This window comes from Mixophyes fleayi, chromosome 7 (genome assembly GCF_038048845.1).
Source record: "Mixophyes fleayi isolate aMixFle1 chromosome 7, aMixFle1.hap1, whole genome shotgun sequence".
NCBI classification, from domain to species: Eukaryota; Metazoa; Chordata; class Amphibia; order Anura; family Limnodynastidae; genus Mixophyes; species Mixophyes fleayi.
The window spans coordinates 44,081,538-44,209,884 of record NC_134408.1 but is presented as its reverse complement, the minus strand read 5'-3'; the positions used below and the strand labels follow the sequence as shown (position 1 = coordinate 44,209,884).

At 39.3% G+C, this 128,347-nt stretch overlaps 1 protein-coding gene across 1 annotated transcript; it reads left to right on the top strand.

Moving 5' to 3' along the window:
- Positions 1-27,184: 27,184 nt before the first annotated feature.
- LOC142097694 (multidrug resistance-associated protein 1-like) lies at positions 27,185-112,295 on the top strand. The gene is made up of 32 exons (XM_075179754.1): positions 27,185-27,325; positions 34,672-34,985; positions 42,780-42,956; positions 50,689-50,814; positions 51,729-51,866; positions 57,328-57,453; positions 57,791-57,852; positions 62,047-62,178; positions 63,308-63,535; positions 65,404-65,581; positions 66,775-66,936; positions 75,413-75,505; positions 77,831-78,034; positions 78,564-78,710; positions 78,800-78,887; positions 80,483-80,549; positions 81,641-81,767; positions 86,330-86,506; positions 86,734-86,901; positions 88,815-88,998; positions 92,073-92,127; positions 92,211-92,304; positions 94,017-94,224; positions 94,418-94,728; positions 98,281-98,480; positions 99,978-100,104; positions 101,438-101,539; positions 103,588-103,734; positions 106,454-106,612; positions 106,713-106,879; positions 108,223-108,417; positions 109,424-112,295. The coding sequence occupies exons 2-32, from the start codon at positions 34,944-34,946 to the stop codon at positions 109,530-109,532; spliced, it is 4,500 nt and encodes a 1,499-aa protein (XP_075035855.1). The 5' UTR covers positions 27,185-27,325; positions 34,672-34,943; the 3' UTR covers positions 109,533-112,295.
- Positions 112,296-128,347: the final 16,052 nt, after the last annotated feature.

Sequence of the window (128,347 nt, the reverse complement as noted above, 5' to 3'; positions counted from 1 at the left end):
GGATCACATTTCCTTTTCAGTATAGCTCTAAAATTTTATATAACATGACCAGCAAAAGAAGAATAAACAATTTAACAGTTCAATATAAAGCTTCAAATTAGTGAAATTATTGTGATTTGTCAAATGCACAGCTGTATACAGAAGTGGCAGTGATTTAGGTGTTGGCATGAATGTATCCAGCCCACATTTAGCAGGAAGTGTCATGATCAACCAAGTGCCTCTCATCGGGCACCATCATGACTGGTAGATCCATCCACTTCCCATATAGATGGGACCATTTGCACACAAAAAAGGACTTTGTCATCACAAAAGAACATGTGTCTATGACGCAATTGTTGTACTTTTTTCTTAGTAAACCTTACTGAAAGTAATTTACAAATACTGCTCAAAAGTGAAAATCTGCACTGAAAACTTTGTATTTTTCTTCAATCTTACTGGTAAAAGTTTGAAAATGAAAGCAAACATATTCTCAGTTCTGTGTCCTGAACTTCTGTATGCATTCTTATTAATTCCTTAATGTAAAGGAAATTGAGGGTAATCATCCTTAATGTTAGAAATAAAGCCAAAAAACACGAACAGAAATGAAAAATAAAATTATGTTCATCTATTGGGTGGATTGTCAATATCTTTATGTAATCCTCAGTGGTGGAATTACTTAATATTTAAGGCTAACTGCTTCAAATATGAACTTACTGTTATGACAACTAGTGCGGCATAAACTTATAGAACATATATAGGAGGTCTTCACCTATAGCAGCCGCCTTTCCCGTAGAGACTGGTTACGCTCACAGGTACTCAGATGCCCCCAGGTCTTAAACTCAAAGTAGTATAAGTTTATACTCGCACAGCTGCGTACGGGTACAGGTGATGTCACACAGAACAGCGGCGGACCAGCGATTTGCAGACTACGGAGCACCGGAGGTGGTGTCAGGAAACGGCACGTTCAGGGTCACAGGCAATGGCTCGGAATCCAGGGACAGGCAACGGATCGGTACACAGGCAGAGGTCAAGGGTTACAACTATAACCGGCAGGGAAGCTAAGCCCTCCATGCCTTAAATACCAGTATTGGCCAATGGGAGCAGAAACAACATCAGCCACAGGTGGCTGCAATAACAAACCCATGTGGCTACATTGCGCAGGCGCCTGGCTGGAGCTAATGCCGGGACGCGGCGCTGTCTGAAACAACGGCCGGGTCGACCCCCGGAAATGATGTCCCGGTTGTCATAGTGACGGCCGGGAAGCAGGTAAGAGAGTTGCGGCGGCTGGGCACCGCTGCGGCTCGTAACACTTACATGGTCAAAGCTTATTGCGAGTTTAGACTACACAATAAATATTTGCATGTGGAGTTATGCAGGAATGCTTGTTGTTAGGTCATGCTGGCAGGAACTGAAATTGTCAGAGCTACTGTAAACTACAATAGAGTAATTTTCCACTATTTTTACATAATATTTAGTTCCACATTGTCTGCAAGTGATCTATGGTTTGTGCCTTTCGGTGTAGTACGAATTAATAATTATGTTAACACTGACAGTGTTTACACCTACATATTTATTATGATACTGAACAGAGCGACATGTAAGAAAGACCTACTTAGCTGTAAACAGACACAGGGCAGATCCGATGTGAGGAGAGGGCGACACTTCCAAATGACATCACTTGCAACCGCGACTTGGATTTTTTTTTTTGTAAAAAAAATGGGCAACGCACGGACCCATTTCATCATGGTAATGTTAATTGTATTGCTAACCCTAACCCGCAACCTACCCTAACCACAATGCCCTAACCCAAAGATTGTACTTGCATGGGTTTGTGCGTTGCCACTTTAGAAACCGAATGTCCAAGTCGCAGTTTGAAGTGTCGCCCTCTCCTCACATCGGATCTGCCCTGTGTCTGTTTACAGCTAAGTAGGTATTTTTTTTACATGTTGCTGTGTTCAGTATCGTAATAATTATGTAGGTATAAACACTGTCAGTGTTTAAAGTATCATAAATACCATTACCACCGGTGCCTGTAAAGCAGTTATAAGCAACCTGATACACTGCAGTGGCCACATGGAGCGGCCGTCTAATTTTCGAATGGACTGCACATTACCCTTAGGGGTATATTTACTAAACTGCGGGTTTGAGAAAGTGAGGATGTTGCCTATAGCAACCAATCAGATTCTAGTTATCATTTAGTTAGTACCTTCTACAAAATGACAGCTAGAATCTGATTGGTTGCTATAGGCAACATCTCCACTTTTTCAAACCTGCAGTTTAGTAAATATACACCTTTTGTTTCAGTAATAGGTTAAAACAATACATTTAATCAAATAAAGAGACACATATCTATAATAACACCAGCAGGCATTTTAAACAAATGTTAGGCCAGGTACACACTGAAGAATTTTCCAACCAACGTGTTACCTACAATGATTATACAACGACTGAAGGTCCAAACGCTCAGGCGATTCATGCATATAAACTAGACACGTTTTAAACAATTAATAAAGACCGACCGTCCGGGCAGCGACTTTTTACAGTCATATAGTCGTGTTAAAAGAGTTGGATTTCGTACACACTGAAATTACATATGTGGTCCCTGTAGTGATATCCCCAAGAAATTTAAATAATGGGCCATGCATAGTGGCCTAGTGGTTAGCACGTCTGCCTCACAGCACTGGGGTCATGAGTTCGATTCCTGACCATGGCCTTATCTGTGTGGAGTTTGTATGTTCTCCCTGTGTTTGCGTGGGTTTCCTCCGGGTGCTCCGGTTTCCTCCCACACTCCAAAAACATACTGGTAGGTTAATTGGCTGCAATCAAAAATTGACCCTAGTCTCTCCCTCTCAGTCTGTCTGTGTGTGAGTGTCTATAGTATGGAATTTAGACTGTAAGCTCCAATGGGGCAGGGACTGATGTGAATGAGTGCTCTGTACAGCGCTGCGGAATTAGTGGCGCTATATAAATAAATGATGATGATGATGATGATTAATAACCACCCAAAAACTCTTAAAAGGAGAAGGAAACACGTCTTCTTCATTTATTCTGAAACATATACTTAAGTAAATAAAGGCACAAGTATAAAACATGCTGAATATACACGTACATGGTTACAAAACACGTGCAAGATACATTGCCATGTACACAGTTATATAAATATGCTTGCAGTCATATACAATACACATCTATATTACATGTACACAGTTGTATAATTAGGCAGCCAGACAAATCTAATACACCTTTTGTATTTCAAATGTATGTGTCTTTAATCTATACTAGAGTGACTAAGGAGAATAATTATAGAGGCAGACATATGCAATACACATATATAGAATACAAAGCTTTTCTTGTAGACTGTACTGACAAAGGTGTATAATTAAACAAGCCGATATACTATACACATCAATGCAGTAGACAGCTACTATTGCTTTAACATTAGAAGCACCTAATTACCAATTGGCTGGCATTCGGACACCGCATCAAGTGGGAGACGTACAGGCATCAGAAATTTACATATACAGGCCCCCAAAGCAGTCGCAGCTCAAGGAACTATCAGCAGTTGGTGGTGGATCGATCAGAAATTTATACACATTACATGATCGTAAGGTGATTGGAACGAGATTATTAAACAGTACGACCAACCAAATGAACTGACGATCGGCACTTTGGAGCGACTTTTGACCATCGTGTAATTATACACACTAGGCCGACATACGAACAAACTTTTGTATGTCGGTTGTTTTGATGATTGGACAAAAAGCTCCAATGTGTACCTAGCCTAACATTACAGGAAAAAAAAATCTGACAATTCAGCAGGAAGGTGCTGGGGGCCACAAAGGAGGCTCAGTGGCTGGCTGTGGCCCATCACTGGCTTAGAGTGTTCACTCTTTACTCGTCTTTCCAGTAAGTGAATAGTACCTATCTTTTTTTCCAAACATGGCCCCAACATTCCAGGGAGCGGACAAGCCATGACAGAGCTTATTATACAGGACTGGTCAGAATGCTGCACTATACAGCAGCAACTGACACTGCTGCTCCATGATGTGGGTGATCTGTGCACAGCACCAGTGATGACATCAGTGGAAGTCACAAGCACTCTGCACAGAGTTCCTTCCCACATGGAGCAGCAGATGTGGAAGTTGCTGTGAAGACCAATGCCCTCCTCCACTGAACTGGTCTCCAGTTGGAATCGCCACCTGTTACCCTGCGCTGGCCTCTGACATCTCCCTCGTCGTTTTTCGGGTAAGTCTGCTTGTATTTCACTTGTCTTCTTCTCCCTTCAGCTTTTTAATGTAGGAATCACAGTTGTCGGCATGGTGGTAATCAGTAATCCGATTACCACCGATTTATCTAACAATCAACCTGAAAAGTAATCCTATAACACTGTTAACATTTGCTACGCTGAAAAGTATGTCTTTCACCAGGCAAGTTATATTAAGGTAAGGATTAAGGTAAAATACAGACCATTTGATTCTGTCTACAGCAGGAGTCTGCAACCCCTGACCACTTCTTTCTTACACTCCAGAGCTTCGCAGCTGTTTTACTAAAGCAGCCAAAGATAGCTCCGTTTGGTCATCTTCAACTGTATTAGTGAAGCAGCTCCAAGGTTCCCTTGTGGAACGAACGATGTGAGGAGGTGTGTGCTGAGTCTCCAGAGGGTAAGTATGAGGCATCATATAAACTGGAGGCACAGCTATGTGGCACAATATAAACTGGGGGCACAGCTATGTGGCACAATAGAAACTGGGGCACAACTACAGCTGGCACACCTGGGCTTGAAAATACTTTTTCTGGCACACTGATAGAAAAAGTTTGCGGACCCTGTCTACTGTATACTTCATTCATTGGTATTTTTGAACAAAATATTTATATGTGGATTGTGGTTTAGGCTAATCAATAGATTATAATGCTCTCTATATTCTACAGAGGTCACTATAATGCTTTGTATATTGCACAGAGGTGACGAGAATGTTCTCGGGTTTGTAAATTGGTCACTAGAATTTTATCTGTATTCCATATTATTCAACAAAATGCTCTCTGTATTGTGAAGATGTTACTGTACTGCTTTCTATATTGTATAATTGGTCACTAGAATACTTTGTGTGTGGTGTATTGATCACTAGAATATTCCATGTATTGTATATCGGTCTAAAATGCTCCAGTTATTGTATATCATTCACTAGAATGCTCCATGTATTGCATATTAGTCACTAAAATCAGTCAATAGAATACTCTTTGTAATGTAAACAGTTAACTATTATGTTCCCTGCATTGAATAGAGGTCACTAGAATAGTCTCTGGTTTATATACTGTGATGAGATGGTGATGTCAGGGCACTGTAACTAGGGGTTTAGCCTGCTGTACACCCCTTCTTGTCCAAACTGTGGTTTATTTTGCTTGGATTGTTTGAACTGGGTACGTAGGTAATTTATGTCCATTGCACAATTCTTAAGTTCCCGATGGAGTTGCACACACTTCTACTATTATGTAAATTGTAAACATTCCTGTGGCTGGATCACATAGAAATAACTTATTGTAGAAATTTGTTTCAATTAGTGGTGCAGTGTGCTGTCATATATCATTGCAAATGTACTGATTTTTTTATATTGTTTCTATTGGAAATGTATTGATTTCTGAGGCTGTATGCCATATAGGAGGAAATTTGTTTTTGTAACTTCTGAAGGCAGGTAATCCCATGCTAATTAAGCAGGGGGTCGTTACCTGTTACCCTGTCCTGTTAAAAAGATAGACAAACTACATTAATAATGCAAAGGTGGAGAAAAGTATCTGCGCTAATTCCCAGTAAATCTGAAATGGCAGCCGTAAATGGAGACAGTGTAAGGAGGGGATCCCTCCTTCCTGGACAGAATATCAAACACCCACAGGTAGACCTGTGGTAGTCCCCAGGCGCCTGGTAGAATATAAGAGTATAATATGCAAACCAAGAGAGGTGTAATGTCAAAACATGAGATATATTTAATAACATGCAAATTGACTGTACTTAAACAGATAACCAATGATTGATAAGTACAACCATATAGTCCATAATCAAGGATGGGGTAAAAACACCAATAATCACCTTTTAGCGTGGGGTATAGCTGCTTGAGGTGAAACGAAAGTCCAGCGGAAGCCCCACTGTAAAAAAAAAAAAAAAAAAGGCTCTGCAGAGGGATAGTGCACTCTCTCTCTTACTTATTATTAGCCAGTGATGTATATATGCACTTGCATGGAGAATAAGTCAAAGTCCGATATGAGACAAGAGTCCAATCCTTTATCGCTTAGCACCATATGTTAAAAGCCACAAACAATTTGTGAGTCTCACGTATAAAAGTACAGTTCCATGACAACAACTGAACAACAGGTTCCTGTAAGTATGAACGCTGCCAGAAATAATCACGCAGTAAATGGTCAGTCTAATAATTCACTCCAAAGATAGAAGCAACTCTGGTGAGGCATAGGAAGGGAAAGAAATTCACTTACCCAGCTCCCGGAGAACTCGCTATGCAAGCGGCCTTCCTACTCACTCCTTACATCCGCCTTGTTTCATATCCAGCTGCCAGGGTGAAATTGAAATGGTCCGGAGTACGCACATGCGGTTGTTCCTGTCCGATAATGTAATCTCGTGTAGCTGGCTTGGCGGTTGATAAAAAAGAGTCTAAGGGGCATATTTAACAAATCACGGTAGTACTTACCGTGGAATTAAAGTCCCTCCGCAAATTTATTAAAGGTGCATCGCAGCAGATATCATGGATATCTGCTGCTTTGCACTCCTGATCGTTTTTGCGAGCAGTCACCATTCAACAGAATGGTGACTGCTCTGGCCGCAATCTAACAAGTCCCGAAAATATTTTTTTTTCGGGAACTTGTCTTGTTAATGTACGCCAGCTGCTGGCGTACATCATCCGAATTGAAGAAGTCCAGTGCTGTCAGCTCTGCTACGAAGAGCAGAGCTGGACAGCGCATGTGTGGAGGGATCACATGATCCCTCCCTGTCACTCAGCGCGCTCTCTCTGCAACGATAGTTGCAGAGACAGAGTGGGGACTTTGTGCGCATGTGCACTGCACATGCGCAATTGAAGGAAGAAGAGGAACGAAGAGGAGATCCCGAGACAGCGCGTCCGAAGAGGGGGGTAAGTGTGATTTTTTTCTATCACAGAAACAGCAGTTTTTCGGAACTGCTGTTTCTGTGTTCCCTTTTTAATAAATTTGAGAAATTGTTCAATCCTTATCCTTGCGATAAGGATTGATAACTATTTCTCACTTTTGCCGATTAATGATAAATGTGCCCCTTAGATGTTGGTAAACAAGATGATAATCGGTAACGTACGCGTTTCGCCCAGTGATTAGGCTTCCTCAGGGATATTAAAGGTCATAAACCATTCTGCCTTTTTATATAGTCATCATGTAAGTGGAGTCATTTATTGATTGGTTGTTGGTTAGATTGCAGAACAGATGTGCTAATCAGAACCTGCCAATCAGCCTATACCACACAGACTCAGTGGTGATTGTATTTAGGAATGAGTGAGAAATAAATAAAGAAAAGAAGAAATGTATACAGGGTTAATCTGGAGTGTTGGTATAAACAAATAACAGGAGATCCAGTATCTTCACTTCTGTTATGATGGGAAGAGATACAATGAAAAATGGATACTTGAAAAAAGAGCAAGGTTGAATGTTACAGAAAGCTGTTAAGTTCAAAATCAATATTTAAACCTTACGGTACTAAAGTTTTTAATGTATATATCCATTTGCTTTCTTCACGTGACATGGAACGAATGAAGTGTCCCCCCCTCCATGATCTTTTTACTTTACAGATACCTAGAAACTTAAGCAATGAGGGATCCTTATTGTGAAGGAGGGCAAAGTGATTTGAAACACTATGTGCCTCAAATCCCTTCTTAATGTTCCTCTGGTGTTCACTAAATCGGGTGTGCAAATCTCTCGCAGTCCTTCCTATATATTGCTTTCCACAAGGGCACTCTAGCAAATATATAACCCCTTTAGTGTCACAGGATATTTTGTCTCTTATGGTGTATGTAACACCTGTGGCATTAGCGATGAATGTACTGACAGGTTTAGTACCCCTCATACCACTTGTTCTACATGCATGACACCTAGTACAGTGGAAGAACCCTTTTCCTTCTTCTCCTAGCCATGTACTTGTAGCTGTCTGTGTGGTGGTTGGAATGCTGCTTTTGACTAGGCCATTCTTCAGGTTATTGGCCTTTTTATATATAAACCTTGGTCTTTTTGGGAGTATCTCCCTCAATTTCTCATCGCCAAACAGAATGTTCCAATGCTTACGGATGATCCTTTCCATTTTCCTGGAATCACAACTATATCTGGTGATAAATGAGGAAGCATCAGGGTGATCAAGAGGTTTGATGGTTTTCTTAATCAAAAGACTTTCACTGTCCTCTTCTCTAACTTCAACAAAGGCTTTTTCTACGATAGATTTATCGTAGCCCCTTTCTAAAAACCTATCCTTAATGAGGTTGGCTTGAATGTCATATTGTTCCAGAGTGGAACAGTTCCTCCTAATCCTAGTGAACTGGCACTTGGGGATGTTATGTAGCCAGTTTGTGTGGTGGCTGCTGCAGGCTGGGATATACGAGTTGCAGTCTACTTTAGTACCGCAAGGTTTAAATATTGATTTTGAACTTAACAGCTTTCTGTAACATTCAACCTTGCTCTTTTTTCAAGTATCCATTTTTCTTTGTATCTTTTCCCATCATATCAAAAGTGAAGATACTGGATCTCCTGTTATCATTTGTTTATACCAACACTCCAGATTAACCCTGTATACATTTCTTCTTTTATTTATTTCTCACTCATTCCTAAATACAATCACCACTGAGTCTGTGTGGTATAGGCTGATTGGCAGGTTCTGATTAGCACATCTGTTCTGGAATTTAACCAACAACCAATCAATGAATGACTCCACTTACATGATGACTATATAAAGAGGCAGAATGGTTATGGTTTCATTCCCCTCCTACAGGTCCCTTCTTCCCTGCTGTTTGTGACTGAGCCAATGGGGCTTCTTCCTTTGTTATTCCCCTTGTGTTCCTGTTCTTTTTTTTTTTTTTTCTCCTGTTAAGTTGCGGTTGGGCTGGCCAAACCACAATCTAATTTTTCTTCCCTATTTCCCACCTCGTTCCCTCTCTCTCTTCTCTTTCTACCCCCCTTCTCTAGCTTTGTCCTTCTCTTTTTTCTTGGCTCAATATTCTGACTCTCCCTTTCCCATTAAACATATAAAAAAAAAAAACAACCCAACAACTCCTGCCGTGTTGTTGCTTAGAGCTGCTGCTTTGTATTTTCATTATTGATATTTTATTGTAACATAATATCCAAGCCAATTAATTCTGGTCTTATTTGCATACTTGTCTCCATTCTGTATAGTAGCTGCACTGATGTATATCTTGACAGTTCCATATCTGTACTGCTTTTCTTTGTTTTTGTATTCACTGTTATTGACATAAAGATTAAAATTAAATAAGTGTGTGTGTGGGAGAGGTGATATCAGTGGCTGTGATGACTGTGGTAAGACTGTTTGCCAAAGATGCTGTAAGTGATACAGTAATACCTTTGTATTGACCCAGTTTTGCATAATTTCTTTATGCTTGGTGATTCTGATGAAGTCTTTAAGCTTTTGACGGCATAGTATATTTGGCTCACCATTTGGGAATAAAAAGTGCAACCATCTGGTTATGTGATCCAGTGTCAAGATGAGGGTGAGACAAGTGCTGCATATGACTCTGTCTATGCCGGGACGAGGTGCTTCAAAAATAAAGCAGAGTAGGATTGGACCACTACAAACCTTGAAAAAGCCTGTGAGTAAAACACGTGTTAGCGTCCCACTTTACTGCTCTATCATCTGCCTTTTATATATCATTTTTCCCTGGATCGCTCTCCAGATTGATATTAGGCAGGGTCTTTCACATAATCCCACGATCACAAGAGTAAGATTTTTGGATGGGCAGCTAACGATTCCTACCTGTAAAATGCTATCGTATATATAATAGCCTCATAGCTCAGTATGCTGGATATAGGGAACTGAGTATTTTTGATACCGGGATATTCCCTTTCTTCCTTGATTGCTCCTCAGATCGCCAAATAGGGAGGGCTTATCCAGATAATCCTGCGGTCACAGCAAGAAAAGTCTTTGGATGGGCAGCTCATGATTTTTGTCTACCAAATACCATCCTATGTAATAGCCTTATCATTCAGTATGCTTGATATAGAGAACTCACCAAGTTGAGATTGGAATATAACTCCGTGATTATGGGGATTTGTGTTCCTTAAGGAGTAGGATATTGTTTCTCTAATTGTACATAATATATTAGAGCCTTCCTTGGGAGCATGTTAAATATAGACTGATATGATTTAATTAATGAGTAAATTTGAAGTATAATCGACCCTTCATATACACCATCCAGGTTATTCTGATACAATATTAGTGAATAAGTTAGCAAATGATATACTCACATACCTAATAATTGAATATTGATAGTGGCAGCAAGGCTATGCAATCTGCATTGCATTTTCAAACTCACCAATACACAATTCTTTTATTCATTGTTTTTAATTGTTATTTTAATGCATACCTAATAAAACATATATATTTTTATGTTCTGGTTGCCCCAGAGTGCCCCTATGAAGTACATTGTTTTTCCTTCTCTCTTTGGTTACTACTACAAACCTGCAAAGAGTTAAAGTTGGGAAGTGAAAAATGTTTGGGGTGGAAATGAAAACCAGCAGAGAAGAAGAATAACTGGAAGATAAACAGGTTAATAAAGAAAAGTGAGAAAAAACTAAAATAGAGAAGGAAGGAAAGTGCAGAGTAGGGAGCTGGGAGAAGAAAAGCGAACTGGAGGAAAGGAATAGTGCCGGTGTGTGAAAAGAGAACAATGGTGGAGAAAAGAGAGGTAGTTGCTAATGGATAAAAATAACTAGGTCTAGAAATGAAAGGGGCTTGATGGGGAAAAAAAGTGTGTGCTTCACGGTGCAGAGTGACAAATCAAGTGTGCTGATGGAGTGTAGACATGTTACAGCAACCTCATAAAATCTGATCTATTAAATGTCTGAATAGTATCAGTAGATGGAAATAAACATATTGTAGTAGGAATATATGCCATAAATATCCTATGTCACTTATACACAAATCTCCTATGAGTTAATAGAAAAACTTTATTTTCAATGTCCTCAATTGACTGCCAGCTCTTCCAACAACTGTATGTTTGTGTTTATTTACTAATATTATTCAGACATATTATTGATCACTTTGTTATGAATATTTGTTCTAAGCTCATATATAAGCAATAGCATGAAGTTTTGCTGGTATAGAACTGTATACAGTTGCATGGATCTGTAATGCTGGCAAAAAACTTATATTCTCTGGACATAGGACCAGAATGTGATGGACATGGAAATGTATGCTTTGGAATTTCTGCTATACATAATGGACCGGCTATATAGGATTCTTGACAGTTGAGTACTGTTCCCTTTAAGTATTTCATTTTTCACATAATAAGTGACATTGATTGAATACTTTGTATGCACTGTTTGTTTAAGAATTTTATTGCTGGCCTTTGTATATAAGGTGAGGTTATGGGGGCGGAGGGAGGTGGTGGTTGATTCCAGTCCCTATTCACATATTTCTGTTACCATTATATTCAGTCTGTGTAGGCTGCGAACTGGTGTTTAGTAAGCATTTTCCCTAAGTGTGTTTGTTATAAGTGTGTGTTAAGATTTACATAGCATAATTAGGAGGAGATTCAAGTGAGTGCAAGGTGCATCAGAACATTGCCTCGATTGCATATTTTCACCATTTTCAGTATGAAATCTCTGCTAATTTTTCTGTACATCTCAATGGGACGTGAGGGAAAATAAGTGGAGATTTAATTCAGAAAATCAAGAGATGTGTCTCCACGGATTGTTTCGGAGACGCATTGCTCTGAATTTAATCTTCCTTTTAGAGTTATACAGGAGTTAAGGGGGAAGTGAAGAGAATCCAATACTATCCTGTGAGTTCCTGTTACCTTCCACCTCATGCCCCTGCTTTGTGTACTGCCTGGATACTTCCTATTTAACTGCTTGCAACTGCTTTATCACAATGTTTTCCCCTGTATTTTTGTTGCTGTTTATGACTTCACTTTAAATTTTTACTATTTAACTCTCGCCCCCCCCACTCACAATTCCTAATTTTCGGTTATTCACCATGATTTACTAGTAACCTTTACACTTTCTCATGTACACTCTCCATTATCTTCAGAATTAAACTAAGCTACTCAACCTTGCCTTCAAAGCTCCCACCAACACCGCCCCCCTTTATACATCTCTGACCTCATCACAAGATACACTCACTCTTGCCTTCTTTGATCTGTCTCTGACCTATGCCTCTATTCCTCTCACATAACTACTTCTCTCTCCTCTCTCCAAAACTTCTGCCTTGCTGCTCCCTGCTTATGGAACTCTCTACCCAGGCCTGATCGCACACTCCCCTGACCTTCAATCTTTCAAATGCTCTCTCAAAGTCCACCTTTTAACTATAGCCTTTCCTACTTCTAGCTGACACTACTCAAGTCCCATGTCCACTCTTAGTCAAGCTAGCTCCTATTGTCTCAGCATTGCCCTCTCCCTCTAGATTGTAAACTCTTACAAGCACAGCATTGCTTCCCTTCCAAAATTTCTAAAGTGGTGGAAGATCAGCTTTGTCCTGATTGCTCCCTGAGCCATTAGATGCTGACTCCCTGTCACTCACATGGGATTGGTGGCAATTGTTGCCTCTTGGTAACATGGGGAGGCAAGGGTTCACCCTCTTGGAATAAAAGAATGATAAGCCCAGTAATCAGATGGTTATCAAAGAGCACTGCTGCATGTAATAACTTATTTACCCTATCCTATGAGTAGCAGATCCTGCTCTCTTGTGAGAAGAATTTTTTTTATATATAATTAATTAAAAATTAAGGCTCCTATGATAGGGAGAATAAAAAATAAAGTAAAAATGGAAAAAAGATACAAAAACACACACAAATATTACCATGGCTATTAAAAATACACAAACCTCTAATAAAGTTAACATATTCAATAACACTTTAAAGAAGCATACATAATAGTGTGAACATCGCAAAACGACTTAACTATGGTTTAATATACTGTAGTTTTACTATTTACGATTTTGCATACCTGAGGTTTTGGTTGCTTCACAATCGCACAAGTTTAAAACTAGAGTTTATGTGGTGTTTATGAACTGTACACACTTTAACCTTTTATGTTTAGTAAAAATGTTTATTAAACAGTGTCTGCATAAGATTGCTAGATGCAAATAATGTTTTGTTTCATTTTTATTGATGTCTTTTTGATCAACATACACCCATGATTTTGTAGCGTGGCATACAAAATTATGGGTACCTTTTTGGAATTCTATAAGATATCATCTTTTAGAAAATCATGTTACAGAGTTACAGAGTCTGTAATATGTTTTAGTGGTGTGTTGATAAATGTGGAAACTGGTTCAGCCACCTGTCAAAAGTGAAAGGGTTCATAAAGATTGCTTTTTAGTCACATCCATTGATTGCATATTTCATCAGTAGTTACTTAATAATAAAGTTATTTATCTTTTTTGTACATTTATTACAAATAAGAAATCTCCACCCGTCATAAAAACAAATGTTTGGGGCATTAGAAACTGCCCCCCAGCAGTACATGGTAAAGCGTTGGATTGAGTGTTCTGTGTTGAGACACTTGCATACAATCCCTGATTACTCTTAAGCTAGGTACACACTACAAACACTTTAGACCAGTGATGGGCAAACAAGTCCTCAAGGGCGATCAACAGTTCATGTTTTTAGGTTTTCTTTAATCATGCACAGCTGAGTTAATCTATTTGGCTGGGTCAGTAATTATCCCACCTGTTTCTACAGACAGAAATGAAGTGTCAGGCTGATGGTTGACGTTACAGCATGTCCCTGCCCTCTCTCCTGCGGGGGCCCGGATGTTACACAGCCACATTATTGTTTAGTTCATTGTATTAACCCCTGGGTTGCTAGCAAGGCGTGCTGGAGGTCCCTCTTACAGTCTGGTACTGTGGGTGCACTCAGAAGGAATGAGGGTAGATCGAGACATAGGAGAGAGCTTTAAGAGCCCTCAGTGTTGCAGGTAACAAAGGTTAAATACTGCGTGTGTGCTTTTAAAACATAATGTGATTTTTAGGATTAAATGCAAGTGAACAACAGGGCGGGGAGGTATGGAAAGAAGGCATTCTATCACTATGCTGGCTGGCTTCCATGCACGTGCTGTTACTGTCAAAGCTGTGCTAAAAGCTTGAAGGAGGTGAGGTGATGCTGCGGGGGGATTGAAGGTGATTGGGGAGAAAATATTACACAGTACGACCAACAAAATGAAATGATGATTTGTACTTTGGGACAACTTTAGATCATTGTGTAAGTATACACACTCACACGATATCAAGGCAGTCAGTTGTTTAATGTCTGATTGGCCCAATAATCTGATGAAAACAGTGTAGTGTGTACCCAGTCTTATTATTATTATTATTATCATCATTTATTTGTTGGGCGCCACAAGGTTTCCGCAGCGCCGTACACAGTACAAACAGTAGTACAAAACAGGGTGACAAGTACTGAACAATAAACACAAAGTACCAATGCTTCAGGAACTCCAGGAAGACATATGGAGTAAAGACAGAGCAGAAGAACCGGTATGGAGACAGGAGGGGAGGGGGGCCCTGCTCGTAAGAGCTTACATCCTAAGGGAGGGTGAAACAAACACAGGCACGAAAGGAGGCAGTGAATCAGGGGGAGAGATATTATAGTATTTGCTGCTTATAACCAGTTTCTAGCCATGCTTATCCAGTTAGATAATGGTCCATTAAATATAGCTAGACATTAATTTAAATATAATTTGGTCAGTGAAAACTATTTTAAATATTTGGTAACCACATTATCAAAATAAGAAATTGTTCATTATAGTTCCTTTCTGAAAAAAAGAGCGGTCATGTGGATTCCAGATTGTCTTTATCATCCAAACTTGAGTAAATGTTGATTATAGCATGTTTGCCTGGGTGTCCTCCACTTGGAGAGATAGAGTATTCAGACAAATTGCTGAGGATAATGAATAAAAAACAATAACATGAAAAAGAAAAATAGAATGGAAAGAAAAAAGGAAAGAATTATATACACCTTGATAGCTTAAACAATTGTAACAATTTTTACAGTAACAATACCTGAGGCTTCAAATGTTGTATAAATTTGTAACATGAATATTACTTTTACATAATAACTCCCACTACATTACATCATCTATGTAATATTTAGAAACAATACTATGATTTGCCAAAGTTACTTGTGTGAAATCTTGTTTTTGACAATAAATAACTCTAATATTTTATGGGTTTTTAGATGTTGAGTCAATGTAAGGAAATGAAAGCGTGACATAATGGTAATAATAAGTGTTGTATGTAGGAGTGAAATACCTAAAATATTTTTTTGCAGACGTGATGGCAACTGTATTTCTAATATCCATCAGTTAGATCTAACCTGCATACAGACAAAAATAAAAATCTAAAAACATTCCACTGTAACACACATGACCACACAAGACATTACAATCCCATCCCGTATCTACCACATCACATGTATAAAAATGATTTTCAAAACAACAGGAAATAAATTGGACATAAATGAGTCCTACCCCTTTCATTTCTACAACCAACTCTCCCTGGACACCATCTACCATGTCTAGTCTTTTGACAGAATTCATTTATTCCTCATGTTCAAGCATTTTGAGGTTGAGAGTTAGATCACTTCCTGAGCCTCTTATATGGTCTCTGCAGATAGTTCTTCCTTCAGGTACATTTGGGACTAGATTTACTAAAGTGCGGGTTTGAAAAAGTGGAGATGTTGCCTATAGCAACAATCAGATTCTAGCTGTCATTTTGTAGAATGTACTAAATAAATGATAAATAGAATCTGATTGGTTGCTATAGGCAACATCTCCACTTTATCAAACCCGCATTTTAATAAATATACCTCTGGGTGTCAGTAGTTTTCTTCCTGCAATGCTCAACGTACCTCTTATAAAATCCTACTACATTGATGAGGTGACAACCTTCTGCCACATATAATTTTTCTGATCCTGACTCCCACATCTGGTATATCTTCAGCTTTGAAGTGGTAAAACAACATGTAGCCAATCAGATATCAGTATGTCACCGAGTATTTTGATCTTATGGGACACAGTGATCAGTCCACTCGTGTTAATATGTGAGGAAAGGGCTGGTGTCATGATCTGTGAAGAAGAATGGAGGCATGCCTGAAGCCACAGACTGAGCTTTATATAGTGAGAGGAGAAAGAGCTCATTGCGATCTGATAGTTCTACCCCTTTATGTCACCTCTGGTGGTTAAAACGAGCGTACAATGTGGCAAAGTCAAAATTTCTGCGTAGGCAGGACTATAGGAATATACATAGAATTAATTTTCTGTAACTTATATCATATTTATCAATCATTTTGTATGGGTGCTCCCTAGGATAGTCATTTGAACATTGGAGAAGAAGAAAGAAAGAGAATATCACCAAGAGTGTCCCTATTAGCCTCTTTCCTTCTTTTCGAATAGGTAGAACACACTTTTGGCAATTTTAAACAAGCAAAAGAGGTTTTACATTTCTACTCTTTAATACATATGTCCCCATATACAAAGTTTAGTGCTTTCTGGTATTAGCTGTGTATAATAAACTGTTTTATGAAAATGTTGCGTTTGTGTGTAAAAATACTTTTTTTTGTGTGTTCAGAGACCATGAATGCACAATATCATACTCTGTTTGAAATGTTCCTCTGGCCATTTGTGTAGTAGTTAACGGTCCCTATTTTCCCTGGAAATGTCCCTATTTTTGGTATTCAACAACTGCACAATGAAATTCCTGTTTTCTTACATGTTTGTTGCTACTTAATATATTCTTATTCACTAAGCTTTAGAACAGGCCTGTCCAACCTGTGTCCCATCATGCTTTGCCAGTGCACAACCAGTTGATAGCTGGAAGGGCATGTTGGGACTTGTAGTTTCACAACACCTGGATGGCCGCAGGTTGGACAGGCCTGCTTTAGAATATACTTTTTTTTTTTTACAGGAATAGTGTATAGTAAAAGTGAGGCGGTATACGGTTATCACATTCAGTGGACCTGCTATGATACTGATTGTAGTACTCCAATGTCTGCCAGAACAGTATTGTAAAATGTTAACAACTATGCATTTAAATAGCTGAGATATATGCATGTAAACATTTTCCCCAACATACCCACAATGAAACTATATTTTTGCTTTTCTATATTTAACACATCCTTCACATCTTTACACTATCCCAGAGCTTAGATTATAATTACTATCCCAAAATAAACCATCTCTTATATAATGATTAAGTAAAAATAGCCAACAAAGAGCAATTAATTAAAGCTCTGCTCTGCTACACTTACTGGAATTCATTTAATGTGAATAAACAATAACTCCTTCCACCAGGCAAAATTAACCAGTTAAACCAGTTTAGCAGTCAAAAGAGACCCACTGTGCATGTCAATGAGAAGTGTATGAACCTGTAACTGAGACCTCCCTACTCTAGGTATTGCCTTAAGACAGGGCACATGTGCCAGATGTGGACTCTGTTGGCGCTTGAGCACCTCCACTAGTTGTCCTCCTGGTTGAATGTCCTCTGTGACTCCTGGCTAGTTGGATGCTGACTGCCAAAAGTTTATCAAAGGTGGGAGTGCACATGCACACTAACACTGAGTGCCAGTAAATGTTCAAAGCAGGGGTCCCCAATGACATTATTTCAACACCAGCCAATCAAAAGTGATCAGTTTGTGAAAATGATTATTTTATATTTAATAAAGTGGTGAAAGTGGGTTTTGGGTAGTCTTCTATTTATTTAAAGCTTGTATTACAATTATATCTGTATTCATTTAGTTTTAATTTTTTGGCTATAATGGGCAGAGCCCGTTATACTGAGACCCCCTTAAAGTGGTGTGGAAATTTGCCACTATAATAGTCCCATCTTGTTTATTAGAGTCTCAGAGCTTTTCAGTATGGGGCTTGTAGATTCTGGGATGTGAAGTCACATTGGTATTTTTTTTTTGCACCCATCCCCCTTACACAGGCACCAGCCTAAGATTAAGTCAACTAAATATGATAGTAAATGAATACAATTAAATGAAAAAATCTGAAAAAAACTCTTAGAGATTTGCCTCATGCTCCCTAGTGGAAATGAGTGGTCTCACTACTGTACTGGAAAGTGGCCTAGGCTGATAGTGGACTGGAAGCGTGGCATTGAGGGAGGGCACAGTGAATAGTGTTAACCACTCATGTTACTTTTCTTTAAATTTTGCCCAATTATATTTAAAATTATTTTTCTCCTGGAATTCTGGTAGTTATAATACAACAACTAGATTGTCCCCAAAGAGTTGAATGTTACACACACACAGACGGTAATAGCGCACGTGAAGATACCGGGCTTAGTATATCACTCTATACTATACAGCTGGCATACCCGGTACCCATCCAAAGTTCAAAATCACCCAGTACTTCAATGATTGTGTTGTCATTTTCATGTTTGTGCTCTCCCACTATATTGTTTATAAACTTGTTCTGTTACTTATCAGCCATTGTCTGTAACTACTTTAGTGCTCTCAACGTTGTATTGCGCTATTGTGCAGTTATTTATATTACAATTCCATACAGATTTATCTGTAAGTTCACTATATTTATCTATGTGTACTGCAGCTATCATTCCTGTTGTCTACCTGTCATCATTTCAGAAAAGGGGTCTGTGACATGATGGACTGCCTATACCACCCAGTCTGTCGTTGGGAACCGGCTGGGCTTACTTTTGTCACCGTTCCCTTTCTTTATCCCAAATGCACCCTCTAACCGCAGTAGTAGGAGGGGCTTAAGCTGCTGCCACCACCATACTCCTTCACGACATCCAGAACCACGTTCCTTCTGGGTAACTGTCGCTGCTAGTGAACCCCCTTGCTGGTGCACCTGAGCTGGTACCCCTGACCTCATCCTATTTATCAGGGTTGCTGTGGAAGGATACCCCCTGGCCTATCCCACTGGCCAGAGCTGCTGGATAGCGGGAAGAGCGGTGGTACCGGAAAGCTGGGTCCAAACCTCAAAACAGCCTGAAATGGATAAGATTTTGGTCTAATCTGTAGGTCACAGGAAATTACAGCAGGGAAGATGATGTCACACAGGTCTTGAAGCAAGTGATGTTTATTTAACTCAAGAGTCCTGAAGAGGACAATTCACACTGGTTGAAGGTACCAGTGATCAGAAAGTCAGATGGAACAATGATACATTTCAGTACAAGACAGTGCTGTTTTATACTGTTTTGGACACCGTTTAGCAAGAGGTAAGCCAGCCCCTTGAACTCTTTGCTGGCCCCAAGAAGTCTGAGTTATTTTTAGTATCAGGATGCAATGTTTCCTCAAACAAGGATTTAAATGCAATTTATACGTAACAAAATTTACACTTATCTGTGATATCCTATATTATGTGCTGTTTACAATGTTCAGACAGGTTCCTTTCCCTTTATTCAGGCAGGATACAGGTAACGACTCCCTGTTGTGTATTCAAGTGTTGATCACTCACATTGAATAGACTTAATTAGCCTTAATGAGGACTTCCTCTCGAAGCTACCCAAGACTCCTTAAACAAATACTTATTGCATAAGACATATACCTCAGAAAGGAATGCATTTCCTATACAAAGTGCCACACGATACAAAAAAAACAGTTCACCTGCAATTATATAAATAATCACCCTGCGCTATTTCCTTTAAATTAAGTTATACAATAAGTTATTTATAAGTGATCCAGCCACAGGGTCCAGACCTATGTCTGCTGAGAGAACATCTGTTTTGTTGATGCCTGATGTGCAGCTTGCGTGGCTGAGGACAAGGGTCCGTCAATGTCTCGGGGGGGGGGGGAAGGGCGCAAACAATGTGGTGGAAACGCCAATGGCAAGGTCGCTAGCTCAATCCATTGAGGCTTTGACAAGACTCGCAACACATCATAAGGTGAATGATAATATTCCACTTAACCACCCCTTTTACCACAGTAAAACCTCTTTCACAGGAAGGGTTATCTCTAAGGTTACTAGATCACATAACTCACATAATTTTTGGTATTCACCAACTGCACAATGAAATTCTTGTTTTCCTGCATGTTTGTTGCTACTTAATATATTCTAATTCACTAAGTTCTAGAATATACTTTTTATAGAAATAGTGTATAGTAAAAGTGAGGCGGTATACGGTTATCACATTCAGTGGACCTGCCATGATAGGGATTGTAGTACTCCAATGTCTGCCAAAACAGTATTGTAAAATGTTAACAACTATGCATTTAAATAATTAAGATCTATGCATATAAACATATTTCCCAACATACCCACAATGAAACTATATTTTTACCTTTCTATATTTAACACACCCTTCACATCTTTGCACTATCCCAGAGCTTAGATTATAATTACTATTCAAAAAGAAACCAACTCTTATATAACGATTAAGATACTTAACATTTTAAAAATAGCCAACAAAGAGTAATTAATTAAAGCTCTGCTCCACTTACTGGGATTAATTATTAATGTGAATAAACAATAACTCCTTCCACCAGGCAAAATTAACCAGTTAAACCAGTTTAGCAGTCAAAAGAGACCCACTGTGCATGTCAATGAGAAGTGTACGAACCTGTAACTGAGACCTCCCTACTCAAGGTATTGTATTAACACAGGGCACACATGCCAGATGTGGGCTCTGTAGGTGCTTGAGCACCTCCACTAGTTGTCCTTCTGAGTGGTACAGGAACCACCTTGGGTCCATAAACGAGGGTCATGGCTTAACACAAGTGTCTTCCTCACTGAAGGGATTACTGGAATCATCTTCATCGCAGAAGCCTTGCAAGGGTCAGGGAGCCGTCAAGGGTAATTTCCTTGGGAACTCAGAATTTTCCTCTCAAAAAGAGAGTGAGATTCCAGGGGACTCCACTTTGAGAACCAAACAGGTTTGAAGGATGATTTCTTTACCAGACAGGGCATCAAGCAGTTGGTTTTAGCTGTTCGAAAGTTTCTAAACCTCCAGATTTCAAATACCTTGCAGGTTTTGCCTTAATTACTCCTTCTCTGAAGAATAAAATGGTAAATTCCAGCCAGAGTGGATGTCTTCATTGCCCAGTTTTCAAAATCCACCACAACTCCGATTCCAAATGCTGCACCTTTGTAGGACAGCATGATAGGAAATGTTAGGTGATTCTGAAGTCTGTGTTTGTCAAAGCAGGTGCATCGCTTAGACCCATTCTAGTGGCCGCTTAGGTAAACAAACTGGTAGAGTAGTCTGCTGAGCAGGTTAGTGAGGGCTTACAATAAATACACCCAAAGATCAGAATTGATGCCTTAGTGGATCATGCGAGAAAAGCATCAGATTATTTGGGTGACACGGTCCTTGATGCAGGTCTTATCCTACCTAGAATCTCGACCTTGGTGATTGCAGCCAGATGCCAACTTTGATTTATATCCTGGGAAGAAGATGCGAGGACTCTGGAATTGGACAGGGTTATCTCCTAGGCCACGAGGTAAAGACTTCTCTACTCTCTGTGAATGCTCAAAAACCTATGGCCCAGCATTTTCCAGGAAAAACATCTGAGAGATGAGGCATGTAGTCCCTATTTTTGTCAGAAGTGATTAAGTAATAACCCAAAACCTCTTGCTCTTTCTGGTCTAGGACAAATCTATTTTTAGTACAAAAACTGGACTTGTCAGTCCATTGAATCTAAAATCCCTAGACACTCACATGCGGGTGGACATATTCAAGATAGAATCTTTAAGATCTATCAACAATGGCATGACAAGACATATTTCTAGCCTCCATGGATAATGCATGTATAAGATGCATATCGCCACATCCCTATCTGGGAGGGCATCACAGCCTTTTTGGGTTTACAGTTGAGGATTCCCATTTTCAGTTCAGAGCTCTGCCCTTCAGTCTGGCTACAGCACCAAGGGTATTCACCAAAATGATGGCATTCATTGCAGCCCTTTAAAAGGTCAAAAGGGGTAACTATTGCACCCCTTAAAATTTATTGAGCTCAAACTCTCTGTTACAAGTTCCATACCACTTAAGGGACAGACTTATTTGCATCCAGTTGGGCAATGCCACGGCTGTAGCATACATAAATCATCAGGGGTTCACCAAGAGCCCCTTACATATAAAGGAGACGCCAAGATTAAGTGCTAGGTGAAAAGGTATATCCCAGCACTTTTGGCAGTATTCAAGCACACTTCCTGAGCAGCCATGCCATTCATCCGGGACACGGTCTCTTCCACCGGATAGTGGGGTCAGCCGAAGGTCGATATGGTGGCATCATGACTGAAATACAAAGTGGATCACTACTGTACAAGAACCAGGATCTGAATGCTTTCCTTGTGGATGCCATGACAGTCAAGTGAATATATCTACTAGTGTATAGTAGTGTATATATTATGATAGCCATGCTTCTTCAGGAAAATCAAGAAAGACAAGAGAGAGGGTGCAGCAGCATTCTTGCAGCAGCAGACTGGCTGAGAATATTACGGTATGCCGGCATTTTAAGTCTCCACAGAACCACTGTGGAGACTTCCTACAAGAAAAGAACTGGTAAATCAGGGTCCCCTCTACCATCGAGACTTAGCACAGAGTGTGAAAGCCAAAAACAAGATAGATTAGTAGAGTAGTGCTCCCAGGGAATGGAAATGGGAATACAGCAAGAATCCTAGGGTGGGTGTGTCTCTGCCTACCCGGTGAATTAAACTTAATTATATTGTTAGGAAAATAGGCACACTAGGGTAGGAAATGAAAAATCACAGGGTAGGTATAAAATAAAATACACACTATGAACGTGGTTTTGTTTTAACTTATGGATACGGAGGTGTTCAAGGTACAATTCAGCGATTGATTATGTCCAAGATCCAAATTCAATCGACCAAAACAATTCCCTAATAAAAAATGCTGTGACTTAATACAAGAAAATGTTTATACAGGTTATTAGTTTGTATCAATTCGTAATCTCTGTAGCAAACATTATGCTTTTGTTCCAAATAAGATTCTGTGCAGTTACTAGACAAAAGTTCAAAAACCCACAGCGCCTGTGTTTAGCTTCATTATGTTAATCAAACATGTCTATCCTGTCTCACCAGTGTTCAGTTTTACAGACACAACCTTAGATTATTGTAATACAGTACAGCTCAAATCAATGCTTGTGTCAGTTTAAATGCAATTGCAACAGTTCCATCCCATTTTGCTCCTAATTCATACAAAGTTAAGGGAAAGAGGGCCGTACATAGTGAAGCATTGCTAGACATTTTATGTTTTACAGGTGGTTCTCCCTGCTGTGTGTTCAGTCCCTACATGTTTCATCTGGCAGACTTCGTCAGGGGATGGTCACACAAGGATGTCAAATTGGCTGTCATATTTAGCAGGTTCCTGGTTTTTGAAAATAACGCAGCTATCGTGTGCACCAAGCCTTTGTTCCAGTCCAAAACGTTGTCAAAATTTCATCTGAACCAATATTATCACTACTCTTGGACGTGATTTGGCCTCAGGAGGTTAAGAATCTATCCATCTGTTGGATGTCTTCAGAGCCTTGAGGATTTATGTAGATAGAATGTCATCCTTGGGTAAGATCCTTAGGTAAGACCTTAGGTAAGCCTCTTGGTGCTATATACGACGCACAGAAGAGCGGCTGGACTGCGACAAAACAATCCATGGGCAAATGGATTAAGGCTACGATTCAGTAGGGCTATGTTTCCACAAGAAAGCCAGTCCCTGTGAGAATTATGGCTCATTTGACCACATCGATGAGCTCTTTCGGAGCGCAGAAGAGAGGCCTAGGTTGAGCAGTTGTGTAGGGTGGCAACCTGGTCGTCCATTCATACAAAATTCTACGAGCTCAATGCATTTGTCTCCAAAGAAGCAAGATTTGGAAGAAAAGTTTTCTGTATCGGAGCGCACCCTTCCCTAGGGGCAGCTTTGGAATGTCCACATTGTAGCAGTGTCTCCCAAATAGGAAGACAGAGATAAAATAATATTTGTACTTACCGTTAAATCCATTTATCTGATTCCATTTGGGGGATAGTGCATTCCAACCCCTTTTACAGTCTTTCTGAGGTTGAACGTTGCTCTGTTTGAGAGTTATTATTCTTGTTTTATTGGTTCTTTCGGTCTTACCCTATGGAGATTTGTTAGCAAGAAAAAAAACAAAAAACCTGGCTGCCATTAGAAGTGGGGTTTAGAGGGGCAGGACCTTCAAATGCAAATCATTTTTAACTTTTTCAGCAAGCCCCAACCTCATAGCAGCATTGTCTCCCAAAGGGAATCAGTGAAATGCATTTAAAGTTAAGTACAACAATCCTCTTCTTTTCTTAGCTGCCCTTCTACAAATCATAATCTCCTTTTCAAAATCTGTTTGGAGGTTGCAAAATACGTCTGTGTTACAACTGCAGTTGATATCTGAAGCTGTGCTGATCCTAATTAGCGCTGGCAAACCAAGGGTGCGGAATCTAACGAGTTCCTCGGTATTCACCAAGAACCATCGCAAGGCGTGCTGGACTTTGCAGCAGAGAACTCGCAAGTCCCGGTCCCCTGGAATGTCTTAAGATGCAGCACCACGGAGCAGAGGAACGGACGTAAGTACCCAGAAGAGAACACTGACCCAGAGAGGTTGGAACAGATTACAGGTGATAAGCAGAAAGTGGTCAGATGGCAGAGTCGGTACACAGGAGATCCAGCAGAGCATAGTCAGGCAGGCAGGATTTGGTACACGGGAGTTCCAGCAGAAGGTACTCACAGAGAGAGTACATTCAAAGGAACTGCAGGGAGTCAGACGCATGGCAACTATGTTGCACTGACACACGATCTGTGTCAGAGCGAGATTTAAGTAAAGGAGGAGATTTGAATTACCCACCTCAACAGTCAGGTCATGTGACTCGCTACCCGGAAGCGCCCGGTAGCGCTGGCAGAGAACAGCGCTGAAACCCGGAGAGGCGAGTCTATAACAGTCTGCCAGTTACACAAACACAGGCTCACAGCTCTTAGTATTTCGTGTGAAGGCAGAGGAAGGATGGAGTAAAAGATGGATTTTACAGTATACAGAGCTTAGAGCCTCTCTGCTCATGACACATTGTGCCAATCCGAAATCATTAATAGCAGCCTGAATAAACAAACCAAGGAACAATGGTAAATGCCAACATTCTAATTATAGCTTGGTACAGTAATTTATGTTAAAAAAACAAACAAATTTTTCATGGGATTGTTTTAAAATACTTGTACAAAAGATAATGAACAATAAAATATTAAATGTACTATTAATATATATTCAAGCCCATTTAGAAATGGGTTCGTTAAAGTGTTTTACATAATTGCAATATTTATAATTAATAAAATATCTCCAAGTTGTATGTCCTGATGTTTTCCTGATATTTGCCATCTCAGAAAAGGACAAAGCAGAGTGGAGGTTATTCGTCTTGCCTTAGTAGAGGGCAAGAGGCAATTTAATTGGCCTGAAGTTGAAAGAAATGTCACATCAAGCTGAACTTCTATGCTTTGCTATTTCTGTCAATATAAGAACACGGAGAGGTCTCTGATTGAAGGAGGAAAAATGTCAACACATTTTAGTTTTTAATGATGAAGTGGAGTCATAATAAGACTAATCAGCACATTTTACATTCACCTGTCTCAAAGTAAACCATGGAGGTAATTTTGGTGGTGGATATACCTCCCAACAGCCCCAACAGTTGGGACAAAGGTCAGGAATGGAGGTACAGTCGAGTAGGATTGGCAAAGTTAGAATATATGCATAATGGAGAAAAGCTGATGCAGGGCCGGTGCTAGCATGTCAGGCGCCCCCTACAAAAAATAAATTTGCGCCCCCCTTTTTTATAAATTATTTGTTCATTTAATAATGTTTTTTCTTTTAATACAAATCATATAATACACTTTAATAAAGAGAGTAATACAAATAAATACATTAAACAGTAAACATGAACTGCTATATGAATAATATAAATGAAGAAAATGTATTCTTTGTAATAATAAGATTTTAAATATTTGGCAAATTAGTTTGGTTGTGCCTCCTGCTTCATCACACTTTGCCCCCTCTTATCACATGGTGCCCCCTCTCCTCATCCACATTGCTGCCCCCCTCTGATTTTTCAACATAGCACTCCCCTCCGTTATTTACGTACCTTTCTATGACCTTCTTATCCTCTCTTTTCCTCTTCAGTCTTTTCTTTTTCTCTTCTTGCTGTCTCAATGTGCGGGTCCTCTCTGCACCGCTCCTTACTGACATTGTCGGGATGTGATGGCATCACTCCCGTCACTGTCAATGAGAAGGGAGCAGAGGGGAGGGGGAGGAGAGCGCTGGCATTTTTTTTTGTGGCAGCAGACAAGTGAGGGTGGCAGGTGGTGGTAACTGCCCCTCAGTCTTGGCGCCCCCCGCCTTGCTTACCCCACTCCGCCGGCCCTGAGCTGATGTGAAAGCTGCACTACTAACTACATAGAAGATTTTACTAAGCCCATTCCCCTACCTTGAATGCCTATTGTTGCTACATGCATCCACTTTTTGCAGCTTGTGGTTAGTCCTCCCATTCACCCCAGCCCCCCCATATTCAGGTTTTTGGCCTGGGCTGTAATAGAAACAAAGAAGCCCCTGGAAAAAAATGTAGCAGCCCCCATGGCTCTGGCTAAGGGGAGGGGGAAGTTACTAAAAACAAATATTTTTTGTTTAGGTTGTAGTACAGCTGTTAAAACAACTTTAAAATGCTTTAGGCAATTAAACTTGAATTTAAATTTAAAGAAATGTATATTTCCAACATTACCTACAGAACATATAGTAACATGTATATAAAATTCTGACATTAATTTCTATTCTGACACAATAATGTATTCTGACATTAATTTCTTCCTAAACTTTCACACACATATGTATGTAGGTGCCGCTACCGCTAAAGCTGACTGACATCTTCCCTCCTGTTCTCATGTGTCACTGAATCCCTCCTCCTGCCTGACATATTGATAGTGCTTCTCCCAATGATACCGTCCTCTCATCATGACAGCTTAGTCTCCACCCAGAGGACATACTTCCCTTATTCGTGCAGGCATCGTCCCGCAGCCCGCCTCCTGGCACCAAGTCCTCTGTATAGGTCATATCAATACTAGACATCACCTGGCCGCCTGGAAGTCATTCACAGCGCGATTCGTTGTGTTCTGTAATGTCTGAAGAGCTGTGAGACGGGCACACATGTATGTATTACATGTTTTCTCATTCTCTCTTATTAGCCTTCGTTGCATGTGTTGCACCATGTGTATTTATCATAGAGCACTTAATTTCATATCCATCTCCTGGCTGACTATGCAATAGATAAAACAATCATTTACTGATAAAACTCGAAACCCATATGACGAATAGTAATGGATAAGACACATTGTATTTATGTAAATATAGTATTTTAAATCAGGATATATTGCTATGGAAAGTTTCTGACACACTTGTGTTAGGAGAATAGTAAATGTTTTGTATACAGATTTTTATTTTATGGTATCCAGTGTTTGTGTGGGTGTCCTGTGTGATGGTGTTTTCTGCATAACTGCTACCTGGTTGTAGCTCAGTCTCTTTCACCTGAGGATCCTGTAGCTCAAAGTTGGCAAACAGGTATCTAGCTGTATGCAGGTCTGGTAACAGTGGAACTGGTATAATGCAAAAGGAGCAGGTGCGGCAGGGCACAGTCTTAACTGGTGACAATGACAGGCTCCAGTTCATCTTTGTTGGATAAATATGTTTTATAGATGCATTTATTTATTTTCTCTATATACAGTTTTATCTATTGGCTTACAACACTTGACACTTTATTAAGAAATAAAAACAAATACTGGGACTTACACCCTCATTGTACAATCACATTGTGAGCTCCACTGTCAACCATATTGCACAGGCTGCAGTGCAATTTGTTATATATATATATATATATATATATATATATATATATATATATATATATATATTGTATAATATTCTACCCCTTCATCCATTTGATATATTTTTTTTCAATATGAGATTGTGCTCTTTTTTTTTTTTTACAACATGTCTTGCCTACTCCTAGTTACGGTCTGGACTTCCTTTTCTCATTCACTGGGGACCCTCCATCACCCTGCTGTTACCTGTTACCAATTCCCTCACAGCAACCAAGACTAGGTGGATCAATCAAACCTGCCCAGACTAAGATTTGTAAATAACTTGGCCCCTGATTGAACAGGACCCACAACCAATCAAATTAGGGCCAATTAGTTACATACCTTCTGCCAGCAGAACAGAATGCACTAGATGGCCGGTACGGGAAGACCACCGGCATCGGTAATGTCCTCAGACCAGTGAGGGGAATCCTTCCAATTTGCTAATTATTTAATTTAGTTTTAAATTATCTAGAATCTTTGTCATGTATTTATTATAAAACACAATTCAGAAGATAAGTGTTTCAGGTGTTTTTTTTTTTTGTTTTATCTTGGTTTAATGCTTCAGAATATTGTTCTTGCTTTCCTGAAAAGTTCTGCCTGGTATCCAAGTCAGTGATGGGCAGCAGGCAGCCCTTCACCTGTAGCCCCAACTGCGATTCATTCAGCAGTCTCTAAATACAGAGTGATGTTTTACTGACTAGTTTGTGTTTATCATGTTGCTACTCTCATGAGTATTGATTGCATGGTACTATTGTCACCTGTTTGATTTTGCAGCCCTTTTACATGCATAACATTAAACCGTTTCCAGGTCTGATTATTGTGTGTAATTACTTCTGAAGTGTGCATGTGCAGGGATTGATGCATTAAAACTGCACATAAAAACTCATGCACTATTGATTCAATTTTTTGTTTCTTCTGTTTGTCCAAATAATGCTCTAACAAGCCTGTTTATTGCACATTGTCCACAAATATTTTGCATTAACTCTCAAAGTTATGACTTGGTGGGAAATTACCGTAAAGCATCTGCTGTATCCCTTGTAAGTAGAAGTTTACTGGCTACTATAAGTATATCTTAATTTACTATGCTATGGGATCACCATATTCTGTGCTTTGATTTTCTAGTTCGTTTCAGGACTACTCTTCTGAATAATAGTGGTCATCTTTTTATTGACTTTCAATTTGACCTGATTAGTATTTATGGTGATTTGTTCACAAAGTTCTATTTGACTAGGTATTCAGATTTACATTTTTTATGTATTTTTTTTTTAATTTAGTTTAGACACTTTTTTTTTTACTATGTTTTGGTAAAATGAAAATAAAATCTTTTTTAGTGTAAATTTAATATTGTTTGTGTTCGTGACAGAGTTTTATTTTAGTAGTGGTTTTAAGTAAATTGGTCTCTGGGGACATAAAGCTGCAGTGCTCCGTTTTTTTCAAGCAGAAGGGCACTAGAGTCTCTGTAATATTTAATTATTACATGCAATACAGCTCTGCTTAAAAGCTGAGCAGAGTTTGGTGTACACACGCATGGTATTAATTTCATTACCATGCATCAGCATCCTAGCTGCACCCTCGTCACTCTGGCAAACAGCCGTGTAAAGTGACCAAGAGGAGGCAGATACAGAGGAAATAGTGGAAATGTGCTGCTCATTCCTCCATATTTGCCTTCGTACATACCCACCATAGTATTTTATTTATTTTTTGTAGAATTAGCTATAGTTTGGGTAATACCCAATCAACAGTACACCCCAAACACTGCGCTCAAATATGGAGCAAAATATAATATAATACCATAGTGTAATACAAGCAAAACTTTATGTAAATATGCACAGCAAGCACTTCCATCTGATAGATGGACACCTGCATTGGCTGCCTCCTCCCAGGGATGTGATTCTCAAAGTTATATTTATTTTTATAGCGTATGCATTATGTACATAATGGCTTATTATATATATTCATTATATTTGTAGCAAGAGGACATTAAAACATGTTAAAAAGATACCATGCTTAACAATATTCTTGCAATATTGCAATATTACCTGCAGGTGCAGCCTAATAAATGAAGCACCTGTGGGGGTCGCTATCCCATGTACCTACCGGGGCGGTTTCCGTTGTCTATACTGAAGGTACTCACCCGATCCCGAGGGACTGCTATGGAAGGTGTTGCTTCCTCCGGCTATAGTTAACCCACCACCGTACTTCGGTTCGGTTGTCTCCTCTTCCTCCTGCAGACGAGACAAAAGAGAGAGATGTGCCCACCGAGGGAGAGGGGAGGGGGAAGGGGCTGTCTGGGGCTACGACAAGGAATGACGGCGAGGGTGGCAGGTGGTGGTAAGTGCCCCTCAGTGTTGGCGCTCTGAATCACTCGATTCCGCCTGCCGTCACCACGTTTTACTCTGGCCTGGACATGGGGGCTGTGAGTATTTGGGACAGCGAATGTTTTCGCTCAAACTTTCTACTCACCAGTAGTGAGGGCCACCCAGCAGTTTAGGTGACAGGGCTACACTTGCCAGCAGAGGGCCGCCGGGTCTGGTGGTTCCCACCCGGAATCGTCGGTAGCACTGCCGGAACGCAGATGAACCACGCCCTACCCCACAGTACATTGTCTGCACTGTAACCGTCATGCTAACCTGTCAGAACTCAGAAACAGGCACTCATATGGAACCGCGGGTAACACTCCCAGAACTCAAAAGGGCTGTGCTGCAATTCCAGCGAGGAGTCCAACCACTGCCTCTGAAACCTTACGGGTACCCCGAGGACTTATCAGGTGGAAAGACTACTGTGTGGCTTTTCCTCTGGTGTGGCGCTTCGCCCGTTCTCCTTTGCCCCTTCTGGGCCTCGAATGTGACCAGAAAACGGACCAAGGCACCGGAGCCTACCTCCAAATGGAACGCTGACGTCTTGCTCCCGGAGAGGCAACACAACCCGCACAGTACACAGTAATACAGTACCAAAATACACCGTAATTCATCCTACCCTGCACAGAGCCTGTTGTTTGAACTGGAATGCGTTCCGGGCCTAGTGCCCCAGATGACGAAAGCCTAGTCTCTACTCCATAAGGCCTTGTGCCCTGCTTGTGGGGCTGAGCCCCCTACCTGGCTATGGGAGTAACGCCCAGACCTAAGCAGCTAAGGGCCTTGTGCCCTGCTTGCGATACTGAGTCCCCTACCTGGCTATAGGCCTAGTGCCCAAAGACAGCCTATAGTTACCCCCCCCCCCCCCTAATTGGAGCTCAGGCCCAGTGCCTGGGGTGTTGCTCGGGCCTTGTGCCCGGTGAAAGATGAGTGCCAGCAAAGATAGTGTTAAAGAGTGTGGATGCGGGCCTGGGAGAGGTGGTGCCCAGAAGCCTTACCTGGTCCAGGGAGACCTTTTGCTACCTCGGCGTAGGTCCTCTGCTGACCGCCACCGTCCTCCAGGAACTTCCGCCGGGACTCTTCTGTCCTCCTGGTTATCGCCAGGTTTTCGCTAGAGATAGTGGCTCTTAGCCCTGACAAGGGCTCTCTGTCTCTGCTGCTGACCTCTCTGCTTCTCGCCGACGTCGGGTCTTCCTGAGACAGTGTAGCTCTCAGCCCTGACAAGGGCTCTCTTCCTCCGCTGGCGGCCGGTCTTCTGTCTCCTGCTGCGGTCCCATGCCGTCCTCTCTTCTCTCTCACCGCCGCCGACTCACTTCCGGGGCATTGGCTTGGGCGTCTTAAATAGTCGCCGGTGTGCCGATGCCCGATGACGTCACTGCGTCATGCCGCCCACACCGCCTTGAGCCCTGATTGGCTCGCGGTGGCACCAAAGTTTAAATGGCTGGTCGGGGAGCGCTGTTTGGCTCCCTGACCTGGCAACATGTCCAGGCGCCGTGGCTCTCACACACCCACCAGTCTATTCAATATACTGCTTGAATTTCATGCAGGTGTCCAGCTTCAGAAAGAGCTTGGCTCAAAATGTGTTGCCATAGGAGTATACCTGTGAAATTGTCACTTTCAGTCCAGAATAAGAATGTTGAGCAGGAAATAGTGGAGATACCATACTCCTGTAATGTTGCATTTGGAGAGCAGCCCCATTTCTACTTTGCTCAGTGCTCTATTACTGTCTGTTTTAGGTAGCATTTTTTGTTCTACATATTTTATTCTGTTTATTTTGAAGATGTTGATTAAAACAACAAACTATAGCAAGTGTATTCTGTTTACTTATATAGCTTTCCAACACTATTTTATTTTTTTAGTGTTATAAAAGCTAGATTAGAACTAAATTGTTAAATGGTTTTTCTATGATTATTTTCAAGAAATCAGTGTGCCCCTTAAAATATATTACGTGTTCCAGTGTTTCTCGTGTTTATTTTAATATATAACATGTGTAATTTTCTCTAATTTAATGAAACATATAAGGGGTATCAGTGAGGTGTTTTTTTAAAAAAATGTATTACTTGTTTATTTACAAGTAGATCAGAATAGACCTTGGGGAACGTGACATATTTTTTAAAACTGTTTGTTTTCTGTAGAAGAGCTAAAAATATTTATACTAAAAAGTTATATGGACTAATCTGGGGCTACTTACTGCAAGAAGTACTTCTATGGTGAAACAAAATGCAGAAGTACTACTCTCTGTAAGGTATATGCTGCACAGCATTCTTTTGAATTCTGATATTTTGGAGAAATGACTTAGTGATCAAAACCATCTGTCTGAAGTATTAGGCTGCTGTTGACAGCCCGTCTCTGAGTGTACTTCTGCAACTCCTAGGCATAATTTCTCTCTTTTTTTACAAATTTTTCACGAATTTTGTTACTAAAGAACCAGATACATTGACTGTATTCTATGTGGGACAAACATAACCCTGACTTAATAACACTAGTTTTGGAAACGAAGATTTAATGCAAAGGTTGTATGTAGCACTATCTTATCTATTCATTTTATTCAGGATTACCAGTTTAGCAAGTGACATTATGGCTAGATAGTATTTAAGAACAATTCTTTATTTATATATATATATATATATATATTTTTATTTTTATTTATTTTTTTATTTATTTGATGTTAAAAAAAATATATATACTTTTAAGAAACATATATTTTTTGTATAGCCCTATCATCCACATATACTGTTATTCCACATCAAATCAACACAATTTTAGGAAAATTCTTCTTTACATTCTCTAATTTCAATTAAATTTGGTATAATAAATGCTTTGGGTGTACAAAATAAATAATAAAAACACACCATTTAGGCTGATATGTGCACTGGTTTTGACGTTATATGCCTTTAAAGCTCTACTTTTTTAACATAGATTTTTCTTTTAACGTTCTATTAAATTGAATTTTTAGCTCAACTGATTTGAGCTAGAGAGTTGCGCAAGGTCTCATTTCATACACACATCTTGTCCCCTCATTCATACAAATGTTCACTACAATTAGAGATTTTCCCATAACAATACTATGGCAAACTGCCTGAACATGTGAGTGTGCCTAGGCCAGCGGTTCCCAAAGTGTGCTGTCATAGGGGTGCCGCGGGCAAGCCAGAGAAAAAACAAACAAAACATAAACTTACCAATCCGTGCGGCGCAGGGAACCAGCATCCTCCTCTCTCACGCAGCTTGTCACTGAATATCGACGGTCATTGACAAGCTGTGTGAGAGAGGAGAATGCTGGGTCCTAGCGCCGCGCGGATTGGTTTATGTTTTGTTTATTTTTTCTCTGGCTGGCCGCGGCAGAGTGAGAGGGAGCGTGAGAGAGGGCAGAGGAGGGGGACAGCGTGAGAGAGGGCAGAGGAGGGGGACAGCGTGAGAGAGGGCAGAGTAGGGGGACAGCGTGAGAGAGGGCAGAGGTGGGGGACAGCGTGAGAGGGGGCAAAGGGGGCAGTGTGAGAGTGAGCATTTTTGCATACAATTAAATAAGTATTTCTGTCCTGACCTAAATACTTATTACATTTTTTGACACAACTACTTATAAAACAGGACTGCTCAGTAATTATTTTGGAGGGGTGCCTTGAAAAAATTATGGAGACTCTAAGGGTGCCGCGAACTGCAAAAGTTTGGGAACCACTGGTCTAGGCTCTTTTCCTGCACATTTTTTTGCCGTGGTTCAGAAATACCCATGTACCTTTTTGTCAGCACTTTTATGTCCACAATCTTATATATACATGTAAAAATAAATCACAGAGGATGCACAGTTCTTATCTTTTATGTACATAACTTGCCCAGACCTACCCAGCTTGCCCTCGCTGCTCTCTTGATGTGCTTGTCCTAAGCAAGTACGGTTATAAACAGGAACAACATAAAAAACAAAACTTAATTTTTTCTGTACCTTCGCAATTTTCTATGTTTGCAAATTACCCTCCCTGCCTCGCTGTGATTTTTCAAAGTTGTCTTGGTTTCTATATAATTAATTATTTGTGGCTGGAATGTGAGAATGTTAACAAAATCAGAATTTATTTTCTCAACAGGAATCTAAATCTAAATGAGGTTTCTGGTTAATAAGACAGCCTGTGCTACACAGATCGCTGTACAAAAAGCTAAAGTGGGTGCAAATAGTAATTTAGTGCGCTTGTCTCAATGTAGATTTAATGCTTTAATATAAACGCATTCTTTGTCATCTGTTTTTTTACATCTGTAACAGTGGTCCGATCACAATGAAGGGCTGTTTCTCTTTTACAGGGTGTGATTGGCATAGCTGTGGTGGCTAATGGAATGAAAAGGAAACTTCAGAAATGGATTTGAACAATGAGAGGAAGATCATGGAATGTTGATGATGTCTTAAATAGAAGCTGCATTATAGATAATATCTCAGATCACCAGGGGTTGTTCTCGGATGTCTTGGTCCAAAGCATGTTACTTTATACAACGGTCTACATTTACAAAGCTTGACTAGAACTCTTTGGCTGAATGTATTCCTGTATGACTTTCATCTCACCATATCTACAGCCAGTATGAAGTGGCTTTGTAAACTCGATGAGTCTGAGTACTTCTGGGTGAGTATAACATTCCTTTAGTAATTCTCCATACAATTGAAAGTTAGCTGGGCATCAAAAATTTGTTGTGGTGGGATCCTTTTTACAGTGGTGCCAAACAAGCGATTTTCCAGCTAGAATTCAACCTACATTCATATGACTGCAGATACCACATGTGGCTAAATTTAATTGTAGTTATTTCTCAGACAATATGTCTTGATTTTATCGGCACAGTCTCCCTTTTTCTACTAGAACTCTTTAATTCCTTAATGCAGACTTCCGATGTATCTAAATTATCAAGCTTTGGTGATGGGTATATATAACGCCTTGACTCTTGACCTAAAAGGAAGTATGGGTTGGATTTTTTGATCTGGGTGAATTTAAGATGAATACCAGTTTTTAATTTGAAACTTAAACCTAGGTATAAGCTGATTTATATTGTGTACAAGCATATGAAAGAATAAACATATAGCAGACGTCCCTCTTTAATCATATACTGAGATATTTACAAACATTATAACGCATTCATTTATTATATCTTGAAGAAAATCGGGTTATTATGGTGAAATACCAAATTATTATGAAACTGACTATTTATTATTTTACTCTAAGCTTAGACTTTATTTTCATATACTAACGTGCACCCTTTTGCATTTCTTACACTACTTTACAGTACTTTTTGAAGAATATTAGGCTGCTTTACCCTTGTATCACCATGATTTTAAACTCTATATATACTTCATGATTAAAGTCAGAAGACGGTTACTGTCCACATGACTAGGAAAATGCTAACATCTTTCAACATACTTGAATATATTTCCAGGGAGATTAATGTGAACTGCAGTAGGGAATGGTATTTAGGTTTGCTATTTGGTGGGTGTGGCTATATTTAGTTACATATCAATCTGGTTTTCTTTAAAAAAAAATAAAAAAATACGTGTAATAGTACATTTCTTAGCTCTAGTACATATTTTTACTGAATAATTCACTCAGCTCACCCAAACGCTGGTTTAAATGTACTAAGTCTGATGCAATTACAGAGTTTATATCTCGGAGGGGGGCTTAGCCAACTTAACTGAACAAGAATGGAGAGGCTGTGATGTGCTTTGAAGGACCTACGTCTTAGAACCAGGAGAGTATTCGTCAGGCTTCTACTGTACTTATTGGTATCAAGCTCAGTCTCTGATAAGACTCATGCTTCATGGCAGTAGGCAGGAACACCTACAAGAAAAATTTATGACAGCATTATTATTGTTATTGTTGATTTGTAAGGCATCACATTGCTTTGCTGGCCAGAAAAGTGGGAAAAACAGCACATACATAAAACAGGAGCATATAAGGTAGATAAAATAAATGCAGACCTGAAAACAAAAGGTAGCGAGGGCCCGGCGCATGAGAGAGCTTGTTTCATATGTGTCCTCTTCCAATTAGATTACAAGTGTGGAGCTTGGGTTGGTTGTGAGGGTGCATTAATGCGAGTAGTATAGGTAAGAGAAGTATAAGCAATGGGTTTTCAGAGGGTATTTATAGATTTGACGGCTGTGGGAGAGTCTTATAGGGGTGGTAGGGAATTCCATAGGTGGCTAGTGACATGGGAGAAGTCTTGTAGGAAGGAGTGAGGTGTTTACCAGAGATGTGGCGCAGGTCACAGGTTTATTTTAGTGGGAGAGTATTTTGAGATGAGATTTGAGATGTATGAAGGGGTTTATAGGTAAGGGACATGTTGGGCTTTAGGTAGCATTGGGACATATATGTGGAGATAGTAGAAAGATGGTTGGTCACACGAGCTATTACAGAAGAGGAGAGGACAAGAGAGATAGATTTGAGTGTTGTCAGCGTAGAGGGGTTACTGGGGACAGAATGAGTAAATTAGTGCCCTAAGAGAAGAGGTGTACAGCAAGAAAAGCAGACGGCCGTGAACAGAGCCTTGTGGCACCCAACAGATAGTGGGAATGGATGGAAGAATGTGCCACCGGTAGACACTAAAATCCCTTACCCTCCACCTCGGGAGGGTAAGGGATTTGCCTCCACACACTCAGGTTCTAATATTTGGCTGTTTCATATATCCAAAGGAAGCGCGACCTATCCCTCCCTCTCCCTTTGAACTAAAAGAGGTAGGAAGTGAACCAGGAAAGAACTGTCACGAAGACAAAAAGTGAAGGGTGTTCAGGAAAAGAGATTGATCAACAGTGTCAAAAGCAAGGGTTTAGTGGTCAGTTCCACTTCAGATACCTGGGTGAGATGAAGCATCACTGACCTACAGAGAGAAACAAACGGAGGTTTACTAAAGCCCCACACTACTTACCACGACTCGAGGATCCCGAAACACTGACATACAACCTGCAAGGACACGCGTGCTGTACAATGTCCATGACTTAGTAAAAACCATTGTACAGCACGCGTGTCCTTGCATCGCCCCTTTAACAGCCGCAATCACACTGTCCCTGTGGAAAGTGACGTCTTCCTGGGAGCCGGGATGTTCAAGCGTCGAAATGATTGCACTTCAGTTTTTCAAACAGCCGTCAATGTCAACATGTCTGTCATCAGTGTTTTGCAATCCTCGAGTCGTGGTAAGTTGTGTTGGGTTTTAGTAAGCCGTAATTTAGTACCCAACCCAAAAAGTCTTAGGGATATATTTACTAAACTGCGGGTTTGAAAAAGTGGAGATGTTGCCTATAGCAACCAATCAGATTCTAGTTATCATTTATTTAGTACATTCTACAAATTGAAAGCTACAATTTAATTGGTTGTTATAGGCAACATCTCCACTTTTTCAAACCCGCAGCTTGAAAATTTTACCCCTTAATCTCCTCAAGGGTAGTAATTCCAGTCGGCGAAAGGGGTTGGGATCTTCTCAAATCTCTTCTTGGTCCAGAGACCAGACAAATCTTATCTGCCCATTTTGAACTTGAAGACCCTAAACATCAAGCTTCTGATGGACTGGTTCATGATGTAGTCTTTGAGATCTGCAATAAACAGCATGGAACAGAACAAGTTCATAGTGTCTGTGGCAATCAACGATGCGTACTTGCATGTTTTGATCTGGGAAGGACACCAAGGCCTTCTCAAACAGTGCCAACGATGTTCACAAAGATCATGGCAGTTATGGTTGCTATTCTGAGATTCAGGGGGATGACTATCTACCTGGATGACCTGTTGATCAAGGTGGGATCTCAGACCTTACTTCAGGCCCATGTGTGAGAGACAGCCCTGACCTTAGTATCTGATGGATCATAAACTAGCAAAAAACTCCTTCCGAATAGATCGTCTTCTCTGAAACCTCGACACATACAAATGAGGGTGTTCTTGCCAGAGGTCAAGATTTTTTCATTACAGAGACTAGAAAAGTCTCTATTGGCTCGCAGACGGACGTCTGTTTGATTTGGCATGAAGGGCTTAGGGAAGATGACCTCGACCTTAAGGTGGTGCAAGTGACTTGGCTCCACTTGAGGGAGTTCTAGATTCAACTGTCTCCTAGGGTATGTCAGTAGCTCCTTCGGTGGCTAAAGGTCATTTAAATAAGGGTCACCCAGTTGGGATTGGACACAATTGTGACACTGGACACGCCTTTGCGGCCGGGGAGGGGGGGCTGTCATTATTCAGTGTTGTTTTCAGGGCCATTGGATTCAGTAGGAGTCAAAGCTCCAAATATATGTTTTAGAGCAAAAACATGCTCTGACTATGGGGGAAACAAACAGAAATGTGTTGGTCGGAACAAAATGTTCCCGCAATCTCAACAGCATCCATACCAGTGGTGGAGAAATAGGAAGCAGGCATGCAGCAACCCTTGGAACGCATGCCACTAGGTGGCACTCAAGCCTGTTTGCAGTGTCACCTGAGTTCTCTCCTCCTGTTCTAGCCCCACCACCTTCCTTAACATGATCCCACATATCGTAGTGTGCTAGCTCAGATTACTGTGCAGGCAGGCCTGGACCCTGTGCTCTCATCTGGGCGCCTGCTTAGGACACACATGCCCCAGCCATACGGAGTCAGTGCTGACTCTGTTGTCAGTGGGGCTAATCCAATTAGCAAACACTAAGTGCTCTGTGTAGGAGCTATTATATAAGAATTTGTACAAGTGTAAATACTGCAGGATAGACTGAAAAATATATATATATATACCAGTTCCTCATTAGCAGTATATTTTTATGTGGAACCTTGCTGCCACAAGTATTGTGCTCAGTATCCTGGCACCCCCCAAACTGGCAAACATAGTTGCCATTCTACATCTCACAGCATAATAAACTGGCTACCTGCTAGATTTTAGTCTAGTAAGCTGACTATCTGTGTAACAATTGCCAGCACAACTCTACTTTGTGTCTATTTGAGAACTATTTGAATTTAATAGTAGTTGTCTTCTGATGGGACTTTCACGGGGTTCCCAGGCATTTGTCACACTTTGTTTCTTCTGACAGGTCAGACAAAATTGTGCTCTGCCTGGTCGCAAAAATCAGACTAAAAGTGAATCATATACAGTCAGTTAGAGAGGAAAGCGTTTTTTTTTTTTTAAACTTCACATTTATAAAAAAAATCAAATGGCAAGAGAAATATGGTTTTGTGCTAAAAGGGGAGTGTATTCTTTGTGTTGTGAATCTATTGTTGCACACATGTCCAGTGTTCAAATAGATTACAACACAAAAGTTCTTTATCACATTTAGGTTTTGAAGAAAGAGACGACTGTTTAAAAAAGCGTGTTGCGTCTTATGAAAACAAGCCAGTAGAGTACTTAAATGTATAAAATATCATGAAATTCCTACAAAAGTAAGCTATAGAGCAGCTAAGTGTATTGCATGAAAATGAAAACCTTTCACTGATGGCAAATTTGTTTAAAGAAAGCTTTTAATGATGCTCTGAAGATCTCTTGTAAATTTCCCAAACAAAAAAAATATTATTGCTTAAATTCGAAATACCACGCTCTGCTGAAACTGTCCAATGTATAAGCAATAGGACTGAACGAGAGCATAGACATAAGACGTAGCTCGTTTAACAATAGTTCATTTTTATTTACAGAAACACATCTGTTGTAGAATAACTAGGTACAGTTGTTCAGTGAATGGAACCACAAAGTGAGGTTGTTTTTCTCAAGGTTGTTATTGAAATTAATGAAAAGTATGATTTGAAAATTTGTTTTCTGTATGTACTGAATAGGCAGTGGCAATGATGGGGGGGGGGGGGAGATAATGACTTTGGTGAACTTTTAAAACAAAGGTTAGGTAGACTGATTCAGGCATTTCATGGTGTCATCCATCAAGTACATTTGTGCTCTAAAATCTCTTTAAATGAGGTCATGGTTCTTTTAGGTAAAATTGTTAATAAATTTGTGGTGCAATCATCCATTTATAGCCTTCTTAGAAGAAGTGGAAATAGAATATGGTATTTTTCTATTGCACTGCAATGTTCATTGGCTTAGCAGAGTAAAAGTACAAATTATGAAAATTGTGCTTTATTTACAAAAAACATCCACAATTAAACATTTAAAAGTTAAAAGAATACATTTATCATTTGCAAGAGGATTTTTCACTGAGTTTTCAAGATCTCCAAATTCAAGTCACAATTTTTCAAGAATGCTGTCTTCCATCTGGAACTGCAGATTTTCTTTGCAGAAAGTGATGCATGGAAGCCCATCAATCATCCTATAACTCCATGGGTTTGTTGTCTGCATACAAAAAAAACATTTGAATCCCTGGAGTCAGTAGATTTGAGGTTTATATAGGTCTATTAAATCCTTATCTCTGAATCCATTGGAGAATACTGAGCACCCACCATTTACTCTCTGGTTCTAGTAGTAGTTAATGTTTAGGAGAATGTGTTTCTTTCTCTCGCTTGGTTTCTTTCCTCTTGATTCTCTCCTGTGAGGCTTGTTTAGAAAAATACCAGTTCCCTACAGGGAGGGAATATTGAAGGTGGATGTTACAAACTTAATATAGTTATTCCTAAAGTGCCAAACTCCAGGAAGGACCCTCTATGCCCCAGTGTCAGTGAACCCCTACATATTCAGAAAAAAACGATGTAATGTAAGTATAATCATCCTGTTGTCAAACCTTTTAAAGGTAAAGAGAACCTGCTGCCAGGTTGGTAATCTGCCCTCCACCGCGTTATGTAAACTAACTGAAAGACTCACCTGTTGAGTTGAGCTTTGGACCCCTCTATATACTTTCCAGGCCTGGCTGCCTAGTTGCTTCACATATCACTGGTCTTACTAGAGCTGGCAAGGCATGGAAAGAACATGTTCAAGCAATTAACAGACACAGTTTATGATTTATGTAGCTGTGTAAATCTGAGTGAGGAACTGGTGGATAATTACATTTTTTCATTTTCCTGTGCATTGATGCTTGTACAATAGGGTGGGATTAATTACTCTTTGTTAGGAGAATATTAGTGGATGCACATGACTGGGTTTTGCTATGGCTGCTTTTCCCAGGACCATTCTGCCTTTTTGCCTTTGAAAAGTAATAAAGGAAAACTTTAAAACTGTTTATAATTTTAATTTGTGGATAAACTATATTTTATTTTGCTTTTGTTAACTGAGGAGGTTGGGGTGGTTCTTTATTTGTGTTGACTGCAGGAAAGTAAATGTGACAAATATTATCTGATTTATTTTCATGTTTTATCTTTGTACAAAAACAGCCGTGAGTGGTCCACCGTCGCCCTATCTGCACCCTCCTCTCCTTCATCTCTCCTTCACATTCTCCTCTTATCTAAACCCATGTCTGGCAACTAGTAGTCTTTCTATCTGCATTATGGAAGGTGCAGAAAGATGTAGAGGTGGAAATATTTAGCACACAAGACAAGGTCTTATCTGGAAAGGCAATGAGAGTAGTGGTTATCCAGAGGGGCTATTAAACTGTTATTTATAGGAAGCACTGTCACAAAATAGGCAGGAATCCTTTTCTGCATACATGTTTTATAGAATTATTTTTATAACTACAATTGAAGAAGCAGATGGGGATAGCTTTGGTTAGTGTACCTTTTAATATTTACATTTTTAATTTTATTTGTATACAATTTTGCACAAAAACTAAATTTTTAACAATTTTATTGTTGTAGCTAGTTTTTGTTTTTTTCTTTGTACACTGTTTCTTATCCCCCTTTCTCTTAGTGATTATATTGCAATGCTGCAAGTTATAGGTTAAGCTACATGAGTGAGTGGACAGGACATATGATAAAGTGAGGCTAATCTGGCCACACGCTGCAATATCACAGACTGTGTCTGGCAATTGTTTTCTGATTTCGACACTTATGCTACCCCCAATACTTCTCCAGTGTCTGATAATGATCCTATCAAAATCAGTAGGATCTTTATTGGACATGTTGGTAATGGTAATTGAACAATGATTGCTATGTTCTGTTTGCATTGTCATATTCCGACCTTTCCAACAGGACCCAGTGATGCCGGAAATGATCCGGCTACTCAACCCAAACACCAGACGTCCAGATTTAATCCAATTTGTCCACCTATGAGACCCCGTCACTCAGATCTGTAAGACAGGATACCAACTGGTGTGGCCTGCTTTAGTTATTGTGCAATATTCTTGGCTAAACATAGTGGACCTGCACACAGTTTTGAAATCCATACACCAGAAAATAAAGTTGGATTTAAAGGTTTAATTCAGCTTTTGTCTTGAATTTAGTGTCCAACAATAAGTACAGATCAAGAGATCAAGCACAACTTGTGTCAAAGGGATACCCTAATTATTTAGTTACCAGTGTGAACCTTGTCTGATGCTTAGCACTGTTTTATGTATTTTCTTGTCTTATGAATCTGGTTGCGTGATGTGCATAAAATAATTTAAAGATGTGTTTTATTTTTGGCAGAATGTGAACCAGACGTGGCACACACATAATCCTGACTTCTCCCGGTGTTTTCATAATACCATTCTTTATTGGATACCCTGTTTTTATCTACTTCTCTGCTCACCTTTTTACATAATCTATCTCAGACGTTATGGCGGGGACTATATCAGGATGTCACTGCTCAGTAAAGCAAAAACTGTAAGTATATTCCAATGAATTCCTGATACTTTTTTATTTTTCTTACTACGATCTGTCCTTTCACAGTCACAAGTGAGAGCAAAGTAAAATAGTTGAAATTAATTAATATAAAGATGCCATAGTTATAACTACCTATTCTAATCCAGGTAAGAAAGACAACGTAAATCCATTAGGAGAATCTGCCATCACCATTATGTGTCTTTTTCTGGGTCAACGTAATTATTGTTTAATTAAGGTAAAATTGACAGGCGTGTTTTTTTTGGGTGTTTTCTTTTTCCACCTTACTTACTACGTAACTTATTATGTAAATGTGTAACTATGTGACCTTGAATACATCTGTATATATTATTTGGTTAGCCAATGAGGCTGTTTCCAAACTAAGGGTTGATTCCATTAACTGCAAGGTGCCATAATAGCTTCTCCTATTTCCGCGTTATGTTTTGGTAATAATCTTCGCTCAGCAAAAATGAGTGACCATTTCATGTGAATAAACACAGTGAACAATGGAACCTCATGGCTCATTGAATTGGACCTTAAGGAACCCTAATTTGCCATTTGCTATTATAATTCAATTTCTCAATTCTTCTTATTAGTAAGGTTTTCCAGGCCTACCCTCGCAGGCATCTTTCTAATAGACTGGTCAAATTCAAGTTTGTTTTTTGTTTCCTTGGTTTTTCTTTTTTCGTTCTTGCATCTGCTGTCTAGTTTTGAATACTGCTGGTTACCCCATAGTAAGAGGGAGACCTTTTTTGTAGGCATAATGTTATTATATCAGTCATACTCTCTGAGCCCCTTCTTTATTAAACACTGAATAGGGGCTGGCATTTTAAATGATCATTTTCACGCTCTGCTTTCTAACATAGAATGGGCTCCCTTTTACTTTGTATGTTTCTCAAGCAGGGCTTTTTACGGAAGCCATGCACACCACCGGGAGACTAGCCAGGAGTAGGTCATGGTGCAGATTAAGTGAAATGAAAACAAAAGAAAAAATTAAGTGTCCCTTTAATGGATTTAATTGTATTTTAATCCTATAGTGCTTAGCCACCCAGGTAGCTTCCAATAAATACCAAGCTAGCCAGTTAGAAAAGGCAGAGTTCCTTGTTAATTATTGGGGGTAATGCCCATAAGGGTTTGGTTGGTTTAAGTTCATTGGCGTATTGTACCTGCATAAATTAATATACATGTTAGTCTGTATGTAGCCTGTCTGTCTACAATGAACTGCTTGTTATATATATATATATTTTTACTGCAGCCCTGTGAGTTTCCATCCTTTTTACATTCATATATGTCAATAAAATAGTTTAAACAATGCATTTACTAGTTTCAAGGGCGAAGCATTTCCCCATTATGGAAAGTTTATACGTTTCTTTAACCAATAAAAAAAATAACTTGGATGTTTGTTATTATTTGCATTCACAACATTGTGTTATGTTTTAAAGCCATTGTAGGGTAATTACTGGTTAGCAGAGTTGTTGCTAGAATTAGCAGCCTGAGATTAGGAGCTCTTGGAATTTCAGTTCTCTGAGCTCTAGAGAGCGTCAACAAGCAAAGGAAAAAAAATAAAAATGTTTACATGTGCGCAGTAACCAGTTACAGGTATCCTATGGGACTTGGCAGTGATCTGTGCACAGTCCCTGCAGTATAGCTAGGGGAATATATAGACATGACAGGTGCATGTAATGTCATTTTGTCCTTCCAACAACATTATCCATTTCCTGCATCATTTACACAGAATAGTGATGCAATTTCTGTGACTCAACAAGTTGTAATTCACCACAGCCTCATTGTAAATAGTCTCTACACCCAAGTGGGCATCACTGTAGAGTAAAAAATATATTTTTAAATATTATACATACACATTATCCTCTTTTTTGCTGAGTAATATTACTTACACAGCACTGAATTTACTTTTTTAGACCCTTATATAACTTCTGTGCAGACTCCTACCCACTCAACATCCATAATTATGATTCCCACCCTAAACACTTGTATAAAATAAAAATAAAGTTTATGTTTTGTGTGCAAGCCATCTGTGGTACAGCCCGTCTCTCCTGGTAACAATATTGTAGCTCAAAGGTACTTGTACTCTGAATATATGTTCACAAGATTTAGCTTCATAATGGAAAGCTAGTATTATACCATATTTGCTACAATTATGGCTGTTAAATGGCATTACTCTAGTGCAGACTATAAATAACCATGCCTTAAGCTGGGTACACATTACAGGTTTTTCATCCCAATTCATTGTGCCAATCACACCATAAACAACCGCTTGGTAAGATATCGCATTAGTGTGAACGCTCTCACGATCATGTCTTATTGTACCAACGCACATTGTACCGTTTGATTTGGCTTTATAAACTTCCTTAAAAACGCGATCAACGATGGAACGATGTGTAAATGTGTATGCACTCATAACCAGCAGTGTTGGCAGATCTCTATAGAGTGTGCAGAGTCTTTTCAGCAGATGGTTATGAGAGATGAAGAGCACAGATCTGAAGGTAAATTGTGCAGGTGTGTACACAAGAATCGGCATGCTCATTGGGGCTTTCAGTCGTTGGTAAAATTGGTACAGAAATCACATCTGCAGTAATTTTCTGTAGTGTGTACCCAGCTTATGACACACATGCAATCTGCCAGCGAGAATGAGCCCAAAACAAGTACTTTTGTGTCTGAATAATTTCGCTGATCTTGTCAGCCACAATGTCTACTTGTCCTACATGACTTTGTTTGAACTTTTATACTTTAATTGTACCTGCCAGCACTCACCTCTGCTGTGTTCCTGACCTAGTTTGTGGCTGCTAATTTTCTACCTACACTAAAAGGAAACAAAGGAAAGGAAAATTCTTTGCACAGAACTGACCATAATAAAACTATGGGTGAAATATAAGTATGAATTGATCTGCTAACAAATGTATCGACAAAGTGGTAAAATGACTCTTGGCTAGTTAGAGCAGAGGGTGCTGCTCTAAGAGGAAAAAAAATGATGCTTTAACAAAGAAAGAAAGAAAATAGGTTCTCTTATAAGGGGACACTCCACATTTCTTGTATATTACTTAGTATAGGTTTTAATAAAATCATTGTTTGTTTTTATTCGTATTCCTTAAAATAATATACATTGTGAATAAATCGGCAAAATATCTTAAAATTATTAGTATAGATCCGTGATAGGAAAAGAAAGAGAGAGTGAATTAAAATGTTTGTATTCTACAACATATAGGATTCTAGGGCCTGATTCATTAAGGATCTTAACTTGAGAAACTTCTTATTTCAGTCTCCTGGACAAAACCATGTTACAATGCAAGGGGTGCAAATTAGTATTCTGTTTTGCACATAAGTTAAATACTGACTGTTTTTTCATGTAGCACACAAATATCAACTTTAAATTTCAGTGTACAAATAAGCTATCAAGTATTTGTGTGCTACATGAAAAAACAGTCAGTATTTAACTTATGTGCAAAACAGAATACTAATTTGCACCCCTTGCATTGTAACATGGTTTTGTCCAGGAGACTGAAATAAGAAGTTTCTCAAGTTAAGATCCTTAATGAATGAGGCCCCTAATGTTTATTATCAGTATCTCAAATTACTTGTACCGATATTGTAAAATACATCACTTGGTTCTCAATTACAGAGATACGTAATATTGTGAGATATCTATTAGACAGTACTAGATAATCAGTTGGCTATGGGTCAGTAGGGGGGTCTTACTCGTTATTTCTTAGAATATGTGACAAGTAGAAATAGATGCTGGCTTATACTGAAATATTTAAACTCAAGATTTTCATTACCTACCTATTCATCACAGTCATAAAGTTCCTGTTATTGTAATAAATTCCCCTTTTAATAAGTATTTAAACCGGGAAAGTAGCTCTTTATATGTTATAGCCATACATTTGTTGCCAGCATTATAATATTCACATTCCTGTCAAGTGTTAGAATTTAATAGGTAATAAGTGCCCCCACACATAGATATTACGTATCGCTGTAATTGAGAACCAAGCGAGGTATTCTATAATATTGGCACAAGTAATTTGAGATACTGATAATAAATGTTAGAATCCCATATATGGTAGTATACAACATTGTAATTTACTCTTTTTCTTTCTTTTCCTATCACGGATCTATACTAATAGTTTTAATTTTCTACTGACGCTACTGACCTGGCCGTGGTTTGTGTGACTTTGCTTCTTCTTCTGTCTGACCTTTTTTGTAAAACCTGAATAATAAGCACAAATAACCCAGTGCAGAAATCCTGTGTTCAACTGATCAGCACATCTAGCACAAAGGGAAATGGTGCTACTATAGATAAAAAAAACAAGATTAGCCTGGGTGATTGGTGTTAACAAAAGGGTTTGAGGATCTGACATTAATTTATAAATGGCCTCGACCCTGGAATGTCCAGCATGCATCTTGTTTTATTCATTGTGGCGCCGCCAGGTCTTCTTCCCGACGGCAAGTACTCCAGGGCCCCATGTTGGAAGTTGCACGCTGTCCTCTTATAGATTTAATCACATGAACGTTTGTGCCTCCTGCCCGTACTGACACACTATTTAAACTTGCTCTGTGCACCTTTTGGTTGCCAGAGTGCGTATCTCTGTCTGAGTATTCTGCAGTGATTTCTTGGCTCCCCTAGTGCTGCATATTGCATGTGCATCATGTGCTCCTGATTTTTCCACTTGGCTCTCCTGAATACTCCACTGTGCTTTCATTCCTGTCTGGATTGATTTTCCTGAGTTCTGCATCTCCAGTCTTCATTGCTCTCTATATTTTTATGTGCTGGTATACATTTCAATTTCCTCCCACATGCAAACCACACTCAAGACCCACCCTATGGGTCGCAAACCTCATCCTGTGTGGCACATGCAGCTAAGCCCATAGCTTCTTTTGAGGATTAGACTCCTCACCCTAGGCATGGGTAGTGCCTCCTAAAGCTAGTTCAGTATCTCTCTGTGTGCTCCTGATAGCCATACTACTGCTTATAGAAGCAAATTCTGCTCAAGTATTGGTCCAATGAGCTCCAAGTCCTCAATCAGATGATACATGAACTGTCCACTATGGTTGTTACTCAGGAAGATTCTACTAGAGCAAGATCATCTTCAGCAATTGTTGTGGAACCCAAGATAACTGACTGGTTTCCAAGGGTCTGCAAGCTGTTCCTTTCAAGACAGCTGTAAGCTATACTTTTAGCTAACTGGTAGATCATTTGGTCAGACAATTAAAGAGGGGAATTTATCACTCATGCAGGATGACTGTCGAGTTTTAGTCTCGATTCTCAAAGTCTGATCTTGCAGATTGGGTCTCCTGTGCAGAATCTAATCTTTGTATACTCAATCAAGACCACAAGAATTCTGAAGAATATACTGCGCAATTCTGTCATTAGATCATGGACTCCAGCTGGAATAATCCAGTCCTTCTAGGTCAGCATCATTTAGGTCTCTTTGAACCCAACAATAATTGGTTGGTTCATTATCCTACCTCTGAGTCCTTGGAAGGACTGCAGACTATTACCTGAGGGGAATTAATGTCATCTCTCTCTAGAACTTTGTTTATACTGTAGCAAAAAGGGTCATTTTATCAAGACCTACCCAAAGAAACAGGAAAATGCCAGCACTTAGATGAGTCTGTTGATGCTTGTCTAGGTGAAAAGATATTTTCTCTTATATAGATAAAATGTGTTTGCTCATTGTTTTATATACTTCTAAGTTATCCATGTCTTCAGTTTCGTAACACTGATGTTAGGTGGAATTCTGCTTATCATAAAGGATGCATTATTCATCCTGTTGCCTCCTTATCATTATAAGTTCGGCCAGTATATTATCAAAATTTCTCTGATGTATATAATAAGATATCTGCAGATACTTTACCACCTCAAAGATTATATGATTGCCCCATTGAGTTAATACCAGGTGCCATGTCCCCAAACTGGACAATCTCTATATTCTATAAATACCTGAAACCAAAGCAATACAAGAGTAATTAGGTCCATGCAATTGTAAACTTAGCTAAATTTTTACCTATTCCTAGGATCTACTATAGACAATTACAAGGATTTTATTCTAATTGCACCTACTACTGTTTTGAGTTAAAAAAAAAAAAGTGTTTATCTCTCAAATTGTTCTCCAGTCGCCATCTCTGCCTTTGAAAAGTTAAAATTAGCCTTGGTCACCATCCTAGTTCTTCAGCTACTGAATACATAATTGCCTTTTAATTGTTGAAGTTGCCACTTCTGAAATAGGAGCTGAAGCTGTAATCTCTGTATTCTGGTGATCTTAAAAATTGTAGGCATAATTTTAAAGGAACACTCTTTGGGGGCCAACTATAGATGGAAACCACTGGTTATTAGCAGTCAAATGGCCTTTAAAGAATGAAGACACTGCTTGGAAGGCGTGTTCAGTGCAATTACAGCATATATCAAGTAGGAGACTTGATGCAAAGCAAGCAAAATTGTCTTTATTCTTTTCACAGCCCAGCTTTATCATTCAATAATATGAAGGCCAATGCTTTATCCAGTTGCTTTCTTCATAAACCTACTGAAGCTATAAAGATTCTTCCCATTATGGCCAAATCCAAAATCATTGCAGTTGTACAAGATCTATCTGTACAGGTTCAAGAAATCCAAGGTCAGGCAATAGTAGAAACCTCCAAATTATTATATTTCCCAGAATCTCTCCATTAGAGGATCACAATTCTAACTTTGCATGCCATCTGGGAATTCTAAAATGGTTCACTTATTGTCCAGGTCTGTTTTGGTGGTCTTCTTTGAGAAAATACATTAAAGTGTATGTTGATTCTTAAGAGGTCTTCACCCGAAATTAAAACCGCAGAACACCCCCTCTTGGGGTGTTAACATTCCTATTCCTGTTAAACCATGGACTCATTTACTTATGGACTTCATCATTGGGATACCTTTTTCCAAGGTGTACACTGTAATCTGGGTGCTTGTGGCTCTCTTTTCATCCAGCACATATGTAGATATTATGGAGAACCTCATTGTTTCAAACTGGGGAACTCAGTTGTTCCTTCTTTCATCTTCCAAATGGTCAGACAGAATTGTTTGTGCTATGTTTTGGATCAGCAGCTGGACTGGTTTAATTACTTGCCCTGGGCAGAACTCAGTCACAGCACCACTCCAGATTCCTTTACTGGTAACATCTTCATTTTTTGTATTTATAGCAGTCATCTTAGGTCATTTTCTTGGGTACTATCTTGAGTACTGAAGGGTCTTACCCGCTCACCAATGTTTTAACAGGGTTTGCCTGTCCTGCCGTCATTTGGTGGATACAGGGGCATTCACCACAGCTCTTGGTAGCATGACTCATATGTGCACACTACTAGGAGCAGACTGCACATACATAATTTGTATTTTAAATGTATACATTTTTTTTGTAGGTTAGGATGCTCTTTTCTGGGTCCTGTCTTTCTATTATCTGTTTCCTAACTTAGGGAATTAAAAAGTTACAGTACAGGTTTGTAATTCTGAAGAAGCATTGTGCTCTGTGTGCAGAGAAAAAACTTTCTAAGATGGATAAAGACGTGAGTTATTTTATGTACAGCAGATGTACATCGAACACCCTTGACATATATGGTCAGAATGAAGTGTTTGTCGTGTAAACCGGTTTGCTTTCACTCAAAATGTGTTTTGTCAAGTTGTCACCATTGAAAATAATTCCTCTGTGCAGTATCATGAGTAAGTCTGTGATTTGTATGTCTTCTCTTTGTCTTGTTACAGTGTCTCGCTGCTTTGTTGGCACTTATCTGCTATACAGAACTTTTCTACACTGTGTGGAACATGACCCACAATATCACCGAACCCCCGGTTCTCCTCATTAGCCCATTAATAGTTGGAGCTACAATGGTAATGCTGAACTTTCAATGTGTTATGGAGAAAATTGTACAATGATGTTTGTATATGTGTGTGAATATTGTTTGAGTGTATATATATATATATATATATGTATATGTGTGTGGCTTGTTGATAGTGATTGCATCTACTCAAGAAACTGATTTTGAGAAATCTTAAAAAGAAATTGCTGGCACAAAATAGATTAGACACAATTAATTAATAATCCATAGGTAGTGTACAAAACCCACAAGACCCAAAGGACATGGTCATAATACGATACAACAATCTAAGCTTATGTCACAATAAAAGCAAGTACAGTTACTATGAACTGCATACAGAATTCTACATAACCCCTTCACTCCCTAGTGCATTGGTTTGTGGTCTCTCCCTCTGAATCCCTGCTGTCTGCATAATAGCAGTACCCTGCATAGCTGCTCCTGTGAAAAGTTCTACTACAGAGCTGCAGGAGAGGAGGACTCTGAAATGTCAGTTGGCTTCTTATTGGATGAGTTTCGCTGCCATCCATTAAGGAGCCAGCTGACATTTCTACCAGTAATTAGGATCCTGCAGAGATCTATTTTAGGATTGTAAATTAGAATAGGAGACAATGGCATGGTATGCTCTTTTTCTCTCATTTGTGCATATCAATTACCAAGACACAGTTACCACAAAAATCCCAAACTTTCTAGCAGTACTATAACTTTAGATAATCAATATTTGTTCTAAACTAAGTACAATAACTTCTTACTCTTAGTTGGTGAGGAATGCCTGAACATTGTTGGGTTCTTTTACCTAGCGATTACAGATGTAATCAAAATTTTTATTGTTGCTCAATACACAAATTAAGAGAAGAACTAAAGGTAAAGTGCAGTATTTGTCATAAATCTGAACAATGTTTTCTTCTTTTTTACTTTTTTGATTGGCAGCTTCTTGCTACATGTCTTATTCAGTACGAGAGGATAAAAGGTGTCCGCTCTTCAGCTGTCCTGCTGATATTCTGGCTACTGACTTTAATATGTGTTGTCTTCCAGTTAAGAACTAAAATCACTGCAAGCCTTTTAGAAGTAAGTATGAATGATCAATAACTCATTTCAAAGTCTGTCCAAGGTATCTATTGCTTCTAGAGGGGTTTATATAAAAATGAGTTTGTTGTGGCAGTTTAAAGTAATTCTGAGGACTTGCAAAAAAAAATATTAGTCATAAGAGTAGTGTTGTCTAGGAATTTACATGAAGTGGATCACATATGTATTATAACTACATAATTGCAGGCAGACTATTAATCTAATATTTGTCATATAGTATAGTCGATAGAGCTTGGGGTCACAAATGCCTTGGAGTGCTACAGGACCACCCTTGAATTACCATGGACTAGAGAAATCACTGAGAGATAATATTTTATCCCTACTGAATTTGAAATAGGTTTTATTATCATCACTATTTATTTATATAGCGCCACTAATTCCGCAGCTCTGTCCAGAGAACTCACTTACATCAGTCCCTGCCACATTGGGGCTTACAGTCTAAATTCCCTAACATACACACAGACAGACAGACTAGGGTCAATTTTGATAGCAGCCAATTGACCTACTAGTATGTTTTTGGAGTGTGGGAGGAAACTGGAGCACATGGAGGAAATCCACGCAAACACGGGAATAACACACAAACTTCTCACAAATGAGGCCATGGTCAGGAATTGAACTTATGACCCCAGTGCTGAAGTGCTAACCACGTAGCCAAATCTTTCTCCCACATCCAATTGGCAGACACCGGGGATATTGGAGTATAGCATAGGTGAGATAGGCGTCTGGCACTTTAATAAAGTTGTTAACTAACCCGAGATCCTCCCCCTCTATACCCCACCTCCAGGATAAGCCTCTGTTTAGTTTAAGTACCTAGTCGTGTAGAACATGTGGGGCTGCTGGGCAGCCCTGTTGTTTTTTTTTTAATTCTTAATTATGTTCTTTTTACCTGGCTGCCGGCTGGTCCACATTCGTGGGACCATTTTGACGCTCATGGAGGCTGTCTGCTATGCCAGTTTTCTCCATTCTTATCTACTTCGCGTTCTCCAGTCCAGCCATTAAATAAAAAAAACATAACAAAACTCTGCTACTGCTCTATTTCTGCATTAATTATTTAATTATGCAGCGCACGGTACATACAGCTGTGCGCTGTTTGGAGTAGGGGAAAGGAGGTGCTCTGCTCGTGCCTCCGCTGCCGCCCTCTACTTCCATCGTGGGATACATCCGGGGAACCGGCCACAATCGCCCGGCGTCCCTATCATCGGCTTCACAGCTGCAGTCGCTGCTTCACTGTGCACACGGAGGTTGGCAGCAGGTAAGTGTAATCCCTTTCCAGCACAGTCCTAGGAAGCGGAAGGGAAGAAGACACAGTGGGCCCCCTAGGAGGCTGTCATTTACTACAGGCAGCCATTAGCATGCTTAGGCGGCTGGGTCAGGTAGCAGTTACACCATAGTGTAAGCCCCTACTAGGCACTGGACTGGTTGAGGGGGCTGTCCTGCAGAACAGCTGCCAATTCACTCTTTGCGTGTGCAGACGCCAGAATACACAGACATTTTAAACCACCAGGTCATTCAGCCAAAGGAATGTGCTCAAATAAGAAAAATATATACATAGTGCCCAGTTAATGAAGCAAATAAAAATAAGTAACTTTGAACCTTGGCTAAACCATGTTGTATTGGAGAGGGGGGGGGGGTAAATTTAAAATGTGAGGACAGATTTATAATTGGGACAGAGTATGTCCTAGATCAACTTTTAATGTTGGTGGAAAAATAAAGCTATAAAATATTTGTGTGCTACATAAAAAAAACAGCCAATATTTCCCTTATGTGCAAAATAATAAACTCATTTGCACCCCTTGCATTGCAACATGGTTTTGCCAAGGTTCAAAGTTACTCATTTCTTTGGTTTACTCCCCTTAAAGAATCAGTGTGTATTTCCATCACCGTTAGTAGAGTCCGTGAATAAATACACTCGCCTAACAAACATCTTGTACAATATCTTGTAACTAATTCACATTTTTGATGTCTTTATAGTAAAATTCTTTATTTTCTAAACAAATAAAATCAGCAAATAGTACAATATTATTTTGAACCTTGGATCACAAGTGAGGATGATTCACTCACATTTAGATGGATATTATCATCATTATTGTTTATGTGTATGGTGCCACTCACTCCGCAGCACCCAATTACACTCTTTGCAGAACGTTCAAAGTTTTTCCCAGGAAGTGGTACATAATGAATTGAGCTTGCTTTAAAAAGAGAATCCCTACAGCTCAGATTGAAGCAGAAATAGAGGTTGGATAACATTCGGACCATAATAAATAAAACTATTAATTAATAAGACTAATAAAATTAGTAATATAAAACCTAAACCTCTCTAACTAAGAACTTGTGATTATATAAATTATAATCGTAGAAAGTAGTGGCTTGCTGACCAAGATAGAATTATCAATCCATGTGACATAATAATATGCCTGTAATAACTCATAAAAAGGGCAAATGTTTCATTTTAAATGTGATTAATATCTCATTAGTCCATTTAATTGCATTAAACACGTAGTTTATACTAACAGATAACCCACAATAATAGTTAATAAAACTGAAACCACCACATATAATGAGTCCTTTTTAATAACCCAGGTGGTTAAAACATTTCAATAACCAAATTAGGACTGACTAAACACTGGCAGGAACTTTTGAACTCAAGCAGGATTAGACTACAGTCGCCGATCAACTCTACCTCTGCCACTAAGTAGCCAAATACCAAGATGACACAAGTTTAAAATGATAAATTTTCAGTCTTTAATTTGAATAGCAGGTCATCTCCAATACTCCCTTCATAATATGGAACAGGTCTGCCACTAGGTGTGAAATATGCACAGTGCATAGATAATAATTTGATAGTTCCCAAGTAGAAATATAAGTGTATATTATAAAAATAATGTGGGTGTGTTTTCCCCGAGGACTTATTTCCTGCTTGCTCCTCCCGGCTGTTTTTATTGCCACCCGCCTCTTGGAGTCTGGAGTCCTATTATTGTAGGATAAACCATTGTTTGTCCTTTTATAATAGCCAGTAGTGTGTGTTAGATCGCTGACCACCAGTCAGACCAGTCTTGGGTCAGTGAAGACAGGCAGAGGCTCAGTAAAATATAATGTGTGTCCAGTCCAACCAGCAAGCGCATAATAACCTCCAGAGTCTTTAGAAATTATACAAGCGTTGGCAATAACCTTACTAGTTACTTTGAATAGAATATATCCATCGTCAGAATAAGAAATCCTTGGCGATGAAATGGACAACCTGCAACAAAACTCCACTCGGTTGCTTGCAGGAAGGTGTACTCCGAATTGGATCAGCAATGAAGTGGACAAGCTGGAAGAAGTTCAGCATTGACACTTGTAGTAAGCTGGACTCCAGGAATCATAAAGGCAAACACAAAGGGAGAAGCTGAGTAGTAAAGCGGTTCAGCGCTGACATTGTGTTGTCTATGCTGTTCATCCTACCACAGAGTGAAGACAGGTCATGCACTCGCACCTCCATTGATCCTCAAAGTTCAGCAGGTGTAGACACAGCAGATAAAGGAGTTCAATTTGTAGTACAGCGCTAGATAGCAGCATGTGAAACTGGACATAGCCGATGCAGAAACAGAGTAGTTCAGTGCTTGATAGCTGTATGTGGAACTGGACCCAGCCTAGGCAGGAATGGAGCACAGCAATGGTCCTAGATAGTTGCATGTGGAGTCTGACATGCCCAATGCAGCAACAGAGCAGTGATAGTTCAGTGCTAGACATCAGCTAATGAATTTATCAGTCAATATAACAGTTATATTTTAACTCCCAGAATAGATAGCACAGTGGAGACATGTACTTAAAAAAGGATTTGTGATGGACAATATAATGACCCACAAAATAAACCACAACAAACCTTATATACGTAGATCAATGTTAACATCAATTCATTCACTCATCTCGCGCATTGGCTATTGCAATTACCTCTTTACTGGTCTTCTCCAAAACAGACTCTGCTATATATATATATATATATATATATATATATATATATATGTAAGTAATGTATGTAACAGCCACAACATGACAAGTGGGGTGAATAACTTTGATTATCTTGTTACAATGCCACCTTGCAAGAGGTGGGATATATTAGGTAGCAGGTGGACAGCCTGTTCTTGAAGTTGATTTGTTGGAAGCAGAAAGAATGAGCAAGTCTAAGGATCTGAAAGACTTTGACAAGGGCTAAATTGTAAAGGCTAGGTAACTGCGTCAGAGCATCTTCAAAACGCCAGGTCTTGTGGGGTGTTCCTAGTATGCAGTGGTTACTACCTTCCATAAGTGGTTCAAGGAAGGACCACAGGTGGACTGGGGACAGAGTCATGGATGCCTAAGGCTCATTGATGCGCATTGGAAGTGAAGGTTAGCCCTATTGCTCCAATCCCACAGAAGAGCTACAGTAGCGCACATTGCTGAAAAACTTATTGTTGGCTATGAAGAAAGGTGTCAGAACACACAGTGCATCGAAGCTTGCTGTGTATGGGACTGCATAGCCCCAGACCAGTTAGAGTGCAAATGACCCCTGTACACTGCTGAAAGCACCCACAATGGGCACGTGCGCTCCAGAACTGGATCATGGAGCAGTGGAAGATGGTGGACTGGTCTGATGAATCACAGTTTCTTTTACATCATGTGGATGGCCAGGTGCATGTGCGTTGTTTACCTGGGGAAGAGATGGCACCAGGATGCACTATGGGAAGAAGGCAGCCGGTGGAGGCATTGTGATGCTCTGGGAATAGTCCTGTTGGGAAACATTGGGTCCTGGCATTCATGTGGATGTTACTTTGACACATACCACCTGAATAAACCTTGTTGCAGACCAAGTAAACCCCTTCATGACAACATTTTCCAGTAATGTTTCAGGAACATGACAAAAAGTTCAAGGTGTTGATTTGAGCTCAAAATTCCCCAGATCTCAATCCGATCGAGCATCTGTGGGATGTGCTGAAAAAAATAGAAGTCCGAGCCACCACAGGACACCTTCAAATTTCTTATGGGGTCCATGCCTTGACGTGTCAGAGCACAATATTAGACAGGTGCTTTTAAAGTTGTGGCTGATCTGTATATGTGTGTATATATACTGATTTTTTTATTTTGATGTTTATAAGCTACGCTATAAGCCACTCCAGTTTGGGTGAATGGATTTTGGGGTAATGCGTTTACATGACAGCCCTGACATAGAACACTCCCCTACAAACAGCCTTCTTCATCCTTGTTAGGACTCCTCAGTGGTGCCTATAAAATTTTTCTTGACATGAGAAACAATTATTCTCTTGTGAAGCTAAACTTCAGATGACCAGTGCTAGAGAAACTGCAAAATAGTACGGAGGAGTAATAAAGTACAAATAAGCTACTGTATCAATAAAAGAGTGGTAAAAAATATGTAAAAATATTCTTACGCCATCTCACCTTGTTGTGTTTTCCCTTCTGTTTGTTAAAGGCCGCAGAGATTGACAGACTGCGCTACACACTTTTCATACTCTACTGCACACTGGTGGTGGTCCAGTTCGTTCTGGCCTTCTTCACTGACCGGCCTCCTTTTTTTACCCGCAAGAAGGATCAGTCTGTATGTAACTTCTTTTTGTCATTATTCCTCTGGCAATATTGCTTTTGTATTTTGTGCAGTGTTAAATCATCTGTCACGGGCATTATGAACTGCAATCTGGATATATAGAGATAGATAGATAGATAGATAGATAGATATATATATATATATATATATATATATATATATATATATATATATATATATATATATATATATATATTATATATGGAGATAGAGAGATAGATAGATATATAATATATTCTGACTGGCATTGTAAACTGCAAATGTGTAACTCTAAATACAACTCTATGGAAGGATAGTAAGGTCGCATTAATATTTTGTTTCCCTCTCCCAGAATCCGTGCCCTGTGTCAAGTGCTTCTTTCCTTTCTCAAGTTACATTCAGTTGGTTTACACAGTAAGTGAGATTGAGCATGTATATTGTATACAATTAAAGGTTTGATGGATTAATGTCATACTTTTTCTAGCTATTATTATCATTAGTACTTATGTATAGATCACAGACCGTTTCTGCAACACTGTGCAGTTGGAAGACCAGGCAAACATATATCGCTAAAATAACAAAAATTTCAAAAGTTAAAATATTAACTGTTGTCGCCAACCACTGTTTTAAAACTGCAATGGTGCGGCCTTCTTTCTTTTCTCTTTTTTTACTGCCTTTTTAAAATGGAAGGATGTAAACACCACTACTCCTGGCTGTCAGTGACACTTGGGGGATTCATAGAAATGGCTAGGAACTTTCTTATTGGTTCTTGGTGTTCTAAGTGAACATTATGTGCTGATTCCTCCTTTGAAAAGGAAAACATGTGACGTCTCAGCAGTGATAGAATCAGGACCTCCCCAACAGAGTGCAATCCCAGTGCAGTGCAGCAGAGACCTGTTTCAGGTCTCCCCTTCCTTCTAACTCCATCAGAATAATGTAAACTAGATCTAACAGAATCTGCTTAATTAAATCAAATTTACATTGGATCCTTTATTACTGACAAAAGGGAAGACCCATCAAATAAACAAAGATCTTTTCCAGTTAAGAATCATAATGATAAAATCCCCACACATGCAAAATTAAATTTTGCTTTATTTAAATGAGATTGAATGGATGGAGAAGGTTCATTCAGGGGATGTTTCCGGTTTAGCACAAAGCATTTTTTTTCTCTGCAGAAGGACTTTCTTTTCACATGTTCTCTGAGGTGGTGGAAACCAAGGGCTAGATTTACTAAGCTGCGGGTTTGAAAAAGTGGGGATGTTGCCTATAGCAACCAATCAGATTCTAGCTTTCATTTTGTAGAAAGCACTAAATAAATGAAAGCTAGAATCTGATTGGTTGCTATAGGCAACATCCCCACTTTTTCAAACCCGCAGCTTAGTAAATCTAGCCCCAAGTGTCTGCCTGTAATTTCAATGGAACACCTCTTTGCACTTTAGATGGCAAAGGCATTTCTAAGAGCATTTGGACTACTGTAGTAAAAACATTCAAAAACACAAAAGTGAAACATGTAAAGACTGTCCTGATATCCCCTTACTGTCATGATTCATTTAAAAAGTCTTTCAAGTTAGGAAACTGAAAAGTTGAAATTAATGAAATGGGTGGTGGTAAAGTGGGAGTAGCATGGACTGAGGGGCTCCCCTTTGCCTTGTCCTTTCTACAGTCAGCTTGTAAACACACACTTCTTTCCACACTTCATACAGCCAATAGCAATTGTGCTCTCAGGTCTCTCTCGCGGAAGGACGTCACAGGTGAATGTAGTGTTGGCGTGTCTTTTGCTTAAACATTTCTTTCAGTCCAGATTTCTTCTTGAGCATCTGATTAATTATTTAATCCCCTCTTATATATTTAATACAAGTTAGTACAAAATAATAGCTATTCATTCAACTTAATATCAGTCCATAAAAATATAGATGAACTATCCTCAAAAATGTTCAGAATCTTCTTTAGTATACAATGCATTCACCCTCAGCTGTTACAAAGTAATAGAACCAACAATATATTTGAAAAATGTAAACAATAAAGATCATGGACAAATGCTGCAACAAGTTATGTAATAGATAAAAATGTTGTGTTTATTCTCAGTGTATGTAACTATATCCTGTTAGCACTTCAACATTTACAAAGTGAAAACATTTGAAAATGTATTTTTTTTTTTATTATTATCATTACAATAAAGTTCAAGTGCTAGCAGTATTTAAATGCACATTATTTTTGTAACTACAAATTACTATGGAGTTCATTGGTGGTCTTCCTCTAATAAGGGTCCAGGCCTGAGGTCTTATGTATCATAGTTTATGTTCTGTAGTATGACCTAATAGCATACTTGTATCACCAATATATTTTGGTATAATTATACCTAGTCAGCCAGGTGCAGGTATTATGAAGGTTTATCACATTGATAATCTCCATAGACACATAACTCATAACATAATGTGGCTGATTTAGAGGTAGGAGTAAATATAGCTACTGGGTGCAAAGGTTGCACCTGGAAAAACCATGTTGTGCTACAGGTGGAAATGTAACATGTACAGCCTGATTTTATAGTCGTGAGAATTTAGTGCAAAATAAAGTATATATAAATAAAGTATAATATATATGCATTATATATAGTATATATAATATGTGTGTGTAAACACGCAAGAGCATGCAGTATTTGTCTTGCATGCAAAACATTTTGTATTTGCTATCTTCTAAATCAGCCCCCATGTTTTTACCCAAGAGTGACTTGGAAGACTTAACGAGAAATATAGATAAAGCTCCTTTATGGCTTAAGCTGGGTACACACTACAGGTTTTTCAACCAATTATCATGCAGATAACACTTTAAATGACCGATTGGTAAGATATTGCAGTGTGCGCTCCCATGCACATGTTTTATTGTACCAAAGTACATTGTATCATAAGAGAGCCAGGGTTCGAATAACACACTGTGTAGATCTAAAAATTCTGGGGGCCTAGCTCTTTCCAACAATATATTGCCTAGCTTCCCAGCTTACCCATGTAGTAATTTGGCTCAGTGGTGCACTTAGATATCTTCTTGGTGAGCAGACAGACCGTTCCCTGGGACGATTGCAGTTTTTTCTTGCGAACCAGGGGTCTCGTAAAGGTGGCTCCTATTGTACGACCGGCATCCACCGTTTTGTCGGTGGCACATAGCCTCTTAGGTGGTGTAGGGCAGAATACAGATACTCCTTTTGTGGTTTAACTGTGGGCTTCAGGAACTAGCTAATCTTGGGGGGAAGGGGGGGGGGCTGTGTTGTGGCGGGGATCCATATCCTTGGCGACATTTATGTGGATAGCCATTTAAAATCCTTTGAACACCTGAAGACTGAGTTCTCGATACCTAACTCCCAATTTTTTCAATATCTGCAACTCCGACATGACCTTGTGTCCCAATATGGCAGGGGGGTGATGGATTCTCCCCTTAAGACCCTGTTACTTACGGTGGACCCGTGCAAGGCGATATCTGTATTTTATGCCCTGTTGCTCCCTTAACTATCACCGGAGGGTTTAGACCCCCTTAGAGCTAAGTGGGAGGTTGACTTGGGGATATTTCTGACGAGGATTGGAGTTTGATGACTGGTTGCATTAGAGAGGCCACTTCGTGCCTGCGGTTTCAACAGGTGCACTTTTTTGTTTTGTTTTGTTTTTTAGGTGTGTACGCATAAATCTGCATGCTCATCGGACCTTTCAGTTGTTGGTAAATTTGTTACAGAAATTGCATCTGCAGTAATTGTCTGTATTGTGTACCCAGCTTAAGAAAGAAGATCGAGAAAGCACAAAAAGTCAATAAAGATTCTGTCAGCAGGACAAGCCTCATAGAGAAACATAATATATGTAAAGTAAACATAATAAACATGACAAATAGAAACGGCACACATTGTCTGCCTATAAGAAAATAAAATGAATATTGCAACCTTGCACTGTATATAAAGGAGCTAAAAGTGATTAAGTATACTTATAATCATATTAAAAAAAGAGCTACTATGACTTTTCTTATTTCTCAGTTAAGGTCTTTGTTATATTTTTATATATCACTGGCCTTTGAGGTCACACTGGCAAACGCTTAACTTTTTGCACAGCACAAAAAATTTCATCCTGCGAACTTTTAGATATTTTCATGAATGAAATCCATTGACATTTGGTGCAACAGAGGGTGGGAAGATAGTTACTGATTCATGAACCATGTTCTTCTGTACTAGGATTGGACATTGTCCATCTATTGTGGAACTGCAAGTCCCATCATTCCCTGCATAATTTGTGTTCAAGGTAGTTACTGGCTTCATGTTGACAAATGGGCTGTCACTCTTTTAAGATGTGAAAATAGTTTGGTCTGCATTGTGCTATTTAAATGCACAAAATTGGACTCTGATATGTGGTGACCATAGTAAAAATGTACTACCTGATCGGAGATAGCAACAAAAGGAGTTTATCTTTACGGATGTTAATTGATTTGTTGAGCATGTCGGTATGTGGGAAGTAAGTAGAGGATGTTTGACAGAATTGTTCAAGCACTCAGAAACAGCAGCCATGCAAAGCATAAAGGTTAAGTCCTTCTTGAATACACTTTAACATGCTTATTTAATATTGTTATTTTCTTCTTAAGAATAATGTTTAGAGGTTACAAACAACCTTTAAAAGTGGATGATGTTTGGTCCTTGAGAAAATCGGATACAGCTGAAGAAATTTTAGAGAAGTTCTCAAAAGAGATCCAGAAGGAATGGCATAAGACAAAGCCGTAAGTATCTCAGCGTTCGTATGGTTTTTTTTTTGTTTTCTTCTGTTCTGAAGTGTCATGATTGATATTTTGGAGTTTGAATATCCTTTTTTTTAACAATTACAATACTAGGAAATTGTGATATTTAATATAGATTTAAAAAAAAATTTAAATGCATTTTTAAGTCTTGTAGATATTGGTTTATATAAATAAAATAGGAATGACACAGGGACAATAGCTCTGTTCAATTATTTTATCTTCTCTTTAGTATACTTTACTACACTTATCTTGTGGGAAACTTACGGTTCCCATGTGTCCCGTCCTGCTTTCCCACAACATTCTATAATTTTAGTTTTCCCAGAATTAACATTACTGCTATATATTTTTGCTCAAAAGAGCTCTATGATCAGGTAATGGGAAACATACACAGATATGCAGGTATAAGTGCCAAAAATGTTAATGTTGTTTATAGGTAAGTGCAGTCACTATTTCCAACAATGCTTGTAATATACAGTAGGAGGTAGGATATCAGTTTGAATTTCAAGGCAGCTGTTGACAACAGTCCCAAGGAGTTGTATTCCAGAGGTAAGGCACAGTAAGAGAAAATGGGTAAAGGTGTGATAGAGCATTTGCAGTGGATACTGAAGAATGGAGGCCGTTTTGAGAAGAGCAAAGGGAATACCTTGGAGGACATGTAGATATAAGTGCTGACATGCAAGGAGGTGCAGCTGAAGGGGGGGCTTTACCGGCAAGGAGAAGGATTTTGTGTGTAATTCGTTGATTCATTGAAAGCCTAAAATAACTTAACTAATGTGTGAGCTGGCAGAAATTTTGAAGAGAGGGAGATTATCTTAGCTACTGAGTTAGGATGTCATATAGAGGAAATAGGACATGTGTATCTATTATTAGCATTAAACTATATATATTATAAGAATAGGTATGGCTAGATATATAAATCTATAAAATCGGTTTATATCTTATGATTACATAGTGCAGCTGGTGTGTCCAAGGCACGGGATCCTAGTTGGGAAGCGTAGACTTAGATTGGGTGTAAAGCTTAATGTTAAACAGAACATATTTTTTTGGAGTTGGAATATTTGAAGTCTCAGTTCAGCATGTTCAACATATGTGTCCTTGTATTTTTTGACAGGTTGGAGGTGCGCACAACATTCTCTAATAATAATATGAAGAAAGATATACAGATCTACCATGAAGCCCAGGATGAGACTGAAGTTCTCCTGAAAAGTCCAAGCATGCAAATTAATTATTATTCATTACTGAAGATTATCCTTAGAGCCTTTGGCTTCTATTACCTGCTCAGTGTTCTGTTAATGGTTCTGTACACTGCATTCCTCTTCTTCACTCCTGAGTTAATGAGGTATTTGCATAAAACAGGCAATATATTTATACAAAATTGATACAGTTCTGAGGGTAAATGTATTAAATTCCGGTTTTTTTCAACTCGCTGGGAATCGGCGAGTTGACAGCTAAAATTTAAAGCGGCGCTGCCTTGTAAAGGGAAACTTGCCTTTACAAGGCAGCGCCGCTTTAAAGTTTAGCTGTCAACTCGCCGATTCCTGGCGAGATGAAAAAACCGAACTTTAATACATTCACCCCCTGGTCTCCTGTGATTTATGCTGTATTCCTTTAAGTGTCTTTAACCCACATTGCATCTGTTATAATGGTTTGCAGAAGCCATAGCACTTTTGCAAGTGGAAGAAAAAAATGCAGACTTTCAAGGTCTGAAAGCATTTGTCAATGTTTATCATACAAGGGTTCAACCTAGAAGAGGATTTACTTTATAACAAAAATATTTTTCATAACTTTAGATGGTTTCTAAGAAAAAAGGCTAATACTTAGTCATACTTAGCCATAACATGTTTTACAACGCTTGTATCTATATCAAACATATTGTCATTTGAGCCTACATACTGAGATGCCCTTGAGGTAAAAAGAAACAACTTAATATACAAGGGGGCATGTTGTAAATGTCTTGCACATTCTTCCTGTGAATTACACTAAATTGCTTTAAATGCAATTATATTGATATTTACACAATTTCAACAACTTTGGAAACAAGCCATTGAAATTGTACAGTAATTTACTTCACCAGGGCTTCAGTAAATGGCCTGAGAATCATCACTGCTTCATAACTTAAAGGCTAATTTTCAAGGGAATTACATAAGTTAACACAATATTTTTATTTTTAAATGTGTTCAACATTCTACCCAGTCTGGCTTCCCCCTATGTCAGCTTAGCGTTCTCCTCACTTCCATCATGACTGGCTTTTCCATACAGGCAGCATGTTGATCGATAGAAGCGTTGAACAACAGCAGTAATATATTTGGTTAACCAATTAAACACCATACTTTCATTTGATCTTACTTGCTGCAATTTTGCATTGATATGGGGCAGGTGGCCTAATATTACAGTGTGTGTGACCACAAATGAACTTCTGTGCACCTATGAATTTTATAGGATCATTACGTGCATGTTAGTAAATGCAGTCCGAAGTTTACATTATCATCCTGTGTGTGCAGTTCTCTTTTGACCACACTAATTGGCCTCAGTGGTTCCCACCTATGGAATTTTTTGGTTCATCCTAGACACCCCCCCAATCTTAAATGATCCCTCAAAACTTGCCTTTTCATGCTTGCCTACGATATCCCCTAAACCCTCATGTCAACTCACTCTGCCTCATCTGTTTGCCAATTTCAATGTTGCTCTATTTGCACCTACTCTCTCTCATTACCCCCTCCCTCTAGAATGTAAACTCTCACATACAGGGTCCTGTCCTTCTTATGTCTAATATCTTTGAATCATCATCAGCAGCTATTTATATAGCGCCACTAATTCTGCAGCACTGTACAGGGAACTCGCTCACATCAGTCCGTGCCCCATTGGATCTTACAGTCTAAATTCCCTAACATACATCCTCCACTACATCATGCTATTATTGCTATCCCTTGAACATCCATGGAGGCTTAATTATGCTTAATTGTATTCATTTTGCTAGTATTATCTGTAATTATATTTATTTGTTCTTAAGTATGTCATATATGTAAGATGATTGTCCAGAGAAACAGAATCTATGGCGCCTTATAAATAAATTATGATGTGTGGCCAGTCTGCAATATAATTATATATATATTGTCCTTAACAGTGTGGATTTATTTTTTTTAAAGAAATATTTACATTTAGCGGTTTTACAGTAATTGTATTGATTAACTAGACCATTTTCACCAGATTATTCTTGGACCGTTTGAAGGATCCTGAAGCCCCTACTTGGCAAAGTTTTTTGGTTGCTATTCTCATGTTCATTAGTCCTTGTGGTCAGTCCCTTTTCCTTCACCAACATGACTATACTTGCTATGTCATTGGAATGAGGCTTAGATCCGCAATAGTGGGCAGTGTCTATAAGAAGGTACAGTATACATTCCCTGTCATATTACTTTTTAGAATATTTGACATATATTTTAAAAGTAGAAAAAATAGAAATTTTTCATTCCTGTTGACACAAGATGCTATGAGAGCAATTGCAACTATTTTGAAACTGTACCTATGTTAAAATCAATATGCAAAAGTTAGTCTAATTTTCATACAAATATTATAACCATACTACTGGTGTTAGATGTGTAATCCACATCATTCACTTACTTTATCAGATGCCAATTAACCTACCAGTATGATTTTTTTAACTTCAATAGTATTTTATTAATGTTTCAAGGATTATGGGTTACAGAAAGTAAAAAGAAGGGGGGGGGTGTAAGGGAAGGACAAAAAAAAGAGGGTAAGAGGGGTACATAGTGGGGAGGTACACATTAAACAATACTGCTTCTATACCACATTATAGACTTGAGGGAGGAAGACCAAATTGGCTCCCTCACAGTTTGTAAGTGTTACCCTAATCAGGTGGTCACAAGGGAGCTACTAGTGAGACTGTTGAGGAGATTTGCTAAGTGAGGGTGATACAAGAAGCAGATTAGAATCCACTGGGCTGGTGACGCTCCCTCTCCTTCTGTAACATACGTGCCTGTCAAAACATTTAATTATCGGGGAGGAGGAGGCAGTGGAGTAGGGCCTCCCCACTGTCTCCATTTCAAAGCTGTATTGCACCTTAGTCACCAGTATGATTTTTGACTGTGGGAGGAAACCCATGCAAACACAGGGAGAACAAACACATTCTACAAATCTAGGTCCCATGAACCCAGTGCTCTGAGCCATCAATGCTATTGCTAACCAACATGCCACCATGCTATCCAATTTTTATGTTTTTGTTGTTAGATTAAATTTCATCTTGCTGATAGTCTCTTTGCTTTACTTTTATGTGTTTAACCTAATTTGAAATAGTTATAAAATTTCAAGTTTAAAACAGTTAGCAACATCAAGATGAGGAACAAAACAACTGAAGTCTCTGTCATATGCTCTGTATACATCAAGAAATAGTCCTCGAAAACTCATGAGAGGGGCTGTGGCATAGCGAACGTTAAAGTCTTCATTAAACTTTTTTGTTTTCTCTTCCCAAATAATTATTTCTGTTTATTATCATCATCACTTTTAATGACACTATTGTAAAATGCATAATGCTTAAAGTTCATTTTTGTTTCACTCTCAAAGGCATTAGTTATTTCCAACTCTGGAAGGAAGAATTCATCTGCTGGAGAGATTGTAAATCTGATCTCTACAGATGTGCAGAAGCTCATGGACTTGGCAACGTGTTTGAACTATCTCTGGTCTGCACCACTCACGATCATTGTGGCAATGTATTTCCTGTGGCAGGTAACTGAATTCCTGTGTGTTTGCTACTAAAAGTATTAAACACACTGATTGTTTTGATAAAGCTCTGTTGTTTGTTTATTGAATGCAAAGCAGTATATATTGTCCCTAAAATCTATGTTTGCAAATTACGCTGTAGTTATAATACTGCTCACAGAGTTGTCAGATTTCTATTTGGAATAGACTTTGACCATGCTAGCATTCTTGTTATCATAGCCATTGACAGTTGTGCATTTGCTGGTTTGCTTGAAAGCTATTCGATCAGACTTTAAGACGAAACAATTAATGAGAAAAAGAAATGGGATTTGCCTTCCTCCAACATTTGCATTGAAACATTTTAGAGATTTGTGATCATTGTGGACAGGTCATATAAATTTAAATGACCCCTCCTTTAAAATTGTTTTGGGATACCTTGTACATTTCTAGATCGATCAGGGTTCAACCTGTGCACTTCAGTGTGTTTATTATAACTTGGTATTGAAAGATATAAAAGAAAACAAATCAATCACCTTTACCTCCTTTTTCTATAGCTATCCAGGGAAGTTAAGGACTCGGTGTCTTTGCTAAGATCAAAAACATTTCAGAGCTCCCTGGCCACAGCTAACACTCTGGAGATATGCAATCTTTGCAGAATGCAATTTGCACTCAAATCTTCCATTTCCCTGTTGTCCCCTATTTTCAGCAACTCTGTCTTCCCTGTGGGCCTGGTTCAAGATCATCTGGCTACTTACAAAGTAGAGGTTTCTGTTTTTCTTAAAGATTTACTTCAACAGGGCAAACTAAGATTTTTTCTGAGTGTAGTGAATAGAATTACCTACAAAAATATCATTATTTGCAAGTAGCCTATTGATTTGTTAAAGGTTACTTCCAGCTTTTTCTGTACTACTCTGACTGTAAGTTATGCATCATATTCCTCAGCACTTGAATATATAAGGTCTTCCTGACTATATATTGTAAAGATTGAGCAGAGATATAATTCTTAATCCATGAATGGTGGGTTTGTCCCTTAGCTCCTATTTATGGAATGTTGTTGTTTTCCAGTTAATTGAACAGATTTCATTGTTTTAAGATCCTGTTTGTGCATCTGATAGTTCCCTCTCAGTATTATCTGAATGCTTGTGGATAATTTACTCATCCCATGAGGGGTAATAAGGAAAGGCTACTGATTAGTGCTAGAAAATTGTAATATTCTCCTATGATTGGGATTGATATGGGAAAGCTGATTGGTTTATGCCTTGTGATCGATTTTTCTTTTTTGAAATGTTTGAATTTTGTAAATAAAGTTAGAAGATATACAAGAAATATACAAAGGCAAACTAAACCTATATCCAGGGCCGGTGCAAGGAATCTCAGCACCCTAGGCAAAGCTATGACCTACCACCCCACCACCCCAAAAAATTACCCACTTTGAACACTCTCTCACACACTTGACTTTTGCAAAAGAAAAATAGTAACTTGCCTCCTTCTGGTTGGCAGTTAAGGAGAGAGTCTGGCACAGAAAGTGGAAGGAGAGTCTGACACAGACAGGGGAAGGGCAGAGAGTCTGTCACAAATGGGAGAAGGGCAGAGAGGCTGGCACAGATTAGGAGGGCAGAGAGGCTGGTGCAGACTAGAAAGGGCAGATGGGCTGTGGCAGACATAGGTATGGCAGAGAAGCTGGCGCACATGAGGGAAGGGTAGAGAGCTGGCACAGACGAGGGAAGGGCAGAGAGGCTGGCACAGACGAGGGAAAGGCAGAGAGGGTGGTATAGATGGGGGAAGAGCAAATAGGCTGGTACAGACAGAGGTAGGGCAGAGAGGCTGGCGCACATAAGGGAAGGGCAGAGAGGCTGGCACAGATGAGGGAAGGGTAGAGAGGGTGGTACAGACTAGGGAAGGGCAGAGAGGGTGGTGCAGAAGTGGGAAGGGCAGAGAGTCTGGCATAGATGGGGGAAGGGCAGAGAGTCTGGCATAGATGGGGGAAGGGCAGAGAGTCTGGCATAGATGGGGGAAGGGCAGAGAGGATGGCATAGATGGGGGAAGGGCAGAGAGGCTGGTGCAGATGAGAGAATGGCAGAGAGGCTCACGTAGATGGGGAAGGGCACAGAGGCTGGCATAGATGGAGAAGGGCACAGAGGCTGGCATAAATGGGGAAGGGCAAAGAGGCTGGCACAAACAGAGGAAGGGCAGATATAATGGCACAGACAGCAGTGAAGATAAGAAAGACTGTATATACAGAAAAGCATATAAAATTATAATGTGTTTATCAAGATATACTTACCTTCAGTTCCAGGCTGTCAACTCCATGTGCAGGGGCAAGGCTCAGCACCACAGTCCAGTACCAGGCTTTCAGCTCCATGTGCAAGGCTCAGCACCACAGTCCAGTACCAGGCTTTCAGCTCCATGTGCAGGGGCAAGGCTCAGCACCACAGTCCAGTCCCAGGCCGTCAGCTCCATGTGCAGGGGCACCTCTGCTCAGCATCAAAGTGCAGGTGGGGGTCAGGGTAAACCCTACAGTAGCTGATGAAGCCGTCCCCGATCCACACTACTTTGTGAACACAGCATGTCACCCCGCCTGAGAAAAAGCACCAAGAGCACAGGGGGAGCTGAATGGCAAGCGGACCAATTACAGGCCAGCAATGTCCTGACACTGAGAGCTCCAAGCAATCACTGTGAGAATCGTCTGACAAACTGTCAGGCAATTCTCACTGTGACTGGTTGGAGCTTACAGTGTCAGGACATTGCTGGTCTGTGATGGGTCCGCTTGCCGCTCAGGACCCCTCTGCTTTTGGTGCAGCACCTCAGTCAGCCGACAGCAAGATTGCATTCATAGGGAGACTTCCATGATGAAGTGCGCTGGTAAAATGGCGCCGGCGTGGAACTTGGCAAAGCCACATTTTTAGTTTATACTTGTTATGACATTGCTTAGGGGCGGGTGGCGCCCCCAAAAGCCCGGCGCCCTAGGCAGTTGCCTAATGCTGCCTATATCAGTTCTCTGTAGAAGGAGCATGAGAGAGGAGAGCATGAAAAGAAAATAGGGGAGCAGCTTAAGTTCAGGTATAAAGGATCCTGGTCATGTATGACATATACCAATTTCTGGGGGTAATATGTAATGTCAGGTGGCAGTAATATGTTGGTGAGAACCAAAGTAAATCGGAGGTACTGACCCCACTTAAAGAAATCACCACGTCAAGTAGAGTAAGCAAAGACCACACAGAGCATGGGACACCAATCATAAGCCTGCGTTCTCTTTGTGAAGCCATGTTTTTTAATAGCACTCAGGACTGATAACATTTCAGATATACACTATATGGACAAAAGTATTTGGCCACACCTGTTAATTATTGAATTGTGGTGTTTCAATCAGACCCATTGCCAGAGGTGTATAAAATCAAGCACCTAGCTATGCATTCTCCATTTGCAAACATTTGTGATACAAAATGGGTCTGAAGAGCTCAGTAACTTCAAGCGTAGTACTGTGATAGGATGCCACCTTGGCAATAAGACGTTTCGTGAAGTTTCATCCCTGCTGGATATTCCACAGTCAACTGTAAGTGATATTATTAGAGAGTGGAAGTGTTTAGGAACAACAGCAACTCCGCCATGAAGTGAAAGACGACGTAAAATCACAGAGCGGGTCAACGACTGTTAAGGCGCATGGTGCGTAAAAGTCCCCAACGCACTGCTGATTCCATAGCTGAAGAGTTCCAAACTTCCACTGGCATTAACGTAAGCACAAAAACTGTGCGGCGGGAGCCTAATGGAAAGGGTTTCCATGGCCAATATAACCAACGCGTTTCGTTCAGCCTGTGAACTTTTTCAAGGATCCTTGAAAAACTTCACAGTCTGAACGAAACGCATTGGTTATACTTTTGACCCGCTCAGGACCCTGTAGTATAGACGCTGCAGCACTTCCCCATATACGCGGAGAAGGCGCTACTACTACTTGGTTTTCTTCGGACGGAGCACAGATTCACCAAGCGGAGTTTTTACAAGAAGAACAGCGGGAAGGACGGCACCAGCAGGAGCATAGGGATATCTAGGGCAAGTTCTAAGTCCGGATGGACCTAGCTGTGTTTTGTCTGCTGATCAACTAAATCTGCAAAAGTCGCTATAAACACTGCATTTTTTCCAGTTTTTGGTGTATCTTTTGTCACTGATTTTACAATCTCTGATAGCGCCCTCTGGTATTTATACCTTTTGTTTTATTTTTCCTCTGAACCTACTTCCCTCCAGTGTCAGTGCATGTCCTCGTGTTCTAATACTTCTCTTCCTTTGAAGAATGTTTCCCTCATGTAGCTTGTTAAAACCCTTGATATTTTTGAAAGTTCCTACCATGTCCCCCTTTTCCCTTCTCTGCTCCAAACTATACATATTAAGATCTTTTAGTGTTTCTGGGTAAGTTTTGTGCTGTAGGCCATGCACCATTTTAGTTACCCCTCTTTGTACAGTCTCTAATGTATTTATATCCGTCTGGAGATATGGCCTCCAGAATTGAACACTGTATTCTAGATGAGACCATACTAATGACCTATACAGTCATTATTACTTATTTATTTCTCCTACTGATTCCTCTCTCTATGCAACCAAGTATCTGACTTGCCTTCCTTATTGCTTACTTGACTTTAAGTCACCTGAAATAGTGACTCCTAGATCCCTTTCCCTCTCGGTAGTTTCTATTATAGTGCCATTAATGCTATATTTAGCCTTTGGATTTTTGAGTCCCAAGTGCATGATTTTGCATTTTTTGGCATTAAACTGTAGTTGCTATTCTCTTGACCACTCCTATAGTCTACCTAGATCATCAATCATTTGTTTTACCCCTCCTGGTGTGTCTACCCTGTTGCGTATCTTTGTGTCATTTGCTAAAAGGCATACTTTCCCTTTAAATACCATTTGCACTGTCACCAATAAAGATATTGAAAACCACTGGTTCAAGTACAGATCCTTGGGGTACTCCACTGGTAAACTTTTTTTACTTTCTATCCTGCAACCAAGATCTTATCCTGAAATCTAAATCAAATCAATATTTGGTGTTACCGGCCTTCAAAACAGCATCATTTCTTATAGGTACACTTGCACAAAGTTTTTGAAGGAACTCAGCAGGGTGGTTCAAACATATTGGAAAAATAACCACCTATCTTCTGTGGATGTAGGCTTGCTCAAATCATTATGTCTCTTCATGTAATTCCAGACAGACTCGATGATGTTGAGATCAGGGCTCTATAGAGGCCATATCATCACTTCCATGACTCCTTGATCTTCTTTACTCTGAAAATAGTTCTTAATGACATTGGCTGTATGTTTGGGGTCGTTGTCCTGCTGCAGAATAAATTTGGAGACAATCAGATGCCTCCCTGATGGTATTGCATGATGGATAAGTACCTGCCTATATTTATCAGCATTGAGAACACCATTAAATCTCCAACTTCATTTGCTGAAATGCATCCCCAAGCTTGCAAGGAATCTCCACCATGCTTTACTGTTGCCTGCAGACACTCATTATTGTATCGCTCTCCAGCCCTTTAGCAAATAAACTGCCTCCTGTTATAGGCAAATATTTAAAATTTTGATTTATCAGTCCAGAGCGCTCCTGTTGCCATTTTTCTGCACCCCAGTTCCTATGTTTTCGTGCATAGTTGAGTCGCCTTGGCCGTTGGCCTTGTAGATGGGTGTACCTGGGTCCCACTGGATTTGTCCAGTTCTGACCTGAACACACTGCTGGACATCATCCGATTTCGAAGGGAATCATGATGTGTCTTTCATGTGAGTTTTCTTCGCCAACCTCTCCGTCTATGGTCCTCAATGTTTCCTGTTTCTTTGTGCTTCTTCAAAAGAGCTTGAATAGCACATATTAATCTCCCAGTCTGCTTTGAAATTTTTGCCTGGAAGAGACCTTGCTGATGCAATATAGCTACATTGTGTCTTGTGCTCAGTCTTGCCATGATGTATGTGACCTCTGACATTAAACTGTCTTCAACAACCTCACCTTTGCAGCAGAGTTTGGCTGTTCCTCATCCAGTTTTAAGCCTCTTACACAGCTCTTTCAGTTAATGACTGTGTTTCAACCAACATAGGAAAATGATGATCATTATCACCTGTTTAGTATGATTGGTTAATCATACACCTGACTATAATCCTGCAAAATCCCTGACTTTGTGCAAGTGTACCTAGAATAATTGATGTTTTGAAGGCAGCCGGGTGATCACACCAAATATTGATTTGATTTAGGTTTCTCTTCTGTTCATTCACTTCACTTTGTATTTTGTTAATTGATAAAAATAAACTATTACCACTTCTATTTTTGAAAGCATTCTTACTTTGCAGCATTGCCTAAAACTTTTGAACAGTATTGTGTATATATCTATATAATATATTATTATATTATATTGAAAAATAGAAGCTGCAGAGGAGTTTTGTGAACGTTAAAAAAAGCATTTGACCTGCAACCATGTGCTTTATATGGTATGGGAACTCCTTGTTAACCTCTAGTATTCTTATGTAATACATTATAGAGTGCAGTTTTCCCATGATATTGTCATGTACATGCACAAAATAATTAAGCAGTGTCTAAGCAGAATATATTAAAAATCATTTTGTATTTCTTCTGAATTATGACTTTTATTGTAACATAGACTTGGCCCATGGTTATGATACAATACAAATTTATAGTTGAGAAGAGATTCTATGTCCCTTAAGTAAGTCTTGGTTGTCAAGAGCTTCCTAAACAAATGTTCTGTAGATGAGCAGGATAAAGTATTACAGATTTGGAATGTCTACACTCAGGTTATGGAACAGGTTTCTCTGCATTTCTAATATTTAAGTGTTGTTTACATTTGTTACAATCACTGCTGAATTGAGCAAAAACTCAGGCTATAGTTCATGAGAATTAAAAAAACTAAGCTAAAACCATAGCTGTACTTGTGCATTATTAGAAATTACAAATATTTTTTATTGATAGTGGAAAATATATTTTGGCTACAGTAGTCTCTGTGATATTGAGAATTGATAACTGTGACTATTGCAATCATTGAAATTGCTAGTTTGCTGTTTGTTATATAACCGATTAGAGGCAGCATGTTAGATATGAACTTTTGCAGAGCTGGAAGTTGTGCAATCCTAATCTGCATGCATACAAAAGGCCATTTACTGACCATAGCGTATGCCTTCTTCCCAATCTGGAAAGTGCCTTTGTCCAAACAATCTGCATGACCGCTTGCAGGATTGTTCAAATGCTTATGCAAATTGTAGAAAATGTAAAAATGTCATCTCAACATTCTGGAACAAAGAATTCATGCTGTGAAAAAGTGTTCAGTGGGACTTTACTGAACCACAGGCTGAGCAATATTGACCAAATGGAGAACATTTGGGACGCGAGTTAGTCTTCCCAGGAGTGACTGTCCTGACACACTATTCTAAGAGTAATGTGTAAAAGGGTCCATGAAGTGACAAATAATCATCATCTAGGGCTATACAGGGCCTTCTTGCCTTTACTATGGTTAGTGTTCATGGCAAAGAATAACATGAGTACTCACCTTTAAATTTGCAAAAACCCACCTAGATGACCTCTGGATGTTTTTTTGGGTAATGACTCGAAAGTGGTAGAAGTTTATGGTTGACATTGGCCTTGTCATGTTTGGACACAGTCTTGTACTACATTCCACGGTAAGAACAATGGCCAGTGGTGGGGTTGTCATGGTTTTGTGGATGCTCTTTTTCATTAGGACATTTACGACTTGCCATCATCGAAGGAATCATCAATTCTGCTTTGTATCAGTATTTGTAACAGGAGAATTTGCACTTGTATCATGAAGCAGGAAAATAAACCATATAAGCGTGTCTGCATCAGAATGGTTGAACAAGAAATTTTTAGAATGGCCTAGTTCAAATCGGGACCTAAATCATATTAAAAAGTTGTGGGAGGACATGAAAAGAACATTTCATATTTGAAAACCCACAAATGTCTGGGTTTGAAGCAGGTTTTCAAGGAGTGGTTCAAAATTCATCAATAGAAACTGATAAATAACTCTTAATAACAAGTAAACATATTGTAGTTACTAAAATAGAAAAGCAGATGGTGCGAATACGTTTACAAAGCACTGCACATAACAAATGGTTTATCACTCTCAACATCTGCAATTCTAAATTTTCAAGTTCTATTTCACATCAGATTTGCTCATCTTCATATGGATATGTAGACTATTTTTAGGTGTTTTGTAGAGTTTTAATTGTTTAATGTATTCTTTGTTAAAAATTGTAATTTCTGTTGTTCTAATTGAAATAATTTATATGTTTCTCTCTTTCAGCTTTTTTTCCTAAATATAAAATTGCTTTTAATGTTTGTTTTGAGTCCCATGGGAGAAAAGAGCTATGTAAATATTGTTATTGTAATTGTATTTATTATTATTATTATTGTTATTATCATTATTATTGATATTATTGTAACAAGACTTGTATCCTATTCTTTTTAACAATGACTGATTTTACATCTGCTATTTAGACGCTGGGTGTTGCTGTATTTGCTGGAGTAGGAGTATTTCTTTTAAATATTCCTTTTATGACGATATTTGCAGCGGTGATCAAGAAGCTTCAGGTAAACTGTTCTTTTTCATATTATGCATTTTTGGTCCTTTAACTTTAACTGATTTCATTCTACTACATTTGCATACCTGCCAACAGCCCATAATTTCCCACTTACCAGCATCCAAGATATGGGTGCAGGGGCGGATCTAGAAAATACTGCTACCCGGGGCGATGTAGGGGGGGGGGGGAGGCGATTTAGGCCCCGCCCCCTTTTTGACATCTGAGGCTGCCGGCGGCTGCATACTATGTGCAGGTCCGTTCAGCAATGACAGGCACGGACAGTGTGCTGCCCGGATGCTCTGATTGTGTTTAAAACACAATCAGAGCAGCCGGGCAGCACGCTGGCCCTGCCTGTCACTGCTGAATGGACCTGCACATAATGTGCAGCCGCCGGCAGCAAGCCCCTGCTAGGGGCTGGATCCGCCACTGGATGGGTGTGACATGTCGGAGAGTGGTGTGATATTGTATTAAATTAGTGTGCTGTGGACTGATAAGGATTTAGTAAATTTTCCGCCAAAGTTTCATTTGATAATGTTGGCAGGTACTCATATGTTCATATATATTCTGACTGACTGATGTGATAGATCTTGCTGTCCAATTTGTGTACAAGATTCATGGCCCACTATTATTATTTATAGCCTCTTATTTACTTTAACTAGGGAAAGCATTTTAAGAAGCTTTATACAAATGTCTAAGTAAAAGAGCCAAGGGTCACTTTGGGAGATAGGCCGCAAATCAGAATAAATGAGTACTAATCTACCTCATGGACTAATGACCGGGACTCCCACAGCCACGGTGAGGCCCGGTATAATGCAGAACAGATATATAGGGGACCCAGGGTGAAGGGTCTGAAATCCTTCAGCAATATATCTGTTCCAGAATCCAGGGGCTCCCTATATTTGTCCTGCTTCCCATTTGCCACAGAAATGGCTTTGTCAGCTGGTTACATGTTGTGTATTAGTGTCTTAGATGAAGAAATAAGTTGAACAATGTGTTCTTTTTCTATTAACATTATGGTGCTTTTAAAAATTTTGTTTATTTTGCTGCAAAATGTTGCAATATTAAGACGTTTTAAAAAGACATAAAGTTGTTGTTTTACCATTTTTTTGTTTATTGTTGCAATTTTGTAGTGAGAGATCTAATACTCTTTTGTGTTTCTTTCAACCTGTCATATGTGTTTTTAAATGTGGCAGACGTTTAGGTAGAACCTGATACAAATTAATTAATTCCCTTAACAGTTATTGGAACAGAATGTGTAAAAAAAAAATGTCCTCTTTTCCTTGTGGAGATTTTCCAGCTAAGAGAGTGCGTGGTACACTAATCCGCCTTACTAGCATGCTAATAATGGTGCTGGACAGTGCGCCTTCTCTTTATCACCGCCGATCTTTGTATCATCATCATCATCACCATTTATTTATATAGCGTCACTAATTCCGCAGCACTGTACAGAGATCTCACTCACATCAGTCCCTGCCCAATTCGGGCTTACAGTCTAAATTTCCTAACACGCACACACACAGACTAGGGTCAATTTGTTAGCAGCCACTTAAAATACCAGTATGTTTTTGAAGTGTGGGAGGAAACCAGAGCACCCGGAGGAAACCCATGCAAACACGGGGAGAACATAGAAACTCCTCATAGATAAGGCCATGGTTGGGAATTGAACTCATGACCCCAGTGCTGTAAGGCAGAAGTGCTAACCACTTAGCCACCATGCTGTAGATCAGTAAGATGTTAGAATGCTGATGTGGAACAGGGGTCTAGTTTTGGCAAGACAACTGTCCACTGCATGATTAACATACTGGATATGCTTGTTACAGGATGCTCTCCTGAAAAACTGAGTATATGTGTGTATGTATGTGCGTATATATGTGTGTGTGTGTGTGTGTGTGTATGTGCGTATATATGTGTGTGTATGTATGTGTATATATATATATATATATATATATATATATATATATATATATATATATATATATAATGTGTGTGAATATATATATATATATGTATGTGTGTGTGTGTATATATGTGTGAATATATATATATATATATATATATATATGTATGTGTGTGTGTATATATGTGTGAATATATATATATATATATATATATATATATATATATATATATATATAATTATGTGTATATATAATATGTGTCTCTGTTGCAAAGGGCAACATCTTGCACTTTCACCTGTGCGTGGGTCCATAGAAGCAGGCTCAGTAGCACAGAAATAATCATATAATGTCAAAAAATGGAAAGTAACTTCTTTTGTGCTGTGCACCTGCATTCTGGCAACTCATATATGACCCCATACAACTATTTCTTTCCAAAGGAAGAACAGATGAAGCAGAAGGATAGTCGAATAAAGCTGATCTCTGAAATCCTCCAGGGTATAAAGGTGCTGAAGCTGTATGCCTGGGAGAATGCCTTCATGCAGAAAGTCCAAGGCTTCAGGTTGTTGGAGCTGAAAGCAGTGAAGAAGTATGCGCTCATGCTTTCTGGAGCTCTTGCGCTGTTTGTGGCTTCCCCTTTCTGGGTAAATAAGATGGCATTGAGCTCATGGGCTGTAACCTAGAAATTACATTTATTTTACTTATAGAAAATATAGTGCTATGAGAGGCAATTGCAAAAAAAATGTTTTTACGTTGAAAAATATTTGTTCAAAGTTGTTTATAGTTTTCTCTTAAGAATAAAAATAATTATTTTTTTGCTAGGGTGGAATGTCATGATATATCACATTAAGCAGATTTTTGTTCATTAACTGCTCCATGGTCGTGATATAATTTACCTTCTGCCCCCAATAGTTACTTCTTTTGGGTGTAGAAATAAGAAATATGTTATCTTTACGCCAGCTTAGACACAGTTATAAGGCCTAGAATTTAATACATTGCAGCCAAAATATGTTTTGATAAAAATCATGTGTGTGTTTGCTATTCTAAAGGTGCCCATAGGATGCTTGTAGTGTGTACTCAGGAATTAAATGATGATTTGGTGTAATCAGCCCTTTAAAATCAATACTGGTTGAAGAAATATTAACAGGTTTTTTTGTGTGTTTCAAAAATTAGGTTTCTCTCACCATGTTTGGTGTTTTCCTGGCAATTGATGAGAACAATGTTCTGGATGCTCAGAAAGCTTTTGTCACCATATTATTGCTTAACATTCTCAGGATCCCTCTACGTATGTTCCCAATGGCCATTAGCTTTATTGTACAGGTACTAGTTCCTGTCTGTGTTTAGTATGTGTGCCTGTCTGTTTTTTTGCAACTTACATGTCTATGTGACTGTTTATTTTGTGTTTTAAGTCGTTGGTTTCCCTAAAGCGCTTGGCCAAATTTTTCTCTGAGGAAGAGTTGGAACCTGAAAACGTGGAGACGTTAAACCCTTCTAATAGTATGTATCCAAGCTACAGTATCTACTTCTTAAATATGCTAATAGATGGGAATATGGTATATAATATATATAGCCTGACTGTGTCCCAATGTTTCCAGGTTTTGCCCTGTGGCTGTATAACTTGTAGTGTCCATTTACTTTGAATTCAGACTCCTGATGCACGTGAATTAATATGATTAGTGGTAACAGACACTTGGAACAGTTCACTGCAATTGGTGCCTATACCGAATCAAGGGGGGCATCAATTGTGGCAAACTTCTGCTTCACAATTGGCATCAATAATGAACAATAGAATTAAAGTTCTCGTGTGCCGTGTCAGATTACTTTCAGCTACTTCAAAGGCATCTGTTGTTGCTTGTGGTAATACTGGATACTAACATACCTAAACGGACATTTTAACTTGAGTACTACTGTTAATTTAATTCAAAAATGTTATGTTAATGGTGTAAGTAAGTGTCATTAGTGAGTGCTCTATCTTAGCCCTGTGTGTTTGTGTCTTTTTGTCATCCTTGGATATTGCATGGCAGCCCTTAAAAAACGGCACCAGAGGTCCTGCATGTATCTAGTTAGAACTTTGTCCTGGACAGAAACATAGAGATATTTGGCAGAATATTTTATATTCCGAATGAGGAAATAATTTAAAAATCGGATTTAATATGTATTTATTAGTTTAGTATTATTTACTGTCTTTATTGCCTGCATGTTTTTGCATTTGTATCAGGGTCTCAGTATGCTGATTTTAATTAGACTTCCTGTATGCATTCTATTTATGCCTTGGTCCTCTCCGGTTGATTAGCGTATTCTCCATTTGGAGACATAAGGACACTGATGAAAGGGTTAATCCACTTCATGCCTATTCTATTCATTCTTTGTATGTGCATTGTATTTATACTTTTATTGTTAAATTAAATTGTGAGAACACTTGATTTATTGGAGGTTCCCTTCGTGCTGGACGGGTCATACATAATATTCCCCGCAATAAAAATGTAAGTCAAGGAGTGCACAGAATAAACAGCACCGATGTGTTTACCTAGAAAAACAGGCAATATTATTTTCCTGCTCTATGGCTGGGCAAATCACAGGAGCCAATGAGCCTAAAAAAGTCATTTTGATTGATGTGAATGGTTGTACATATTTCCTGGCTCCTTAAAAGATCCAGCTACTTCCAAAATGTAACTATCTAACTGGCTTCTGAATTTCACATTATTTTGTTCAGCCCTGTTTATACAACAGCAGTTTTGTATTGTTTTTTTTTGCCCATTTAAAACCTTAATTTTCCCTATCTTTATTTTTAGCATGACTTGTAAGTTTAACATCAAGAGAAATACGTGTTTGGATTCAGTTAACTGAATGTTGAAGATTTCACCAAAACAACTTTTTCTAAAATTAAATAAATGTTGGATTTGATGCCTTCCAAGTTCCAACGGTAGCAGTAGTTCAATGTGTTCCAATGTTTGTTTGTGTTAATATGAGGTTCATAGGTATTAATCCCAAATGATCTGATTTTGAACATGGAAGAGAGACGAAATAGTGAAAATGAATTATAAAATCTTCCTTATTAATATCTAAACAATTATGTTTCTTTATCATTTAAGAGAATGACATTGTGGTAGAAGATGGCACGTTTACATGGTCTGTTGCAGATGAGCCATGCCTTAGGAGGTAAGGTTGCTTAAAAAATACAATTATTTAACCATAAAACTATGTTTATTACAAAATGTTCTGGAAACCTTGATTATAATTGCAGTCACTCTATAATGTGTCTTAAACATCCAACAATTAGGTTGTTAACTAAATATGTTATGAAATATGTTGCAATCGAGACTTGACATAATATTGGGATCTTTTTCATGATACAAGATCTTAAAGGAAACGTCCAATTTTGGACAACCAACCAAACCTATCTGTAGTGCCCTTCCCCCAATTAGCAAATAGGGAGGTCCTTTTTCCAGTTTCCAGCACCCTCCACCCATTATCTAAACTTGGGGGCTACTGAGAGCTACATCTAATTGTGAGCTTGCAGAGTAAGAGAACGAAGACCATGTAGTTCTGTATTATACAGCTAAATAAAGTGCTCTATCGGAAAGGATTGGAGGGACTGTGCTGCTGCTTTGAGAGCTTACAGTGATATACTGTTTGGCTTTGGGTGGGTGGTCCCAATGACAGGACATAGGTGAGACTAAACATTCTGCTGCCAGAGGTGGCAAAATAAATTGCGTCTTTCTCATCTCTTACACAAACTAAGATAAACATTTATATTAATTTGATGTTTATTATAATAGACAAACATCTAGGGCCTGAGACATTAAGATGAGCAAAGCAAAAAAAAGGAGTAACTTTTCACCTTGGCAAAACCATGTTGCATTGGAGGGGGAGGTACATTTACAATGTGATGGCAGATTTATAGTTGGAGTAGGGCATGTCCTAGATCAACATTAAATTTCAGTGTACACATAAGCTCTAAAGTATTTGTGTGATACATGAAAAACAGCCAGTATTTTCCTTATGTGCAAAATAATACTCATTTGCACCCCTTGCATTGCAACATGGTTTTGTCCAGAAAACTTACTAAATGAACTTTCCTTAATAAATCAGGCCTTTAGATTGTAAGCTCCAATGGGGCAGGGACTGATGTGAATGACTACATATCCTTTGTAAAGCGCTGCATAATATGATTGGTGCTTTGTAAATAATAATAGTACACGTTGGGATGATGGACAGTTCTTTGTAATACCAGTTGTTCTATTTTGCAGCATAAATTTATCTATCCAGAAAGGTTCTCTGGTTGCTGTAGTTGGCCAAGTTGGTTGTGGAAAAACATCACTACTTTCTGCTTTGCTTGGAGAAATGGAGAAAGTAGATGGTAACGTGGCCTTAAAGGTATCTTCACATCTGAGCTGTATACTTTTATACTGCCTTTAAAGCTTGTGTTACATTTTATTGAAGAAAATTACCTTAGATTTTTAAAGTGAAGAGCATTAAATATGTAAATTCAGCAGTGGAGGAGTTGATGAGTGCTTTGAAGGTGAGAAGCTTGAATTGAAGTATGGAGATGGGAGCCATTTACTTGCTGGAGGGGCAAAAGAGGAAGGTCCGTATGGCTGCGGCATTTAGGATCACATTTAGGACTGATTGCAGAGGGGAAAGTAGGTTGCAGTAGTCAAGGCAGGGGATATGAGAAAATGGATAACAGGTTTAATAATGTCTTGAAAGAGAGAACTGTGTATCCTGTCAATGTTTTGCAGGAGGAGGCAACAAGATAGTACAAGGGACTGGATGTGGGACGTGAATCTGACAGCTGAGTCAAGGATGACACCAAAGCAATGGGCTTTGTGAATGGGGAGAATTTTACGTCGTCACCCATGAAGGAAATTAGAGAAGCGGTAGTGACACTTGGGGGGGGGGGGGGCTGGGGTTAGATGAAGAGCTCTTTTGTTTTGGACATATTAAGCCTTTTGTAGCTTTGCGACATCCTGGTGATGAGGGCAGAGAGGCAACAGAAGATATGGGTTAATAAAGAGAGAGAGGTCAGGGGAGTAGAAGTAGAATTGAGTGTGTGTCTACATGTAGTTGGTAGTGAAGGCCAAAAGAGCATATTAGTTCACAGAGAGAAGGGGTATAAAGAGAGAAAAGCAGAGAGCCGAGAACAGAGCCTTGAGGAATCCCAACAGATAGAGGGTGCGGAGGGGAAGATGTCAGTAATAGAGATAATGAAGGTGCACTCGGAAAGCTAGGGTGTAAATTAAGAGAACAGTGCTGCAAAGATAGTTAAGAGTGTTGAGTAAAATGACCATTTCACTTAGCCGTAATTAGCTCATTGATCACTTTAGTAAGGGCAGTTTTATTGGAGTAAAGAAAGCAGAAAGCCAAATGCATTAGGTAAATAAGAGAGTGAGCTGAGAGAAAGTGGGTCAGCCATTTGTTCACTAGCTGCTCAAGTAGTTTGTATGCAAGTGGGAGAAGAGCTATGGGGGGGAAGGGGGGCTGGAGAGTGAGGTAAGATCCAGAGATGGTCTCTTGAGGATAGGAGACATGAGTGCATGTTTAAAGATGGAAGGGAAAGTGCCAGTAGAGAGGGAGAGGTGAGCAAGGTGGAGGAGTTTGGAGGGAACAGGTTGATGGGAGAGAGAAGTATGAAGACTACTTTTTCAATAACAGTAGAGAAAGAACTGAGGGTGGGTGAAGGAGAATGTCTGTGTAGTATGATGGAGCTGGTAAGAGATTTCCTGATTTTGCCTTTGAAGTAAGTGGTGAAGTGATGAGCAGTGAAGGGAGGCAGTGGGGTGGGCAGAACAACAAGTTTTAAGCTAGCAAAGAGGTCACAGTGGTTGGTTGGCAGGGTGGATTTTGGGGATATAAAGAAGAGTTTCTTGTGGAGAGAGGTAGTATAATAGGAAGGATACATTTGTAATGGATGAAGTCTGTGTTGGAGTGAGGTTTTGTCCATTGACACTCAGCTGTATGAGAGCACCTTTTCAGGAGGCAGGTCTATTTCAAATACCAGGGATGGGATTTGGATAATTGGAAACGTTATGTGGTGGCTGGAGCTATCTCATCTAGGCCTGCAGTTGTGTTGTTGTTGAATGAGACTGCAGCATTAGGCAGGACAGGGTGGAAATATGAGAGAGGAATGGTTCAAGTGAGGCTGAGAAGGAGATTGAGTGATGGCCATTTAGGTGTCACTGTGTGTGCACAGATTTGGGTACAGGTGGGGATTCAACATTTAAAGTGAGGTAGAAGGAGAGGAGGTTGTGGTCAGAGAACAGAAAAGCAGAGTTTGAGAAACTGGAGATGTCCCAGAGATGGGAGAACACAAGGTCTAAGGAATGTTCAATGCAGTGGATTGGAGATTATGTGTACTGGGAGAGACCATAGGAGGAAATAGGTGTGAGGAATGCAAGTAGGGTTGTCGATGGGAGGTTGAAATCCCAGAGAATAAGAATGGGTAAGTCAGTTGAAAAGAAGTAAGAAATCAGGTGGCGGAATTGGCAAACTGGGGCCTGGGGCGATAGATGACAGCAGCGTGGAAGTGAAGTGGAGAAGAGTATGATATGGACTTCATAGGAGGTGAGGGGGAGGGCTTTGGGGGAAGCTGCAGCCAGAGGACAGTAGAAAACCTACTCGACCACCTTGGCGGTCACTTGGTTGTGGAATGTGGGAGAAGGAGAGACCCTCATATGAGAGAGCTGCATGGGAAGCAGTGTCAGAGGGTGGTAGCCAGGTTTCAGTAACAGCAATGAGACTGAAAAAGTGAGAGAGGAAAAGATTGTGCATGGTGTCAAGTTTGTTACAAATAGATCTAGCATTCCAGAGCGCATAGGAAAAGGGGAGAGATAGAATCAGGTGAAAGGGTTGGAGGTAGATGGTGGAAGGAGGAACGCGAACAGATAGTGAGGATTGTGCAGAGTCTGGGATTGGGGCAAAATGTCACCAGCAGCCAGGAGGAGGAGGTAGGATAGAAAAATGGGCCCGAGAGACGGTAGATGCAGTTAGTGTCAAATAGGCAATGATGTGGCTGCAGGGAGCAGAGCATCCAAAGCTACATGCAGAGGAAGTAAAGAAGGGAAGGAAAGGATAGAACAAAGAGAGAGAAGATGTGGAGCAAAGTATGAGAAGATATGCAATATTAAAGAGATGATATTAGAGGAAATGGATAAAGGTAGCTGAATCAGCCAGCACAGGGCAGAGGAGGTGTAAGGAGATTTCTAAGCTGGAGTGAAGGAGAGAGGGAAAAACTGGTAACTGAGAGCATGTATGAGAAAGTGAAAAGGTCATTTGTAAATAATAGTGAGTAATGAGCACATATGAGAGGTAAGTAGCAAGTGACGATTAAAGGTGTGGTTACAATCTGCAACAAAACTAAAAGTTATATAACATTTGTGATGAAGCAGTTTTAGGAAGCATCGTTTGCAAACCGATCAATTAGGACTGTCCAGACAGTGCACAAAGTAGGTGCATGAGGTGGGGAGGGCAACAGGCACTCGCAGGAGTCTCTGTTAGCAGTGTTTCATCTTCACCTCCTTTTTAACTCCTGTATAACTTTAAATTATGCATACACAAGCTTAGAACAAACACACTTAGGACAAACGGAATGGCTTGCAGTCCACACACACTGAATAAGTTGGGGTGACAGACGCATGTGATCAGTGACTGGAATCTAGTTCACACAACAAAGGCTAGCAATAAAATTCTTACACAAACAGCGAAAAACAGCGTACCATAGATTAAATAAAAACTAGTACGTTCTTATTGCAGTCTCAGAAACTGGGGCCACTGGTGCAGACAAAGTATTAGTTACAGACTACAACACCTATGGCTGTATGGGAGCTTCATTCTGGGCATTTTTTTCAGGAAGCAGTTTCCGCCATGAGGCACATTTTTCAAACCCGCAGTTTAGTAAATATACCCCCAAGAGTTTATTTAATCAATGCATCACTATTAAAGGGAAAGTGTAATATGTACATTTTCCCATTAACCATGTGACAAATTAAGCTTGAAATTCACAAGCTCCTATTTTACTGTAAACAACTTATGCCACTTTTTGGTTTCCCTTCACTGTAAGCCGTACCCCCATTTACCAGTTAACTTGGCACACCCTCTACTTTTTGGCTGCCCGAGAGCAGTAATAGGCATTTTTGCTGTTTACGGAAATCATGGAGGTTTCTGTGAGGGTGGCACACCTGACTCTTAAAGGGACGGGGGACATTTTACTACAATGGGGTGGACAACTTCTTTTAAAACACAAGTCGACCTTTGTGCTGATGTCGGCAGTTTAGACGTCCCAGCCGCATCAAGCTATTGATGATGGTGATTTCATAACCACTGATGTCAGACAGATAGGGGCCAGATGTATCCAGAGGATGGCATACAATCCCGCTCAGACTGAAGAAAAAGTATATAGCTAACAAATGAAAAAATTATACAATTAGGTACAAGACAGAATACTTATAACGACACTAAAAATACTAAATATTTTCTTGATATACGTTAGCAATAGCTGGAAGGAAGGCAATAGTAAGGTCAATGTGTGAGTCCTCCTCATTCCATTGACCTACTGAAGACTAAATCATTGTATCTATTCCCAATGGATTGGATATTCACAGTGAGAGACAAAGATTCACTTGAGAAAAAATTCTGTTACATCTCATTGCCCTTTATGCAATCACAATCCTTTTTGTCCCAGTCCTTCCAGCACACAAGATATATTAATTGCTATGTTTTCAAAATCTTTTATATATTCCTTAGACTTTATAGTATCAGAAACCATTATTGTATGGCATGTATTAGAGTGTATTTGGAAGAGGGGAAGGGTGTCTGTTTTTATTTTTGTCACAGAGATTGACAGTTTTGTGTTCACTTTTAGGTCTATTAACTCTAAATTAGTAGGATTTAAACTTACATATTTTTTGATAAAGCCTTTTTCCTTCTAATCTTCTTTGTAGGGTTCTATAGCTTATGTCCCACAGCAAACCTGGATTCCAAATGCCACCTTTAAAGACAACGTTCTTTTTGGAACAGAATTAGACAAAGACTGGTATAATAGTGTTATTCGGGCTTGTGCATTGCTACCTGACCTAAAAATTCTCTCTGGGGGAGAGAACACAGAAATAGGGGAAAAGGTAAGTACTGACTGTACAGAACTGAATCAGAATACTTAAAATGGTCTAAAGAAACTGAAATGTGAAAGTTTACATTTTTTTTTTGTGGTTTAGCAGAAATTTATATGCATTGTGTATCACCTTAACATACATTTCTGGACTACTGCTACTTAAAGATCAAATTTCACTACGGCATCTTAGTCAATGTTGTCAACGAATTAGATATCTTAATTGCCCTCTTTTGCTAGGGTGTAAATTTATCTGGAGGCCAGAAGCAGAGAATCAGCATTGCCCGGGCTGTATACAGGAAATGTGATGTCTACTTGTTGGATGATCCTCTATCTGCAGTGGATGCTCATGTAGGACAACATCTATTTGAACAGGTCATTGGGCCCAATGGTTTACTCAAAGGAAAAGTAAGCTTATTTACCACATTTCATATACATGCAGCACGCTAACTAAAACTCAAATTAAGACAAAACAAATTAGTTCTACAGAGAAATATTCATGTAATGTATCTTTAATAAGAGAGAGTACCGCACCCGAAATGGTAAAGATATTAATTTTGGCTGTAAACTCTCTTTCCATAAAGAATTTTAATATTTGACTTTTCTGAAGATTTTCTAGAGAGATGCTACTTCTAAACTATTTACTATAAATAGATAAAGAGAACAGAGTTTAAGGGTAGTGCGCAAACAGCCAATAGATTCTTGTTACGTATCTCAAATTATTAATTTCCTCATGGTTAAAAGGCAAAAATGTATTATTCATTAAAACATTCATGGATGATAAAAAAGGCCAAATATAATATATCTTAGTGCTAAATGAAAATACTAAATACTAAAAGTGATAAGTAAAACCCACTGCGTGTTATGAATATTCAGTTATGATAATGATATTCCATGATCGTACAAATGCTTATAGCCTTACAAGGTTAGGAGAGTATGTCTGCCTTATTTCTGGTATCAACCTTCACTTGGTAAGAAGAAGTAGTACTATATAATACACAAGTTAACCCGTGCATGATACTCATGCATTCTAGTCAAATCAAGCTACTTAAGGTGTTAAAAAGGTTCTTGTCATGCATTTGGGGCTAGGCCAGGCCTCCTCAGGGGAAGAGCGTTTCTTCCCGACGTAAGTGCCCTTTTTTAACGTGGTTTTGTCCACATGTCACCACCTCATCATTTTTCTCCATCACCTCATTCTTCATCTTTATCGCCACATCTATCCAGATGTCTATCCAGACACAGGGATCTCTCTCAGCGATCCTGAGTATCACACTCCTCTTGCTCTGTCACCCCCGGCAACCACCAACCACTCCCCACTGTCACCCCCGGCAACCACCAACCACTCCCAACTGTCACTTCTCCTTCAAGAAATATATATATATTTTTTTAAAATCTTTATAAACACTTTTAACAATTAACAAATTAAATTAACAAATTAAAAACATCTTAGTATACCAAATTTCAGCCCTTTCTGAGTTTTTTTCCCACACACACACACACTAAGAATTTAGTAGGTCAGTGTATAACTCCACCCAGCAGGTGGCGCTGCAGCAAATTTCAGCCCTTTCTGAGTTTTTTTTCTCCCACACACACTAAGAATTTAGTAGGTCAGTGTATAACTTCGCCCAGCAGGTGGTGCTGCAGCTTGGTTGTTTTTTTTCCCCACACACAGACACACGCCACTAGGCTTTTATATAGTAGATATATGATATACAATACATATTATGTACTATATGTATTATAACTTTTTCATTCACTTCATTTTTTTTTTTTTATGTGAATATTTGTGAACAGCTTTACAATATAGTGACAGGAATAACTCCCTTATTTAGATTAATATGTTGTTGCGGATAGTTAAAAGGTAAGGGTACTTATCAGTTCCCCTGTAGTGATCAGAGAGATCAGATAGCATTCTCTATTTTATGTAGATTATATGCATTATGCCTTTAAAGTGTCAGATTTTACCACAGTATATCCACATATTGATTCTCAAATGCATTAACAGATTCAGTAATCTCTGTCTGCAATATTGATCTGAGAATTCAGGACGCATTATATCTCTAAGAAACCTATTGGCCTAGAATCAGTTGCCAAATAAGAGTAAGGTTTTCAATATTTATGTTCTTAAATTACAACTCTGATTAAGCAATTATACTATCTTGTCCCTCGCGGTCACTTTCTAAGACTGCCTCTGCCTCCTTATTGAGTACATACAAGCAGACAGACTGGTTAGCCAAATTATTTTTTTTCTTTCTTCAGCATTATACATATAAAAAGTGTTTTGTCATGTGTGGCTCACCTATGCGTTTTCTTTCTTTTAGACACGTGTTCTAGTCACTCACGGAATTGGCTTCCTGCCACAAGTGGATATGATTATAGTATTGACTAATGGAAAGATCTCTGAAATTGGCACATACAATGAGCTCCTAGAAAAGAATGGAGCTTTTTCAGATTTTCTTCAAACATATGCACTTAATGAGCAGAATGACAACTCTCAAGCAGAATGTAAGATATTTGGATATTGAAATGCTTGTAACATTTTGGAAGAGGCTGCTATTGGAAAACATATAGCTATAGATTAAAGCCAGTGGGTTTATGCTAACAAAAGCCTGCATTTGGCCAGTATGCTCAGGCTGCCTGAAGGGCCAATGGCTAGATGGAAAACACAAAAAAAACAGTCAGTATTTAACTTATGTGCAAAACAGAATACTAATTTGCACCCCTTGCATTGTAACGGTTTTGTCCAGGATACTGAAATAAGATACCTCTTCATTTAAGATCCTTAATGAATCAGGCCCTAGATCTTTTCTCTCCAACCAACCCTGACATTAAATTAATAGCATACACAATTAACTAATACACATATTTCACTCCACCCAGCCCCAGCATTAAATTAATAGTACTCCCAACTAATAAATTAACCTATTTCCCTCCCTCCAAACAGTCCCAGCAATAAATTAATAACATTTACATTTAATCATCATCACCATTTATTTATATAGTGCCATAAATTCCGCAGCGCTGTACAAAGCACTCATCCACATCAGTCCCTGCCCCATTGGAGCTTACAGTATAAATTCCCAAACACAAAGACAGACAGAGAGAGAGAGACTAAGGTCAATTTTATAGCAGCCAATTAACCTACTAATATATGTTTTTGGAGTGTGGGAGGAAACCGGAGGAAACCCACGCAAGCACGGGGAGAACATACAAACTTTAATAAATCTAACCATTTCCCACAACCATCCCCCAGCATTAAATAATTCATACTCACATTTAATAAATAGCCCTCCTTCTCCTCAAACTTATTCCCCACCCATAGTCCACCATTAAATTAATAGGTCACCTCTTGTTACATTAAGAAAAACCCCACTCCCCTTCCCTCATTACATTAACCCCCCCCCCCCTTCCCTTATTAGTTTAAAACAACATATTCTTCCCTCATTGCAGTAAGACAAATCCCCCTCCCCTCATCACAATAAGACAAATCACATCAATTCATTATATTAATACAAATCCAGCACTCCTCCCTTATTAAATTAAGAAAATAACCCCCCTCCCCTTCTCTCACACTTACCTTCAGTCAGCAGTGCTGCATAGGAGACTCCTCTGTCTCTCTGGAAGCTGCAAGCATGGGACGGCAATCGGTCATATGACTTGTCAGAGGGAGACCAGAGAGAACAGTCCCAGAGACACATAAGGAAGGCAGGAAGGACTGACACAGACACACACGCTCGCAGAGCAGAGACACAGTTACACACAAATACATACACACATGAAGAACAGGGAGGAGACAGAAACAAACACACATAAGGTAATTGCAAAAAACTGCAGCTGCCATCGGTCGGGGGCCTCTGAGAGATGGGGGCCTGGGGCACGTGCCCCCTGTGGCCCCCCCCCCCCCTTAATCCGACTCTGACCTAGCTCTGTGGGTTTTGATGGCATGGTCTTTGAAGCCAAACTCTGGCGGTCCAGAGGACTTTCCTCCAGAATAGTAGACACCATGCTGCGAGCCAGGAAACCGACCTCAGCCGCATTTATTACAGAGAGTGGTATACCTACATTAAGTGGTGCGAACGAAGACTCACTACTAATTTCCATCTTTCCCGTATCCTAGCCTTTCTCCACGATGGCTTGGGCGCAGGCCTGCGACTTGGGTCCCTAAAGGTTCAGGTTTCGGCCTAGTCTTTTTCCAACTGAAAATAGCTAATATTCCGAAAGTGTGAACCTTCCTTCGAAGGGTCCTGTATATACAGCCCCCTTATGTTACACCTATGGCTCTCAGGGAGCTAAACTTTGTTCTGACCATGCCTCAGAGGTCCCCCTTTGAACCATTGGGTTCAACGGAGTGGGGTTGGCCGGCTTCTAAGCAGACCATCGTCCACAATGAAGCAGACCTACGTCAGTTCCTGCGCCTAGTTGTATTGCCGTCCATTCCATCCGCTCAGTGGGGGGCTTCTTGGGCTGTGCATAACGGGGTCTCAGCGTATCACCTTTGCCAGGCAGCCACCTAGTTCTCTGTCCATACCTTCACTAGGATTTATCAATTTAATGTGTTTGCGTCCCCGGACGACAGTTTCGGCCGCACAGTGTTGCGGACTGGACTGTCAGAGTGGTCCTTCCATTAGGGGGGCTGCTTTGGTAGTTGCCCATGGTAAGCAGAGTCCCCAGGTGCAGGCAGGAGAAAAGAGAATTTAATACTCGCGTTAAATCCATTTCTCCGAGTCCATCTAGGGGACACTGCGTTCCCTCCCTTCTGCGGTTATTCTTTTGGTGTTGTGGTTCCCTTCCTTAGGACTTTTGTATTACACACTGAAGTTCACACGGGGTTGCAGAGGGGATGTGGCCTGTCAGCAGGAAAGTTAACTATTTGAGTGCCTACTGCAAGTTCCCTCATACAATCCCATGGTAAGCAGTGTGCCCTAGATGGACTCAGAGAAATGAATTTAATGTGAGTATAAAATCCTATTTTCTTGAGAGATTGAATAAATGTACTGCAAGCAAGAGAGTGCAGAGTTTCCTCTGCAAAAACTAGGCACATCCTCACACTATAGTGGTGTGACCAAGCCAATTTGTGGTGAACTGGGCAGATAAGTGGTGTGGTCCCAGCAGATCAGGAGAGTGTTCTGATTATATTGTGATGCATGCTTTGACATTAGAAACCACCCTTGTCTGGTCACAAATTGTAGCAGCTACTGTTAAATCATATTTGCCAAGTGAATTCCGGGAGATCCCGGGCAGGGGGCATGGTTTTATGGCGAGGGGGCAGGGCACGGTCAATCACGTCATTTTGGCCCCACCCCTGCGACAAAACCGTCTTTTTGTCACGGGGGCAGGGCCAAAATGACGCGATTCACCACGAATCGTGTCATTTTGGCAAGTAAATTCCAGTATGCAGGATACTTGCCTGCTCTCCCGGAGTCCGGGAGACCTACCCGGATTTCGGGAGTCTCCCGGACATTCCGGGAGAGTTGGCAAGTATGTGTTAAATGCAATAGATAGTTTTGCAATTACTAGTAATAAGTTTTCATGTTGTCTTCAAGTGGTTTGCTGATATGCCTTGTCCATATACTCTGTAGGCAATACAGACAAGGCAGCAGTATCCAATAAAAAGGAGCATGACGGCACCATAAGGTAGGTTACTTTATGAGGTTATTGTTTTCCATGATACAGTGTTCCATTAACAACTACAATAACATCTCCTTGCACACTCACAGGAAGGAAATTCACACAGAGACAGATGATGTAGTTGCTGAAGGAGATGCTGATGCTGGAAAACTCACAGAGGCCGATGTTGCTCTCACAGGCAGGGTAAAGTGCACAAGAATTATGCATACAGTCCTGCATGGGGGTACTTCCCAAAAAGGAAAGTGGGCATAGACCTATATATGTGCAAGGTAGTCACATAGGTGCATTTGAGCAAAACTGAATGCACCACACATTTTTTGGTTAGTAATTGACCTTTGTTATACAGATTTATTTTTTCCATGCGTTGGATTGGTCCCATTATTTTTTTGTTTTGTTTTTAAGCAAAGTAAAATGTTACTTTTATTATTATTTTCACAGACACTTGCTTTATGCATCAGATGGCTCCCAATTTAACCTTCACATTTGACACATTGTGTAAATTTGATCCTACAGTATTAGTTCTCATGTCAGATATTCAGCTTGTTCCATGCAGTAAAATCAGCAGACTAATAGTGTGTGAACAGGCCTTGCCTGCTCACACAGCCAAACACTGATTAAGCTTATACTTGCCAACTCTCCTGCAATGTCCGGGAGACTCCTGAAATTCGGGTCGGTCTCACGGACTCCCGGGAGAGCTGGCAAGTCTCCCGCATCTCGCAATTGCGGGTCTAAAATGATGCGTTTCGCAGTGAATCGCGTCATTTTGGCCCCGCCCTCTAGACACGCCCCTCTCCCGGATACAAGTTCCCAAAAGTAGGCAAGTATGATTAAGCTGCTACTCTTAAGATGTATTGAAATATCGCTAGTGTGCCAGTGTCATTACAATAAATGACTGTTTAATGACTGTTACATGTGTGCTATGGAACTTGGTGCTTTGAAATCCATTTTTTTTGTTTTATTTTTTATATTTTTCCTTTAAGCCCCAAGTGCGGTGGTTCCAGTGACCCCGGGGAACTGGTATTTCATCTTCCCAAGGGAACTGGTTCTTCTGCTGCACCCAGGGAACTGGTTCTTCAGCTAACCCTAGAAGTTGGGAGTATCCAATGACTAGGGGAAAGGGTCATCCAATAGGGGTCTATCAAATCCAGTCTTCAGGGACCCCTAACAGTGCAGGTTTTCCAGGTCACAAGTGAAATAATTATACCACCTGTGGATCTTTCAAAATGTGTCCGTCAGTAATTAATACACCTGTGCTCCAGCAAGGAGATATGGAAAACATGCACTGTTAGGGGTCCCTGAGGACTGGGTTTGGAAAACACTGGTCTAAACCCAAAGCCCGAAAACAAAAACGTGACGCATACATACAAAGAAATATGTGAAAAAAGTGTATGGTGTATAGTGAGGTGCAAGTGTTCAGTAAATAAATAATTCTTAAGGCCACAGCCTCTCATTGCTTTAATTTCGTTAAATCATGGCTACAGTAGCATGGGGCAAGTATTTGATTGGAGGAAAGTTGGTTTAAAAACTATGTTGAGATAACTACTTTATTGATAGTACTTAAGTAAGTAATTCTATGTCTGTTTTAAAACACAGACTTCAATCACAATAGGCACAGGTTCTCTTTGGTCCTCCCCTCTGTTATTCAGATGTCACATAGTGTAGAGGGCACATCACATTCACACACACTCTATCTACAGGTTATTTGATAACTTGCCCAGCTATAAGTTAACATATAGCCCAAGCTCTATGAATACACATATAATTAGGTCTATTTATCAGACTCTTGGGTGGACTACTGACCAGTCCAGAAGTTATATTTGAACATAAATTGTATTCTTCAATGTACACTTTAATTGTAAATGTTTAATGGGTGCCTCTGGCATTGTGTTTTATAGGTCAAAATGTCTGTTTATTTGGAGTACTGCAGGATCATGGGAAAATGGTATCTGATCATAAGTGCTGTGTTCTTCATCTTCCAACAATTATCAGCCTTGGGACACAATTACTGGATTGGACTGTGGGCTGATGATCTACCTGTGAACGGCACACAGCAGAACACCAGCATGCGGCTGGCAGTGTACAGCGTTTTGGGGATTATACAAGGTACTGTATATACACAGACACGTACAGATACATAACACAATGTTTTAAAAAAAAAAATTAAAATAAAAAGAATAAATATACTTCTAAGAAATAAAATGATTCCCTGATTTTGAGATGATTATTTTTCATAAGAGTTATTTTAAGTGTGTTAATGTGTGTTTATAGATTAATTATTTCTTTCTTTATTTCACAGCTTTATGTATTTTTATAGCCTCTGCCACTATTATTATTGGAGGAGTGTCTGTGTCCCACCAGCTCCACTCTAAACTCCTATACAGCATACTGAGGTGCCCGCTGAGCTTCTTTGAACGAACACCTAGTGGAAATCTGACCAACCGATTTGCCAAGGAAATGGACACTATAGACAATATAATTCCTCAAATGTTAATGATGTTTATAATAATGACACTGACCATACTGGAGATACTACTTGTCATTGCTATAGCCATACCTCTTGCTGCTGTAGCCTTTGTACCACTTGGATTACTCTATTTTTTCTTGCAGGTAAGTGTCACTGATATGAAAAATTGCAGTGAATATTCTTTGGTAGTTCTGGGTTTTCCACAAAGCTTTTATGTGGCTCCAGCTTCTTTTAAAAGACATCATAGACTCTTTTGAGATGCATCCGGTATCTGGCCAGTCCCCATGTACGTGTGACATTTATCTGGCCCTTGCCAGGAAAAAAGTAGCCAGAATTGATTTACAATGTCAAGTATGCCTTAGCTAGTAATTGGCCCTGGTTTACATTGTGTTTCAGTAACATCTGTTGTTAATTTTGAACAAATTGTACTTTTTAAATTTTAACCAGATTTGCTAGTAAATAAAGAAGCATCTTGTTCTTCCTTGGCACCACCAAAAAAAGGGTGCCCACCATTAGAATGCCTATTAATAGAGGCCCTAAAAGAACTTCTATCTTAGTCACCTGGCGTTATTTCAAGGACAATATCAACTCTCAAAAATATGTTGATTGGTCGAGTTAATCCTAACACCTTGTTAAAAACATAGCTTCAGTCCTAACCTTTTAGTGAAGCCTGATTTAAAAAAAAAAAAAAAAAAAGTTGTTTTTTTTCTTTTACTGCTCTCTTGAGAAAATGTGATACTGCAATGTCCAATGTAAGTTTTACCCTATGTTTTGCAGAGGGATGTTGGGCTTGATAATGTAATATTTGGTTGGGGCCTGTTATGACTTAGTTGTTCTTTGTGTGATTTATAAGTTTTGACATGTTTAAGGGTGAGCCTAAACATTCTGCTGCCAGAGATGGCAAAATAAATAGCGTCCTTCTCATCTTTTACACAAACTACGATAAACATTTATATGGATTTGATGTTTATTGTAATAGACAAACATCTAGGGCTTGAGTCATTAAGATGAGCAAAGCAAAAAAAAAGGAGTAACTTTTCACCTTTGCAAAACCATGTTGCATTGAAGAGGGAGGTAAATTTACAATGTGATGGCAGATTTATAGTTGGGGTAGGGCATGTCCTAGATCAACTTTAAATTTCAGTGTACAGATAAGCTATCAAGTATTTGTGTGATACATGAAAAAACAGCCAGTATTTAACTTATGTGCAAATAATAGACTAATTTGCACCCCTTGCATTGTAACATGGTTTGTCCAGGATCAAATGTACTCCTTTTTTTGGTTGCCTTGCTCTCCTTCATGACCCAGGCCCCTATTCTGAGATTTACAAGGTAGAGACTGCTAATTTACACTTTTGTAGCAACATTTCTATAGTTTACTTCCTATATTTTGCTGCACCTGAAACACTAATATCTCAATTTGCCTTATTACCGGGACACCCTGGGGTCATTTTAGCTGAGTAATTTAAATAATGTGTCCACTGGATAATATAATCTTAGGGGAAGGGGAGCTGGAATCGTATTCCTTGTCTAATAGTAATATACTGAGTGTTGAGCTCACCTGTACTTGAAAGTGAAAACTTCATGTAACTCTTATACACAACCTAGATATGGATGAATTTGGCTATATGGAATTTGTTTGTTTTAATTATTTCAATAAAAAGAAGAATGGGGATGATTTTTACATAAAGGACATGTCAAAAGAGTGTCCCCAAAAATACCCACAGATTTTATATTACTTTTAGAAGGATGGTAATTGCACTTGCCTGGAATTCCCTCCAAGTAAAAAAAAATATGCTTAGAATGTTTTATATATAAAAAAGCTAGAGCTGTTGCAGTACCACTTGTGTCCAACAGATGGAGATGCAGGACAAAACCATTCATATTTATTTATTCACATTTATTTATATACCTGCATACTCCACAGTGCTATACAATTGGGAATAAACACAGTAAAAAAAAACACCCCCCAAAAAAGAATGGGTATTGACAACCAGGCAAAGACAGATTCCATATGCTACAATACATGTGTAATAAAAAGAATCCTAATAGTGAGTTGTAGTCTGTTTTGGGGCAAGATGAATATACACTTTAACTTAGCATTAATTAATTTGGCAGCTTTTATTTTAGAAATTGTAAAGGTGTAATTCCCACCTCCACTGTAAATCCAGTAGTTGCCCTTGAACCTTGTATTCAGATGTTTGCATCCATGGCATATTAGTATATATGACCCATCACGGCAGATGCCATTCCATTTTCAATGAATACACTGGTATTATCACCATTGGGTGGTGAGTATATTTCCCTAATGCTCAGAGTATTAAGAAATATGGGGCACTACGTCACCAAGAACTTTCCATCTTGTACTTGGCCTCATGAAGACTTTGGGCCTGATTCACTAAGTAAAGTAATGCCAAAAAAAAGGAGTACATTTTCTCCTGGATAAACCATGTTACAATGGATTCTAAACAAAATTGTGAACAGAAATGGCGCTATTAGTAAACAATCCAGATACTATTATAAATGGAATTCAATGTCCATATATTTTCAATTTCTGGTAATTTTCGTATCCTTGGTGTGTCCACTCCTCTTTATTCAGTGTGCTCCTCTGTATTCACTCATCAAAGGAATATGTAAAACAAATATAAAACAAACATAGTGCAACCTGTTTTTGCCATATGATTATTAAAGGAATAATACTATCCTTTTAGGCCCGTGTGTAGATATAATAATAAAAACACCTCGTGAAAAAGAAGTATTCCTAAAAATCCCCTTAAGGGTGTACACTTACTAAAACAAATAATTTTTACAGCGGAAAAAGCACAACAGACATCATATTTCCTTGTATGCCCTTGTGATCTAATGATACAATGTAGACACCTCGTGTGAAGAAATGAAAAACAACTCTTTCTTCATACTTCTTTTTCACGAGGTGTTTTTATTATTATATCTACACACGGGCCTAAAAGGATAGTATTATTCCTTTAATAATCATATGGCAAAAACAGGTTGCACTATGTTTGTTTTATATTTGTTTTACATATTCCTTTGATGAGTGAATACAGAGGAGCACACTGAATAAAGAGGAGTGGACACACCAAGGATACGAAAATTACCAGAGAAATTGAAAATATATGGACATTGAATTCCATTTATAATAGTATCTGGATTGTTTACTAATAGCGCCATTTCTGTTCACAATTTTGTTTAGATTCTATTTTGTATAGGCACGTTGAGGGGATTGTGCACTGTGATTTGAAAGGCTGCAATTGGATAGATTGCGCGGAGTATCTGAATTTTGTATTGTGTTCATGTTACAATGGATACTTTTGTCTTTTTTTGACACGAAAGTATTTAACATCACATAGATTTTTCTGGCTAACACAGAACTGCAATAATAATTTTTAAAAATATTTTTTTGGGCTACACATCTCCATGTAGCACACAAATACTTGATAGCTTTATTTTTACAATGAAATTTAAAGTTGATCTAGGACATGCCCTATCCCAACTACAAATCTGCCATCATATTTTAAATTTACCTCCCCTTCGATGCAACATGGTTATGCCAAGGTGCAAAGCTTTGTTTTATTTTACTTTCCTTAATAAATCAGGCCCTTTTGTGTGTTTCAGTTTGTATTAGAAAAAAAAAAACATTCTTCAGTATGAGTTAATCATCCCCTCTTTTCCCAAAGAGGTTTTATGTTGCCACTTCCCGGCAGCTGAAACGGCTGGATTCGGTCAGCAAATCACCTCTGTACACCCACTTCAATGAAACTCTGCAAGGCGTAAATGTCATCCGAGCTTTTAAAGAACAGGATCGTTTTATTCAAGAGAACAATTTACGTCTGAACACCAATCAGCGCTTCTATTTCTCCAGCTTTGTTGCTAACAGGTAACAAAAGGTTATAAGTGATTTATGCATAAAATGATGTTCATTAAACTGACAGGAGTAAAGATGGGGAGATGAAGTCTCTAAGCCACCCTTGTTTTTACAGAGTAGCGCTGGTATTGTGATATTCTGTTCTGCAAGTATAATCGGTAGCACATATTCATGGTATATGGCACCTGTTATGGGCTATATAGCTGTTTACTGGACTTTACTATTAGTGCACCTACACTGCATATTTTTGGGAGGAGATGGTCAAAACAATGTGACGTTTGTTGCTATTAAGAATCAAGGTTCTGTGGGAGTTTGTTTGTGTGATATGCACATAGGGAACAAAATTATCTATAATTTATCACTATAAACACCTTAGAACAGTTTTCAAACATGTTCTCTATATAACTTTACAGGAAAGGAGTTTTTGCCCATAGCAAAGAGTCAGATTCAGTTATTTATGTCATACAGTTTGGAAAATGAATCATGATTGCTTGTAGCAGCTCCATCCTTTCTGCACAGTTACGTGAAGAACAGTTTCCAGAAATCACCCAGTTGTATAACAAGCCATTTACTTGTGACCCCATCGGGTCAGAATTTACCAGTACTCCTTCACCTCAGCTTTTCCTAGCTTAAAAAGCTATGAAAAGCTAAATTGGGATTCCTAGCTCTTTCACTGGCCTTTACCCTGTCATCCACACATACCCCCTTTTATATAGAGGAATATGGAAAAGAAGGTATACCCTCTGTGAATGTTGTGTTTTTACAAAGTAAGTACACCCTTACAACTTTCATACCAGCAAAGACGTTTATTTGAAACAAGAGCTGCGATGATTGTTAATTACATCCTGATATGTGAAAGACACAAATTTGAAAAAGCGTGTACTTTCATATAACTGTGTCAGTCTGTGTGCACCGAGCTAAATAATATATCTAAAATAACGTCAATGTTTATACTTAACTCTGTCCAGCATTCAGCCTGTCTAAGCAGACACTACTTAGGAGGATGGTACCTTGTACCACTCAGGGATGGTGTAAAGCCGGAGATTGTGTTATTGGCTTTTTTTGTACAGACTGCAGATTGGTTCATTCGTAAAAGGGGCCTTGTCGTAGATGTCATGTCAAATGTAACTGCTTTATTCTTTGATATTACTTTCTATATAAAAATATCCTTAAAAATATCCTTAAACAATGTCTAAAATACTTTACAGTAAATAAATTTTAATTTTAACAAATTTGCAGTGGAAAGTCAGTGTGACCGTCATTGTATTATATTTCTATTTTATATATTTTCATAGATTGTAAGCTTGCGAGCAGGGCCCTCTTACCTTCCTGTGTGTATGTATTACCCAGTATTGCTTTATTAATGTTTCTTCCCAATTGTAAAGCGCTACAGAATTTGCTGGCGCTATATAAATAAATGTTGATAATAATGATATTCTATTGATATGTAATTTTGAGGTTCAGTTGGCTTTAAAATCAACAAAATTATCTGTTCTTTCTGATGTTTAGGTGGTTGAGTGTACGCTGTGATTTCCTTAGTAATTTCATCGTCTTTACTGTGGCTATTGTGGGTGTCCTGTTTAGGAATAGCATTTCCCCAGGACTGGTTGGCCTTGCTGTGGTGAACTCTCTGCGGGTAAGTGAGCTGCCTAGTAGAAAATCATTTGAATATTAATAATTTTTGGGTGCGTGTTGGGAGGCTAGAGCAACTAACCAATCAAATACTACCAACTCAAAACTGTTGGCAGTGCTGTAAATCAAAGTTCCCCTGCCACCACCATTAGTGAGTTACTGCAAAACAAATACAAATAATTTAAAGGGGAATAATTATATATTTAGATTTTTCTTCTAAATTATCAGAAATAAACCTAGCTAGAAATAACAATAGTGAAATAGTGATGCTTTTAGCTTCTGCGTGGGTAGTAAACTGCACAAGCATATTGGGGTACTACTACATCGGTAGGCATTGCATACGACAAAGCAGAGCAAAATTTATTAAACTATATCCCTTTGAAATGCATAACAGTTTTATGAAGTTGTGATGAAACGGAGTTCCTGTATAAAATGAGGCATTGCAGCAAGTGTACATCATGATACATGTTTCTTTAGGATATAGGTGGGAAATAAATGTTGGAATTCTGAGAACCTGCTCAGGAATGTCCTACAATTATAGTCCAGGGTGCTTGTCTCTCATGGGCTGGGGGAACATATGGAGTTTATGCAGCTGTGCATTTTGGCCCCAAAGTATATATTCATTGGCATTATATGGTGTCAAATGTTTTTACCTTAAGATGAGGTTTTTCCAGAAGCTGGATGATTATGCTGCTGTGCTTACTATTAGTAAAGCACCTTGCGGTTATATTAGTATAACGGTCAGTGATGTCAAATTGACTTGCAATGTGTAGTGACCAGTATTATCACTGCACTCCTATTTGGCATTATTATGACAAATCCTGCGGTCTCCAATACATTACAGCATTGTTCAAAAAAACCTCAGGCGTATCTATTTCTTACCTGTGATGACTATTATAGATTATTTATCTGTTCTTTATCTTAAAACTATACGAGTATTAAGCTGAAACTAGCAAAATACTTTTCCACTTGTCTGCTTGGCACATTTTTACTCTGAAAACCAAGAAGCAGCAAACTAGCTCATTCGATTATAAGACACCGAAATCCATCTTCCAGTTACAAGATTGGGAAGTACCTCATTGGGAGTCTTTACTTTGTCTGGAAAAGTTCCCTCCACCCCAAATTTTTATATTGGTTTCAGGAAAATAACTTTACGATGTAAACAGTTTTCCTCACTTTGTTTGTTCAGAGAGCAAGATGGGTTATTAACATTGTGTATATTAAGTTATATACTAGAGATGTGACCTTCAGTATGTTATCTGATTTCTCACTACCGATCAGCAACAATTTGTGACTTTCCAGCTTACAGTACAATAAATGTCACTTTACCTTTTAAGTTGACAGGTGTCTTAAAGGAGGCGGTGCACACTGCGACGGACATGGAAACTAACTCTGTTGCTGTGGAGAGGGTGAAGGAGTACTGTGATGTGGAACCCGAGGTAAATACCACACCCAGAATGTTTCAGGGAACTATAATTGTTCTAATCTTTTCAAAGGTGTCTTTAAATTCATTCATTGATCAGATTATTGTACTTAGGAAATTGGTTTGTCAGAGTCTTCAATCACCATTAATTAGCCAGCGATTTCCAAGCATGCTGGCATGAAGCAACAGGAATATATAAAGGAATGATTCCTTACATACATGAATCCCACAGCATTTTGTTTAATCTAAATCCTTACACAGGCCGATCTGGCTTCTTTGTTCGACTGCAAAGCGGCAGTTTCACTATACACTTGCATGCACCAGATTCTGAAAATTAAAATGCTCCACACTTGGGCAGAAGTTCTTGATGATAAGATATATGTCCTTGGTCACATAGATAAGGTGCTGCAAGGATGGATTTATTGTGCCTTTGCCAGGAAAAGGTAAAATATGCTTATACATAGTAAGGATGGGACATGAAAGAAAACATTGGTTGTACCGATGTTTCAAACATTGGTTCTAGAAACAATGTTTACTTAAAAAAAATAAAAATAGAAACATCAGTTAACTGGCTACTTAAACATATAATACAATAATAAAGTTCTGAAATCATCCTTATGTTTATCTAAATGTAGGCTTACAGTGTGTGGGATATATAGATAGATATAGAGAGATAACTATGTAGATATATAATACTCCAATGGTGCAGGTCATAAAGATGTACGCATTTTTAGCAGTAGAACATGTTTTTGGGATAAAGCAGACTTGTTATTAAAGAAAAGAACACAAAACATTAAATAGTAAAACGTTAAGCAGATGAACCTGGGTCAGGAGTCTGACAGACACTCTCTCTCTCCTCTCCTTCTCATTCTAAGGGGTATATTTACTAAACTGCGAGTTTGAAAAAGTGGAGATGTTGCCTTTAGCAACCAATCAGATTCTAGTTATCATTTATTACATTCTACAAAATGACAGCTGGAATCTGATTGGTTGCTATAGGCAACATCTCCACTTTTTCAAATCCACAGTTTAGTAAATATACCCCTAAGTCTCATACAGTCTCTTCTCTTTCCTCCAGACCTCACTCTCTCAGCCTGAGCCTCCTCTTTAATTTAATTTGTTTCTCTCTTCATCCACACACTGTCTCCACTCTCCAGTCCTCCTCCCTTCTCTCTCCCTGTCTCAGGACACACTCAGTCTGCTCCTCGTCGATGATGTCACTCCAGACTCACTGACACCGCTGGGTCTGTCTTATGCAGCAAACACAGTGAGTCACTCACTGCTCAATTACCAATAGCTGCCAACCAGTTTGCCTCCCTGTTCAATGTGCTGCTGGTGATTGGCTGATCCGAGTGTCTTTCACTCTCAGCCACCATCCCAGCAGCAGCAGCCAGTTCAGTGTGTCTTTTGTCAGACTAGAGTCAAACTCTTTATTTGTGATGAAGACAGTCAGCAGGCATTCCAAAGCACCACAGTGTAATTAAAAAGACAAATTAAAAAAAAAACACCATTGGTAAGCATCAGAACGGAGGGTTCTGATGAAGCATCAAATGATTCCCATTCATAATACATAGCAAAAGATGTTGCATTGAAAGTCGTGATTATTGGCACCTCTAAGGTGAGGTAACATCAGTCCACATTACACAGATAAAAGGGATCCAGATAGTCACAATTTCCTCTCCTCAAAGCTTGCATTTCATATGGAACACCTCTTTCTGCCCACCACAGCAAGGTCTGCCAGTCTTACTAAGTGTGTATTGCAGAGTTAATGCCATTGTGTCCTGCTAATCAGCTCATGGCTCTGTAACGCAGTCATATGACATCAGAATGCAGGAAGGAACAGCTTTTAGCCCTGTAGAGTGACATTATTGTGTTTTCATGAATGAGCCCCAGTGGTTACTTGCAAAATGTATACAGTACAAATATGGAAATGTTCAGTGATATTTGCTGCAAGGAGTGAACTGATTTAATGTTTCTTTCCTATGGTTGGTAACCTGTAAAATGTCATAATAGAGACTGTCTGTATGTAAAGATGTTGTATATATTACAACCCAATGCCTTTAGGCCCCATGGACATCTGAACATACTTCAGAACTAACACAGTGGCCATGCGCTGGTAGAATTGAATTTAAGAATTATGGCCTGAGGTACAGAGAAGACTTAGAATTGGTTTTAAAGAAAGTCACTGCGTGTATCCAACCTGGAGAAAAGGTTAGTGTTATAGTGTGGTAGTCTATTTAGCTGGATGGGTACCTGAAGTTACATTCATTTTCTTTTCCTCTGGGATTTATGGTCATTTGTTTAAGATAGTTTAAAGTTAAATGTTGTCTGTCGTGTGTTAAGATAGTTTTGGTATCCACCAACATTTGTTGTCATTTCCTTTCTGAAAATTCTAGCCCACAAAATGGAATCCTAAGTACCCATTGCTAACATCTAAATGGCTAAAAAGTGTAAAATAAAATGTTATGTAAGGTCATGGAACTTAAAATGTTAGAAACTGTTTATTATTTTTATTATTACAGCAAATGGTGTTGTTCAATCTTGTAGCCTTTATCTGTTCATACAAAAATCCTACAGCCCTCAACCACTTATAAATCGGAACATTTTATATTCTATTGCACAATAGAGACTTTTATTTTACATCTTTTGAACAAAAAAATGCACAAGCAAGTCCTGCTCCACCAAGGTGTGGTGTTAGCACTTCCTTCCAGTATTTCAGGCTCTCTCAACCCAGGGTATATGGAGATAAAGATGAAACACAGGTCAGATAGGTGTAATGGTGTGAAGACACAGTTGTTGGAAATAATAGCTATCTGGTTGACTTCTGATTGTGAATACATTATTCGGAATTTATGTACAGAGGATATACACAGTGCCTGAATAAATCCCCTTTTTTTTCTTCACACAATGTACAGTTCTTGGGTAATTTGGAAAAAACTTGTCACAGAACAGTCTTATGTAATCACGGTCACATTCAGGGTTTTCAGCAGATAGTCCTTTCGCTTGGTTCAAGGGCTGACATTCACATGTTGCATAGCAAGAATGCGCAGTTTTCCCTTTTATCTCCCTACTCTACGTTTTAAGAATAACTGATTGTTTCACCTAACCTCTCCACTAGGGCTCGTGTACTGATGTCTCTTTGCTGGATCAGGGAATCCTATGAAAAATGGCACCTGGGTTCTTACTTATAGCTCTAAAAACATGCACCCATGCTTTCAGTGTCCATCTCTCCCATAAATGAGTTCAGCTGCACGCTGAGCTACCTTTCTCTCATAGTCGACACATGCTTTATCATAACACTGGACTCACCCTCAGCCTCTCTATCTCGAACTACAGAATGTCATGTTCCTATCTTTCTATCACAAAGTACTCACATCGGGAACTCTCTGAACATTCAACATTGAAGGTTTTACCCTGACATGGGACCAAATCTCACTTGTTTTTCTCGTCATTTAGTGGGGAACTTGGCCTGGCAGGGCTAGCTTGTGCATTTTTTAACAAAATGAGGTTTGTGTATGTTTTTGCCATTGATGAATAGGAGCAATAAATTGTTAATTGTATCTTTTTCAGCTACACCCTAGCGCGCATCCCATTTTAGAATAAATGATTGCTATAGGATTAAGTAACAATATCTCTTGTCCATCCTTGTGTGGGGCACTGGAAACACTAGTGTATTGAGGCTGCACTGGAGCTTGGCCACTTTTAATTCCTCTATACCCCCACAGCCTCCTGGGATCGTCGGCTTTCTGAAAGTGCCCGCCAGAGCTGGGCATTCTCTTTCACGGCTGCCATTGGCAGCTAGGTTTTTAAACTTGTATTATCTTGTTTTATTATATTTCAGTTCACAGGGTCCCCGGTGCCAGCGCCTCCTCCTTGGAGGGCTCCCCTCACTGTGGCAAAGGCCTCATAAAAGAGAGAGAGACAGCTGCAGCTCCTTCTCCCCTGCTACGCTCCCCATCTGCAGGGACATATTGTATGAGTGGTGGGTGTTTCATCTGGGGTTTTCAGTGTCTGCTCTGGATGTTGTGACTGTTTTGAAATTTCACTTCCACATTGGGATCGTGCACTTCAGCTATCCTCTCTATCATATCTGGTAAGGGGAGTACATCCATGGCAAAGCGTGGAGGAAGGACATCAGCAAGGGTTTTTGGCTGCGCAAGGTGCCATACCAAATTGCCTTGTGCACAGTATGTGAGGCAGAATACCAGTGGCCACACGCCTGCAGGGTCTCTTGCAGAGGGGGCAGAGTCAGCCTGGACTAGATCCTTGATAGAGTCTATTGCAGAGGTTATGCAGCTTGTTGCACCTCCCAGGGGGCCAAGCAGGTATTGCCCCCTCTTCCGCCCAACCCACGGGAGTCTTGGGGAATAACACTCTTTTTACGCTGTCTACCAGGGGCCTTTGTCCTCTGCAGCACCTGACAGGCCAGCTTGTGTTCCATGTTCAATGTTAAGGTTCTGTTATATTGTTGTTTTGTATTGTTAGACTCTCCTTTGTTTTCTCCTACTTCTGTCATTGGCGGTCTGTTAAAAATGAACTGAAACTCCTGGCAGGTTATGATGGTAGAGGGGGAGGGGCTTGACCTTTTGGAGCCAACTTGAAAGTGTCAAAACTTCAGTGCAGCATCAGTTCCACAAGTGTTTCCAGTAACCCCCCCAATGGGCTCAGGGAAAAGGATTTAACAACATAAATATAAAAATCCTCTTTTTCTAAATAGATGTATTGAGGTGTTCTTGGTTCCCATTGCACACCACCCTTCCCCTGAGGTGGTTTGGGGGCTTTCTCGCATATCTTTATGAAGGAGGAAGTTATTCATTATCTTTATTTATCTTTCCTTCTATTCATTGCTCTGGCTGACATCTGTCACAAGTAAACTATACAGCAATATAATAATGAATACCTATTTAAAATAATAGTCTTGTATGTGCAGGTGGGCATAGTAGGAAGAACAGGAGCAGGGAAGTCGTCTCTTACCTTGGGTTTATTCCGGATTCTGGAGCCTGCAACTGGTACAATTCATATAGATGAAACTGACATCTCAAAAATAGGTCTCCATGAATTGAGATCTAAAATAACAATCATCCCTCAGGTAAAGTTGATCTGATTTTGCACTAAAATGTCATTAGCTTGAAACTGGTGAGTAACATGTAATTGCCTGGACCTAACTGTGACTTTATTATTAAATGTAGGATCCGGTTCTATTTTATGGGTCATTGAGAATGAATCTGGATCCATTTGATAATTATTCTGATGATGACATTTGGACAGCTTTGGAATTGGCTCACTTGAAAACTTTTACTTCGGGTTTACCTGATGGGCTTAATCACATTTGTTCTGAAGGAGGAGAAAATCTGAGGTATAACTGATTATGTTAGAAGGTAATAAAAGGATTTGAAGTCTTGGGGCCTCGTGTAGAGTTGGACGGAAGTCCAACTCATGAGTGCAAAAAGCACTTTGAGCCAAGGATTCGTGTCAGTTTGCATTCCGACTGAGACGGATCTCCCTCTTGCACCTCTCTGCGCTTAGAGAGGTAGAACGGGTAAGTGGGTGAGCCTAGCAATGTAAAGGGGTGTTCACGCTGTTTACATGCTATGCTGTGTAGAAAGCAGCCGCAGATAGGTCTCTAGGAGATGTATCTTTTGTGGGTGCTTTCTCCTGATGCAACAGACCCAAACGGCTTAACCAACCCTAGTGCTATTTGGGGGGAGGAACACACCATTTTTTGTTTGTTTTTGCAATAATTTATTAATTTAACAGCCTTGCAGGGCCACTGTGACTAATACACTTAAGTGTATCTTGCACTCCGGCCATTAAGGCAGATAAAGAGGTATGTTTATGCAATTTACTTAGTATTTTGAGTCTATAGATCGATTTGGAATCTAATTTGTGGGATGCAATTTACATTTACAATTTAAGTGTAAACTGCATCCAACTCTAAATCAGCCCTTTATTTTCTTTTAATACACATCATTCAATTAATAATGACTGTTAGCGAATTATGGTTATTCATCTTACTGGTAGTAAAACCAGCATTTAAATCCATCAACTTTTCTTCAGCACTAAAGGATGTTCCTAGAGTGTCAGACAGCTCTACTGACTGCTTGAAATGGTCATGTAAGTGAATGAGTTAGATTTAGGAAAGAAAAGGCCTTGTGGAATGCCATATTATTGTCAGGCTGGTTGGATCCTGCTTTAATGTGTTGAAGAACAGCATTAATATGTGTTTTATTTTCTCCATAAGGCAGCAGAAGCCTCACCAACCATAATTTTCAAATCATTAAAAGTATCCTTCATTTAGCAATATATTTAGTCTGCTGTTCTGCATTTTAATGAGCTTTTGGAAACCAGAATTTGCTTTTCTAGTTTCTTCGATCAATTTGATTATTTCCTGAGTTTATTTTACTGCAGACACCGTACTTAGATGCAAAATAAATATCTAAAAGTTCATATTAAATACCAGAACTTGGCCCGGCAGGGCTAGCTTGTGCACTTACTATCTACCCATTGTCCTTCTCAGACAGGCTCAGAGTTGATAGTGGCATAAAAATATGTACAAACAACACACAGATAGAAATTTGTAAAAAAAAATAATAGGAAGGGCCCTCTGTGCTAAGTTTAAAACCTTATGTATTGAAATATGGTAGTAGCACTTGGTGATAGTATATTCTAATGCTAAAATGTCACTCTGTTGTGATTTAGTGTGGGTCAACGTCAGTTGGTGTGCCTGGCGAGAGCTCTTCTTCGTAAGACCAAAGTCCTTGTGCTAGATGAGGCCACAGCAGCTGTGGACTTGGAGACTGATGACCTCATTCAATCGACCATTAGAACAGAATTTAAAGAGTGTACAGTTATAACTATTGCTCACCGACTCAATACAATCATGGATTACACAAGGCAAGGAATTATTTTTCTTAAACATATAATATATGTTAAGGTGTTTTGTAGAGATATTTACTGTGAATTCCTATCATGTTGCATTAGAGGGACTGCAGGCTTGACTTCATTGTGTTTTATTTTGGCGTAGGATCCTAATATCAATTAACAAACATTATTAACTGGGAAGGTTTTTTTTTTGGCTTCACCTGACAGCAGGTTTTAAAAAGGAGAAAGCAAATCATTCTCCCATTATTTACATTTAGAAAATATTTGATATATAATAATTTCTCACCAAATTTGCCAACCATGGAGGAATATCAGGTTGGATGTAGGCTCCATTGGTATGTTTTTTGGGGAGTGCAAACAGGCCAAACCCACAATGTCATCCAGTCATTCGGCCCATTGAATATATGGCCGATTGTGTGCAATATGGTTAGGTATGTGTGGCCAAATTGCTCAGAGGTCAAGCTATTAGCGATTGGGTTGAATACTTCCATCTTAACCCAGATGGTTTTAAAAGCTTAGGGGCGTATTCAATTGTCAGCGTTAACGCTGCAAAACGAGCGCTCGAAAAATATTACCGTTTATACGGTAATATTGCGCGCGAAAACCGTTAATAGGGTAGTTTACTCGCGGAATTTCAGCTCGCCGCTCAGGGAGCGGCGAGCTGAAATTCCGCGAGTAATTACCGTATTAACGGTTAGATTTTTCGAGCGCTCGTTTTTTTGCGTTAACAATTAAATACGCCCCTTAGAATCCATTGGCCAAATACGATACATCAAATAAATTAGTCTCTCACGTTTTGGTGAACAGGGCACAACCTTATGTAGTTATACAGTAAATGTGTATAGATACATTGGTGGGAGCTTTATAACGATGGCTATGGTGAGAAGAAAAACAGAAGATTAATGTTACTTATAGTTGTTGTTTTTCATATAATCTCAAGAAATACAAATCTTACACAAGTTTGTTGGAGGGACAACAAATTGAAAACACTGTTTATTTCAGTGCTTTGTTTCCACAGATTAGCCATTTTTGACAAAGGTGAAATTGTGGAATTCGACGCTCCATCCAGACTACTTGAAAATAAAGGACTATTTTACTCTATGGCCAAAGATGCAAATATCATTTAACTCCATCGATTTCTGACTTGCAGACTCAGGAAGTTTGTACAAAGCTACACTAGCACCTCTTAGGACAATAAATGGACAGCTTTAATTTAATACATTATTTTTATTTAAGCTGGTCAAATCCTGACATTATTTTTTTTTTGTTTCAGTATGAATTATTTAAGTTTTGTACATCAATGTACAACTGAGTCACATGTGTTACAATCTAATCACTTTAAACCAAATCGACAAAATATCAACAATTGCTTTTCACACATTTGATTTTGACAGAATGTACGTTTTGCAGTTCATGAGCGGAGTAGAACATTTTGACGGAAAGTATTAAAATTTTTGATAAATTTGGCCATCTACATTTGATATTGGATAACTTGTCGCTACATTTCGATAATATAATTGGAATGAAATGTGTGATTGTAACATGTGTGACCATCCTTGGTAAAAGAGATTGTGTATTTGTGTAGTAGACACCTCGTGGTGTGAATGTTACATACGTCTCCATTATAACATGATTATTTATACTCTAAAGGTGTAAGCACTCTATGCAGAATTTCACACATGGGCCAATGTGGGAAACTCAGGATTATTGCAGATTATATACATTCAAACTTTTCTATACCATGTATTTATAATATACAAAGTCACTTTTATAACTGCTGATCATAACGTGTGTACTCTTGTTACAAGTGCTGCTACCACGGTTACCTCCACTCCTTCTGAAAGAGCAGATTTAGTTGTGCTGGTCTGGTCAAAGTGCATTGCTCTTGTCAGTAACCAATGTGTAGTGCAGCAGATTCTGGGAGATTCAAAAGAATAATGAACAGGGGTGAGAAAAGAATAAAAATGTATATATATTTTGAGTTGATACTCTTATAGGTAAGAGTCCTGGCATTTTTCTCTGCATGAGTTGTAGAATACTGTGTAATTACTATACAACTGGTTTTTGTAATATGATGGCTTACTTCTTACTGAGTAACTGAAAACCTTGACGAATCCCCAGCACTTAATAGTTTAAACTGTGAAAGAGTTTGTCTACTTTTGGACCCCCCGTTTATTTACATGGTGCCTCCCCCATATATGGTGCCTCGGTGAGAGTTTTCACCCATCAGGACCTTCACCAATGCCTAATTACAGTCACCAATAACAGGACAAGAAGGGAACTATTAGCAGCCGCGTAATATATACTCTTCTCTTTGTCCTATAACTGTGTCAGACCTTCAGAACATTGCACATATTTGGGATTCCTATGCTTATGAAAAATAGATGAGATAATTACAAAAACATAGCTAATTGCAAAGACATAACTTTACCTTTTTGTTCCTATCCAGTTCCAATAGAATTAAATGATCGCTCTTCCAATGAGCTACCAGTGCACTACATGTGTTCCCCCAAAAAGTGTGCATGATAATATGCTTAATTTGACTAACAAATGTATATAATATTGATATAAACAATATATAGAATCCCTATGTGCTTTCCTCTACTCTTAACATTTAGTGCCGATTAGTGAATTGTAAATGTAAAAAAATATTTGGGACACTATATAAAAAAGTATGTCCAGTTTCCATGTGTGCAGCTTAACTAGTAGCAATAGTCCTAATTGCTGAACCCATAAGACTAGAGCTACATAATCTTATAGGAACAGAGCACGTTTTCAGCAGAATACCAGTCTCCTTTCTGTAGTTCCCATAAAGACACCTACCAGGGAATGGTAAACTCAGGAAGTGCTGCAGCTGAGAGAGAGCTGCCTGAACTGAATCCATTTATCATTCGCTGCTGGGCGATCTAAGGGAGGTTCAGAATAACATGCTCTCAAGATGGGAAAGTGTGATGTTCTAATTTGAATGTGTGATGCCAGCCTAAAGAAACCTATTGTTGGGTTTATTTAGTAACATAGTGCTATAGTTTACAACTCTGCTGGTAATCCATAGAAACCAATCAGACACTTGTTTTAATTTTGTTATCTGGATTTAGAAACATAATGGCATTTGATTGGTTGCTATTGGTAACAGCATATATGTATACATTGCACCATGTTAATAAATATGGAAATTTGTATAGAACACTTGTTATACACATTTTACAACACTAATTATATCCCTCCTAATTGTTAGTGGCATATCTTACTAACTAATCTATAATTCAAATATAAAGTAATATCCACTATCTTATTTCTCTGTATCACGGCACCTTTTTAGATTTAATGTAATGTCTTTATGTACTGACAATTCTTTCTACCTATTGTATTTTACAGAGCTGTACATAAAATAGAAATAGTGTGGTTAGAACATACCATTAGTTAGAACATAGCATTACTCACAGGTAGACAGGACTTATTTTAGCAGAGGGGATCTGTCCAAACCTGTCATCCACTTGTTGATCACATATTCCCATTTCAGCAAATCCAGAAAATAAAATTATTAAAAGTTCTGAAACTTACATGTTACATCATAATTATATCTGTATGTCCAAGAAAGAAATATGTTACAATTTAAATTAAATACTGTTCTACTACTATCCATTTTTTGTTTTGTAATTGCAACAGCAGCATTTCTGTAGATGATTTTCAATAGTTGACTTGTCAGTAAAGTAGATCAGTTGATTACATATGACTCTGAAAGATAAATTGGCCGACTAATGCACTCCAATGACACCTTCCTACCTTTTGATGTCAGACATCAGTCCACTTGTTTATATGTATATTTAAAAACAATACCTCATGAATACTTGTTTATGAATGTTGTCAATAAAAAAATATTTCAATTCATAGTCATTCTTTTGGCGTCTGTACAACATTATTCTGGGCAGCACGGTGGCGTAGTGGTTAGCACATCTGCCTTACAGCACTGGGGTCATGAGTTCAATTCCCAACCATGGCCGTATCTGTGAGGAGTTTGTATGTTCTCCCCGTGTTTGCGTGGGTTTCCTCCGGGTGCTCCGGTTTCCTCCCACACTCCAAAAAACATACTGGTAAGTTAATTGGCTGCTAACAAATTGACCCTAGTCTGTGTCTGTGTCTGTGTCTGTGTCTGTGTGTGTGTGTGTGTGTGTGTGTGTGTGTGTGTGTGTGTTTGTTAGGGAATTTAGACTGTAAAGACTGCCCAATGGGGCAGGGACTGATGTGAGTGAGTTCTCTGTACAGCGTTGCGGAATTAGTGGCGCTATATAAATAAATGATGATGATGATTAATCTAATTTTGTTTTAACATAAAAACTATAACAATCATGACCTTTTTTCCCCTATATACAAATAGATGACATTTACTGTAAGTGAAAACTAATAGAGCATTTATATTACACACAGATTAAAGCACAAGATCGCTTTTCTTTTCTGTTTTTTATATGGACACTTCACGTGATGTGGAAAGTGGAGGAGGTGCTTTGATCATCATAAATCCTCTGAGTCGGTTGTATGCAGGGAGGCCAACTATGGGATCATTTTGAGGCGCATGTTGTAGATACATCTTGTAAGTAGATACCCTTAGGGGGGATATTCCGATGACAACACGGTTTTGGATGGTGGAACCCTAGATGAAAATACACATCTTCCCATAGAATCTCCACTGATTTGGTCTTGTACTGTATTACACTATGTGTGGTTATGTTTTTTTTTTATAGAAACTACTCCACATTAGAACATCTTGAAAGTATTGTGGAATACTATTTGCTGCAAAGAAGACTTATTATCTCAGTAGTTCACAGTAGGGGATGCAGTTTTCCTTTATAATACATGTAATACATGAGTGGTAGGTTGTATTACCAAATGAAAACATTTAATGAGAGGAAGGAAAGCTTACAAAGCATGGAGATACTGAAAAATGTTAAAAAAAATAATAAAAAAATCTGGAATCCTACAAAAGACTGGACCATCGCCAAAATGCCCAGCGAATAGATATCTCACAAATGGTGGGGCTCCGGCCACTGGCCGCCAACCTATTGTCATAGATTAGGAATGTTGGGTCTGACTAATATTAAAGTTAATTTTCATTTACGAATATTCCCTCTAATCTTTGCAATGCATGAGTGGATTTTTTTCCTGTGTTCACATTTTTTTTTTTAGCAGTGAACACGGATGAAGTACGGGTCATGTGGAGCACAATGTTTTAAGTGGGCATAGCTTTATTTGGGAAGTGCCTCTCTTTTAAGTATCCTTTCAAATGATACATACTTCTACTGGACAGCATAAAATAGCACATCATAGACAACAATAATTGCATTCTCCTAACTGGCAAATGATTGCTGCTCTTTTATCCGGCAAATGACATCTATTCTTTTTTTTTTTTTCTTCAAAATATATTTTTATTGGATTTTTGAAAAACATACAGGACATATCTGACATACAATGTAAATAAGATTACTCTGCGCCATCATATATTTGAAAAGCATAGCGACACCTGGCCAGTATGGAAGCATGAATACATAACAGCACCCAAGTGTGTCTGAGTCTTATAGCTTAATAACATACAACATATAGACAGAAGGGGGATGGGTAAGGTAGAGACATGAGGAAAGGGTGACAGGGATACGTTATACTTCATTGAAAGCATAACTAAAACAAAGCCAGTAAACACAAAATATAATGCCAGAACATATTACACATTTTTGTACAAAGAAATAACTCGCAATCACATTTAAATTGACGTTTTAATGACCTTGTTTAAATGACTTTACAATGCAATTAGTACAGAGGACACTGGAGATGTAAGAAATGAGTTGTGGCTGATGGTGGATGTGGGAGGAGTAGTTAGTAGTATTAGGGAAAGTAGGAGTATGGAGAATAGGAATAGCCTTTTTTAAAGAGTTGGTTTTCATTAAACACTTACACATGTGAAGGATTGTACAGAGTGTGAGAGAAGAGGTTGGTAACTCCATAGTCGTGGAAATCCATAGTAGTAATTTTGTAGCAATAAGTACAATGGTGTATTATAATAGAGAAGGTCACCAAGAGCCCTCAACTGCTATATCCAAGTTTCCATAAAGAAAACTTCAGCTACAAATACTTATCATCAGGGTGGCTGCTTAACTTTTTCAGCTTGATTGCCTATGAGAAAATTGATGTCCCAACTCTCCCAACATGAAGACCTTGCATGTACTACAGTGTATAGTATGATCAAAGACTGACAAACCCATTCACAGACCAGTTTCATAAGCCAGGACAATGTATAGAGATTCCTAATCACAGAATGGGCCTGATTCATTAAGAAAAAAAAATGCAAAAAAACAACAACTTTGCTCTTTGGCAAAACCAAGTTGCATTGGAGGGGAGGTAAATTTAAAATGTGATAGCAGATTTATTTTATTGAAGTAGGGCTTGTCCTAGATCAACTTTAAATGTCAGTGTAAAAATAAAGCTATCAAGTATTTGTGTGCTACATGAAAAAACAGACAGTATTTATCTTATGTGCAAAATAAGCTAATTTGCACCCCTTGCATTGTAACATGGTATGACCAGGAGAAAACTTACTCCTTTTTTTGCCTTACTTTCCTTAATAATTCAGGCCCAATGTGTCTTTATTAGGGATGTGCACCGGCGACTTTTGAGGTCTCGTGTTTTGTGTTTTGGATCCGGATTTTCATTATTTTTGGGGTTCGGATTTGTCTCGCAAAACACTTGACGAAAGGTCTCGGTTCGGATTTAAGGTTTTGGATTCGGATTTTTTTTGAAAAAAACATAAAAAGTTTAAAAATCAAGTTTTTGGGCTTATTTTCACTCCTACGCTATTATTAACCTCAATAACATTCAATAACAAGCATTTCCACTAATTTACAGTGTATTCTGAACACCTCACAATATAGTTATTAGTCCAAAACGTTGCAACGAGGTATCTTTCTGGACTGCGTAGAGGAGTGGGTCACCACAATATATATAATAAGAAAACCATCAACTTGTATGATTCGCACCAATAAATGTACCTGGACTGCGTAGAGGAGTGGGTCACCACAATATATATTAAAAACCCTGAACTTGTATGATTCGCACCAATAAATGTACCTGGACTGCGTAGAGGAGTGGGTCACCACAATATATATTAAAAACCCTGAACTTGTATGATTCGCACCAATAAATGTACCTGGACTGCGTAGAGGAGTGGGTCACCACAATATATATTAAAAACCCTGAACTTGTATGATTCGCACCAGTAAATGTACCTGGACTGCGTAGAGGAGTGGGTCACCACAATATATATAATAAGAAAACCATCAATTTGTATGATTCACACCAATAAATGTACCTGGACTGCGTAGAGGAGTGGGTCACCACAATATATATAATAAGAAAACCATCAACTTGTATGATTCGCACCAATAAATGTACCTGGACTGCGTAGAGGAGTGGGTCACCACAATATATATTAAAAACCCTGAACTTGTATGATTCGCACCAATAAATGTACCTGGACTGCGTAGAGGAGTGGGTCACCACAATATATATTAAAAACCCTGAACTTGTATGATTCGCACCAATAAATGTACCTGGACTGCGTAGAGGAGTGGGTCACCACAATATATATATTAAAAACCCTGAACTTGTATGATTCGCACCAATAAATGTACCTGGACTGCGTAGAGGAGTGGGTCACCACAATATATATTAAAAACCCTGAACTTGTATGATTCGCACCAATAAATGTACCTGTACTGCGTAGAGGAGTGGGTCACCACAATATATATATTAAAAACCCTGAACTTGTATGATTCGCACCAATAAATGTACCTGGACTGCGTAGAGTAGTGGGCACTGGGCACCACAATAAAAAATATATAGAAAACCTTCAACAGGTCAGAATTACACCCAAAAATAGTATCTGGACTGCATAGAGGACTGGCCACTGGCCACCACAATATAATATATAGAAAACCTTCAACAGGTCAGAATTACACCCAAAAATAGTATCTGGACTGCGTAGAGTAGTGGGCACTGGGCACCACAATAAAAAATATATAGAAAACCTTCAACAGGTCAGAATTACACCCAAAAATAGTATCTGGACTGCATAGAGGACTGGCCACTGGCCACCACAATATAATATATAGAAAACCTTCAACAGGTCAGAATTACACCCAAAAATAGTATCTGGACTGCGTAGAGTAGTGGGCACTGGGCACCACAATAAAAAATATATAGAAAACCTTCAACAGGTCAGAATTACACCCAAAAATAGTATCTGGACTGCATAGAGGACTGGCCACTGGCCACCACAATATAATATATAGAAAACCTTCAACAGGTCAGAATTACACGCAAAAATAGTATCTGGACTGCGTAGAGTAGTGGGCACTGGGCACCACAATAAAATATATAAAAAACCTTCAACAGGTCTGCATTACACTGCACATACGGCTGCTCTCCATCATATACATGTTGGAGTTTCAGCGTGTGAAAACCTCTTGTTTTTGATAATGTCAGTGTATTTTGAATATTTTTCAATTTGCCCCACACCACTGAATGTACTTTATCTATGATAAGCATCTATCTATCTTGACTGCGTAGTGTGGTGGCCCCGGTACACAATTTGGTACCGAGGCCACAATATAATTAAAAAACCCTCCACGGGTCAGAATTCCACCAAAAAAGGGTATGGACTGCGTAGTGTGGTGGCCCCGGTACACAATTTGGTACCGAGGCCACAATATAATAAAAAAATTGGGCATCAACTGTCACCGTTGTTTAATATCTGATACACCTAAATATGGACTGCACAGTGGAGTGGCCCCGGTAGTAAATTTGGTGCCGGGGCCACAATACCTCCTCCAACTTCCAAGTGTAGTGTTTATAAAGACAGACAGCGTCGAAGTGTTATTAGTTGACTTTCTTAACCCTAAAATTGTCCCTGTTGCAAATATTCGTGCAATGGACAGTTACTTTTTTATTGAAAGACTCAAGCTTTCAAGTGTAGTGTTTTTAAAATATAAACAACAATACAGTAGTTTTAGAGCACGTCAATACTTCTTGTTTTAATTTATGACAGGGCATTTTACTTTTGGTTTAATTTCTTGTATTTGTTTAAATTTGGTTTTACTTTTTGAACATGGCAAACGACTGTTGATTGGTCATATAATGCAAAAAAAAAAGTTCCAAGATGGAATTGTCCTTGGGCCCTCACACCCACCCTTATGTTGTTGAAATAGGACATGCACACTTTAACAAACCAATCATTTCAGCGACAGGGCCTACCAAACAACTTTGGCTGAAATGATTGGTTTGTTTGGGCCCCCACACCAATAAAACAATTCATCTCTCCCTGTACAAACTAAACAGGCTCTACTGAGGAAAGATGTCGTCCTCATCCTCAACCTCTGATTCCTCTCCCCCTACAGTGTGTACTTCCTCCTCCTCACACATTATCAATTCGTCCCCGCTGGACTCCACAACCACAGTCCCTCTGTACTGTCTGGAGGGCAGTGCTGTACTTGATTGAGGAATTGATTATTCATTTTTATAAACATCATTTTTTCAACGTTGTGAGGAAGCAACCTCCTTCGCCGCTCACTGACCAGGTTCCCCGCTGCACTATAAACTCTTTCCGAGTACACACTGGAGGGGGGACAACTCAGTTAAAAAATAGAGCCAGTTTGTACAGGGGCTTCCAAACTGCCTTTTGGAGTTCTACCACGTCACTACCTCTAGTTAATTTAGATTGCAAGGCTTGTAAATATAAATACTTTGAAGATAAAAAAAGCAGGCTGCACAGACTGTGGAGCTAGAAAGTGAAATTAAATGGACCACGTTACTTTGGTGGCTATCTATGCAACCCCCCCCCCTCCCCCGCCCTACAATTGTAGTTGAATATAAATAAAGCAGCCTGCATAGACTGTAGAACTAGAAATTCAAATATACAAAGAAATGGACAAAGGCAGTTTGGTATCTGCCTGCATCAGATCCCCTCTCCACTAGGAGTAAAACAAAACTTTTCAGCCGTTATATAATCTAGAATATAAATAGAAATTGAGAAAGGCAATTTGGTATCTGTCTGCATCATAATCATCAACATCCTCCTCAGCGCCAGCTACATCAATATCCTCCTCCCAGTGTACAACATTCACACCTTCATTAGCCAAATCTGTAACTGGACTGTGGGTGATCCTTCCAGCATATGCAGAGGGCGTGCTGCAAATGCTGGATGGAGTCACCTCTTCCCGTACAGTGATGGGAAGGTCAGGGTTCACAACCAACAACACCCTTGGACTCGCCTTGGGGATTTGTGATGTCATCTGTTTAGAAGGCAGAGTTCTTTGCTGTTTTGTTGTTGCTGACAGCATAACTCTCTTAAATTTTTTGTAGGGGGGGGGAGGAGGGCTTAGATCCTTGGGTGAAGCTGGACCACTAGTCATGAACACGGGCCAGGGCCTAAGCCGTTCTTTGCCACTACGTGTCGTAAATGGCATATTGCCAACTTTACGTTTCTCCTCAGATGATTTTAAGTTTCTCTTTTTGCTATTTTTTGAGAACTTGGGCTTTTTAGATTTTACATGCCCTGTACTAGGAGATTGGGCATCGGGCTTGCCAGACGACGTTGATGGCATATCATCGTCTATGTCATGACTAGTGGCAGCAGCTTCAGCATTAGGAGGAAGTGGGTCTTGATCTTTCCCTACTTTATCCTCCAAATTTTGGTTTTCCATTATATGTAGCACAAGAGAGCGTACCCCTAAGCCACACACACTCGGCAAAGCCTTTAAAAATTATATGCGGCACAGGAGAGTAGCACTGGACTTATACTGCTGAATCAGTGAACTTTGTAATAGCAGTACCACTGGACTTTTACTGCTGAATGTGTGAACTTGGTAATATTGCAGTACCAATGGGCTTATATACTGCTGGATTGGCTTTGCAAATTTGGTTATAATTATTTTTTTTTTAAATTTTTTATTTTAATTTTTTTTATAACTTTTTTTTAATTTTTTAAAAACTTGGGAATAATGGGGAAATAACTATGCCCTTAGAAGCACAGAGCACAGGACACAACACCACTGGACTGAACAGAACACAGCGCAGGACCCAGCAGCACTACTGAACTCAGCAGGACAGAGCACAGGACACAGCACCACTGGACTGATACTGCAGAATGTGTGAACTTTGTAATATTGCAGAACCACTGGACTTTTACTGCTGAATGTGTGAACTTGGTAATATTGCAGTACCAATGGGCTTATACTGCAGGATTGGTTGTGCAAATTTTGTTGTAATTAAAAAAAAATGTAATTAGTTTTTTGTATTTTTTTAAAATAACTTTTTTTTATTTTTTTAAACACTTTGGAATATTGGGGAAATAACTATGCCCTTAGAAGCACAGAGCACAGGACACAGCACCACTGGACTGAACAGGACACAGCACAGGACCCAGCAGCACCACTGACCTCAGAAGGACAGAGCACAGGACACAGCACCACTGGACACAGCACAGCACAGCACTGAACAGCACGAGATATAGCAGGACAGAGGACCACCTAACACACCCTCCCTCTACCCTGATCAATGCCCGAGTGAAGATGGCGGCGACTAGCGGGGAATTTATAGGATCCGAGTATCGCGAGATCCGACAACGGGATTATGAGTCAGAGCCTCAGTTTCAGATTTGAATTTGGCGCCAATACCCGGATCTGTCTCGGATCCGACTCGGATCGGCAACGTTCGGGTGGGCTCGGATTTCATAAATCCGAGTGCGCTCATCTCTAGTCTTTATGGTGTCTAAGTGACAGACATGACAAATAGGGTTTTTTAAAATAGAAAATGAGCTATGACTGAGTGCACAGTTTACAAACACACTTATTTGAATCTATGTGGGTCATAGGGAGCTGCACACCAACTGCACCAAGTATACAAATAACAGAACAAGATACTTACGCGTACCATGAGGCCTGGGATGGAAGTAATGTTGTACAAACACTGATATGACACACTGTGCACCAATCACTACTAGCACAGAGCGAGAGGTTTCATCTTTCACTCCTAAACAATTCCACCACCTCTCATTCCATACAGACACCATCAAGTCAGTCAGTGCAGGACCAGGACACAGCAGATTAGCAACTAACAGCAGGTCTTAAGGTAAGCAATGATTGTTCATTTCTTATTTTGGAAACCAAGGATAAGGTCAAGATGAGTACAGGTCACAATTTGTGCTATATATTATGGCCACCCAGCTATGTCATGGGTAGTATAGTATAAGTACCTTTTACTAACATAGTCATTGGAAATGTAGACATAATATAGGCACTATATTTATATTTTGTGCACTTCCACTGGCATAACCATTGGACACCCACAACATCTCATTCATGATCAGTCAGCAGCCACATCAGATAGAATTAAGTACAGCGAAAAACATATAACTTACAATAGTATATACATTTTGTCACAGTGATCACCGGTGCTCTACATTAAATAGGTGATCTGAGTCTTAATGGATCATCTCATCCACAGGACCCATCGTGTAGGAGCATATGTTTATATACACTATTATAGACTGTGAGATCTTTGACATCCTAGTCTGTGGGGTTGTTTTAGAACTTTCAACAAAACAATCTACAAAATAAAGTGTTAAAAAAGGAATAAAAAATAAATGATAAAAAAAATTAAAGGTGATAACATAGAAAATAAAAACATACTTACCTAAGATGTGCCATTTGCCAGTCTGTCGAGATCCCCGATAGTTCTAACTGTCCTATGCTGCACTTCTCTTATCTGATCTGTCACTGGTATGAAGTTATGAGAGATGAAGACATTAAAAAGGGACATTATTACAAAAATGAACATATATTTTAGTATTTCACAAAGTCCTAATAATTCTGTTCCTACATTTGCATGGTCATTTAATAACACTCTATGGTCTATTGACCACATACAGACCAGCCCTATCTGTGTGCTTTCTCTGGAGAGAGGGAGAACCAAAAAAGCCCTGTCTATCCTCAGGAGTTAATGCAAATTCCACATAAGCCAACGTAAACTTTAATTTCAGTTACACATATACATGTAAGGGCCTGTGTACATATATGTGTTCACCGCAGACAGATTACACCTACCACAAGCAGTCACAGTGAACAATGCTCCCTATGAGAAACTATTCTCTCCTTTATTGTAAGTGGAATTATATTTTTTAACTCAGCAGGGCTGGATCATCTGCTACACTAACTTGGTAAACTTTATTTGCCAATTGCTGTGGTTTTGACTCCCATGACAGCTGGAACCATGAAGCCTGAGGAGAACCCAGCAACAGTGTAACTACCGCTGTGGTAGCCCATTTAGCTGCTGAGGGAAGCGTGCAATTGCCCAGAAACTCCCTACCCTCAAATCACTGTCTTGCCTGTATTAAAAGACCTGTAGTCTAAGACACAGTCTATTTGGGTATCTGCCTCTGTTTTAATGAGATTTGACTTCAATAAAATGGCCACTTGTTCTTACATTTGGCTCTAGTGTTTCTTTTACTTTCATAAAAAAAAAAATGCAGTAAAGGTAAGTCATGTGGTATATTCTACAGTTTCTTGTCTGCTGAGAGTGATGAAAAGCACGAGATCAGGCCTGGAAACCTGCGTATAATTGGAATATTTATATATTTTACATTGTACGGTCTATATTTTACTGTTATTGCAGCAAGTGTTTTTTGTTGTTACTTTTTCTTTGAAACTATGCATTTGGAAACCCCCTTTTAGAAATCATCCTCAGCTCTGCTTTCCCTATTAGTGGTATAGTATAAGAACCCTCTACTGACTAGTTATAGGAAATGCTGGTAGTATGGCTCTCAGCTATGCACTACTAGTCATGGGCACTGGTGGTAAAGTATAAGCACCCTCTGCTGGGCACTATTCATGATCATGAGCAGTGTTAGTATAGTATGGGCATACTCGGCCCATATGACATACTCTGCCATATATGGACACTACTGATATAACATGATCAACTGCTGCTGGCCTATGCAATTTTGGTTTAACAATGACACCCACCATTACAACATGTGCTTCCACTTATCATTATATATTATCATATGGGCACTTCTGTTATAATATGAGTGTAAGAATTCTACAATGTTTGATGGGCACTGCTAGTACAATGTGTGATTTCCTGGTCTCTGTGTTAGACTATACATAAACCTACATGTGAAGCAGGAGATAGTGGTTTACCTGAGCAACTTTATATCCCTCCAATGAACTATTGTTTCCTTCTGAAACTGTATATATTACATAATGTCTGGTAAGATTTTGCAAGTCAAATGTGGCCATGATGTATTCTGACAGCTGTTACATGTCTTCCGAGGTGTGACCAGAGACTAAAGCTGTGTTTCCAGCATCTGCTGCCTGGTGCCAGGATCCGGTGGTATAACTAGTTACCAGTAGGACAAATGTACATCCTCAATTTCATGAGTCAGTGAGTACTGGCTAGAAACCCTCAGTGGTGATAGCATCTACTTTATTACTCTTGTGAGGACAATATAGTTGTGTTAATAAAGGACAGTTTGCTGAATCTTCATGTCTTAAATAGTCAACTTCCTTATTGATATTATTTTGCTAAATATTTGCAGCATTATCGTGTATAAAAGTGCAGCATTCCTGACCTATTACAGCACATACAACCTCCTTATCTACCTAACAAATCATCCAAGACCTTCCTATTTTCAAGAGTTAGAATTATATTAGCTCAGTCTTGCTCAGTTATCTTTTCTAGTTCTGAGGTAGATTCATGAACTATTTTATCTGGAATCTCTGATATATCATTTACACTGTGTTTAGGTATACTCCATCTGGTAAAATGCTATTCCAAATACTCCTTCAGCCTTACCTATCAGGCATCTTTTCTTACACTTTCTAACAATCACTAAGGGTAAAGACGGAGAGTGTCACATTGCTGGCAATATATGAATAAAAATTTCCTGATCAATCAGGTGGAAGCCATTTATATCACTTTCCACATACAAGTAGGGTGCATATTATAGAGGTAAATGAATAGCACTACTAGCTGTCCCAGGTATCTTATGTGATGTATGCTGGGTCTAGAGAGTAACTCCCAAAAACAATATGTAGTATTAATAGAACTCAGTGCTCAAACCACATATTTTTTTTCATTTTTATGCAATATTAGAGTAATATACTGTCGCTGTGATGTTAAACTTATTAAATGAGCTGTCGCCCTAAGTCAATAGTACTCTGGATCAAGGATTACTATCTTAAATTGTTGTTGTACCTCATGTGTATCTTCCACGGTCTGATACTTCCCAGGGGGCTGGTTGGTATGTTGGTTGATATCTTGCCTCTGGGAAATCTTATTGATTATTGTCTCTGTTTCCCTGACACACATCAGAGGGGAATACATAGCGTGATACTGTATGGATCATTAGTAAGTCGGGTAATACACTATGCACTTACATTTGGTTGATAGAAAAAAATGTCCGTCTCCAAGAGTTCAGTGTTATGTGATTCTTTTGCATGATCTCCCTGGTTTATGTTGTCCCCAGGACCGTTTTCAATGTTAGAGACTATCTTGTATTCTGTGCAGTGTTATGCGGTCTGCATTCTCGTTGTGTTAGGATATATAGACCGGAAAGAGCAGAGAACCGCATATAGTGTAAAACTGTATTATGATGGAAAACCACTTAGACTACTATACACTTACTGAGTGTTAGATTATCATTTTTCTCCTGTTCGTATGTCCGAGATATGTAATTACCAGCATGTATATAGATAGTCATGAGGAGGGTGTCACAGCGTTATACTTCTTTTATTGCACGATTAAATTCAAACGTATACAATATGCACATAGGCCTATATCCTCCTTTTATAATCTGTAGTCCACGATTCCACTCTCCTACTTTGTGCTGTGTTCCATCCTAAATGCCAATTAAGGATCATAGCTACAAGAGTCTACATAATATCAGTGCTGGCAACACAAACAACACTGTATTGTAGCGTACTGCCACCCTTAAGGGGATTGGATATCTAATATAATTTATACATAAAGGGTGTCATCCAGAGTGAAACGCAAGTTGTGTTTCATGACCATTTTTTTGTGTTTCTTTACACCGCACATGCGCAGAAACGAGGCGCACGCATTAGCGATAGATGCTGAACAGTTCAGCTTGGGACCTTAATCTCCCTAATAGCACTGGTGGGTGATTCTCTAGGACAGCGATGGCCAACCTTTTGGAGCCGAAAAGCCAAAAAATACCCATAGATACGGTAAAGAGCCAACTTTACCCTTAGTATATGTGTGCGTTACATATACACAGTATAAACATGCCCATACATAACGCACACAAATATATTAAAAATATAACATAATTTACAATATCTTGGCAAGTGAAAAATAAGATATCCAACATTGGCAAAATGTTTATAATAAATAATAATAATAATAATAATAACCTCAGCTCTTACCTTGCTGCTGTGTCCAGCAGAGGAGGGTTCAAAGGGTACTTACAGTCTCTGCACAGTAGCTCCCGCTGCTTCTGTATCCACAATCTCTGTGGAGGGAACTGTTGAAGTGGGAATAAAAAAAAAGACATAAATAGCCAACATGTCCCTCAGACCTCTTCACATTCCCACCAGACTTCACCATGTGCCCCACACATGCCACTCAGCCTCCCCACATGCCCCACATATGCCACTCAGCCTCCCCACATTCCCCACACATACCACTTAGCCTCCCCACATGCCACTCATCCTCCCACATGCCCCATACATGCCATTTGGCCTCCCCACATGCCCCACACATGCCACTCAGCCTCCCCACATGCCCCAAACATGCCACTCGGCCTCACCATGTGCCCTATACATGCCACTCGGCCTCACCATGTGCCCCATACATGCCAGTTAGCCTCACCATGTGCCCCATACATGCCAATCAGCATCACCATGTGCCCCATACATGCCACTCGGCCTCACCATGTGCCCCATACATGCCACTCAGCCTCTCACACTCTCCTTACATACCTGTCACAGACGTTGGATCTTGCGCAGAGGAAGGGGGGAGAGCAGACTGCACACTCTCCTCCTCCTTCCCTGATTGGATAGCAGTGATAACATGACCTCCCATGTGTTATGCAGAAGAGGTCACATGACGTGGCTGCTGTAAGTGAGCCGAGCTATCAGATATGTGACTGTCGGCACCTGGAGCACTGCCGACAGCCACAGAGCATCAACCAGCTGGCCAGGAGCCTCAATTTTAAATTCAAAGAGCCGCGGGTTGCCCACCCCTGCTCTATAAGATATACATTGGATTAGTATTACTGGCGGATTTTTGGCTAGGTGTTACGACATTATTTATGTAGTGCTGAGAGGACTACAGGAGCCTTTATTATTTGAAGTTTGTGTGTGAAAAGCATTGTATATTTTTTGTTCTGTCTTATGACCAGTTATTTTCTATATTAATTTTATTTTGTTTATATTCGTGTTAATAAATTTGTATATTTACTAATAGAGACCAATCCTTTATTTATTCTGGTATTATTTTATATTATTAGCTAGCACAAGGGATGTATTAATCCTCACAGCGCGTTTTTCTTGTGTTCTACCCAGAGCCATACCTTCAAGAGCTACGACCACGACATGCCGCTACAAACATCTTATTAGCAGCATTAGTAAAGCCTAAACAAATAGTGTTGCAGCCTCCCAGACTGGGAAAGTTTTGTTTGCTCGCAAGTGTCGGTGGGGTGTGAGGGGGGGGGGGGGGGGCTGTGTGCAGAGCCAGACCAGGTACCAGCGGGGACCATGGACAGATCTAGAGGGGGGCAATCGCCCACCCTAAGATTGCAGGCAGTATGGCAACAGCATCCTCATCTCACTATCAGAGCAGCGATCACATGATACAGAGTGCGGGCGGGGGCTGCTGGAAATCTTCTTGTGCTGTATAGTGGAGAAAAAGGTAAGAAGAAGTGCTGGGGAGGGGGCACGTGTGACTAAAGCTGATGGGCAGAGGGGGCATGTGTGACTAAACCATGTGGGCAGACGGGGGCACGTGTGACTAGAGCTGCTGGGCAGAGGGCGCATGTGTGAGTAATGCATTTTTCTGTAGGAGGGTGGCCTAGTGCTTTTCACCTGCTAGACACGCCCCCGATGATGCACAGCCACGCCCCCAATGGTATGGCCACATCCCCATTGACAGCACACCACCGCACAGCTGCGGCACATAAGTTTAAATACTAATCACCTATAGGGGCCCCCAAGAAGTTGCTGTACCGGTGCCCTGCAAGGAGTACAGTGTGAAACAGGACATACCTCCCAACTGTCCTTGCAGTCAGACCAAATCCTGACTAAGTGAGACAGTTACCCAAAATTTGAAACTGCCCCACCAGATTCAGGACAGTTGGTAGATTGTCCTGCTCTCTACTACCTGTTCTTGCACTTTTACCGCCTGTGGCTGCTGGTGTCTTTAGTTGCTGCTTGTCTGGATCCTGTAATTTTGGGGCCCTATTTAGAGTTTTCTAAATATTCTAATTTTCATGTCCCCTTTTTTTCCCAACCGCCCCAAACGTTAATTCAATAGCACCCACGTTTAAAAATGAGGTATTCCTCTGGCCCCAACGTTAAAATAATAGTATTCACATTTGATAAATAGACCTATTTCACTCCAACCAGCCCCAACATTAAATTATTAGTACTCTCATTTAATAAATAAACCCAGTTCCCTACCTCCAAACAGCCCCAGCAATAAATTAATAACATTTATGTTTAATACATATAATCATTTCACACAACCATCCCCATTAAACAATGCATATTCACATTTAATAGTCCTCCTTCCCAAACTCAGCACCACATTCAATTAATAGCCCCAAACCACCCCAGCATTAAATTAATGGTCCCATCAACTCACTTTAAAATAATAGGCCTCACTATTAAATTAAATAGTCCCACTATCACCCCACAAATAAATTAATAGCACTCACTATTAAAAAATTAGCTCTGACCCACAGTCCAGCAGTAAATTGATAGTCTACCTCCCTGCCAAATTACAGATTCCCCACCCTAGCAATAAATTAATAGCAATTACATTTAATATACCTATTTCCTGAAACCATTATTGCCATTTAATAATTCCAATACACAATTAAAAAAATAGACCTCATTCTCCCCAAACAGACCCACATTCATTTAGTAGCCCCCAAACCACCCCAGCGTTAAATTAAATGTCCAACTATTAAATTAAATTGCCCCACCATCACCTTACAAATAAAATAACACCCACATACTATTAAGACCCCCCTTCCCTCACACATTATATTCTAGTAACACCAACCCCTGTTCCCTAACACATTATATTACTGTACCCTCCCTTACACATTATAATAATCTACTCAACCCCTACCCTCACACATTATAACATACTAGCCTCCCTTCCCTCACACTTACCTTGTTCCATCCGTGCACTGTAGGGGCCTCCCCTGCCGCTCTGCACACATAGGACGGCTCCTGTCGCATGGTGCGGGTCCCATGTGACCTCTCTCAGTAAGGGCTGGAGGAGGGAGGAAGCAGCTACACACAGGGGGGAGGGACGGATCATTAGACCCACGACCAATAGAAGGAAGGTGGCTGCTCCTGGTGAAGAAACCAGCCACCAAGAACTATACTGACTCCCCGCTGGCACCCTTTTAGAGTACCTCAATTCTTTTTATTTTACTATAAATACATGTTTATACATCTCTCACAAGTATCTTTGTTTTGGACCACAAATTCACCTGTCATTTTATAATTTATTACAGCTTACATCCTTTATATTAGGATGATTGATAATGTTTTTGAGTGAAAATAGCTGTATCTTATGGTAACTTGTATCCAAAAGTATGCAGAGAAACATGGGCATTTCTCTGATCATTAAAAAAGTGTCCCTCAAT

What these genes read in the sequence shown, in the direction of transcription:
- LOC142097694 (XM_075179754.1), top strand. Translation starts at nt 34,944, where the DNA reads ATGAAGTGGCTTTGTAAACTCGATGAGTCTGAGTACTTCTGG. An exon ending in ATGGTTTACTCAAAGGAAAA is followed by an intron (nt 86,902 to 88,814) that starts GTAAGCTTATTT and finishes TCTTTCTTTTAG; the next exon opens with ACACGTGTTCTAGTCACTCA. An exon ending in GAGCATGACGGCACCATAAG is followed by an intron (nt 92,128 to 92,210) that starts GTAGGTTACTTT and finishes GCACACTCACAG; the next exon opens with GAAGGAAATTCACACAGAGA.